At 32.7% G+C, this 144,179-nt stretch overlaps 1 protein-coding gene across 1 annotated transcript; it reads right to left on the bottom strand.

Annotated features, from left to right (window-relative positions):
- Window positions 1-2,191: 2,191 nt before the first annotated feature.
- On the bottom strand, window positions 2,192-113,397 carry ey (eyeless). The gene is made up of 8 exons (XM_075306680.1): window positions 113,204-113,397; window positions 74,660-74,840; window positions 62,689-63,163; window positions 54,201-54,263; window positions 47,955-48,116; window positions 31,354-31,593; window positions 30,871-31,291; window positions 2,192-2,784 (listed from the first exon to the last, which is right to left on the bottom strand). Exons 1-8 carry the CDS (start codon window positions 113,395-113,397, stop codon window positions 2,283-2,285), a joined length of 2,238 nt encoding a protein of 745 aa, XP_075162795.1. The 3' UTR covers window positions 2,192-2,282.
- Window positions 113,398-144,179: the final 30,782 nt, after the last annotated feature.

A 144,179-nucleotide genomic window follows, 5' to 3' on the forward strand; every position in this document is an offset into this window, starting at 1 on the left:
GTGTCTGAAAGCATGAGCATTATTAAAACCGAGAGTGTTATTAAACTCTTAACATCCCAGGTGTCACTAAAATTGTAATTGAATTTAACTCTTAAGCGTTTTATGTTGGTGAGCAGGAATATTTTCGTGAGTGCAATTCGTTACTCACGCACACTCACGAAGATATTATTTTCGTGACTCACGCTCACGCACGACATTTTGGTTTGTTAATCACGCTCACGCACACTCACGCTGTTGTCATGAGCGTGACTCACGACTCACGCACGAATCACGAAAATTTTCGTGAGTCACGACAATTTCGTGTCACGTGCACACCTCTACATGGGACATGATAGGGAGATGCCTCCATGTGCCGTTAACACGTTAGTTGAGGAGTCATTGAAAACAGAGACAAAACTCATAATGGGAAGCGACGCAAATGCACATCATAGTATTTGGGGAAGTGGACATTAATACAAGAGGAGAGTCACTCCTAGAGTTTATCTTGCGTACCAATTTGGTAGTTTGCAATAAGGGAAATGCCCCAATATTCGTCACTAAAAACAGGCAAGAGGTTTTGGACGTCACCTCGCAAGAACTGAATGATATGATATCTGAGTGACAGGTTTTATATGAACATGGCTTCTCAGATCATCGCTACATCAGTTTCAAAGTTGATCTTCATACCATCAAGGCCATATTTCCGCCAAATGTTATGAAAGCTTATTGGAATAGCTATAGGCAATCGTTCAATATGATGAGACCGGAAAATCCAGAAACAAATATGCAAGATAGCGAACACGTAGTGTAGCAGATTACTAAGGCCTTCAACATCTCACTGAAAACGGCATGCCCTAGAGGTAAGCCAAAGGGGAAACATCGACCGCCATGGTGGTCTACGGAGTTAAGTAATATGAGGAAATCCTGCAGGAGGCTCTTTAACAAATCAAAGTCCACTAGAGCTCCGGAGGATTGGAACGCTTACAAGAAGAATCTGAGAGGATACAGGCGAGAACTGAGAAAGGCTCAGCATAACTCTTGGAATGATTACTGCAGCAGTATTGAGAATACAACCGAGGCTTCCAGACTACGGAAGGTACTACCATCCACTAACTCCGCTCCAGGTTTCATTAAAACATCGGAGGGCAATTGGACAACGTTCAGAGAGGAGACGCTGGAGGTAGTTATATTGGACACACATTTTCCTGGAAATCAGACGGTTGAGCCATGTTCTTGCGGTGCCACAGCGGCTCACCGGACATTTCCTATCGAGGAAATAGTATCGGAATCTAGAATAAAATGGGCGTGATTTAATTACTCCGGCTGAGTAACAAGCAGTGACTGACTTATCTCCTGGTTTTCGGCGATATATACAGGATGTATCAACTTTGCATAAATGTTAAAATATAGGAAATTTTCCTGTATTTTCATTATCTAAGTATGATCGATGTAATCGATCGTCTTTCGTCTTCATTTAGGAATCTTCAACTATCAGGTAACATTCAATGACGCTAACCTTTGTTGAAAAAAAATTGCACTAGAAAAATAGAAAATTTAGATTATTTTTGAAAATTCTAACTAAACAATATTACAAACAACGACATCACGCCGATATAACAAAAATAAGTAAATATTTTTTGACAAATTCAAGAAAATTTATTAGAAATAATTATTTTTTCAATTGTTAAAGAATATTTTGTAGTTTTAAGGAAAACATTGTAGTACAAAATTGCTAGAATGTCGTTAGTGCCATACGAAGTTCAAGATGGACGCATTTGGAGAAAAATTTACAAATTTAAAGAAATAATGAACAATTTTGTGAAAAGTACGAATTTAATAAATCTTTACCTTTACCATTTGTGTATAATTTTCCAGTTTTTAGTAACATTTAACAAAACAAGGCTTATTTCTCTTAAAAATCTTTGATATGTTATGTGACCTAATTTCAAACAATCAGAACCATATAGAGAACTAATAATAAAACCTAACAAATGTCAAAAAATACTTTAATTTGAATTCGCAGAGGCATGTCTCATAGATTTGAAATCGGAAATTTTTTGCGAACAGGCCTGAATATGTTTGGACAGCTTGGATGAAAGCTTTAATTCTATAATGTCGTTGTTCTATTTAATATTCCAATAAAAGTATACAAAATAGAGCCAATAGGTATGAAAATTGTAATTTAATTTAACTCCATTAAAATAAAACACAATTTAGGATTTTTACTTGGACATACATGTATTACCACACTACAAGTTAGAAGATTGTTAGTAATCTCGTTGAAAAATTGCATTAAATTGATCTCAGACCCACGGCGAGTAAAAGCAAGATGAAATAAAAGGCTGCTGTTGTTTATTCATTGCAGATGGACAGCTCGAAGATCGATTGTTGTTAATATTTACGTCGAAATTATGAGAACTCGCTGTAGAAACTGTACTGTACGCACTGCATGGTGCGTTAACAGATGAAGGTTCGGTTGTAACAGTATCAATCGAGGCAGTTAGCGATGTAGAAAACCCATCAGCTGAGAGAACTCCTGTACTATGTGATGCGCTACCTTCGGACACGCCACTGACATGGCTATATCCCCCATAGGTATTGCCGGCTGATGAACATTCCACATTGCTATTCTCAGAACCACAAATAGCCTTTTGCAGCTTTTCGGTTGGCGATATCGATAATTTTGGTGCAACAGTACAGTATATCGACGGTGAAACATATTCCTTTTGTTGAAACAATGGCGGTCCAATTGACGAAGTAATAACATGGCGTGAGAATGATACAGCTGTTGAAGTTGGAGAGCTGCTGGTATTATTGGAAATAAATAAAAAGAAAATACATGTTTTTTAGTTTAGTTTTTATTTAAAAGAACCTACACAGAGAGAAATATCACATAATTTTTTTTCAATTCAAATTATAATTACAGTTGGAAAATTATTGAATTCAATTAATAATCAACCAACCACAGGAACTAATTGGACACATCAAATATGGTATGATCAAATATGACGAGAACAGTAGTACTATAAGAAAAGGGATATTACTCCCATTAAAAATATCATATTACATTGAGTGTTAATGGGGTGTTTAAGTAGGTGGAATAAGTGTCCTAAAAAGGGTGTGGGGTTATATTTAATAGGGTGTTAAGTGATATGGGTCGGTAGGACTATGCGCCTGTGCACTTGAATCCCTATGGAGTGGTGTTAAAAAATATGTGCGCCTGTGCATAGAAATGTGTGGGTGTTAAGTGATATGGGTCTGTAGGACTATGCGCCTGCGGACTTGAATCCCTATTGGGTGGTGATGAGGGTATATAGGACTATGCGCATATACACTTGAATTATTTTTTGTGTTTATAAATGTATGTGTCTATGCTACCTTAGAAAATATGTGGGCATGTGTGGTCTATAGGGTAATATTGTATATTCTTTGGAAACGCTAGGTGTTAAGTGATGAGGCTATATAGGAGTATGCGCCTGTGCAATGGATTAATTTTATGTTCTTGGGAAATGTATGTGCCTATGCTGTCTTAAAAATATGTGCGCCTGTCTTTTAGTCAGAACTCTGCTATGAAGGTTAACGATTATGAGACAACATGCAGTTTAACATATGTGAATGCGTGAAATTTGGAAAATTGTATCCTATTACCTATAAGCGTATACACATACATATACTATAAATGAAAACGTCCAAGTGTTTTTTGTAAAACTAGAATTTATCGATTGAAACTCTTTTATCAAGGTCAACGAACAAGGGAAACAATATACATATTTTGATGCATGCTTGTGCAGGAAAATTTTTAAAGTGGTTTATTTTGTATCCATGTGTGTAAACCGAGATTGGAAAATCTTACACTTTCAAGTATTTGTTTATTTTTTTCTTGTGTGGAAATCAGCATTTTTCTAAAATCTTTTTTAGTCTTCTCTCGAGTCTCCCTAAAATTGTTCGGTTACAAAATCAATTGTATTCAAACTGTGTTTAAATATTAAATTAAAGTGAATTTATTCAAATTATTGATATTATATTAAAGTTTAATTGAGTGTTCGACGAACAAAAAACAATAATATTAAACTGTGTTTAAAATTATAAAAATACTTGTGATTTAAAAAAAAGATTGAAATTGTAGTAACGTTTCATTAAACAATAGAAAACACCAAGCAATAAAAAATAAATATATATACATATTAAACTATGTTTAAAATGATGAAAATACTTATGAAAATAGAAAACACCAAGCAATAAAGAATAAATATATATACATATTAAATTGTGTTTAAAATTATAAATATACTTATGATTTAAAAAAAAAGATTGAAATTGTAGTAACGTTTCATTAAACAATAGAAAACACCAAGCAATAAAAATAAATATATACATATTAAACTGTGTTTAAAATTATAAAAAAAAGAAATTAAAGTTATATTAAACTTTTAAAGTGTAAATTAGAACTTAACAAAATAATAAGAAAAACACCAAATAATTCAATAAAAGAAAAAAACAACGTTTTTAAAAATGGATCCTCGTCAATTAAATAATTTCATTGCTCAACAACTGTTAACAGATGTTGATATGTATAATTTCTATAAAAAGGGAATATGTGGTGGGATAGTACAATGCGTTACTAGATATTGTAAATCTAATAATAAATATTTAAGGGATTATAATGAGAGAAAACCTTCTTCTTATACAATGTATTTCGACTTTAAAAATTTGTATGGTTGTGCAATGTCACAATCCCTACCATGTGGCGGTTTCATTTGGGTTGAAGGTGAAGAATTCGAATTCTTATCTAATCCCGAAATAATAAAAAAACTTGATTCTGATGGTAAAGTTGGATATATATTTGAAGTAGGTCTCGTATGCCCATAGCATAAACATGACGAACATAATGACCTACCTTTTTGTGCTGAAAGCAAAAAGGTAGGTCAGTCTAAATGTAAAAAACTCATTACTGATTTTGCTGCAAAAGCTGAATATGTAATCGATTATAGAAATTTAATTCAATGTTTGGAAAATGGATTGATTTTAAAGAAGGTTCATCGTATTATAAAATACAACCAATCGGCATGGATGAAAAATATATTGATATTAATACCGACCCAAGAAAACTAGCTAATAATAGTTTCGAAAAAATTTCTTTAAATTAATGAATAATGCGGTATATGGAAAAACCATGGAAAATTTCGATAAAACGAAAGATCTCAGAACTGTAACCAATTGGCAACGAACGAATCGTAACCATTTGGGGGCAAGGGATTGGATATCTAAACCTAATTTTCATAGCATTTCGATATTTTCTGAAGATATGGTTGCGATACAACTGAAACGGGTAAGGGTAGTTTACAATAAACCTATATACACGGATGAAAAAGACTGTTTTCCATATGTTTGGCTATAAACATTATATGTTTGGAACACAAATTTTTAAACACAATATTTTTGAGTGCAAGCATATAATGTTCATAAACTAGCATAACATGTTTGGGACATATATGCTAATATGTTTGGCACATAAAATGTTTGTAAATATAATATGCTTGGATGCAAACATATATTAATTTAGAAATAGCTTATAATTATATATGTGTTTAGTAGCTTGGAGCGCTATTTAACAGGGAGCGATATTGAATTAAGTTGGTGGTTGTTGCTTGTTATTACAAAATTAACATTTTATTTTTCCTTGGGCAATTGATCAGCTACTTCTTTGATCCTTACAAACTGTGTGGTCCGCTGTTCGAATCCCCTTCCGGCAAAAGGTAAAATTAAAATAAAAAAATCAATAATTTCTTCTACAATGTTTCTTCTACAATGTTTGTATTACAGAAAAAGGTGCTAAGAACTAAAAAATCTCGTGGAAGTGAGAAAGATGTGAGGGAATATATAATTAGGCAGAAACAAAATTTTGAGCATTCAGGTCGAAAACCTATGTTGTTAGCACCTATATTACCTGTTTATTTTCATAATTCATTATGATTGTAAATATATAAATAAATAAATAAAATTTTGAGCACAATATTGTTTGGGAAATTTTTTTTAAGCATATAATATTTTTGGGTGCAAAATGCTTCCAAACATATTATATGTTCACATAATAACATATTGTTTTTTGGAAGACAACATTATTGAATTTGGATGCAAAAATACAAAATGTTTGGAACTTAGACTACCCAAACATATATTGTTTAGACCAATATGCTTTCAAACATATTATATATTGGAAGATATCAAACATATAAATGTATATGCTTGAAGCAAAAATGTATATGCTTTAAGCAAAATATGTTTGGGAGTATATGTTACAGAAGCGATTTTTTGTGAGGGTGTATTTAGGTTTTTGTATTTTAGAAATTTCTAAATGGAAAATGTATAATTTCCATCATCGCATAATGAAGGAAATTTTTGCAAATAATTTCAAACTAAATTATATGGATACACATTCCTTCATCTATTCTTTAGAAACGGAAGACGTATATGAAGATCTTAGGCCACATTTAGAAAAATATTTTGACATTTACGATTATCCTGCGGATAAATTTCCCTCATTAAATAAGAATGTTATGGAAATTATGAAAGATGAAAATTGTGGGGAAATAATGAAAGAATTTGTGGGTTTGCGGCCAAATATGTATTCCATACAAGATGGTAATCAAACCAAAAAAGCGAAAGGAGTGAAGTCGTGTATTATAAATAAATACAATATTAATGAATATAGAGATTGTTTATTTAATAAAATTAATTTTTATGATAATATGTATACATTTAAGTCAAAATTACATCAAATATATACTACAAAACTAAATAAAGTAATTTTAAGTAGTACTGATGATAAGAGATATATCCAAAATGATGGAATAAATACTCTTGCTTGGCATCATTATATTTTAGAAAAGGAAGATAATGAAATTACGTAGAATAAGACTAAATGTATATAGTGTAACAAACCTAGCAAAAATAGAAAAATAAATAAAAATAAACAAAAATTTTATTTTAAATTTGAAATATTTATGTTTTTTATTATGTTAAAAATTTAAAATGAATTGGTATGTATAATGCATTCTAATATATTTTATAACATTTTTCTAACAGTTCCACTTAGGGGTATATATTCTATTAAACGATCGTGTATAATAAGACAATATGCCACAGTATTTGCTGGGATGACAGGTTTCTAATTGTATTTTCAAATCAATAGGACCACTTTTGGTTGCTTCGTTTTGATGGCTTATATCATCAACAGCAATGGGATTCTCCTTAAATTCTCTGGATGATAACAGGGGTTGAGGTTCTTTCGTATAAAAACTTTGTTGGAACTTTGCATACATATCATATAGTATAGCATAGCGATTTTGATTGAATTTCAAATTTAAATCATCATAAGGATAAGTATCTGAATTTAAGTGTACTTTAATATTTGTAAGATTGCAGTGTCCAAACTTATTATCTTTCTCAAATGTAAATGCAATAAACCTGGGTCTTTCTCTATTTGTTGAAAGTTTTACATTCCAGCTGTTCCACCTGGAAATGTGGGGTTAAAATAACAATCCCAACTTCGGAATGCAATTGGTAGTGATTTCCCATCCTTAATTGTTTTCAAAAAGTTTTTTTATAATCAGATAATTGTATATGTTGAACTTTCCACACAATATTGGTTATCGTTAAGCGAAGATCTTCTTTATCATCTATTAAGTAACAGACGCCATTAACATTCGAACTACGCAATAGTATTAAATCATGTTTCGCATTACAAATTACTCTATTATAGTCCTCAGCAAACCTTAGTAATCGGTTAAGAGGAATACAAAAGTTAAAGGAATTTTGAGTAAAACCACCATCTATGTTTCATACAGCGTTAGTCATCATATTATTATCAAATGCATTTAGTGAAATAAATTTTTTTATTTTTGTTGAAGTTCCAAGATATCGGGTTTTTATTCAACCGTCGAACTGAACGGACGCGTTTTTTTAATAACGGATTATTTCATGGTAATGAGTACTTATTACGAATTTCACGGAAAATCAAACCACCATGCAGCAAAATTCAAAGTCATCCACTGGGTTGCTAACTTCAGGGCCCAGTGGACGGGTATCGACTGAAGTTATGAATTTGGGCAGTGACCAAGAGTCAGGCCCAATTAGTCGACCAGTAGACGGGTCGACAGGTGGCGACACTTTGGCAAGTCGAACCTTTTCTAAGGTAACGACATCAAAAGGAGGTAATCCCTCACGAAAGAGATTCAAAGAACGCAGAAATGCTTTGTTTATTCTAAAGAAATTAGGATCGACCACCATGGTGGTCTACGGAGTTAAGTAATATGAGGAAATCCTACAGGAAGCTCTTTAACAAAGCAAATACCACCAGAGCTCCTGAGGATTGGGGCGCTTACAAGATGAATCTGAAAGGATACAAGCGAGAACTGAGAAAGGCTCAGCATAACTCTTGGAATGTTTACTGCAGCAGTATTGAGAATACGTCAGAGGCTTCCAGACTACGGAATCCACTAACTCCGCTCCAGGTTTCATTAAAACATCGGAGGGCAATTGGAAAACGTCCAGTGTGGAGATGCTGGAGGTACTATTGAACACACATTTTCCTGTAAATCAGACGGATGTACCATGTTTTGGCGGTGCTACAGTGTCTCAGCGGTCATTTCCTATCGAGGAATTGTATCGGAATCTAGAATAAAATGGGCGTTAAATAGCTTTGGGTCATTCAAATCCCCCGGACCTGATGGAATTACTCCGGCGGAGTTACAAGTAGTGACTGACAGAATTATCCTTTGGTTGACGGTGATATATATAGGATGTATAAACTTAGCATATATTCCAGAAAAGTGGAGGGAAACAATAGTCGTTTTCATACCGAAAGCGGGAAAAGCCTCTCACTCGAGGGCGAAGGATTTCCGACCAATCAGCTTATCCTCACTCCTACTTAAAACTCTGGAGAGGATGATAGACATTTATCTTAGAACTAGCGCCGATTCAAGTTTGCTCTCGAAACGACAGCATGCATACTCAAAGGGCAGGTCTACTGAGGCCGCTTCGCATGAACTAGTCAGCTTTATCGAAAGCTCACTATCTGTCAATGAATACACAATCGTTGCGTTTCTAGGCATCGAAGGGACATTCAATAACGTCCGTCAGAGCTCGATATTAAATGGACTGGCAACTCTGAATGTTGATCCAGGTATACTTAGGCTGCTAGACGAACTGCTAATGAGGAGACGTATTTCAGCCACACTAGGACAAGCAAACATGCAAAGGTATGTGAATAGAGGCACTCAACAAGGAGGAGTTCGATCACCTCTTCTTTGGAATGTTGCTATAAACAACCTTCTGGTTTCCCTAGAAAAAGAAAGGATAAAAGTGGTGGCATACGTAGATGATGTGGCCCTAGCAGTCAGGGGAAAATTCCCATCCACAATCAGAGATGTTATACAAAGAGCCCTCCGGATGACTGAGAAATGGGCGAAAGAGAATGGTCTTGGAGTAAATCCTGCCAAGACAGAATTAGTCATGTACTGCAAAGATCGCAAAACTCCCACGGTTAAGCCCATATCCTTAGGGGGTATTGAAATTCCCTTTGGTGAGTGTGCAAAATACCTTGGCGTTATTCTGGACAAGAAGCTGAACTTTAGGCCTAATATTGAAGAAAGGGCGAGGAAAGCCAACGTAGTGGATTACACTCTGGCGAAACCACTTTTCGACAAAAAGTTTGAAACTCTAATTCCCAACAGTGAGGCGTGGTGTACACAGACCCCGGGGAATAAAAGATATATAGATTTTTACACTGATGACTCCAAATTCGATGGACAAGTGGGTTTCGCAGTATATTGTAAAGATCTGGAACTTCGAATAGCGAAAAGATTAACTAATCACTGTAGTGTTTTTCAGGCTGAAATATTAGCAATACAAGACGTGGCGAATTGGCTGAGAAGTAATGTTCCAAAAATTGTTGGCATTAATATATACTCAAACAGTCAACCGGAAATAAAATCCCTGGAAACGGCCATCGACTGCCGCAAATTTCTCAATGATATGGCTGAGCAGTACAATATTCACCTACTATGGGTGCCTGGCCATAGGAACATACCGGGGAACTGTCAAGCAGATGAGTTAGCAAGGCTAGGAACTACCTTACATATTCCAGGGGAACTAGAATCTGTTGGTATGTCTCTGGCAACCTGAAGGCTCTTACTGCGTGAGAAGGCCGTCATGACGGCAAATGTTCGATGGGAGAATTGCAAGGGTTGTAACGACACCAAGCAAATATGGCCCATTTAAACTTGATCCGCACACTAGATATGCTAGTGTTCTCAAGACGTCAGATATCACTTCTGATATCTGCTATAACGGATCGCTGCCTGATAGGTGAATTTGCAAAAACTATAATATAGGTGCGACGTACAATGACTATTGTATGAGCTGTCATGATGCGGAGGAAAAGGAATCAATGAAACACCTCTTGTGTGAGTGTCCTGCATTTTGTGTAAGGCGTAAGCAAATTTTAGGGGCATATAGCTTTAGATTACTGGCGGACCTGGAAAACGTTAACTTAAGCAATCTGTTAATGTTTTTGGAACAATCTGGTTGGTTCAACAAAAGAAAATAATAGAGAAGGCTCAGAGGTTAAAACTAGAAGTTCCCATATGTAATAGGTACTTTTAGTTAAATGTGGTATCACAATGGACTGAATAGTCTAAGTGAGCCTGAAACTAAATCGTACTGCCACTCTAACCTAACCTAACCTAAAATATCGAGTGCGATCAATTTCAATTCCATTAATTTCGTATCGAATTTCATCAAACATTCCATTAATTTCGTATCGAATTTCATCAAACATGTATGCCACTATTGTTTCTCAATCTTGCGCTAGCAACATCTATTCCACTTGAAATTTTTAAGCTTCCTTCAATCTAAATATAACTTCCGATGGTAAAATATATAAGTCTTGGTTTTGAATAGTACTTCGTATTTCATCATTGTTTTTAAAGGATTGTATTTAAGGTACATAGCTATGATAGTCTCCTTCTATAATATCTTAATCGGCAAATGGTTTTTCAGTTATATTTAAAATTTCAGACATGTTGATTCACTTATAGATTGATTTCTTTTAATAATGCTTTATTTTCCTTGGTTAAGCGTGGTCTTTCCCGCTTGACAGTTTGAATAATAGTGTGCGACATATTTCGTTTATTTTTGTATTTATTGTGTGGTTTGATTATGTTATTTAAATTATCGGGTTTATATTTATTATAAGTTATCATTTTCGTTTTGGACGCAAGTGAATTCGGAAATCAATTAGATAACATTCATACTCATTATTTGATAAGTCTATAGAAGGGGAATAAATTGAATTTAAAATTGAATTGAAATTTTTCTGCTCAAATTTAGTGTTCTTAACATAATGAAGTTTGGAATACGAATAAATAAAACACAAAAGATATTTCATTTTTTAATAAATTTTATTGGTCATATAGTAATTAGAGTACATTATTTTTATTTATCCATGAATTATGTTCTTTGGGAAAACCCAACCATTTTACAAAGACGTTATTATCCTTAATTTTTAATATTTTTTCTACAAGATATATATCAGGATACTTTGTTATCAAAAGTTCTTCTTTATAGAATCCACCTTTTATTGGATATCCCTTATAATCTTCCAAGAGATATGTAGTGAGATTTGTATTTCGAATAGAACATATTTTAAAAATCTCAGTGGTCCAGTTTGGGTATATCCTTTTTCAAATATATGCTTATACTTAATAATTTGAGGTATTTCATCCCGAAGTTTTTTTATGTCATTACTTAAATCTCTCTGGAAATCTTCTCGTATGTACTGCATTTGTGAATATAAATATGTTTGGTTGACTGCGTCTGTGGCTTGCGTTGGGGGAGCAAGGTTTTTATTTTTTTTTTATTTTGGACATTAAGGTTGTTATGTGAGTCCAGAGTGATCCCCAAAAATTGCGAAACATTTCGCCGTTATGTATCCGGGTAACGTTGCTGATAATGTCCAAATTTGTCAACGGTCATAGGTTTTATAAATTTATTAATATTTTTGTTTTCTTTTTTTACTTTATTATATTTGCTTCGCGCAATTCCTCAATAATTGATACGATTTCATTGGAATGATTATTATTACCAGCTTGTTGTGATGCTAACAAGAGAATCAAACGATCGACTAACTCGTTAGGATCATCCCAGTATATATAGAAGCGTTTTTGAAAATGTAATGTCATTAATCCTTTACCAATGTGGGTATCAGTTATCTTTTTTATAATATTTTTTTACTTGTACCCTTGGTTTGATTTTATCCTACCATTCTGCTTATTTGTGTTTTTTAATATAGTTTTATAAATATTCAATTCTGTAGAATCATAGTTTTTAGGACGTTTTGAGAAGAGCAAGTCAAACAATCCTGGTGTAAATTGCCAACGTTGAGTTCCAATAATAATTATTTCATTATTTACATGTATATCTTGGTTACCAAACTTCCATTCTCCATTTTTATTTATATTAGGTCCAAACACTGCATCCAACTTATTACTCTCATCCCGTGAATAAAATGTTTCATCATCTCCCTGTTCCGAAATTTCTTGTGAGTTCATTTCATCATTATTTGGGTAAATTGTACTATCCATATTAGATTTTTCGCTTTTAATAATATTTCTACCAACAATCTCTTGGTTTTTCGTTTTATGTGGTGTGCTAGTAATAAGGCGTTTTGCATATATGTTTTTTACCTCCGTATCTGGTTCAGGTTTTATTAAGGAATTATTGTGAACATTTTCGTTTGTTAATGTTACAAGTTTGTTAACCCTTTCGACCCTAAAGTTGCCTGTGGTCAACTTTTTGTGTTTTGAGACTCACTGTCAGCGTTGTTTTTGTTTTTGTTCATACAACTGTAACGGTATCGAAAGCTACAACCAGATGCCACCAACATATAGTTCTGAAATTAGCTTTTGGAAATGCCTTAGTGGAACTGGCTCTATTTTATATTTCAGGTAATGCATAAACCAAAAATATGTAACCAGTTAAAAAAAAAAAAAAATTTGTGGCGTTTATAAAATAAGTTTATGTCGCGTAGTACTCGCTACATAAATGGCTTCAAGTAATGCTATGGGGAATGCTGTGTTGACAAACCCAACAAGTCTACGTGCTAACTTCAAAATTTACTTCATTGATTTTTGCAAATAGAGAAACAAAAGAGAACAAAATAAAGTCCCGCTATTCGTAGACACTTCTTGCGTTGAAGAGATGATTGGTTTCAAAGTCATTCGAGTTGTACCGATCATTGCGTTCACAGCAAATAAGTGAATTAATCAATTAAAAGCGAAAAAATAAGGTAAGATGAGTAGCAAAAGAAATATTAAAAGACTAATTAAAAATATTATATTACATGTTAGCCTGATACCGAAACAGGCAATTGACGTCCAAATGCATTATATCTAATTATACAATTATTATTCGAGCTTTTATGGACAGATATAGATTAAGGAACATGGTTAATAGAGCCATTGAAAAGAAAACGCCAGATACAAATCTATACACGCCTGGACTGTACATGTTTCGGTTCGGGCGAATGAACCTTTCCACAGCCTTTAGTATAGATCTGGCTGGGAGAGATAACTCAATTTTGGGCCCTTTATGCTAACTCCTTATGGAGAAAACATTTGGGAAATTTCCTCTTACAAATTGAATCATCTTTTCTCCCACTGTACATCATCTTTTCATATAACTTACAAGTCCCTTAATCTTATTTTATTTCGTTTTGTTACATAGTAATGCAACAACACGAAATTTATTTTTAGAAAGCTAATTTGTTAGAAATTCACCTAAGTGGTGAACAGTCGAACAATGCTTATTGTTTCTACAGTCAACTACAACATATGACAATTAACAGAAACTGGTTTCCAGGATACAACAACAATTGTAACGCGTTTTCTTTTCAATGGCTCTATTAACCATGTTCCTTAATCTATATCTGTCCATAAAAGCTCGAATAATAATTGTATAATTAGATATAATGCATTTGGACGTCAATTGCCTGTTTCGGTATCAGGCTAACATGTAATATAATAAGCAACGATGAGCCCGTCGTAAAACTAGGAAAAACACGACTAATGTACGCGTTAGAATTGTTGTTGTATCCTGGAAACCAGTTTCTGTTAATTGTCATATGTTGTAGTTGACTGTAGAAACAATAAGCATTGTTCGACTGTTCACCACTTAGGTGAATTTCTAACAAATTAGCTTTCTAAAAATAAATTTCGTGTTGTTGCATTACTATGTAACAAAACGAAATAAAATAAGATTAAGGAACTTGTAAGTTATATGAAAAGATGATGTACAGTGGGAGAAAAGATGATTCAATTTGTAAGAGGAAATTTCCCAAATGTTTTCTCCATAAGGAGTTAGCATAAAGGGCCCAAAATTGAGTTATCTCTCCCAGCCAGATCTATACTAAAGGCTGTGGAAAGGTTCATTCGCCCGAACCGAAACATGTACAGTCCAGGCGTGTATAGATTTGTATCTGGCGTTTTCTTTTCAATGGCTCTATTAACCATGTTCCTTAATCTATATCTGTCCATAAAAGCTCGAATAATAATTGTATAATTAGATCTAATTAAAAATTATTATTATATAGGTTGAAGCCATGACTTCCATAATAAGTCCCTCTGGAATAAAGAAGAGTTTAAAAGGAATACTAAACGATGATGTGATTTTGAAGTACAACATTGGAGGCATCCATGGAAAAGAGTGCATTAAAAATTAAAAAAAAAAACTTTTACAACTCTTTATTAGGTACTTATATAAAGTTAATGTTCATATTTACTATTTTATCAATTTTTATATTTTTTCATTACAGAGTCAATTGCATCAGATCCAGTGGCGTCCCAATTAAGAAAGGCAATACGATTACAGAAAAAACGATATTTCAAAAATAAATGCGTGGCAAATTCAAAATCTAATAATTAGAATTTTTATTTTACTCTTTTTGTAAACATATTTTAGGAAATAATATTAAATTCCATAAATACAGAACTCCATTTATGTTTCCTCTTATTGTCTATATATTATTTTGTTCTATTTTATTATAGTAATATTTTAAGAAAAATAGTGTTATTTTATAACCATACTGAATTCCACTTATGTTTTCCTTTATTTATTGTATATTTTTATTTTTTACTTCTAAAGCCGTACAGAATTCCATTTATGTTATCTTTTATTTCTTATACATTTTTAAATAAAAAATAAAATTGAAAAATTAAATTAAATGGTTTTCCTATGAATAACAAACAATTTGTAAAAAAACTGGTGCTATTACTGGTTTCACCACTATACTTTAGTAGTTAGTGGCTACGAAGTTGCTCTGTATCTGATCGTGGATTACTTATCAGTAGGGGGTTCTTTAGAACTAGTTAGGGAGCTAGTTATACGTAATGCTAATTGAAGGTGACTGACTCCCTCCAATGACAAGCCCATGTTAAATTCACCAGTTTTTTAATGGAAAGAAGTCAAATGTGGAACCAGCCCTGCTTACATGAGATTTAGTTATTCTACAGGTTTGAAACTAACTCTCGTGTCTACAGGGGCTTCATACTTGCGAACACACATAAACCAAAACCAGTTTTTGGTGCTTAAACCCAAAGATTATAGAAGAGGAAGATGGGAGATTGGCTACTGAGCACATCAAACCATTTACCACATTAGTTTAATACTCGAACCAAACGCGTATACGACAAGTATTGACATAGCATTAAAATGCAAATAAAAAGAAATTAAGTGCACGAAATAAATTTCCATAAAGGGGAAAATGTAATTTATTTTGTTGTTGGCTAAAAATTAGCATTGTTTCATTAAGAAAATTAAATTTTTCATTTAAAAAATAAAAACGAAAAACAACTAAAATATTACAAACATGTATTGAACTAACATGGTAAATGCAACATTTGGTATGACGCATGCCAATTTCCTATCTTCCTCAAGTTTATTGTCTTTGCTAGAGGTCTGCACAATTCCATTTGTAAATGAAGAGTACACGTGTACTTGCTACATGAGTACATCTATTTGAGAGAGTCGCAAAACAATTGGTACACATTTTGATGAACACAAAAAGCCACGAGTAACTTCTTGTTGCTACTCTGATGTCTTCACTACCAACAAACACATATTCCTCTTTCTCTCTTATTGAAGTGTACTCACAGTGATCACGTCGAGTATGTTGCGAGAACAAAACTTCATAGAGTACTCCATGTACCACCTGCAGTTTCAGAAATACAAGAAAACATTTACTCTCCATAATATATGTTTTCGGATTGATATAAAGAACGGCAAACGTTAAGGTAAGTGTGTGATATACATAAATATATGAAATATGTGATATACATACATATCTATGATTAATAACAATGGAAACTCTTGCTGAGAAATACTTGTGGTACAACGTGAAGTGAAGAGAATCCATGTTGTACTTTTTCTCAAGTACTTGCATTTTTATTGTTCCTTTTTTTCGGAACACATATTGCTTCGGATAAGTACTTGGTGGTATTTGACAAGCAAGTGTTCTCTTCACTTCACTATTTGCGCTCTGAGAGAAAGGCAGTGTATGTACTATATTCGACAGCGAATTGCATACATGTAGTGAAAAGTTATTCGATGCAGACCTCTAGTCTTTGCTTAAACCAAAGCATATCACGATACTCTGTACATGTAACACACAAATACCAAATCTTTATGCCCTGTTCCTGTATATCGAACGAAAACCAGTTCGAAAGAAAGGCAGTCACTCGAATTCGAATGAATTTTTCTATTTTTGAAAGTTCGATTCGTTTGTATGAGAATACATTGATTATTAAAAATGAGTATTTTTAAATTTTTGGCCTGAGAATTCATTCAAATGTTAACAATGCTTTTACTTTTTTCTTGACACTTATAGTATATGTTTGTTTATTACTCGACAACAAAATATGAAGTGACTTGCCTTTCGAAATAAAAGAACAAAAATCAATTTTCTTTCGTTTGGAATACGAAAGAAAGCTTTCGTTCGGTATACAGGAACAGGCCATTAGTTTTCTGTGAGAGTATCAATGAGAACAAATGTTTGTTTTGCATTCTCATTAGGTATGTCTCATAAAGGAATATCAAGCTGAAATTTTCTTATTTTAAGCCATAGTAGGCTTGAAATAACAAACGAAATGCAAGCATTTCAACCAAAGATTATAGATTACAGAAGATCGGAGATTGGCTACTGAGCACATCAAACCATTTACCACATTAGTTTAATACTCGAACCAAACGCGTATACGACAAGTATTGACATAGCATTAAAATGCAAATAAAAAGAAATGAAGTGCACGAAATAAATTTCCATAAAGCGGAAAATGTAATTTTTTGTTGTTGCCTAAAATTGAACATTGTTTCATTAAGAAAATTAAATTTGTCATTTAAAAAATAAAAACGAAAAACAACTAAAAGATTACAAACATGTATTAAACTAATCTGGTAAATTCAACATTAGGTATGACGCAAGCCAATTTCCTATCTTCCTCAAATCTATAATCTTTGATTTCAACAACACTAACCTATGTTAGCATTGAACACAAACACGAAACTCTGTACATATAAATATACAATACCAAATCTTTTGTTTTTTGTTGTAGTATCAATGAAACCAAATCTTTATTTTATTATCTTTATTTATCAAGAAATAGTTTTCTTATTTTAAGCCATAGTCGGCTTAAGATAGCAAACAATATACAAGCCAATACTACACCCTCAAAAAAAATCGCTTCTTTAACATATGTTCCAAACATATTTTGCAGGAAGCACATATATTATTGTATACTGCCGAAACATTAATATGTTTGTTTTATGTGAACATATTATATGTTTGGAAGCATTTTGAGCCAAAAATATTATATGCTTGGAAGAATTTTTTCCAAACTCGATTGTGCTCATGCCATAACATACTCTTAATTTTCACTTCCACGAAATTGTTTAGTTCTTGGCACCTTTTTCTGTAATACAAATAATGTTGAAGAAATTATTCACTTTTATAAATTTTACCTTTCGCCTGCACGGAGAATCGAACCGAGGACCATACAGTTTGTAAGGCAACACACTATCCACTGGACTACGTAACTGTTATAGTCACCAGTAGATAATTATCGTTATAAGTTACATTTATATAGCATAGTTTGCAGCGCCCACGAGCCCATGCAAACATAACATTATTTAACAGAAACATACATTTGTTTGCCACGTGGAGCAGTGGTTAGGGTCGTGGGTTCAATCCCTACTCCTTTTTTTAATTTACACATTTGTATTTATACTTAAATTTTTATAATGAAACTTCGAAATGTGGGTTATTAAAGATTTATAGTCAGTAACAGTGCTTGATATAAACGAAATTGACTGATTTTTGGATAAAATATTATTTTTTTTTTTTGCAAAAATAACAATTTTGTAACAAAAAACTGGCGTGAACAGTTTTTTACTAGCATTTAACACCATCGCTCTAAAATGCCTTTTATTTTTCTTTAATAATTAATTTTAAAGAAAATAAACTTTTTAAATTGTTTTAGCTGCAAAACTCGAACTTATTGCCCGCTTTTATATTTGAAGGTGTCCGTCAACTCCTCGTGGACTACTTATTAATAAAGAGGAACTAAACTTTGTTTTTATACATTTTACTGTGTAATTTTTCACTATTTCCTCCTTATTTCATTTTACTGTCCCAAAAAAGTGTAAAAAGAGTATAGTGCCCTTTCGTTATTTTTATGAAGACCCCTGATTTCTTTTAACGAACCAACAAAAAATTGTACCCATAATGCCAAAATGATAAACAAAACACATGTCCACACATACATAAAATGCTGCTCTCAAGGCGAAAACATATGCTGTTTGGTTTTCAAATGTATATTCTCTTGGTTCCGAATGTCTATTCTCTTTATTCAAATTAAATAATATTTAGACTTAAGCATATCAAATTGTTGGCCTTATCATAAAACCGTTTTCCGAAACAACATACAAGCGGTTTCACAGAAATTGTTCTCTTTTGATTCTTTTGCTGTGTTATGTTGATATTTTTCGACAACTTTCCCGGTTTCCATCTCCATTTCTTTCTTTATACGCTCTCTGTCGCTTTGAATAAAATATCACAGCATTTGTATGTTTAGTCGAAATTTGTATATTTATATATGTTTGCATCCACACATATGATTTTTATGAAACATTTATGGCCCAAACATAATATATTCTAACATATTAACATAGATGTCCCAAACATTTAGTGTTAGTTTAGGAACATTACATGTTCGCACTTAAATATATTGTGTTTTAAAATTTTGCCCGAAACACATTGTGTTTATATCGGAACATATGAAAAACATATTTTTCTAACAGTGTACTACAAGCAAAAAAAAAAAAGGTTTCCGGGGGTTGAAAATCGATGAGATCATCGAGGAAAAAAACTCTATTTTGTGCTCTGTTTACCTAACTCTCATAGACAAATTAAGTAACAATTTTCTTGTTTTAACTCAAAACAAGCTTAAATCAAACTTTCAGTACTACTTCAGTACTTGGTCAAATAAGAACACTCTGTACTTAATATGAGTATAACTTAGTACTTGCATACTTAAAATTTTAAGTACGAATTCAGGCTAAAAATAAGAATTTGTAACTTGATTTTAGAAATCTACTGTTCTTTGGGTGTATATGAAGGAGTTACCGTTTATGTGTGGATCTTCTTCAACACCAAATAACTTTTTGTTTCAACCCCCTTTTGATAGTAGAGAGCTAAACAAAGATGGACATAAAAAGTATATTTATTGTAAAAAATGCATCAATGGATTGGATTGGCGAGATGGCTCTTGAGATTATTGCAGTGTTGGTGACGTTCTATCCCCTCTCAACAAATACAAATATATTTCTTGTGGGCCGTGCAAAGAAAGATTTTTTGGAACGTTATATCAACACAATAATCATAGATTTAGGAAATAAAAAAAATTAAAAATTATTTTACCACTTGCACTAATGTTGTGCACAGTGGTGCAAGATATAAATGTTTACTCATTAAGTTGTTTAAAATTGTTAACTTTATAGAACACAACTTTCCCTGTATCAAAGATTTAGTGGAAGAAAAATAAAGAATTTAATATTTCAGGATTTAAGGATATATTTGATGTTGGATATCGTCTTAACAATAAACAGCTTGGTGACCATCGCAAATGTTCCCTTAACGGACAGTCATCAGGCAACCACTCATAGATTTCAAAACAAAAATAGCATTTTGCTTTATCCAGATCTCCCATGGAAAACATGTCTAACATGACCAACTTTTTACAATCTATAAATTGTAATGGTCAATTTTGAAACGTTTTCAAACGTTCGTCTTCTCTTTCCAATTTTTTATATTCTGGTTGGACTGAATACATCTTTACAATTGAGCAATCTAAAAACGACTAACACCCCTTTTCCCATGCATTTCATAACACACCACATATTTTAATATTATAAAATAGAAGGGAAAAGTTGTGATTTTCATATTTTTTTTTTCAAATTGAAATAGCAAAGGATCCACCAGATATGCGATCAATCATTTCTTTAGACAGATAATTGTATCTTTTGGGCAAATATATGACGTGATTTTCAAGAATAAGTAGAATAGAGTCGCCATACTTTGTACAGGTTCTATAAGCCCCTTCAATATAATATATTTTATCCAACTCCATATCTCTGAGATGTAAAATTTTCTTATTACTCAGCGAGTTGAGAGTACAAATGAGTCCAGCTTTGTTGCTTGTAATCTGTTGGAATAGGGAATCAATGTTATGTACCGCCATTGTAAAATTTAGACGAACTTTTTTCTTTGTGGAGAATAAAATATATATTTATTTTTTGTCAATTTTAAAAACACGAATTAAGGAAAACACGAACAGTTTTAGGGAAAGTTGAAAGAAAACTAAAAATAGTGTCCAGACAACTGTTTAAAAACGTATTTGAAAAAATACGACTTTCAAATAATTTTAGAGAAGAGAAACTTTTGTATTTAGAGAGAAAAGAGAATTTTTCAGTATCAAATATCTGTTCTTCCACTTAAGATTAACTGCATACGGAATTCGTAGACATGCAGTGTCTTGCAGTTTAGACCACACAAGTTGATTTCCACTATATGGCATAACAAAGCAAAAAATGACAAATACTTGATAGTGTAAGATTTTCCTATCTCTTTATACACATAAGGATACGAAATAAACCACTTCAAAAATTGTCCTGCACAAGCATGCATCAAAATATTTATATTGTTTCCCTTGTTCGCTGACCTTGATAAAAGAGTTTCAATCGATAAATACTAGTTTTACAAAAAAAAAAAAAAAAAACACTTGAACGTTTTCATTTAAAGTATATGTATGTGTATACGCTTATCGGCAATAGGATACAATTTTCCAAATTTCACGCATCCACATATGTTAAAATGCTTATTTTCCCAATCGTTAATCGTTAACTGACTAAAATACAGGCGCACATATTTTTAAGGCAGCATACACGCACAGAAAAACCATGTTTGGACATGGTTGCCGCATCCATTTAATGCTTATCTAGAGCATGTAATTGCCGGAAAACCATGTATTTTGTCTTTGTAAAAATAGTTTTCGAGCGGAGAAAAATATATGGTGGCAATAAGCATTTGAATGGTTCTCAAATACCGCAAACATGTTCTATCATTTAAATGAGAATTTGAGACCATTAAATGGTCGGGAAAATCATGTACCTGACCATTCAATTTTTTTTTACTTTTTTACAGGGAAAAAAGTATTTTGATAGGTTAAGTATAGACATGTCTAGAACCAATACATGGCCATAAAGACTATTTACATTTTTTTCGTGACGATTTAATTTTTTAACTTTTTTGCAGCGAAAAGAATTTTATAAAAACATTGAGCAGGTACACACGATTTTGCGCGTCAGTCGTGTGTTGATTGTTTCTAGGAATGGACGGAGAATACGGATTTACTGTGTTTTGAGTGTGTGTGAGTAACGAATTAAACTCACGAAAATATTCCTGCTCAATATTCCGGTTAAGAGTTAAATTCAATTACAATTTTTGTGACACCTGGGATGTTAAGAGTTTAATAACACTCCCGATTTTAATAATGCTCATGTTTCAGACACTTCGGTAAGGTAAATTAATCGTAAAATTATTCGTGAGTCACGATATTTTTCGTGAGTCACGGTATTTTTCGTGAGTCACGACGTTTTCGTGCGTGAGTGTGCCTGAGTACAAATTTTCTTTTCGTGAGTGTGCGTGAGTCCTACCAAAAAATATCGTGCGTGAGTATGATTTTTCAGTCGTGAGCCTGCGTGAGCGTGAGTAAACTATTACTCACGTGCACACCTCTACTTCAGACCCATATCACTTAATGCGCTTTGCAGACTATCAGTTATTCCGGACGACAGTGCTCGTTTCGAACATATCCCATATATTGTGCACATTATGAACACAAACGTTATATTAATGAAACCCAACCAATTATTGCATTTGAATGTAGTCCTTGGTAGTGTATTATTTTTTGTTAAGATCTTTGAAATAGGATTTATATACTCGTACAGTAGGAAATAATATTTATTGATAAATTAAGTAATTATACCCTTCACCACTACTGTGGTACAGGCTATAATAAGTTTGTGCATTTGTATGTAACGCCAAGAAGGAGTAATCATAGACCAACCTTTTATTATACGGATCGGCTTAGAATTAAATTCTGAGTCGATTTAGCGATGTCCGTCTGTCTGTCTGTCTGTCTGTTGATGTATTTTTGTGTGCAAAGTACAGCTCGCAGTTTTAGTCCGATTGTCCTAAAATTTGGTATAGGGTCCTGTTTCGGCTCAAAGACGATCCCTATTGATTTTGGAAAAAATCGGTTCAGATTTAGATATAGCTGCCATATATATTTTTCACCGATCTGGTCATAATTGGCGTGTATATCAACCGATCGTCCTCAAATTCCGTATATCCGAATATTTTATTGGTCTCCAAAAAATTGCAAAATATCAGCCAAATCGGTTCAGATTTAGATATAGCTCCCATATATAGCTTTCGCCCGATTTACACTCATTTGCCCACAGAGGCCAATTTTTATCTCCGATTTAGTTGAAATTTTGCACAGGGAGTAGAATTAGCATTGTAACTATGCGTCCTAAATTTGGTTGAAATCAGTTCAGATTTGGATATATCTCCCATATATAGCATTCGCCCGATTTACACTCATATGACCACAGAGGCCAATTTTTAACTCCGATTTAGTTGAAATTCTGCACAGAGAGTAGAATTAGCATTGTTGCTATGCGTGCCAAATTTGGTTGAAATCGGTTCAGATTTAGATATAGCTCCCATATATATGTTTTTCTGAATTCGACAAAAATGGTCAAAATACCAACAATTTCCTTGTAAAATTGCCACTGCTTAGTCGAAAAGTTGTAAAAATGACTCTAATTTTCCTAAACTTCTAATACATATATATCGAGCGATTAATCATAAATAAACTTTTGCAAAGTTTCCTTAAAATTGCTTCAGATTTAAATGTTTCCCATATTTATACCCTTCACCACTACTGTGGTACAGGGTATAATAAGTTTGTGCATTTGTATGTAACGCCAAGAAGGAGTAATCATAGACCAACCTTTTAGTATACGGATCGGCTTAGAATTAAATTCTGAGTCGATTTAAATGTTTCCCATATTTTTTTTACTAACATTGTGTTCCACCCTAGTGCATTAGCCGACTTAAATTTTGAGTCTATGGATTTTGTAGAAGTCTATCAAATTCTGTCCAGATCGAGTGATATTTAAATGTATGTATTTGGGACAAACCTTTATATATAGCCCCAACACATTTGACGGATGTGATATGGTATCGAAAATTTAGATCTACAAAGTGGTGCAGGGTATTATATAGTCGGCCCCGCCCGACTTTAGACTTTCCTTACTTGTTTAATAATCATATAGTGTGACTTTCACTTAAGAAAAAGCCTCTAATTTCTAAGACCAAAAATGATAATCGTATCGACGTGTCCATTTATCCAATTTTTTTTTTGCAACCAAGGTTCATTACGGTAATTGTTCCGGCTTCTTCATCTGAAAGATCACTTCCCCGTGGCATTTTCATTAAAGATTAAAAATTTACACTAAATTTCTTGCGATTATACAAAAAACACCAATTTAACACACACACCATCTATGTTTATTATTCACAACGAAACTGTAATGAGCATGTGCACTCTTCAGCGAAAAGAACGAAAATGTTGTTAAGGTTTGCCCAGACAAGTTTTCTGTTGAACTTTTTACCGTTTGTTTTTCAAGACGCACACGCAAACATGTGCTTATTGCCATGCTTAGATGTGTATGTACAAATTACATAGACGCTACAGACGTATTAGAGAGAGTATGGATAGACGTTTTAGAGAGAGAGAGTACGGAGAGGCAGAAATACTCAAACTCGATCCATATCATTATATTAACGATCGCTTTCGTTTTATAAATGAAATTTTCAATTCCAGTTTCGAAGTATATAAAACGACTGTTTTAAAGGCTAAAAGTTTCCAAAAGTTACTCTCTATGTGCAAATGATTGTAATAACTTCATTTTGGAAAATTTTTTTATTCTAATTCTTGAAAAAAGTCAATATTCGTAATATTAACGAAACGTGTTTCATTAATATAACGAAAACCCAAAACACAAAATTGTCTTTTAACGATTGATTTCGTTGTATTAACGATCACTTTCGTTCTTATAACGAAAAATTTCGTAATATTAACGAAAAATAATCAACGAAGCCCGTTCGTTAATAGTACGAACCATTTTTCTACCAGTGTGTAAAGCGCATAACACCCATACATTTCTATGCACAGGCGCACACATTTTTTAACACCATCCCATAGCGATTCAAGTGCACAGGTGCATAGTCCTACCGACCCATATCACTTAACACCCACACATTTCTATGCACAGGGGCACATATTTTTTAACAGCACCCCATAGGGACTCAAGCGCACAGGCGCATAGTCCTACCGACCCATATCACTTAACACCCTATTAAATGTAACCCCACACCCCATTAACACATTAACACTCAATGTAATATGATATTTTTAATGGGAGTGATATCCCTTTTCTTATACTACTAACAATTGTGAAATCCACGACCAAATATAGAAATATGCCTCTGACGAACCTATCACAGGAGTTTTAAATTTTCGAATAATTTTGTAATTTCTATAATCTCTTAATATTAAAATCTTATTGGATCTACACATTTATTAAAATAAAGCTATTAGAATAATTTACTGTTCAACATATACCAAAAGTTTTCCTTTTCTGGAGCGATTGGAATGCTCAAAATGAAACAGGTTCCTAAAAGGTAGTCCAAGACTAGTTCATGGGTACATATGGCGTGGTCATACCAAACTGTCAAAGGACGTGTACTTTGGAATGAGTCCAAGTCGTAGTTAAATGACCTTCCACACATTTTGACGAAAATTGGAACTGGTCCATCCAGAGACTTGTCTTGTACCGGTCCTGGGGATGATCCATTTCCCGTGGTGTAATTATGGCTCTACCTAGCGATATCAGTTCGTTTAACCTTCTGTTAAAATCCCGCGTGTTATTGATGTAGGTCGGATGCTGCTAAAAATCGGTCATAGCGGGAAAAAGGACAGCCCTCGTGTGAACCAATTCCCATGTACGACTTCTGGAGTACCATGAAGTTTAAGACACAATTCTCTTTTAAATTTGAGTTTGGCGAACTTCTAGCAAAAATTATGCTATGTTTTAAGGAAAAATCGTCTGTGATCAATGTCAGTACCCATTGTTCAAATTATAGCAGGGGTTTTTATACTAGCAGAAAAATGCACCCTATAACTCTTTTGGACATTACACTGAAAGAAGAGTTTTCTTTTCTGAGGGACGAAGTTTTAAAAATTTCGAATTTCTAAAATTCCGTTCCGAAGGAAAGTATTTTATATTTGTGTGTTGGGTTAGAGGAAGTGGGAATGTAGAAAACATCTCAAAAAATTAAGTACTGATTATCGCTTCGGGAACAAAGTAGGAATAAAAAAGTCGAAAATTGGCATTTAGGAAAACCAAATTTTGTTACAAATAAATTTAAGTAATCGACTTTTAATACTTTTGATAATCAACTTTGTTGAATAAATACAATATAAAGCATTTTTGCATACCTTTTGTTGGGGAGCCTAGATTAAATTAAACAAGTATATACGGCCGTAAGTTCGGCCAGGCCGAATCTTATGTACCCTCCACCATGGATTGCGTAGAAACTTCTACGAAAGACTGCCATCCACAATCTAATTAATTGGGTTGTTGTATCTTAACATCGTTTTCTAAATTGTGAGTTAGTCCATACGTGGTATATATTAGACAAAAAAGATATGTACAGGTAAGTCTACAAATAATTACGAATCGATATGGACTTTTGCACGGTACGTAGAGAGCCAGAATTGAAATATGGGGTCGCTTATATGTGGGTTATATACAATTATGAACTTGATATAGACCAATTTTTGTGTGATTGGGAATCTATTTATCTGAGGGCTATATATAACTATAGACCGATATGGACCTAGTTAGGCATGGTTGTTAACGGCCATATACTAGCACAATGTTCCAAATTTCAACTGACTCTGATGAAATTTACTCCTCCAAGTGGCACCAAAACCAAATCTCGGGATCGATTTATATGGGGGCTATATATAATTATGGGCTGATATGGACCATTTTTGGCATGGTTGTTAAATATCATATACTAACATCACGTACCAAATTTCAACCGAATCGGATGAATTTTGCTCTTGCAAGGGGCTCCGGAGGTCAAATCTATGGATCGGTTTATATAGGGGCTATATATAATTATGGCCCGATTTCGACCAATTTTTGCATGGGTGTTTGAGGCCATACATTAACACCACATACCGAATTTCAACCGAATCGGTTGAATTTTGCTCTTCCACGAGGCTCCGGAGGTCAAATCTGGGGATCGGTTTATATGGGGGCTATATATAATTATGGACCGATGTGGACCAATTTTTGCATGGTTGTTAGAGACCATGTACCAAATTTCAGCCGGATGGGATGAAATTTGCTTCTCTTAGAGGGTCTGAAAGCCAAATTTGGGGGTCCGTTTATATGGGGGCTATACGTAAAAGTGGACCGATATGGCCCATTTGCAATACCATCCGACCTACATCAATAACAACTACTTGTGCCAAGTTTCAAGTCGATAGCTTGTTTCGTTGGGAAGTTAGCGTGATTTCAACAGACGGTCGGACGGACATGCTCAGATCGACTCCGAATTTCACCACGACCCAGAGTATATATACTTTATGGGGTCTTAGAGCAATATTTCGATGTGTTACAAATGGAATGACAAAGTTAATATACCCCCATCCTATGGTGGAGGGTATAAAAATATTGACAATTTCTTTAATTCAAAATTAGTGTTCAAAGATTTTGACCTTCCTTTAAGGATTTTGGTATTGATTCCGAGCCAAAGAATTCTGTAAATTAAGGAATTTTTTTTGCGACCTATACGGCTTTAAATCTATGATCTATAAAATTAAAATTAGGATACAGATCTCATTTATCGAATTTTCGTTCTATTTTTCCAGTATATTAATAAAGCTATTCACGTCCAAACAATCGCCGGTTTACACTAAAAGAAGTTTACTTGGATCCCAAGATTTTGACCTTCCCTTAAGGATTTTGGTATTGATTCCGAGCCAAAGTTGCGGCTTTTTTAAAATAAAGAATTTTTTTACGACCTATCTGGCCTTAAATCCAGGTCTGATAAAATTAGGATACAGATATCATTTATGAAATTGTCATTCTCCTTTCGCGGTTTATTAATAAAGGTACTCACGTACAAACAAATGCCAGTTTGAAAATCAAAATTATAACTGGTACTTCAAAGTAAAAAAATGTCTTCTTAGTTCCAAAAAAACGTTAAACCAAAGACGCTAAATCCTCAAAATAAGTTTTAGCCTATATTTGAAGCGTTTTTATCTTAAATCTAAAGTTTAAATTTTTCAGTTAATTTAAGGACAATTTCTTTAAATCAAAAATAAACACATTTTTTTACTTTAAGAAAAATTAGCCTTGGTTCACAGACATGCGACTTTAACGGAGGGACGCAAATTTACAAAATTTGTGTCCTAAATTTAATGAAAAAAAATTGAAGCAAAGAATATAAACTTTATTTTAATTAAAATTTCATTATTTTAAAGAAATTTGTCCTTAATATTTTGTAAATATCGCATCTTAAAATTTAGGTTGCGTGCTCTTTACCATCACGTAAATGTTTTTTTTAGTGTAAAAATCCAAATTATAACGGATATTTCGAAGTAAAAATATTTTGTTAATTCCAAAAAAACTTTAAACCAAAGATGCTAAATCCTCGAATTAAGTCTTAGCCTATATTTGAAGCGTTTTTATCTTAAATCTAAAGATTCAATATTTAAGTTAATTAAGGACGATTTCTTTCAATCAAAAATGTGTTTCTTAACTTTAAGGAAATATAGCCTTAGTTTAAAGACATGCAACTTTAACGAAGGGATGTAAATTTTCAAAATGTGTGTCCTAAATTTAATGAAAAAAATTTTGAAGCAAAGATTATAAACTCTCTTTTAATTAAAATGTCATTATTTTAAAGAAATTTGTCCTTAATAGTGTATAAATTGCGCATCCTAAAATTGAGGTTACGTAATCTTTAATATCACGTAAATATTTTTCAGTGTAGGGTTACGACTTTTCCGACATACATACGTATTATACCGTCGTAATAGTCAACAAATTTAAAGAAGATTTGAAGAAATTTTCAGAATTATTAAAGCCAAGCTGACCTTTGTCAAACAAAATTTGCTTTCATGTTAGGATACCCAATTTTAAGTCAAATCAGTTAACTATAAGGACAAAACAACTTCATTGAAAAGTTTATCGACTTTTAAATAAGGAAAAAAAAACTTTATAGCAGAGAAATGCGTCTTATATACTAAGCAAAATTCACATTCATATTTGAAGGACTGAAAATCTTTGGCCACACGACAATACCAGTTTCGAACGAACCCCAAAAAGGTTTTCAGCAGTTTCCCCTTTCAGTAAAGCTGCACTAATAGAAAAAATTACGCCCCATGGTCGTGAACGGACGGTGACAAAATGAAACGGAAACGTTCACAAAAAATCAAAACGAAATGTTCACAATTTCGTCCACGGGCGTTCACGATTTCATGAACGGCATTCGCTTTTATTTGGCCATGAAAAGTTTTAAAATAATCGTTAGACATTATTATGGCAACTCCCTCGGTGGTGCAATGTGCTAAGGCGACTATTAACGCGTATGGTGCAGAAAACACAGGTTCGAGTCACGGTAGCGGAAATCTTTTTTTAATTTTTTTTGTTTATAAATTCGTAACTATAACGTTTTCAGATCGTGAACGCTGGTTGTTATTTCGACAACGCATGGTGTAATTTTATCGTTGTCAGATTGACACCGCCTGTTTTCCGTTTGACACCACATGTGTTTTGATTCACTTTCATGAACGAATCGTTTTGAAATGAGCACGCCGTGCATTATTTTTACTATGAGTGTTATGACATTTCTAAGTGGATCAAAGTTTCACCGTAATATCAAAAGCCGTTCGGACTTGGTTATCAAGAGGTCACTTTTCATTGGACTAAACCTGTTCACCACGTGTATTATCACAATGGAGTGAATAGTCTAAGTGAGTCTGAAATAACGGGATGCGACTAACCTAGCCTAACAATTTCCAAAGATTACACCGAAAAACAAATTCGTAAAAGGAAAGAAAAATTTCGTCAAAAGTACGAAATTTGTCAATTTTAATTAGTATAAAACAAAAATTCATAAAATGGTTGTATTAGTATAACTCGACTAAAATGCATTGGAGATCAAAACTGAAATTACGCGTTGTCATTTTGACAAAGCAGGTCTGTTAAGTTTTCGAATAATTTTAAGTTTAATTGCTTCACTTTTATTCTCCTATTCTATCACCCAAATGAGAAGTAACATAGACATACAATAAAATATTGAATAAAGAAATACACTCAAGCACATTATAAGAGATAATTTTGTGTCGCGAACGGAAGTTTTTTAACTTCAATGAAACTTCTTCGTTTTTTCTACGAAAATGTTTCGTGAAAAAATTTTAACGCAATATGTTTATAAAATATTCATAAATTCGTTAAAACATCTTCACAAAAATCATGAAATGTGAAGAAAGTTTCGTTAAAACTACGAAACTTTTTACGAAAAAACTTAATGTAGAATACTTCGTAGACGTTTCGTATATTTGTAAGATGTTCTTAGTAAAGTTTCCGAAAATAAAAACAAATTATGTTGTTTTAATGAAGAATTCACGAAGAATAGTTTCGTAAAAGTAACGAAGAGAATTCTTTCTAATTTTATAACCTCCCTCATGTTCCCCGTAAATTTCAAGTAAATTGGAGAGGTTTCGATTTTTTCACTATTCGTTAAAAACTTCAGACAAAGAGGACGAACCCCTTTTCCGCCCACATTACGAAACATCAAGTACCCTGTATTAATTTCATAAATTTTCTCAGATTCCTCGTGAATTTCAAAAAATCGGAGAATTTTAGGCTTTACAACAGTTATTAAAAAATGGTGCTAAAGGGAGGTCTCATCTTCCGATCAAATTTGGAAAAAAATAAAGTAGTTTTTTTTTTGTCTACGGACCACCCTCAACTTTCAAATAACTCAAAGAATCAGAGTACTTTAGTACAATTTTCAAAAAGTCAGTCGAAGGCTGATTCGGATTTTATATTTAGATTTGTACATACCTGTAAATATCGCCTAAAGGCATATGGTGCATCGATGCATATCTGGTTACCATCGGTGACCCAAATGAATTGTTCAAATTGATGCGGGCGGGAGAGGCATATTCTAAATTATCGTGGGAATGCTGCGCGCCTGCAGCAGGTATCTGACCAATTGCATTTAATGAATCTGGTGTTCGCAAAAAGCAATGATTGGTATTAACTCCTTGGCTCATATTTCCAGCGGATGTGTTTTCATTGCCAGCAGAAAGATTCTCTAGTTGTATATTTGAAATATTTTTATATTTGAGAACATTTGAAGAACTATCATCTTCCACTGAATCTATACAATCGGAAGCCTTTGAATCAGAATAAGACTTCTTCAAATCAATTTCTGATGACCGTAAAGCCATCAGCGATGATTTTTCCGCATTTGACATCGAACCTAGATTTTAGGTATAGTAGAATATTAATATTTGAAGACTTGAAAATGAATTGCATTCTTACTGGTAGATAAATCCGGTGTATGTTTTTTGATATTGTTGTCAACCATTGCCACATCTGAAACAACCATCGAATCACCTCCACCAGAGTCAATCATGCGTGGCTGATTTCGTAGTTTTTCCTCCCTTCTCCATTTTGCTCTGCGATTTGAAAACCATACCTGTATGCGGGCTTCTGGCAAGCCTATTTTTACAGCTAAACGCTCGCGTGCAAATACATCCGGATAGTGAGTGCATTCAAATTCTACATATATATACATTGAATAATAAATGAAACAATTTGCAGCATCATTATGAAAAAATGCTTAAATTTGCATTTACTTGATTTTTTGTTTTGTTTTTATTTTACGACTATAATATCATTCACCCTTATTCCTGAAGACGCCCTCGCCGTCGCTTTTCATCTGTCGTCACTAATTGGTATTCCGTTCATCGATATATTCTGCTATCGACGAAAATCGGTATACCTGGTGTCGCTTTTTGTCGCCAATATCTCGCTTTTTGTCGCCGTCGCCAGCGACGAGTGTAGTGATTAATTTTTGAAGAAGTTTTTTAGACTTTATTAATCGAATAATTGAAAAATAAATTTAATAAATGGAAATTGATAAGACTGACTCACACTCCAACGATTTAAAACCGATTGGAACAAATGGTTTGTAGTTTAATGCCTTTGAACTTTAGAGAAAAATTGTAACAAATGATAGAAAAGCTGTAACTATTATTAAAAAAAATCTATACTGTTCAAGTATTTATTCCAGATTCCACTCTTTGAGGAACTCATGTTCTGAGCTGACCACGATCACAAATCTATTGATATAAAAATGCGCTATTTATACCAAATTGATCTGTATATATAGTAATTATGGTCATCACATTCACATCATAGAAAAGAAAACTGCACAATTAAAGTAAACCCTTCAAGGCCAATGTATTTTATTTAGCACCAAACTTAGATAATGTAAATCATTTCCCGAGTCAAATTTATCATTTATTATTTTTAAAAGCAAGTAATTAAAATTCAGTTTTGCACATCAGCTGATTGTTTTCTTTCACGATGATCCTTGTGCCATTGATCTCAGCGTCGTCGCCATTTTTATAGTTTTGGAAGCTTTTACTGTCCTTGAATATATATCCACATTTTATCCCGCGTCAAATTAAATATTTTTTCTTGATTTGCCGACACAGAATTGCGTCAGAAATAAAAATATTTTAAACCGAAAAAATTAAAATTCATTTTTGCACATCAGCTGATTGTTTTCTAGTGATATCGGCCTTTTATTACCGAGTATTGTAATTGGTACAAAATGTAATCGTCGTCTCGCCGTCGCCACTTCACAGGAATACCAAATTAATGACGAGACGACTTAAAAGCGACAGACGACAAAAAGCGACGGCGAGAGCGACTTCAGGAATAAGGGTGATTAGTTTATGCTTGTGAGAGGGATCAAGTTCGTAAGGGAAGGACTCTATTACTGAATTAACTTGCGACCCAATAAACGGGTTTCTATTCAAGTTACCAAATTGGGCAAAGATTAAGAGTTGTTCTGTAAGCGCCGACTGTGATATCTATTGTATGCATCCTTTCGAAATCAGTGTTCCAATACATAGTGCTAGTTATTGTAAATAAGGTAGCTGGATGGTATGGTGGTGCGGTTTATGGTGTCTAATGGAGGTCTGCAGCGAATATCTTTTCAGTGCATGTATGAAATTTACTTTCGAAAACATTACATGTACTGTCCTTCTCTTAGAGCGGAAACAAATAACAACCCAGCAAAAAATTCGGAAGTTGTTCTAAAGACACAACTTTAAAAGGACATCCAAAAATGTCCTCCCAAAGATGTTCTTTAATTTAACTACACAGGAAGTTCTTTTAATTCATTTATTTATAACTCGCATTTTTAATTTTAATAAGTAGTTTTAGCTTTTTTATTTCAAGTAGGTTAAAAACAGAGTAATAATTAATAAAATGGTAATGATTGTACCTTAAATATTCAATTATTATTTTTGTCAGTAAAACAACAATTTTGTAAATTTAAGTGCATCCCCGATTTTTTAATCTAATAAATAAATTAGAAAACAAAATTTATTACTATATATGTTTTTATTTATTTAAAGTAATATAAGATTATACAATAACTTTATTGTTAAATTCATAAATAACAGTTGCAACCTTTAGATTCTTTTTGGAGTAAATTGAGTTTTGCTTTCACTTCAAATTGGGGTTTTCCATATAATGCAAACGAATCCTGAGAGTCAACGATGGAGTACTTTTTGCGTTGTTTGAAACTTGAGATTGAATAAAAGCTGCTAATAGAGGAGGGAGTGTATAATGAAAACTCCAAATGATCCCGAAAACCACAGATTCTGTAAATAAATTTGATTTCATGCGGTTTTAAAACTTCATGTTTTTATAAACTTTAATATACTTACCTTCATCGTTAAAAACACCTTTGCCACGGAATTTTTTGTAACATCCTCGAAATCTGCATGTATATGTATATCTCATGTTTTTGAACTGGACGGCATTCTTCTAATTGATAAAGTATTTATTTGGGCAAATAAAACGTTTTTCACATAAAACTTATTTAAATACATTTTCCATTATTACAAAACACGGCCGATGTCACAACATATACTTATTTTTATACCCTGCGCCACACTGTGGAACAGGGTATTATAAGTTAGTGCATATGTTTGTAACACCCAGAAGGAGACGAGATAGACACGTGGTGTCTTTGGCAATAATGCTCAGGGTGGGTCCCTGAGTCGACATAACCATGTCCGTCTGTCCGTCCGTCTTCTGTGAACACATTTTTGTGATCAAAGTCTAGGTCGCAATTTAAGTCCAATCGCCTTCAAATTTGGCACATGTTCCTGATTTGGGTCAGAATAGAACCCTATTGATTTTGGAAGAAATCGGTTCAGATCTAGATATAGCTCCCATATATATCTTTCGCCCGATATGCACTAATATGGACCCAGCAGCCAGAGTTTTATACCGATTTGCTTGAAATTTTGTACAAACATAACACCTAGTCGTATAGTAAAGTGTGCAAAATTTGATTGAAATCGGTTCAGATTTAGATATAGCTCCCATATAAATCTTTCGCCCGATATGGACTAATATGGTCCTAAAAGCCAGAGTTTTGGCCCAATTTGGTTGAAATTTTGCACAGGGAGTAGATTTAGCATTAAAGCTATGCGTGCCAAATTTGGTTGAAATCGATTCAGATTTAGATATAGCTTTCGCCCGATTTACACTCATATGACCACAGAGGCCAATTTTTAACTCCGATTTAGTTGAAATTTTGCACAGGGAGTAGAATTAGCATTGTAGCTATGCGTACCCAATTTGGTTGAAATCGGTTCAGATTTAGATATAGCTCCCATATATATGTTTTTCTGATTTCGACAAAAATGGTCAAAATACCAACATTTTCCTTGTAAAATCGCCACTGCTTAGTCGAAAAGTTGTAAAAATGTCTCTAATTTTCCTCAAATTCTAATACATATATATCGAGCGATAAATAATAAATAAACTTTTGCAAAGTTTCCTTAAAATTGCTTCAGATTTAAATGTTTCCCATATTTTTTTACTAACATTGTGTTCCACCCTAGTGCATTAGCCGACTTAAATTTTGAGTCTATATGTTAGATTTTGTAGAAGTCTATCAAATTCTGTCCAGATCGAGTGAGATTTAAATGTATGTATTTGGGACAAACCTTTATATATAGCCCCGCAGCACATTTGACGGATGTGATATGGTATCGAAAATTTAGATCTACAAAGTGGTGCAGGGTATAATATAGTCGGCCCCGCACGACTTTAGACCTTCCCTACTTGTTTTTTTTTTATTTTTAACGAGCACTTCGAATAACACACCACACAAAACGAAATGCAATGATGAGAAAATTTATTTCATAGGCTTGACATGAAAATAGAACTATTTTTCAAAGCCTTCTTTGGTTTAAAATTATTTGTGAAATCCAAGCAAAAACATTTTTCAAATTTTTGTTTGCTGTCACTAGCAATCTTAAAGACATAAGAACAAAAAAACTAAAATTTGTTTCCAAGAATCAGTACCAAAATTATTTGTGCAAAGATGAAATCTTTAAAACCGAGCATGATTTTTAGTCGGTATAAATATTTGTGGGGTACTTTCGTATTTTCTTATTTAAGAAAATTAAAGGGTACATGTGGGTGCTTTATTTAAAACTGAACTTAAAAGGGGTGATGGAAATTATCATTCTGTGCCAAATTTAAATGAGGTCGGTTTACTACATGAGGGTATTGCAAAAAGTTTCTTGATAATTTGGTGACACACTTTCACCGTTCTCCTTTGTGCGGGAAAAATTCTATACTCAAAATTTCATCAAAACCAGTTAATATACGCGGCCGCAATCTTGCGAACAACAAATACATGGACTGGCTAGATCGACTCATGTGGTGGTCCTGTGTCGATCGGTATATATTTTATGGGGACTAAGGTCAATATTTCTGGTAGTCACATTTTTTGCAAACAAATGTTATTATACCCTAACAATACACACAAAAAATAACCGCAAATTATTTATTTGCGGTTATAATTTTTAACAACTTTTGTATGTAAAAACTGCTGATTCTCAACAAATTTGTCTGTTGAATATGGGGAATTTGTTGTTGAAATGTGTTTGTAGATGCTTGACAGAGAAAACATTGGTTTGTTGAGAATATAATTGATAGCTATAAATATGAGTAAAAAAACAAATATAACAAGACTGGTGACTCACATATCGCTGAGAATGGATACGAAAGCTAAAAAAAGAATACCGTTAGAACAAAATGAGTATGAACACTTGTATTATAGCAAGCAAAGAGCTCACTCATGAGAGAATACAGGAACATATTTATTTGTTGGTTTCTTAAATGTTTTTGTTGTACACTGAAAAAACAGTGAACCCCAGTGCTGCCGCTAGTGAAAAATTGAGTGAAGTAGATTTTGGAAAAAAGTGGAGTAGATTGAATAAAATTGAAGTAGCATACATTTTTGAAAACAAAACAATAGAATTCATTTTATTATACCCTCCACCATAGGATGGTGGTATATTAACTTTGTCATTCCGTTTGTAACACATCGAAATATTGCTCTAAGACCCCATAAAGTATATATATTCTGGGTCGTGGTGAAATTCTGAGTCGATCTGAGCATTTCCGTCCGTCCGTCTGTTGAAATCACGCTAACTTCCGAACGAAAGAAGCTATCGACTTGAAACTTGGCACAAGTAGTTGTTATTGATGTATGTCGGATGGTATTGCAAATGGGCCATATCGGTCCACTTTTACGTATAGCCCCCATATAAACGGACCCCCAAATTTGGCTTGGCGGGGACTCGAAGAGAAGCAATTTTCAGCATATGATCTCTAACAACCATGCAAAAATTGGTTCACATCGGTCCATAATTATATATAGCCCCCTTATAAACTGATCCCCCGATTTGGCTTGCGGAGCCTCTAAGAGAACCAAATTTCAATTTTGGTACATGGCGTAAGTATATGGTCTCTAAAAACTATGCAAAAATTGGTCCACATCGGTTAATAATTCAATGATTAAAACCGCTATGTTCATCGTAATTAAAGGAATAGGAAAAACATATAGGTAATATAGGGAAACATTTAAATATTTGAAGCAGAACAAAAAGTGAAGCAGATTTTTGGAAGAAGGAGTGACGAAGTAAATTTTGTGAAAATGAAGCAAAATACTTCGATTGAAGTAGTAGCGGCAGCACTGGTGAACCCACCAGGAAGACATCTTTTGGTTAAGTTTAGAAAATTTTGAATGTTTTTAGAAAATTTTAAATAAATAGTATTACAAACGCTGGCATCACGCCGATATCAAAAAAATAAGTAAATATTTTTCGACAAATTCTAGAAAATTTATTATACATAAATAATTTTTTTCACTTGTTAAAGAAAATTTTGTGGATTGAAGGAAAAATTGGAGTTCAAAATTACAAGAATGTCTTTAGTGACATTTGAAATTTACAAATTTAAAGAAATAATGAACTATTTTGTGACAAATACGAATTTAGTAAATCGTTGTACTTAATTTGTGTATATTTTTTCCCTGTTTGTTATTTAACTACCGTACGCAAAAAAATATTAAAGTAAAGGATACCTTCTCCAAACATAATAATTCCATGAACTAACAAGTATATACGGCCGTAAGTTCGGCCAGGCCGAATCTTATGTACCCTCCACCATGGATTGCGTAGAAACTTCTACGAAAGACTGCCATCCACAATCGAATTAATTGGGTTGTTGTATCTTAAAATTTCTTAACATCGTTTTCTAAATTGTGAGTTAGTCCATACGGGGTATATATTAGACAAAAAAGATATGTACAGGTAAGTCTACAAATAATTACGAATCGATATGGACTTTTGCACGGTACGTAGAGAGCCAGAATTGAAATATGGGGTCGCTTATATGTGGGCTATATACAATTATGAACTTGATATAGACCAATTTTTGTGTGATTGGGAATCTATTTATCTGAGGGCTATATATAACTATAGACCGATATGGACCTAGTTAGGCATGGTTTTAACGGCCATATACTAGCACAATGTTCCAAAATTCAACTGACTCTGATGAAATTTACTCCTCCAAGTGGCTCCAAAACCAAATCTCGGGATCGATTTATATGGGGGCTATATATAATTATGGGCTGATATGGACCATTTTTGGCATGGTTGTTAAATATCATATACTAACATCACGTACCAAATTTCAACCGAATCGGATGAATTTTGCTCTTGCCAGGGGCTCCGGAGGTCAAATCTGTGGATCGGTTTATAAGAGGGCTATATATAATTATGGACCGATTTCGACCAATTTTTGTATGGGTGTTTGAGGCCATACATTAACACCACATACCAAATTTCAACCGAATCTGTTGAATTTTGCTCTTCCACGAGGCCCCGGAGGTCAAATCTGGGGATCGGTTTATATGGGGGCTATATATAATTATTGGCCGATGTGGACCAATTTTTGCATGGTTGTTAGAGACCACATACTAACACCATGTACCAAATTTCAGGCGGATCGGATGAAATGTGCTTCTCTTAGAGGCTCCGCAAGCCAAATCTGGGGATCGGTTTATATGGGGGCTATATATAATTATGGACCGATGTAGACCAATTTTTGCATGGTTGTTAGAGACCATATACGAACATCATGTACCAAATTTCAGCCGCATCGGATGAAATTTGTTTCTCTTAGAGGCTCCGAAAGCCAAATCGGGGGATCGGTTTATATGGGGGCTATATATAATTATGGACCGATGTGGACCAATTTTTGCATGGTTGTTAGAGACCATATACTCACACCATGTACCAAATTTCAGCCGGATCGGATGAAATTTGCTTCTCTTAGAGGGCCTGAAAGCCAAATTTGGGGGTCCGTTTATATGGGGGCTATACGTAAAAGTGGACCGATATGGCCCATTTGCAATACCATCCGACCTACATCAATAACAACTAATTGTGCCAAGTTTCAAGTCGATAGCTTGTTTCGTTCGGAAGTTAGCGTGATTCCAACAGACGGATAGCGTGATTTCGACTCCGAATTTCACCACGACCCAGAGTATATATACTTTATGGGGTTTTAGAGCAATATTTCGATGTGTTACAAACGGAATGACAAACTTAATATACCCCCATCCGATGGTGGAGGGTATAAAAAAAGTTAAATTGGCTTTAGTGAAATAGAGAGTTCACTTTTTTTGAATGTAGGAGATTTTTTATAAATTCTTTGTTTATTTGTATATTCCGGGTAAGATCGGAAACGGCTGACTTCCAAAAATGTCCTCCCAAAGATGTTCTTTATTTTAACTAAAAAAGAAGTTCTTTTAATTAAATTTTCTATAATTCTTTTTTTTCATATTTTTAATGGGTAATTTTAACTTTTTTGGTTTCAAATAGGTTAAGAATAGAGTAAAAACTAATGATAGGGTGCAAGTTATTTAAGTTTTGTGAAAAAAAATGATGAATCCATTCTAGAAAAATTGAATTTTTTGAAAATGTTTGAGAGCAAACATTTCAAACAAACGTTAGAAACCATAAAAGAAAGAATTCATAAAAAATATAAAAATTATTAATTTGGCAAAATATCACCAATTTTTGTAATTCACATCCAACACACTGAATTCGCATCGCACCTTAAAAAGTGATGCAAATTGAGTGCAACGGTTTTTGAAATGGTGGACATCCGTCCTATAACAAGCCCATGTTAAATTAATTTTCACTCTTTTTTGCCGTTTATGAAATCGTGAACCGTGGACGAAATTTTCGGTAGCAAAAATTTATTTAAGTCTACAACAAAACACGAGTTGTGTATAGAGTGTTGAGAAGCATAATGTACACAAACTTTAAACCAGTTAATCGCTTTTAAAAATTGTTAATAATTGTTCCAAATGATCCTCAAATAAATTGTTGATTATTTAGAGAAACTTTTACACACACAATGAATGTAATAAATAAATTTGACAACCCTGTTATGAACAAAAATTTTCATTAGAGGTGCGCACCTGATTATGAAATTGAACGCCACCAAAAATTTCGTTAGCATAATAGCAATGCATTTCTTATAGGAACGAAATTTTTCACTAGAGGTGCATACCGGTCTTTAACCCTAGCCGTTCTGTATAACAAACCGAAAACATATTAAATGCAGAACAAATCTTCTTTGTATTTCTTAGACTGCACTTTGTACATGTAGTACTCCATTCAGTTTCGTTTTCGCAACATACTCCACGTGATCGGCCTGAGAACACGAATAAGAGCGTAGAAGGAATATGTATGTATTCGTTGGTAGTAAGGGCATCAGAGTAACAACAAATTATTCGCAGGTTTTGTTGTTCCTACAAATATGTACCAATCGTTTTGCGATACTTCGAAGAGGTGTACTCATAATTGTGTGCAATTGTACAGACCTCTAGTACGTTTTAGAGTTAGGCGATCCCGGCTCACTAAAGTGATCGGTCTTTTCAGATCCGCTCCTAAAAAGGAACTAGTTCCATCATTTAGTTCCACAGTTCCTTTTGGATCCGGATAAGGAAAGTGCTTAAAGAATCCCATATATTGACATTTTCTTTTAGCTCCGCAAGAAAATAAAACGCATGAACACTAAATTTAAGTAAAACATAAAAGTTCACAAGAATTTAATCAAATTTCTTGAACATTAATTTGTATAATAAAGATTTTGGGACTAAAATTAGATAATGGTATAATTCTGTAGAAAAATTTTCAGAGATCAATACTAATACAAAGATCTACATTTATTTTAGAAATATTGTGTTTAAATTTTTTCATAGAGAAAATCAAAAGTTACTATGTAAAAAATTATTTTGCCGACTTTAGACCAAAAGAGTTCGCCTTTCGTTTATGATTTGTTTCTATCGCGTAAAATATTCGTCCGCATTGTACAGGTTTTGCCGATTTACATAATTTTTGCTGATTTACAATGGAATGAGTACACAACGAAATGAATATAAGGAACTGAGGAGCTGAAAGAGTAAAGGTTTCGGATCCAGTTCATTTAGTTCCAGCCACGTAAGGAACTGAGAAGCTGAAAGAGTAAAGGTATCGGATCCAGTTCATTTAGTTCCAGCCACGGAATAGTTCCAAGAGCTAGCTCGCTCCGGAACTACCCAACTCTAGTACGTTTGAAGATTATTTTATGCAAATGTTGACCGCGACTGCGCCTCAAATGGTCCATCCGCTTAGTCCAAATTTCGTATTCTCTTTCCAACATTTCGTCCGGTATCTGGCGAATAAATGCTTCAAAATTGTCTTCCAATGGGTCAATTGGAGCGGGCTTGTCTGTATAGACATGAGCTTTAACATAGCACCACAAAGAATAGTCTAAAACCGTTAAATTGCACGATCTTGGCTGCCTATTGACCGGTCCCGTTACGTTATGATTCGCATCATCTTTGAAGAATTAGAATGATGCCACTCGTCGCTGAACACAGAAACGCTATAATAAAATGTAATAAGTTGTTGGCGATTTTCGTTTGTAAGACGATTAATGGTTAAATTATAGACCAAACTGAAGACATTTCACCGCGAAACGAAACTCGAAACATGCGTCATCTGTTTAAACCAGTCCTGCCAAATAGGTAGTAGCTAAAAATCATCCTTTATATGACACACGCAGAGAAGAGCAAAATATCGAATTCAGATATATTATCCGAGAAAATAACATAGTTGCTACACACATATTACATGTCCACCGTTATATAAGAAAAACATTTTTATTACAACATGTTTTTATTTGTGCAGCAAATAGAAAACTGTATTCAGTCCATTTCATTTATAGCAAGCTTTTTTCTTTTCTGGAGAACGAATGGCCGCAAACATGAAATATTTTGATGTTTCGTGGTAGAAATGCAAAGCCACTCAAGCCGAATATATTGAAAAATTACGTTTCTTCTGTTCTTATTACGAAGTTTCTTTAAATGCGCTTTGTGTGTGCATTACACACTGGTCTATAATAGATCTGCTTGGCTGTATGCGTTATTTGTGTGCTAGCATTGTCCGAGATGCTCTGCTAAAATGTCCGAGAATTGTCCGAGATGCTCTGCTAAATGTCGGGAAAAATGTCCGAGAACTGTCCGAGATGCTCTGCTAAATGTCGGGAAAAATGTCCGCGATGCTCTGCTAAATGTCGGGAAAAATGTCCGAGAATTGTCCGAGATGCTCTGCTAAATGTCGGTCAAACTGTCAGATTTCCCTCAGAATTGCCCATCCGAATTCGGACAGAATTCTGTCGGAATGTCGGGACAATCTTCCGATTTCCCTCAGACATTTCGGTCCGAATTCTTGTCAACCGCTCATTACACTTTCCGAACGATTTCGGACCGACTTCGGAATCAGAATCGGATGATTTAGCAGACGTTCTGTCAGAATTCGGACCGAATTCGGAAGTAATTGTTCGCTGGGCTGTTGAATATAGCGATATTTGTGTGTTGATGACAACACGAGCTACAGGCAGAGAACTGCAACCGGTGGCTTTTTACGTATTGCTATCTTAAGGTGGGTATTAAGTTCGAGTTCAGGCGCTAAAATCTCCATTTTTCAAGATTACTTTTCTTTAATAATCTATTGTAAAGAATATAAACTTTATAAAAAATAGCTTTGGGCTATTCCCCATCAAGTTATACTCGTATTAAAATTTGCATCAAATAGGTATAATTTTATACTTTTACTGATTTATTTTTTATTTTAGCGGCTGAACTCGAACTTAGTACTCACCTTTACCCACAAAATATCGATGGCAGTGACTAGGTTAGGTTAAAGTGGCAGCCCGATTAAATTTCAGGCTCACTTAGACTATTCAGTCCATTGTGATACCACATTTAAATAAAAGTACCTATTACATATGGGCACTTCTACTCTTAACCACTGAACCTTCTCTATTATTTACTTTGTGGAACCAACCAGATTGCTCCAAAAACATTAACAAACTGCTTAAGTTAACGTTTTCCAGGTCAGCCAGTAATCTAAAGCTATATGCTCCTAAAATTCGCTTACGCCTTACACAAAAAGCAGGACACTCACACAAGAGGTGTTTAATTGATTCCTTTTCCTCCACGTCATGACAGCTTATACAATAGTCATTATACTTCGCACCTATAGTTTTTGCAAATTCAGGCAGCGACCCCTTATAGCAGATATCAGGAGTGCTATCTGACGCCTTGAGAACACTAGCATATCTAGTGTGCGGTTTAAGTTTAAATGGGGCCATATTTGCTTGGTGTCGTTACAACCCTTGCAATTTTCCCATCGAATATTGGCCATCATAACAGCCTTCTCACGCAGTAAGAGCTTGCAGGTGGCCAGAGGCATACCAACAGATTCTAGTTCCCCTAGAATATGTAAGGTAGGTCCTAGCCTTGCTAACACATCTGCTTCACAGTTCCCCGGTATGTTCCTATGACCAGGCACCCATATTAGGTGAATATTGTACTGCTCAGCCATCTCGTTGAGATTTGCGGCAGTCTATGGCCGTTTTTGAGTTAAGGAACACAGAGTCCAAGGATTTTATTGCAGGTTGACTGTCTGAGTATATATTAATGCCAATATTTGTTGGAACATTACTTCTCAGCCAATTCACCACCTCTCTTATTGCCAATATTTCAGCCTGAAAAACACTACAGTGATTAGGTAATCTTTTCGCTATTCGAATTTCCAGATCTTTAGAATATACTCCGAACCCCACTTGTCCATTCAATTTGGAGCCATCAGTATAGAAATCTATATATCTTTTATTCCCCGGGGTCTGTGTACACCACGCCTCACTGTTGGGAATTAGAGTTTCAAACTTTTTGTCGAAAAGTGGTTTTGCCAGGGTGTAATCCACTACGTTAGGCACATCTGGCATTACTTTGAGGACCGAACTATGACCGTACATTTTTTCCGACCACAGCGATAGCTCGCGCAACCGCACAGCCGTTGTTGCAGCTGACTGTTTGGCCAAAATGTCTAAAGGCAATAGATGTAGCATGACATTAAGGGAGTCTGTTCCTGTCTTACTAAATGCGCCTGAGATACATAAGCTCGCCATACGCTGAACTTTATCTAAACAAGTCGGTTTCTGAAGTGCCGGTCACCAGACTACAACACCATATAGCATTATAGGTCTAACCACTGCCGTGTATAGCCAATGCACAATTTTTGGTCTTAGTCCCCACTTTTTCCCTATTGCCTTTTTGCACGAGTACAAAGCTACCGTGGCTTTTCTCGCCCTCTCTTCAATATTAAGCCTAAAATTCAGCTTCCTGCCCAAATACGTCTCTTTATTAGAAGTTCGTCTAACAGCCTAAGTATACCTGGATCAACATTCAGAGTTGTCAGTCCATTTAATATCGAGCTCGGATGGACATTATTGAACGCCCCTTCGATGTCTAGAAACGCCACGATTGTGTATTCTTTGACAGATAGTGAGCTTTCAATAAAGCTGACCAGTTCATGCAATGCGGTCTCAGTAGACCTGCCCTTCGAGTATACATGCTGTCGTTTCGAGAGCAAACTTGAATTCACGCTAGTTCTAAGATACATGTCTATCATCCTCTCCAGGGTCTTAAGTAGGAATGAGGATAAGCTTATTGGTCGGAAATCCTTCGCACTCGAGTGAGAGGCTTTTCCTGCTTTAGGTATGAAGACGACTTTTGTTTTTCTCCACTTTTCTGGAATATATACTAAGTTTACACATTGTTTATATATCACCGTCAACCAGGGGATAATTCTTTCAGCCACTGCCTGTAACTCCGCCGGAGTAATTCCATCAGGTCCGGGGGATTTGAATGGTCCAAAGCTATTTAAAGCCCATTTTATTCTAGATTCCGACACAATTTCCTCGATAGGAAATGAACATGGTTCAACCGTCTGATTTCCAGGGAAGTGTGTGTCCAAAAGTACCTCCAACGTCTCCTCACTGGACGTTGTCCAATTTCCCTCCGATGTTTTAATGAAACCTGGAGCGGTGTTAGTGGATGCTAGTACCTTCCGTAGTCTGGAAGCCTCTGACGTATTTTCAATACTGCTACAGTAATCATCCCAAGAGTTTTGTTGAGACCTTCTCAGTTCTCGTTTATATTCTCTCAGATTCATCTTGTAAGTGTCCCAATCCTCCGGAGCTCTTGTGGACTTTGCTTTGTTAAAGAGCTTCCTGCAGGATTTCCTCATATTACTTAATTCCGTAGTCCACCATGGCGGCCGAGTTTTTCCCCTTGGCTTTCCTTTAGGGCATGCAGCTTTCAGTGAAATGTTGAAGGCCTTAGTAATCCGCTCCACTGCTTGTTCGATATCTTGCACAGTGCTCATATTTGTCTCCGGCACTTCCGGTATCATCAAACTGAACGATTCCCTATACCTATTCCAATCAGCTTTCCTAACATTTGGCGGAAATATGGTCTTTGAAGTACGAACAGCCAATCTGAAACTGATGTAGCGATGATCTGAGAAGCTATGTTCCCTCAAAACTTGCCACTCAGATATCTTATCATTCAGTTCCGGAGAGGTCAACGTTACGTCCAAAACCTCTTGTCTGTTCCTGGTGACGAAGGTTGGTGCATCTCCCTTATTGCAAACTACCAGGTTAGTACGCAAAATAAACTCTATTAGCGACTCTCCCCTTGCATTAGTATCACTACTTCCCCAAATACTATGATGTGCATTTGCATCGCATCCCATAATGAGTTTTGTCTTTGTGTTTAGTGACTCCTCAACTAAGGTCTTAACGGCACAGGGTGGCATCTCCCTATCATATCCCATGTAGACCGAAGATACCCAATATTTGCATGTGGATATCTCTAGACTGGCTACGACAGTGTCTGCATTGCTCAATGAAGGAAGCAGAAACAAGTTTAGTTCGTTTTTAGCAATTATACATGCTCGATTTATATCGTTAGTGGTATTATGCAAAAGTTTGAAACCCGGAGTGCTTAATTCACAGATCTTGTTCTTATATATGTATGGTTCTTGAATAAGAACTATATCTATGTCTCCTTTCATCAGGAGAACTTTTAAGGCAGACACCAATTACCAAGCGATCTTAGCATTAATACACACTCAAAAATAAAAACATCACTAGTATTTACCAATATTCGTTTGCAGTGTTAACAAAAAGCGAATTTGGGCGTATACACACACTGAATGTGATTGCACTCAACAACAACAACTAGCAGCAGTTGGAATCAGCGTTGCCGTTTTGTTTCGATCGGACCAAAATTGGTCCAAAAGATTTAAAATTTTTAAATTTGTTCCGATGGTCGGACCAAACGGAATTTAGTCCATTTTGGTTAATTTTCATAAATTTGGTAAAATTTATAAATTTTTTGGAGTATTTAAAATTTTTATCACATATTCAATAGTATCTATGCACTGAAAAAAATATTGGCGTGAGGCCGAAGATTTCATGTCCTAAAAATACGAATGCGAATTTTGCTTAGCATAGAAGACTCATTTCTCTGATATAAAGTTTGTGTCCTTTTCTAAAAGTCGGAGATATTTTTAACACTTTATTTTAAAGTCGTTTTTTACTTGAAATATAAAATAATTTTCACTTGTAGCCGAGTCTGAATATGGAAATTTAAATAGTCGTTCAGACGTTTTTAATGGACTTTTATAGCACATGAAGAAAACAGCTGGAAAACGTAATAAAATTTGTTTCCTAGAATCAAGTACGCAAAACAAATTTACAAGTGAATTGTAACGTAAATGTGCCTTACTTCAATTCTCCGCTTCTTTGGCTCAGAATCAATACCAAAATCATTAGTGTAAAGACAAAATCTTTGGAACCAACCGTCAATGCATTTTTTTAGTGTGGGATTAGATACCATTCCAATCACAGAAAATCGAATGAAAATTTCGCGTTATAGGTCTTGGGCCAGGTCTTATATCTTTTTGGACAATTTTAACCCCTATACTCGAATGTGTACAAGAAGTAGAATAGTAGGATTGACCTATATAAGAATATGGACCGATATAAACCACATTTTTCGCATAAAATTATAAGTGCTTCATGATTTTTCTTCATGGGGCAACGACAATATAAATCAAATGAGTGACTATTGTGGCCTTTAACTACCTATAGCCACCGCGGTGCAATGGTTAGCATGCCCGCCTTGCATACACAAGGTCGTGGGTTCGATTCCTGCTTCCACCGAACACCAAAAAGTTTTTCAGCGGTGGATTTTTCCACCTCAGTAATGCTGGTGACATTTCTGAGGGTTTCAAAGCTTCTCTAAGTGGTTCCACTGCAATGTGGAACGCCGTTCGGACTCGGCTATAAAAAGGAGGTCCCTTGTCATTGAGCTTAACATGGAATCGGGCAGCACTCAATGATAAGAGAGAAGTTCACCAATGTGGTATCACAATGGACTGAATAGTCTAAGTGAGCCTGATACATCGGGCTGCCACCTAACCTAACCTAACTACCTCTAAGTCGAAATTTTAAATCAATTTTTTGTAATATTGAATTTCGACTTTGGATGTCAACTAAAATTGTCTTTAAAATTCAACCTTTTCAAAAAGTCTATTTTTTTCAAAGTCAACGTTTTAATTCCCATGACAACCGCTAATTCATATCATTCCTTTCTGGTTTACTTAACTTTTTTAATAAAAGCACTATGTACAATAATATAATACTTTTTAAGGAGTTTTTTTTCGAAATTTGGTCCGCTGAAGGAAATTTTGGTCCGATTGTGGAAAAAATTTGATCCAAAATAAAACTTCGTTGCGGCAATGCTGTTTGGCATCACCATAAGAGAGTTGAGAGAGTACCAAATAAGAGAATACCAAACTGCTGCAATATGAGGTAACCAATTTGAGTGCTTGTTTTCGATAGACCAGCACTCATACTAACAACCACCGACACTCGTCGGTGGCAATTTAATTCAAGTTTGGCACGAGGTCATTAGTTTTTCCAAGAGCGATTTAATTTTTTTCAATGCACATGTAAAAACACAAAAACTTTAATAAGTTAATTCTATATATTCCACTGTGTTCTAACAGTGGAGTACACATAGAATAATAGAATATATGTATGTGTAGCAACTTTACCTTTTTCCAAACTTTCGATCTGTTCGGTTGTAAAAGAAGTCCGATTCCTCTGTAGCTTTTGCTTCAACTTCAGCCGAACTTCATCTTCTATAACAGCGCTTTCATTGGAGTAGGATATATTTAAATTTTTAGGCTCTCCATCGCTAGTTTTGGTCGTATAATCTGAAATATTTGAATATATTTTTATAAACATTTTATGAAATAAGTGTATTTCCTTAAATATGAATTCTGATTATAATCATTATAGAAAAATTATGTCAAAAACTAGCACGTCCAAAGAAAAGTAATTTCCCTTCAAGCGGAAAATCTTTCGTTATATGTATTCTTACCTTAAACGTTTAAGTTAAATAGTTTTATAGTATGAATATTACATAATTTGTACAAGTATACTATACAGAAAAAAATGAGGCAATAAAAAATCAATTATTGGCATAATTGAATAAAAAATTAAAATTAAATATGATTTTTATTAAGTCAATTGCGAAAATAATTGATTGAATGGAAAACTGTCTAAAATATTCAAAGTTTCTGATAATTGAATTCACAATCCATCAATTACTTTATTCAATTGGACCAAGTGTAGGAGTTATTGATTTTAGTACACTAAGTAATTGCTCAAACAACATATATTGTTGACGTTACTAGGCAACGAAAAAAAAAAAAAAATTAAATAAGCACACTTACATCAACAGAATCTGAAGTTATTGTCACACGGGTCTTTAAATAACACGGATCTCTAAATCGCAAGTACGCCCGAAAATATTAAAAGCCACTTGTAGTGTTGGCATTAATATATACTCAGACAGTCAATTTGCAATAAAATCCTTTGACCCTGTGTTCCTTAACTCGACTGCCGCAAATCTCTCAATGAGATGGCTGAGCAGCACAATATTCACCTAATATGGCTCCGTGGCCATAGGAACATACCGGAGAACTGCGAAGCGGGTGAGTTGGCAAGGCTAAAGACTACCTTACATATTCCAGGGGAACTAGAATCTGTTGGTATGCCCCTGGCTACCTGCAAGCTCATACTGCACACAAAAATTTTTTTTCTGATTCAATCACCAAATTAATTGATCCAATTAATTTTTTAATTGAAATGTCTTCAATCACGAAAATGATAGTATCAATCACAGTTTTAATTGGGCATAGAAAAAATTCTTGATTAAAAAATTAATTGATTTTTTCAGCAAATTTCAATTCATTTTTTAATTGATTCAATTAAAAATTTAATTGATGTTGATTGCAAAACTCAATTAATTTATTAATTAAAAAAGGTAACCTTTTGTAATTACTTTCTGAATTGGCTAAGAGTTTTTTTTTCGATTAACAAATGATTGTTTGAAATACATTTTTAATTAAAAATTTAAAAAATAAGCTCTTTTTTAACTGAATTAGTCTTCCGAATTTGATTAAAAAGTTAATTGTATCAATTAATTTTTTAATTAAAATTTTTAAAATTTTCAATCATTGACTTAATTAACTTAATGTTTCTATCATGATTAAAAAGTTAATTGTGTCAATTAATTTATTAATTGAAAAAATTTTCAATTTTTTTCTGTGTGCGTGAGAAGGCTGTTATGATGGCAAATGTTCAATGGGAGAATTGCAAGGGTTGTAACGACACCAAGCAAATATGGCCCCATTTAAACTTAAACCGCACACTAGATATGCTAGTGTTCTCGAGACGTCAGATTTCACTCCTTTTATCTGCTACAACGGGTCGCTGCCTGATAGGCGATTTCGCAAAAACTATTGGCGCGAAGTATAATGACTATTGTATGAGCTGTCATGATGCGGAGGAAAAGGAATCAATTAAACACCTCTTGTGTGAGCGTCCTGCCTTTTGTGTAAGGTGTAAGCAAATTTTAGGGACATATAGCTTTAGATTACTGGCGGACCTGCAAAACGTTAACTTAAGCAGTCTGCTAATGTTTTTGGAACAATCTGGTTGGTTGGAAGAAAACAATCGAAAAGGTTCAGCGGTTAAAACTAGAAGTGCCCATTGTGGTATCACAATGGACTGAATAGTCTAAGTGAGCCTGAATCTTAATCGGGCTGCCATTTTAACCTAACCTAACCTAGTGTTGCTGCAGATAAGTATCTTTATTCAAAAATCACGTTTACGTCAATTAGAGATATGTACGTGAGAAAATTTCCGTGACGCAATTTCACGAGAAATATTACACTTTTGCCCACGAAAGTGTGAATTCTATCCTAAGGGTGAATTTTAGCGTGAAGGTTAATTTTATCATATTTTTTCGTAATCGTGATTTTGAAGACATTTTACTCATGCGAATTCACAAACAAATTTTGTTTTTTCGCTCACGCAACGCACCACATTTTTTTTTCATTTCCGTGCAAATGAAGGAACAATTTACATTAACCAAAAAAATATTTGATGACTATTAGAATTACATGGCTGAATGTATGGTTCGCGGTCGTCCGAACAAAAGGTAAAAATCTTATAAATATATAAATTCGAGTATTTATTTCTATATCTAATGCATTATAGAAAATAAAGTGGAGGCGATTAAACAAATCATGCCAAATGAGTATTTTTCGAGTCTCCATTAAATCAGATAGGTGTGGCTGGGATAGGGATGCCAGACGTACTCTTTTAAAGAGCACATGTGCTCTTTTCTACAAAATGTGCTCTTAAAACAAGATAGGCCAAAAGAGCACGCAAAAGTGCTCTATTTTTAGTTAAGTACCCTTTTTGTGCACTGAAAACAAGCATGCCCGGTTCCAAAGATTTTGTCATTACATTAAAAATGTTGGTATTGATTCCGAGCCAAAGAAGCGGAGAATACAAGTTAGGATTCTTTTAAGACACAATTCTCTTTTAAATTTGGGTTTTGTGTACTTGCTTCTAGGAAGCAAATTTTAATTTTTCGCTGTTTCAGATTTTTTTCTTCATATGCTATCAAAGTCCTTTAAAAACGATTTAACGACAAGTTTATTTTCCAAATTCGGACAGACTTCCGGTAGAAATTACGCTATGTTTCAAGTAAAAACATCTTTAAAATAAAGTGTTGAAAATCATGTCCTATTTTTGAACGATTTTTTGCTTTGTAGTCAAGATGCAAAAAGACAACAAACTTAAAGACAATTTCATTAAATTTAAAGAGTTTTTCTGAAAGGCAAGTTGACCTTAGCTCAAGCATTTTTTCTTTCATGTTATGATACCCATTTTTAAGTGAAATCACTTAATTATAAGGACAATACGACTTCATTGAAAAGTTTATCGACTTTTGGACAAGGAAAAAAACTTTATATTAAGGAAATGCGTCTTCTATGCTAAGCAAAATTTGCATTCGTATTTTAAAGATATGAAATATATGACCTCACGACAACATTTTTTTCAGTGTTCTCTTTGTATGCATCACACGATTCACGATTCAATAAATGGTAAAAGTAAACTGAACATACGTAAATGTCACACTACGAGATTTTCCTACGCCGTTATTTTCTAATTAAATAGTGTTTTACTATATATATCAGAGTCGAAGAAGAAGACGCCGATGTTGCTTCTTCACTTTGAAATGGATTTTTTTGCGTGCGGGTGTTTTATTAGTTGCACATAATGTCGAAATATTGCTTAATTAGAAAAAGCTAAAGCTTCCGCACCCTCAAAAAACAATCACTTCTCTAACATGTTCCAAACATATTTTGCAGGAAACACATATACTATTGGATACTGCCGAAACAATAATATGTTTGTTTTATGTGAACATATTATATGTTTTGAATTATATTGAGCCCAAAAATATTATATGCTTGGATGAGTTTTCCCCAAAGAAGATTGTGCTCATTCCCTCACATAATTTTCACTTCCACGAAATTTTTTAGTTCTTGGCACCTTTTTCTGTAATACAAATAATGTTGAAGAAATTATTCAATTTTATACGTTTTTTAAATTTTACGTTTCGCCTGGACGGAGAATCGAACCGAGGAGCATACAGTTTGTAAGCCAACACACTATCCACTGGGCTACGTAGCTGTTATAGTCACCAGTAGATAATTATCGTTTTAAGTTACATTTATATAGCATAGTTTGCAGCGCCCACGAGCCCATGCAAACATAACATTATTTAACAGAAACATACATTTGTTTGCCACGTGGAGCAGTGGTTAGCATGTCCGCCTTTCATGCAAAGGGTCGTGGGTTCAATCCCTGCTTCGACCGAACACCCAATTTATTTATTATTATTATTTTTTTTTTTTTTAATTTACACATTTATATTTATACTATATTAATTTTTTATAATGAAACTTCGAAATGTGGGTTATTAAAGATTTACAGTCAGAAACAGTGCGTGATATAACAGAAATGGACTGAGCTTTTGGATAAGTCGAGTACAAACATACATAAATAATTTTATATACACATACATTTATTATGCGTGAACAGTTTTTTACTACCATTTAACACAATTTTAAATGCATTTAAAACTTATCGTGTTTTGTACTTAATGTTATTTCTACCTTTAAGGCCGGTATTAAGTTGGCATTATCGCTCTAAAATGAGCGATAATGCCTCTTACTTTTCTTTAATAATTAATTTTAAAGAAAATAAACTTTTTCAATTGTTTTAGCTGCAAAACTTAATGCCCGCTTTTATATTGGAAGGTGTGCGTCAAGTCCTCTTGGACTACTTATAAATAAAGAGGAACTAAACTTTGTTTTTATACATTGTACACCCTCAAAAAAATCGCTTCTGTAACATATACTCCCTAACATATTTTGCTTAAAGCATATAAAAATTTGTCTTCCAAAAAACTATATGTTCTTATGTGAACATATAATATGTTTGGAAACATTTTGAACCCAAAAATATTATATGCTTAGAAGAATTTTCTCCCAAAGAAGATTGTGCTCAAATTTTTTTTCTGCCTAATTGTATATTCCCTCACATTTTTCACACTTTTCTGTAATACAAACATTTTAGAAGAAATTATTATATTTTATAATTTTTTTTAATTTTACCTTTTGCCGGACTGGGATTCGAACAGCGGACCACACAGTTTGTAAGCCAGCATACTAACCACTGGTTCAGATTTAGATATGGCTCCCATATATATCTTCCGTCCGATTGGCACTCATATGACCAGGGGGGCCAAAGTTATACTCCCATTTACGTGAAATTTCGCATAGATAGCAGAATTATTATTCTAACTATACATGTCAAATTTAGTCAAAATCGGTTCAGATTATATATAGCTCCCATTTATACGTACACCAGAGTTGGGGAAATATGGTAGACTGTTACACATTTTAGACCCATTTTCAATGGAAGTTTCCTACAATTAACTGGATAGCGTTAGCCGATTTAAATTTTAATTCTAGAGATTTTGTAGAAGTAAAAAAATTGTCTCCTTTATATAGCTTCCAGCAAATGTGAAGTAGTTGAGATGGTAACACAAATTTTGGCCTACATACGGGTTAAAGGGTATAATATAGTCGGCCCCGTCCGACTTTAGACTTTACTTACTTGTTAATTTTTAAACTTGGTTTTCCACTCATTTATACTTTTTGTATCTTTTCCCATACACATAAAGAAAATTTCATTAAAACTCAGCCAACGAAAAATTTTCATTAATATAACGAAACATTTTCATTAATACAATGAAAATATTCCTTAATAGTACGAAACGTTACGTTGATTGACAGAAAATTCGTTATAATAACGAAAAATTTCGTTGTATTAACGAATTTGTTTCATTGGCTGACTTTTAACGACACATTTCGTTAATATAACGAATTTTTTTCTACTAGTGTAGTGAGCAAAAAATAAAACAACCATTAAATTCAGGTATATAATTTAAAATAAAGAATAAGTTAGTCTATAACAAGAACTCCGATCATCAAGTGTTTCAATTTCTGTTCGGGACAATGAAATTACTCCTTTTTTAAATCGCCTGTCTTACACTTATATTTTGTATTTTCAACCACGCTATTATATAGGCCGAAGAATAAAAGCTTTGATCTATTTAAAGTGTAACCATCTGCTAAACTAAACTTTCGGTCTTGTGATCTAAACTTTCGGTCTTGTGATCAATTGAACGTGCGTACTTTGGGTAGGCTGCAGTAGATTTTCTAATCGAACAAAAATTTTAAATTTATGGGGGAAATGTGTAGAATATACAACAAATTTTTTTCAATAGAAATCACTTCATAGTGAGAGTATAACTAAAATAGTTCAAACAAATTTATTTTATATTCACAAACGGATTAGGTTCTTACCACTTTCATCTTTTACATTCTCGTCTTCTTGTTCTTCGCTTTGCATGGAAGTTGATATGCCACCTGAAAAGAAACTTGAGAAAATTAATTGCTAATCAGATGTGTGCGAACATACAGTAGGAATAAAAATTATAATAGAAAAAATATTAGGTAATATATATTGGCAGCCCATTATTTCAGGCTTAATTATTTAGTCTATACAGTCCATTGTAATACTGCATTGGTGAACTTCTCTCTTATCACTGAGTGCTGGTTGATTCCATATTTAGCACAATGACAAGAGACCTCCTTAGAGAATTCTTGAAATACCCGGAAATGCCACCAGCATTACTGAGAATGTATAATCCATCGCTGAAAAATATTTTGCTGTTTGGTCGAAATTGAGATTGAACCCATGACCCTATGTATGCAAGGCATGCATGCGTACTATTACCACGGTGGCGAGTGCCACACCAACCATGCCATACCGTATGGTGTTGGAAAGGTGAAATTTTGAAATTCATTTAACCGAAAATATGAAATTCGGAGAAATTGAGCAGTATATATTTCTATATGAATCGAAAAACACGGCCGGAACTCACCAACCAAAAGTAATTCATCTTCCATCGGGACATCGCTAGGCCATGCACATTGTTTATGACTACGCAAAAACTGGGAGAGCTTAGCTGGCCTTGCGACATCGGGCTACCCTTTGTTTCGGCCCATTCGGAATATTGTTAGTGGAGTAAAGTTGGCTTCAAGAGTAGCAGAAGGCAGGGTTTCAACCTGATTTGTTTAACATATTGCACAATGAGTGCAATTGATAGTATTTTCAAATGCGCATTTAAATGAAGAATAATTGTATGCTTTATACATTCTCTGCACTCAAAAAAATCAATAAGGCGATAAAAATTTTTAAAATCAAGATAAAGGCGTCGGAGAGATTCATTACACTAGTTAAAAAAATAATTTTTTTGTATGTGAAGATGAGAAGTGACTTTTCTTATGTGCTTTAATCTGCTGAATTCGAAAATGAAAGTTATTTTTTGTTTATGGAACAGTTTTTGAGATATCCCGTTATTTTTACTTTTTCGGCCTTTTTTCATTAAATAAATCATATCTCGAGCTAGAAATGTCCGATTATGTCGCTGTTGGTACTTGAATGCATGGTATTGGGACGACGACGAACTTGTATAATTATATCTGTGATAAGTTAAGTGGTTCAAAATATATCGATGAGAATAGGGCAAATTTAAAAAAAACAAGTATATACGGCCGTAAGTTCGGCCAGGCCGAAGCTTATGTACCCTCCATCATGGATTGCGTAGAAACTTCTTCTAAACACTGCCATCCACAATCGAATTACTTAAGTTGCGGTAACGCTTGCCGATGGCAAGGTATCTTAAAACCTCCTAACACCATCTTCTAAATTGTATGTAAGTCCAAACGTGGTATATATGAAATCGATCCAATACGTATATAATTCAGTTTGACAAAGTAGACATAAAATTTTGACAAAATTTTCTACAGAAATAAAATTTTCTATAGAAATAAAATTTTCACAAAATTTTCTATAGAAATAAAATTTTTCACAAAATTTTCTATAGAAAGAAAATTTTGACAAAAATTTCTACAGCAATAAAATTGTAACAAAATTTTCTATAGAAATAAACTTTTGACAAAATTTTCTATAGAAATAAAATCTTGGTAGATTATTTTTGGCTCGAGCGGCAACCATGATTATGAACCGAATAAAATTTGAACAAAATTTTCTATAGAAATAAAATTTTGAGAAAATTTTCTATAGAAATAAAATTTTGACGATGATGAACATTTCATTATGAAACGAATAAAATTTTGACAAAATTTTCTATAGAAATAAAATTTTGACAAAATTTTCTATAGAAATAAAATTTTGGTAGATTATTTTTGGCTCTAGTGGCAACCATGATTATGAACCGATATGGACCAATTTTTGTGTGATTGGACCAATTGTTGTATGGTTGTTAGCGACCATATACTAACACCACGTTCCTAATTTGAACCGGATCGGATGAATTTTGCTCCTCCAAGAGGCTCCGGAGGTCAAATCTGGAGAACGTTTTATATGGGGGCTATATATAATTATGGACCGATATGGACCAATTCTGGCACGGTTGTTAAAGATCATATACTAACACCATGTTCAAAATTACAACCGGATTAGATGAAATTTGCTTCTCTTGGAGACTTCGCAAGCCAAATCTGGGGATCGGCTTATATCGGGGCTATATATAATTATGAACCGATGTGGACCAATTTTTGCATGGTTATTAGAGACCATATAACAATATCATGTACCAAATTTCAGGCGGATCGGATGAAATTTGCTTCTCTTTGAGGCTCCGCAACCCAAATCTGGGGATCGGTTTATATGGGCGCTATATATATTTATGGACCGATGTGGAACAATTTTTGCACAGTTGTTAGAGACCATATACCAATACCATGTACCAAATTTCAGCCGGATCGGATGCAATTTGCTTCTCTTTGAGGCTTCGCAAGCCAAATTTGGAGATCGGTTTATATGGGGTCTATATATAATTATGGACCGATGTGGACCAATTTTTGCATGGTTGTTAAAGACCATATACCAACATCATGTACCAAATTTCAGCCGGATCGGATGAAATTTGCTTCTCTTTGAGGCTCCGCAAGCCAAATCTGGGGATCGGTTTATATGGGGGCTATATATAATTATGGACCGATGTGGACCAATTTTTGCACGATTGTTAAATACCATCTAGCAACACCATGTACCAAATTTCAGCTGGATCGGATGAAATATGCTTCTCTTAGAGGCTCCACAGGCCAAATCTGGGGATCGGTTTATATGGGGGCTATATATAATTATGGACCGATGTGGACAAATTTTTGCATGATTGTTAGAGACCATATGCCAACACCATATACCAAATTTCAGCCCGATCGGATGAAATATGCTATTTAAAAATTTTATTCTATTTAAAAATTTTTCAAGAAAAAAGCAAATTTTGAACAAAAATTTAATTAATTAAATTTAATACGAATAAAAAAAAATAAATTTAAAAATAGAGTCTCAGCAGGATTCGAACCCAGAACTCAGATGTGATTTTAATTACTGGTATTAATAAAAGGAATCACTTTTGGTATACACATGTAAGTTCTTATTTTTAAATCGCAGGTAATATTACAAGTAGTAAGTTTTTGATTGCCGGTATTACTGGAAGAATCACTAGTGCTTACCCAGTTTTTGCTGGGAGGTAGAATCTTTAAATTTATCTTTGGAAAGCGTTCTGGTTGAACTGATTTCCTTGGGAGAATATTTGTCATCATACCCCCTGAAATTCTATATATTATCATATGTAGAAGTTTTCAAAGTACGAGGGCAGTTTGGAAACTTCTTAGCCTAGCACAAAAAGCGCGGTATAAACAGAAAAAGTTAAACGTTTTGGAAACTTCCATCTCTGTTATGAACACATGTTAAATTTTGTTTCGATCTGGCAACTCCTTCATATAGAAACAGGTGTTCAAAAAAGACGCATCCGCAATTTTTTTACAATGGAAAAATTAGAAATGCGTGCTGTCATTAAATATTTACATAAAAAAGGTTTATCGGGACAAGAAATTCATAATATGGTGAATGTGTTAGGTGAAGGTGCTCCTTCATATGCAACAGTAAAAAATTGCTGAATTTAAACGTGGTCGTACAAGCATTGAAGATCAACCACGTAGTGAACGTTCGAAAACAGCAACAACAACAGAAATTGTAGCCAAAGTGCATGATATGGTATTAAATGATCGACGAATAAAAGTGCGTGAAATTGCTAATATCATGGGTATCTCAAATGATCGAGTCCATTTAATTTTGCATGAAGAACTACAGATGAAAAAGCTTTCTGCAAGATGGGTGCCGCATTTGTTAACAGTCGATCAAAAAAGCATAAGAATGAACATTTCTCAAGCTTGTTTGGATCGTTTTAAGCGAAATAAAATGGATTTTAAGCGTCGTTTTAAAACTGTTGATGAGACATGGATCCACCACTATACTCCAGAGACAAACAAAAAAACAATCCAAACAATGGACTGAAGCTGGAGGAAGTGCCCCAAAGAAGGCAAAAACAATTCAATCGGCTGGTAAGGTTATGGCAACGGTTTTTTGGGACTTCAAAGCTATTTTATTGATTGACTATCTGCAAAAGGGTAAAACAATAAATTCAGAGTACTATTGCAACCTTTTGGATCAATTAAATATACAAATTCGAGAAAAACGTCCTGGATTACAACACCAATAAATAATTTTCCATCAAGACAACGCACCAGCGCACAAGAGTGTTTTAACAATATTGATTCATGGCGGTGGGTATTTAAGAACTTACTGCTGTATATACTTGTTAAAATCTAAATTTCTCCATTTTTTTTTAATTTATAGGAGACATGAGAGAAAGTGAATAAATTAAAATATGTACATGATTTTTCATGGAACGTGGGGAAAGTTACGAAATTAAGGCTATATGATTTTTCGATATCTGATCGGGAGCACCTCCTTCTTCTCCGATTTTCTTAAAATTTGCAGGGAAGGTGGTCCCTAAATGGCAACTAGGTTCTTTGATATTTGCACGTGAGGGGATGCACCTATAATAAAAATCTTACAGCTTATTTCTGATATCCGCACGAAAGCAAGTGCGAACGAACGGTAGTCACTCACTTTCGTCTAGATTTGGGTTTCTCTAACTTCCTTTCGTTCGTTCGCATGCCTTACGTTACAAATGCTAACATTACCAGTTCTCAATTATTTCAATTACTTGAAAAAGGTCCATACATTTCAAAAATTATTTTCCATAAAATTCAATCTGGCATCGCCGTTCATTTGGCAAACTTTTTTCAGTATTTTTTTTCTAACAAATTAGCCCGCGTAGAGAGACCTGTATTTGTATTTCAACATTTCTATAATAATTACAGTTCAGTTCTCCTTTTAATGAGTGTTTCATTCGAAATGTATGTGTTTGTTCGTGTTAGACTTTCTCTTAAACGGTCTATATGGCGCTTATAAAAAATAGATCGATATAAACCACTTTTATCACATATTTACACTAAAAGCTTTAATCAATTTATCAATTATTTATGAATGCCTTTTTCCACAAAACGAAAGGTCTTTACCAAGTGAGTGCGAACGAATCAAGTTAGAAAACCCCAATTGTGGAGATTACGTTACGTCTTCGTTCGCATTGACTTTCGTTTCGATTTTCGTTTAGATACCCCTTAGAGAAACCAAAATCAGCTGTTTTTCGTTTTGTATGCGAACGAAGACTAGAATTCGGAAAGGAGAAATAGGCTGAAAAATTTAAAAAGTGTTTTATACATTTCAAATAGATAGATGAAGAACTTGAATGCAGTACATAATTTAAAAAAAATGTGGTGTTCTGCTGAATGTAAAATGTTGTGTTTGCCCGGAACAACGCTTATTCTGCTTCCTTAACGTCAAACAAAAATCAACGTGATCAATCCCACCAATAAATTGAAGTCCTTAGTCCTTCGAAATATTCCTTGATGGATATGGGTGACCTAATTAATGCAAAATGTTCGTTACTCACGCACATTCACGAAGACATTAATTTCGTGACTCATGCTTACGCACGACATTTGGTTAGTTAATCACGTGGATAACTATGCTTGTATTTACAGTGAAACCTCCCAAACTTGGTTACTCTGAAAACCGGACACCTCCCAAAAGTGGACAGTTGTCTGGGGACGTTTCCTGTATTAATACATTAAAATTAACCTCTCATAACTGCTTGCTTGAGCATAAATATTATTGAATTTACTCATTAAATTGTGTACTCGGAGAAAAGAAATCGGAAAAAATACAAATCGTTATGACCACACCCTCAAAAAAAATCGCTTCTCTAACATATGTTCCAAACATATTTTGCAGGAAGCACATATATTATTGGATACCGCCGAAACATTAATATGTTGGTTTTATGTGAGCATATTATATGTTTGGAAGCATTTTGAGTCCAAAAATAGTATATGCTTGGAATAATTCCCCAAAGAAGATTGTGTTCATTCCCTCACATATTTTTAACTTCCACGAAATTTTTGAGTTCTTCGCATCTTTTTCTGTAATACAAATATGCTGTTTTTTTCAAATGTCTATTTTCTTGGTTCCGAATGTCTATTCTCTTTATTCCGAATACTCAATCTACTATTCAAATTAAATAATATTTAGACTTAAGCATACCAAATTTTTGGCCATATTATAAAACAGTTTTCCGAAACAACATACAAGCGGTTTCACAGAAATTGCTCTCATTTCATTCTCTCGCTGTGTTATGTTGATATCTTTTTATTAAACCCTCCCGGTTTCCATCTCTATTTCTTTCTCTATACTAACTCTCTCTCTCTCTCTCTCTCTCTCTGTCGCTCTCTGAATAAAGTATCACAACATATATATGTTTACTCGAAATTTGTAAATTTATATATGTTTACATTCACGCATATTATTTTTATGAAACATTCATGCCCCAAACATAATATATTCTAACATATTAACATATGTGTCCCAAACATTTTGTGTTAGTTTAGGAACATTACATGTTTGCACTTAAATATATTGTGTTTAAAAATTGTGCCCGAAACACATTTTGTTTATATCGGAACATATGAAAAACATATTTTTCTAACAGTGCATGTATAAATCAACATTTTCAAACAAAGAACAAAATAAATATCGGAGAAGATTGTCAATTTTAAACAACTGCATTTGTTGAAAGTAGGCTTGCCCGATTGCGGGGATTCGCCTGGATTGTCCCGGAATTTTGTATTCTGGAAGTGTCCCGAATCTTTCGCAAACTTTGCAAAAATTCCGGAATTGCAATTACTCAACTCATATACACATTTAAAATTTTCCGATTTTCATGGTGATACAAACTTCACTATATCGAAAAGCACTACTAAAGAAGAAGTGATTGCCACGGCCAATGTTTATTTGCCACACTATTAGAAAAATATTTTTTTCCGATATAAACAAAATGTGTTTCGAGCACAATTTTTAAACACAATATATTTAAGTGCAAACATGTAATGTTCCTAAACTAACACAAAATGTTTGGGACACATATGTTAATATGTTAGAATATATTATGTTTGGGGCATGAATGTTTCATAAAAATAATATGTGTGAATGTAAACATATATAAATTTACAAATTTCGAGTAAACATATATATGTTGTAATACCTTATTCAGAGAGCTACAGAGAGAGAGAGTTAGTATAGAGAAAGAAATAGAGATGGAAACCGGGAGGGTCGAATAAAAAGATATCAACATAACACAGCGAGAGAATGAAATGAGAGCAATTTCTCTGAAACCGCTTGTATGTTGTTTCGGAAAACTGTTTCATGATAAGTCCAAACATTTAATATGCTTAAGTCTAAATATTATTTAATTTGAATATTAAAATGAGTATTCGGAATAAAGAGAATAGACATTCGGAAACAAAAGAATAGACATTTGGAAAAAACAGTATATTTGTATTACAGAAAAAGATGCGAAGAACTCAAAAAATTCGTGGAAGTGAAAATTATGTGAGGGAATGAACACAATCTTCTTTGGGGAATTCTTCCAAGCATATACTATTTTTGGACTCAAAATGCTTCCAAACATATAATATGCTCACATAGAACAAACATATTAATGTTTCGGCGGTATCCAATAATATATGTGCTTCCTGCAAAATATGTTTGGAACATATGTTAGAGAAGCGATTTTTTTTTGAGGGTGCATAACGTTAACCACCGCTTAAACTACATCGGCATGGATTGGCAAGTGAAATGGATCTAAAAATATATCCCGATAGTAATATGCCAGTTAATATGAGCTTATGAATTTGACTTCCAAGAAACAACAATACTTGCAAAAGTATATCCGTTTGATATAACATCTTCGCTACCATCTTGGGAGAATGTTTCAGAGGCTCGAATATATTTAGCAATTTCCCAATCTGTAGATAATGATGGACTTTATCATGATAAAATAAATTAAAATTGTATATGAAATTGAAATTAATGTGTCTGTTTTGATTGTCCCGACAAATCCCGGATTTCAGCAACCATCATCTGATAACCTTAGTTGGAAGGTATAAACTTCCATATTAAGGGGCTGCAGAAACAGGGAATATCAAATCAGATTAAACACCTACATAAGTCACTTTAATTATTGGTCGGTTTATATATAAGAGTCCACACCCAGAGAAGAAATAGAATTACATCAAACTTATTTCAAGACAATAATGGTGCTTTAGAGGGGAACATGGAATATGTTGTTGCCAACAATATTGTTTTCCCGACAACCATAAACATGCTGGACGAAATCAAATATATAATTTCCGAGAAAATAACATAATTGCGACAAACATATGAAGTGGACCGTATGAAATTGACAATGGTTTTAGCAAATTCACGAGTGATCAAATCTTGTGATTAACTTACCTTTCTTCAAAGCGGCTTCATTTGGAATAACTGAAATGGGAGGTGAGGCATTTGGAATGCTTGGTGTCGAATATTTGATCAAATTGTATTTATTATTTATTTGATTGGAATACCAGGAAGACGTATAATGTTTTGGAGGCCATGCTTGATGTTGGTTGATTTTTGGTTGGTTATGGTGATGCATTCCATGGCCGCTTAGTAATCTAAGTTTGCTGTATACTGTGGCGTTTGTATTGGAGACCACGACTGAATCAAAATGCGATGTGGTGGATGCACTTATCACAGCGCTAAGTGGATTTTCAGGCTTATGGTCGGTGGCCGATTTTATGTGCGTTTCGGACTGGACACTAGAGGGCGGTATTGCCGAACCAAGACTAAGTACACATTGATCTTCGGGTACAGAAACAGTTTGTCCATGTTGTTGCTGTTCCTTTTGGGCTGCTATGTTACGCAAAACTCGATTGATTGAAGACACCTGTTAGAGTAAAGATTGAATATATTAATCTAGTGTAACTGACTTCACGGCGACCGGACATATCCCCCAACGGACATATCGCCCAAAATGATTTTTGGGCGTTATGACCTTCCTTGGGACGGCCACATCACCCAATTTTTGTTTGGGCTTTATGTCCTCCCTCATCGCGGTCATAAGCCCTATAAAAACATGTGAGTGTTATGACCGTTTGAATATAATTGAATATAAAGAATATTTGAAAATAACAAAATATATTTTTTTTAAATATTTCAATATATGATTACTTCATCTTTTTATAAATGTTTTTAAATATTTAATAGATAGGTATGCATCTTATTGACAAATATCGAATCCTGCTTTTATTTCATATGCTGGAAGAAGAGGTAAAACTAGCATATCTTGGTTTCATCGTTTGTTTTAATTGTTGTTTTATGCTGGATCAGAATTTTTGACCATTTTTCTTCTCAGTGTACGACAGAAATGGAAAAGCGGCTAAAGTTCCACTACCAAGACCTATTTCGCTCGTGAAATAGGTCGGTTTAAACTCAAAGACATTTGAATTTTTATATTGAAACATGAAAATTCGAAAAATTTAATCTTTTTTGAACAAACTTTTTTTTACTTTCTAACAACTATGCCTAAATTAACCGATACAACCCCAATTTAAACCGGCCCTAACGATTTTTATCTGAAATACACGCATGAAAAAGACTGACTTCCATATATTTGGGTGTATAATTTTTTGGAATGTTTGGAACTAATTTTTAGAACATTAGTTGTAAGTTAAAACATTTAATGTTCATAAACTAGCATAACATGTTTGCGACATATATGTTAATATGTTTGAAATTATAATGTTTTGGACATAACACTTTTTTATTAATAATATTAGAAATTGTCTATAAGCATAACTGCGTGTAGAAAGATAGCCCGAGAGTATGCTGCAAGTAAAAAACTGGATGTAAGCCCGAACTACATTCAAAGAAAATGTCATTAAAAGTTTTTTTTACTAGTGTATGTCTAAGTTGAAACATAACATGTTTGAACAACACAAACAATATTTTGGGTGGACCAATCCAAAATATACATGCTTGAAGTAGAATGTGTTTTGTATATGTTACAGAAGCGATTTTTTTAGGGTGTAGACCAGGGCTGTGGAATTGGAGTCGGAGTCTTGGAGTCGGTGTCTGAAGATTTTGCTGGAGTCGGAGCCGAAGTCGTAGAAATTTTGCTTGACTCCGACTCCGGCGAAACAAAATTTGAAAAGCACTTCCTATCTTTGTAACTAAAGAAATGTTTCGACAAATTAGATTCCATTAGGGGTTTTAATCGAACAACGAAAAACGAAGTACTGGATTTCAGGTCATTCAAAGTGTATTTATATGGTGAAATTTCACGGTGATATAAAAAGTAGGTTTTACTAGAATATGGGATGAATTAATCAATTGTATTGTCCATTTTTAACATATTAAAATATCCATTTTGACCCTATATGTACTCTTGATAAAGGTAAAATTTTAAGGCAATATAGCAGTAGAACCTAACATTCTGAATTTTTGGCAGGCATGTCGACTTCGATAATGGGTCATACCGGACAATTTTGTAATATAGCAGCTGCATTTGGGAGCCACCGTAGTGCAATGCCCGCCTTGCATACACACCGAAAAAAAAGTAAACTGTTTCATAGGAAGAATAAACTAACTCGTACGAAAATTGAACTAGATTTTACTTCATATTTTGAGATTTTCCCAAAGTGTTGTTAAAACCAGGGCTGTGGAGTCGAGCTAATTTTGCTCGACTCCGACTCCGACTCCGACTCCAGCATTTTTCATCAGCTCGACTCCGACTCCGACTCCGGAGTCGACTCCGGGTAATATAACTAAATCTCATTTTAATACCACTAATTTGTAGTTCTATTGTGGGGGTACCGTAAGTGGACGATATAAAGTATCGTGTTTATTTATGTGTGCCAAAAAAGATCTTAATTTCACATTAGATGCCAATTGAATTCTATATTTCAAATTTATGGCAATGTTTAAAAAATAAAATAATGATATAAATACCCATCATAATATGAGAATATACCAACAGTATATGTATTTGTGGACCAAAATTATTGATACTATTTCAAATCCTTTAAATTTGTTGCGATCTATATAAAGGTTTATATTTCCATATGCATGAATTTGAATCTGAAGACAAAATTGTATATACTTCTACAAAATCTATGTACTTAAAATTTAAATCTAACGTTATGGGACGTAACACAATTTTAACGAAAAATAAAAATGCAAGGAAAGTCTAAAGTCGGGCGGGCCGATTATAATATACTCTGCACAACTTTGTATTTAGATCTACATTTTGATAAAATCTCAAATCAGACTTCTACAAAACTCGGGCAATATTTGGGAAATATTTATAATTGTTTAGACAATTTCGCAAAAATGCATTTATGATTCATTCATTGAAAAATTTGAAAATTTGAGTCATTTCTACAAGCTTTCGACTTAGCAGCAATTTTTCCAAAATTGTATGCTCACTGAATACAATTTTGGAAAAATTTTTGTCTAGTAAATAAAATTTTGCAAAATTTTATATAGAAATAAAATTTTGGAAAATTTTCTACAGTAACAAAATTTTGACTAAATTTTCTATAGAAATCAAATTTTGACCAAATATATAGAAATACAATTTTGAATAAAATTTTTGTAGAAATAGAATTTGACAAAATTTTTTATAGAAAAAAAGTTTGAAAAAATTATCAATAGAAATACAATTTAAAAAAAATTGTGTAGCAAACAAAATTTTGCAAAATTTTCTATAGAAATAAAATTTTGCAAAATATTCTATATAAACAACATTTTGACTAAATTTTCTATAGAAGTAAAATTTTGACTAAATTTTATATAGAAAAAAATATTTCTATATTAATAAAATTTTGAATACATTTTTATAGCAGTGAGTATAAGTGAGCATCAGTAAGAAAAAAATTGAGAAAATTTGCTATAGAAATAAAATTTGACAAGTTTTTCTTATAGAAATAAAATTTTGAAAAAATTATCAATAAAAATACAATTTTAGAAAAAATTTTGTGTAGTAAATAAAATTCTGCAAAATATTCTACAGAAACAAAATTTTGACTAAATTTTCTATAGAAATAAAATTTTTACAAAATTTCCTATAGAAATAAAATGTTGACCAAATTTTCTGTAGAAATAAAATTTTGACCAAATTTTCTAATAAAAAAATCTATTACTATAAAATTTTGGCAAAATTTTCTATAGAAATACAATTTTGACTTAAATTTTTATAGAAATAAAATTATCAATAGAAATAAAATTTAAAAAAAAAAATTGTGTAACAAACAAAATTTTGCAAAATTTTCTATAGAAATAAAATTTTGCAAAATATTCTATAGAAACTAAATTTTGACTCAATTTTCTATAGAAATAAAATTTTGACTAAATTTTCTATAGAAATAAAATTTTGACTAAATTTTCTATAGAAAACAAGTAAGGAAAGTCTAAAGTCGGGCGGGGCCGACTATATTATACCCTGCACCACTTTGTAGATCTAAATTTTCGATACCATATCCGTCAAATGTGTTGGGGGCTATATATAAAGGTTTGTCCCAAATACATACATTTAACAAGTAAGGAAAGTCTAAAATTATAAGGAAACTTCGCAATAGTTTATTTATGATTTATCGCTCGATATATATGTATTGGAAGTTTAGGAAAATTAGAGTCATTTTTACAACTTTTCGACTAAGCAGTGGCGATTTAACAAGGAAAATGTTGGTATTTTGACCATTTTTGTCGAAATCAGAAAAACATATATATGTAAGCTATATCTAAATCTGAACCGATGTCAACCAATTTTGGCACGCATAGCTACAATGCTAATTCTACTCCCTGTGCAAAATTTCAACTAAATCGGAGTGAAAAATTGGCCTCTGTGGTCGCCCGAAAGCTATATATTGGAGCTATATCTAAATCTGAACCGATTTCAACCAAATTTGGCACGCATATCTACAATGCTAATTCTACTCCCTGTGCAAAATTTCAACTAAATCGGAGCAAAAAATTGGCCTCTGTGGTCATATGAGTGTAAATCGGGCGAAAGCTATATATGGAAGCTATATCTAAATCTGAACCGATTTCAACCAAATTTGGCACGCATAGCTATAATGCTAATTCTACTCCCTGTGCAAAATTTCAACCAAAGTGGGGTAAAACTCTGGCTTCTGGGACCGTATTAGTCCATATCGGGCGAAAGATATATATGGGAGCTATATCTAAATCTGAACCGATTTCAATAAAATTTGGCACACTTGACTATAGACTAATTGTTATTCTTGTGCAAAATTTTAAGCAAATAAGGGTAAAACTCTGGCTTCTGGGGCCATATAAGTCCATATCGGTCGAAATATATATATATGGGAGCTATATCTAAATCTGAACCGATTTCTTCCAAAATCAATAGAGATCTATTCTGAGCCAAAACACATACTTGTACCAAATTTGAAGTCGATTGGACTAAAACTGCGACTTAGACTTTGATTACAAAAATGTGTTCACGGACAGACGGACAGACGGACATCGCTATATCGACTCAAGAGCCCACCCTGAGCATTTTTGCCAAAGCCACCATGTATCTATCTCGTCTCCTTCGGGGTGTTGCAAACATATGCACTAACTTATAATACCCTGTTCCACAGTGTGGAGCAGGGTATAAAAATATTTCTATAGTAATAAAATTTTGAATAAAATTTTTATAGAATTAAAATTTTGACAAAATTTGCTATAGAAATAAAATTTTGACAAAACTTTTTATAGAAATAACATTTTGACAAAATTTTCTATAAAAACATTTTTGAAAAAATTTTCTGCCAATATTCCACATATGTATATTGCCTTAAAATAAAATAAAAATAATATCGATTGTTCGAAACATTTCAAATAAATTGATATGGGCATTAAAATGGATCGATCCAGCCCATCTGCCAGTCAAACATTCTAGGAAACATAAAAAGATAGCCGTAATTGGAAGTTGATTTTCATTTACAATCATGCTGTACATTGATCGAATGAATAACGCAATGGAAACTTATTTGCGTAAGAACTTGCTTAGTTACAAATATGTGAAGTGTTTTAAAAAATTTGGTTTAGCCGGAGTCGGAGTCGAGCAAAATTTTTACGACTCCGACTCCGACTCCGACTCCAGCAAAATCTTCAGACTCCGACTCCAAGACTCCGACTCCGACTCCGACTCCACAGCCCTGGTTAAAACCAGGAAAATTTAATGCCCTATTGTACTTTTTAACTGCAGTTCACGAAATTATACCCTCTTATAGAAGAAGAAATGAACTAAAATTTAAGAAGAAAATCATTGGCGCCAAATCATGACCATTTTAACCATACAGTTGTTCATTCTTACTATTTTGGGGAATCGTACGATTTGCTTTAGATCATATTGAACTTATGTGTACGGTCATCGAACTTTATACTCACGTTTAGTTCATAAAATATTTGAGACATACTTAAAAAAACGAACATTTCATTGATCTGTGGAAAATTTCGCAAAAAATAATAGAATTTAACTACTAACAAATATTTTTTTACAATAAAAATAAGTTAAATTTAGCGTTAGTTTAACTACGGAAATTTTTTTCTGTGCACAGGGCCGTATCCAGTTTCGACCAAACACCAAAAAGTTTCCCACCTCAGTAATGCTGGTGATATTTCTGAATGTTTCAAAGCTTCTGTAAGTGCTTTCACTTCAATGTGGAACGCCGGTCGGACTCGGCTATAAAAAGGAAGTTCCATGTCATTGAGCTTAACGTGGAATCGGGCAGCACTCAGTGATAAGAGAGAAGTTCACCACTGTGGTATCACAATGGACTGAATAGCCTAAGTGAGTCTGAAATATCGGGCTGCCACCATACCTAACCTAACCTACACGCTCACAAAAAATCGCTTCTGTAACATATACTCCCAAACATATTTTGCTTCAAGCATATATATTTTTGGGTATTGCCCAAACATTTATATGTTTGATCTCTTCCAATATATAATATGTTTGAAAGCATATTGGTCTAAACAATATATGTTTGGGTAGTCTAAGTTCCAAACATTTTGTATTTTTGCATCCAAATTCAATAATGTTGTCTTCCAAAAAACAATATGTTATTATGTGAACATCTAATATGTTTGGAAGCATTTTGCACCCAAAAATATTATATGCTTAAAAAAAATTCTCCCAAACAATATTGTGCTCAAAATTTTATTTATATATTTATATATTTACAATCATAATGAATTATGACAATAAACAGGTAATATAGGTGCTAACAACATAGGTTTTCGACTTGAATGCTCAAAATTTTGTTTCTGCCCAATTGTATATTCCCCGACATCTTTCTCACTTCCACGAGATTTTTTAGTTCTTAGCACCTTTTTCTGTAATACAAACATTGTAGAAGAAATTACTCAATTGTATGATTTTTTTTTATTTTAATTTTACCTTTTGCCGGACGGGGATTCGAACAGCGGACCACACAGTTTGTAAGGATCAAGCTACTAAACACATATATGTTTATAGGCTATTTCTAAATTAATATATGTTTGCATCCAAGCATATTATATTTACAAACATTTTATGTCCCAAACATAATATGTTCTAACATATTAACATATATGTCCCAAACATGTTATGCTAGTTTATGAACATTATATGCTTGCACTCAAAAATATTGTGTTTAAAAATTTGTGTTCCAAACATATAATGTTTATAGCCAAACATATGAAAAACAGTCTTTTTCATCCGTGGACATATAAACCCATCTTCCGATTTGTTTTAAGAAATTTTTCCCAGTCTAAAATTTTCATAAGATTTTTCAGAAATTTTGAATTTAGAGTTATTTGAGATCCATAAATAAATGCGGAAATTTCCCGTCAGTCCAGATTTTGTATATGGAGATAATTAGAGAAATCTCCATATAAACCCCATGTCCTTGGAAGCTGTAATTTTAAATTAAATCTCTGCCAAATGCCATCTGAGCCGGTCTTTTGGGAGAAAGTTTGTTTCATCAAAGCCACTCGAAACAATATTCGTAACTGTTCAGCTATTCCTGTCATCCGTTGTGGTTATTTAAAATTCCGCCCGTCCTTATTTTTGGCAGTTTATGTTTGTTTTATATATCCGACACCGACATTTTGATTTTTGTGGATTTTTATTTTTTATATAGATTTATTTTTTATAAAATGCTTATATAGTTTAATACCAGGATTTTTCTTCTTAAACTTCTGGAAGCCTAATTGTTTTTTTGAAATTTTTATTTTTATAAATACATATTCTGGAGATTGTTTTGATGTGGTCTCTATATACCCTTGTGTCGTATTTTAATTTATTAGCCTGGAATTAAAATGTGGAGTTCTACATTCCTAAAATGCTGAGATTTGTCGTCGAGTCGTATCAAAAATTAAAATTAGAGTTCTTTTGGACATATAAACACATATGGCAAAATAGAATAATTATGTCGGTCTATTTTTGGAACACTACACTTTAAAATTACAATTGGAATATTGTTAAAATGAGATTTAGGTACAACACCGGGGTCGGAGTCGACGCTAATAAGAAATGCTGGAGTCGCAGTCTAGCAAAATTGACTCGACTCCACATCGCTGTTGTAGACTCTATATGGACTAACTTACAGTTTAGAAGACAATTTTAAGTAGTTCCAAGATATATTGCCATCGGCAGTTATTACTACAACCCAAGTAGTTGTGCGATTGTGAATGAAAGTTTTTAAAAAATATTTGTTTTGTTCGTAGTCATTTGTATGCAGAATTAAAACAAAATTTGGGAACCACCGATATTACAGGTAACCCGGGGTACGTAATAAACGTTTTCGACTTTATACAAAATTCAACCATTTTGTTGTTCCTATGAAATACACCTTAAAAAATCCCTTCTGTTACATATACTCCCAAACACATTCTGGTTATATTTTCAGGATTGGTCCAAGCAAAATACTGTTTGTATTGTTAAAATATATTATGTTTCACCTTAGGCATACACTGGTAAAAAACACTTTTAATGAAAGTTTCTTTGTACACTGAGAAAAAGCATGCCCGGTTTCAAAGATTTTGTCTTTACTTTAAAAAATTTGGTATTGATTCCGAGCCAAAGAAGCGGAGAATACAAGTAAGGATACTTTTAAGACAAAATTCTATTTTAAATTAGGGTTTTGTGTACTTGTTTCTAGGAAGCAAATTTTAATTTTTCGCTTTTTCAGCTTTTTTTCTTCATAGACTATCAAAGTTCTTTAAAAATGAGTTTACGACAACCTTATTTTCCAAATTAAGACTCGACTTCCAGTAGAAAGTATGCTCTGTTTCAAGTAAAAAACGTCTTTAAAATAAAGTGTTGAAAAACATGTCCTATATTTGAACGATTTTTTGCTTTGTAGTCAAGATGCAAAAAGACAACAAATTTAAAGACAATTTCATTAAATTTAAAGAATTTTTCTGAATTATTAAAGTCAAGTTGACCTTAGCCCAAACATTTTTTTTCATGTTATGATACGCATTTTAAAGTCAAACCACTTAATTATAAGGACAATACGACTTCATTGAAAAGTTTATCGACTTTTGGACAAGGAAAAAAACTTTATATTAGAGAAATGCGTCTTCTATGCACGCAAAGAAAAAAAAACGTTTGGAAAACGTGTACCGAAAACTTTTTTCTTTTGTTAGAGTTTTTTGAATTGCTTCGAAAATTTTAAACTTTTATCACCAAAAAAATTCGTTTGTTACAAAATTTTTATTTTTTCAATAAAAAAAGTTATTTTTGAAACAACAACACAGTCCATTTCGTTTATATCAAACACTGTTCTTTTCTGACACATTTTACAGTTCAAAATTTAATATACTACAATGTAATGTTGAACATTTTTTCGGAATCTTCCGAACATATCTGGAATATATGTAAAAAAAAAAACAAAAACAAACTTTGGTCGAAGCAGGGATTGAACCCACGACCCTTGGCATGCAAGTCGGACGTAGCAACCACTGCTCCACGGTGCCAAAATAAATGTTTGTTTCTGTTAAATAAACTTTGTTTATTCGGTTCGTGAGCGCCGCAAGCTATGCTATATAAATATAACTTATATGAATATTTATCTATTGATGACCATAACAGGTACATAGTTCAGTGGTTAGTGTGTTGGCTTACAAAGTGCATGGTCCGCGGTTCGATTCTCCGTCCAGGCGAAAGGAAAAAAATTTATAAAATCGTATAATTTCTTCTACATTGTTGGTATTACAGGAAAAGGTGTTAAAAACTAAAAAACCTCGTGGATGTGAGAAAGATGTGAGGGAAAATGCAATTAGCAAGAAAACAATGTTTTTTTTTTTTTTTTTTTTTTTTTTTTTTTTTTTGAGTTTGTCTTTATGAAATTGTTTTTACATCCTGGAAAAGAATAAACGTTTATCACAATAAGTATATACTTTTCTTCCAAATACACTTCCTTACAGCGAAAAGCAAATGAGAAACGAACTTTGTTTGTCTAAAATTTCGTTTGGGAGGAAAGAAATATTTTTTTGCGTGTGCTATTTGTGCAAAATTTGCATTCGTATTTTAAAGACATGAAATCTTTGACCTCACGCCAATATTTTTTTCAGTGTATGTATATATTTTTAAGGCGAACCTTAGCTACTTCCGTTTTTACTTGCAGCATAATCTCACGGTCTCTCTCCGACTCACATATATTAATTTCTAAATTAACATATTTTTGCATCTACACGCTCACAAAAAATCGCTTCTGTAACATATATTCCCAAACATATTTTGCTTCAAGCATATACATTTTTGGGTATTTATATATTTGACAACATTTATATATTTGATCTCTTCCAATATATAATATGTTTGAAAGCATATTGGTCTAAACAATATATGTTTGGGTAGTCTAAGTTCCAAACATTTTGTATTTTTGCATCCAAATTCAATAATGTTGTCTTCCAAAAAACAATATGTTATTATGTGACCATATAATATGTTTGGAAGCATTTTGCACCCAAAAATATTATATGCTTAAAAAAAATTCTCCCAAACAATATTGTGCTCAAAATTTTATTTATTTATTTATATATTTACAATCATAATGAATTATGAAAATAAACAGGTAATATAGGTGCTAACAACATAGGTTTTCGACCTGAATGCTCAAAATTTTGTTTCTGCCCAATTGTATATTCCCCCACATCTTTCTCACTTCCACGAGATTTTTTAGTTCTTAGCACCTTTTTCTGTAATACAAACATTGTAGAAGAAATTATTCAATTTTATGATTTTTTTTATTTTAATTTTACCTTTTGTCGGACGGGGATTCGAACAGCGGACCACACAGTTTGTAAGGATCAAAGAAGTAGCTGATCAATTGCCCAAGGAAAAATAAAATGTTAATTTTGTAATAACAAGCAACAACCACCAACTTAATTCAATATCGCTCCCTGTTAAATAACGCTATATATGTTTATAGGCTATTTCTAAATTAATATATGTTTGCATCCAAGCATATTATATTTACAAACATTTTATGTCCCAAACATAATATGTTCTAACATATTAACATATATGTCCCAAACATGTTATGCTAGTTTATGAACATTATATGCTTGCACTCAAAAATATTGTGTTTAAAAATTTGTGTTCCAAACATATAATGTTTATAGCCAAACATATGAAAAACAGTCTTTTTCATCCGTGTACACATATTATATTAAAAAAATGTTATGTCCCAAACATAATATGTTCTAACATAATTACATATTCGTCGCAAACATGTTATGCTAGTTTATATGCTTGCTGTTAAAAATAAGGTGGTAAAAATTTGAGTTCCAAACATACAATTTTTACACCCAAACTTATGAAAAATAGTCTTTCTCGTTCGTAAACGAACATAGTACACTGAAAAAAAGCATGCCCGGTTCCCAAGATTTTGTCTTTACTCTAAAAATTTTGGTATTGATTCCGAGCCAAAGAAGCGGAGAATACAAGTAAGGACATTTTTAAGACACAATTCTCTTTTAAATTTGGGTTTTGTGTACTTGCTTCTAGGAAGCAAATTTTAATTTTTCGTTTTTCAGCTTTTTTTCTTCATACGCTATCAAAGTCCTTTAAAAGCAAGTTAACAACAACTTTATTTTCCAAATTCAGACTCGACTTCCAGTAGTAATTATGCTATGTTTCGAGTAAAAAGCGTCTTAAAAATGAAGTGTTAAAAAACATGTCCTATATTTGAACGATTTTTTGCTTTGTAGTCAAGATGCAAAAAGACAACAAATTTAAATTTAAAGAATTTTCTGAATTATTAAAGTTATTATTAAATACGTTTAAGATACATAAATCCGATATATTTATGTGCAAATAAATACGAATACTATAACAAGAACAAATAAATAAAATTGTAGAAAATTAAATTGTACATACACTTGGAATATTGTCGTTTGTGCAAACGCCATCTTGTAGCAATTTATCACGAATTTCCCAGGCAAATATACTTGGACAGTCACTTTTATATTGCGCAATTTTCGCCACTACTTCTGTTGTTGCAACTCTGGGTTTGGAGCCGCCAATGGCCCTTGGGCGAATGCTACCGGTTTCGTAATACCTAATCACGTTAACAAAAGAAAATGGATAAATAACATAGATAAATTAAAGTAATCAAAAATAAATATGAAGAAGCTTGAAGAATTTGAATATGTGACATGTGTGGTATATAAACAATAAAGTTATCTTAAATTGTATATTTAAATGTTAAGGTAGCTCGGAACAATATTTCATAATTTAAAGATTTTGGTATTGGTACTCAGCCACATTAACACATATAACCACTTAATTTTCGAATACAATAATTGGATTCATTTTTTATTTGGTTTCTATTGAAATCGCCAACATTACACACAAAAAATATTTTTTGTCTTCAATCACGGAATTAAATTGATCTAATTAATTTTTAATTGAAATGTCTTCAATCACAGAAATGATAGTATCAATTAAAAAACTAATTGAAGGTCAATTAAAAACTTAATTGATCCAATTAAAAAATTAATTCATTCTATTAATTTTTGTCTCAATTAAAAAATTTGTTGAATCAATTAAATTTTTAAGTAAATATTTTTTAAAACTAATTATACAATTATTTTTCGAGCTTTATGGAAAGATATAGATTAGATCCATAAAGCTCGAAAAATAATTGTATAATTAGATATAATGCATTTGGACGTCAATTGCCTGTTTCGGTATCAGGCTAACATGTAATATAATATTTTTTAAAACTCAATTAAGATTTTAATTTTATTTTCGTGACATTTTTTCTGTGTAGTAATATTAGTATAAATATAAAATTACGTTTTTAAATAAACAAATTTCTTAAGCATTTTTATATTTTATTTATTATTTCAAATTTTCTTTGGAAATATTTTAAATAAATTTTTGATCCATGTACCATTCTCAATACATTCACAAAACAAACTTAGTTAAACTGTAGAAATAAGCAACATTGCTTAGCATCTAAGAATATTTGTTCTTGTAGTTTTGAGGATTTTCTTAAGAGAGAGCGACATTACAAATTTATACATTAATCTACTTTTTAATGTATTTAAAGTAGATATTATGGTGTTAAGGTATAGCAAACTTCTTCTTCGAAATTATGAAAACAATCGAATATTAAAAGCGTTCTAATTGCGATGCCCATTGTGTGTAAGGCTGAAGCGATTGGTGACAAAGGAAAACGATCATAGCCAAAAGGAGATCAGTAAAACAAAGAAAATTAACAGCCTATTTCTGCTATCCGAATTCTAGTCTTCGTTCGCGTACAAAACGAAAAACAGCTGGTTTTGGTTTCTCTAAGGGGTGTCTAAACAAAAATCGAAACGAAAGTCAATGCGAACGAAGACGTAACGTAAGCTCGAAAATTGGGTTTCTCTAACTCGATTCGTTCACATTTTACGAACTGAAATGTCAAAACCACTCACTTGGTAAAGACCTTTCGTTTTGTGGAAAAAGGCATTTATAAATACGAAAAACTTAATAATTGATAAATTGATTAAAGCTTTTATTGTAAATGTGTGATAAAAGTTAATTATATCGATCTATTTTTTCTTTATAACGGCCATAGAGACCGTTTAAGGGAAAGTCTAATAGGAACAAACACATACATTTCGAATGAAACACTCATTAAATGGAGAACTGAACTGTAATTATTGTAGAAATATTGAAATATAAATCCTTATCTCTCTACGCGGGCTAATTTGTTAAAAAATTATTGAGCTAAACCAAATATCAGAAGCTGGAAAACTTTGCTAAAAGAACGGCGATGCCAGATTGAATTTTATGGAAAATAATTTTTAAAATGTATGGATATTTTTCAGGAAATTTAAATAATTGAGATCTGGTAATGCTAGCATTTGACAGTAACGTAAGCCATGCGAACGAACAAAAGGAAATTAGAGAAACCCAAATCTAGACGAAAGTGAGTGACTACCGTTCGTTCGCAATTGATTTCGTTCGGATATCAGAAATTGGCTGTAAAACATTCCCTCTATTTGTTCTCTTTGTTAGTGTTTTTATTTGAATTTCATCATAACGCCATTTTCGCAATGTAGACTTTTACAACGCAAAGCACAGGTAAATACATCGATTGAAAATAGAATGGTTTTCTTTTTACTAACCTAATATATAAACAGAAATATTTTGCATTAGCGCAAATAGTTTTTTTAAGTGCAAAAATGATGTTTCGGACACATATGGTAATATGATAGAATATACAGTGAAACCTCTCAAACTTGGACACTCTGCAAACCGGATACCTCTTAAAAGTGGACAATAGTCGTGAGACGTTTGATATAATACAACGTTAAAATTAATTAATTAATTACCTTCAATAATAAACAAGTGTACACTGTTAGCAAAATATGTTTTTCATATGTTGCGATATAAACAAAATGTGTTTCGGGCACAATTTTTAAACACAATATATTTAAGTGCAAACATGTAATGTTCCTAAACTAACTCTAAATGTTTGGGACACATATGTTAGTATGATAGAATATATTATGTTTGGGGCATGAATGTTTCATAAAAATTATATGTGTGAATGTAAACATATATACATTTACAAATTTCGAGTAAACATATGTATAAAGAAATAGAGATGGAAACCGGGAGGGTTGACAAAAGATATCAACATAACATAGCGAGAGAATAAAAAGAGAGCAACTTGTGCGAAACCGCTTGTATGTTGTTTCGGAAAACTGTTTTATGACAAGGCCAAAAATTTGATATGCTTAAGTCTAAATATTATTTAATTTGAATATTAGAATGAATATTCGGAGTAAAGAAATTAGACATTTGCAAAAAAACAGCATGTAAAAAACTGTACACCCCTAAATAAATTTATGTGTATATTATAAAATTATTTAAGTATGTTTATACTCGACTCTACGTTCTTCTTTTGTTAGAGTTTTTGGATTACTTCCAAAATTTCAAACTTTTATACCAAAAACAGTTTTTTATTACAAATTTGTTATTTTTCCAATAAAAAAAATATTATTCTATCCAAAAGCTCAGTCCATTTCGTTTATATCAAGCACTGTTTCTGACTGTAAATCTTTAATAACCCACATTTCGAAGTTTCATTATAAAAATTTAATATAGTATAAATATAAATGTGTAAATTAAAAAAATGTTGTACGGTCGGAGCAGGGATTGAACCCACGACCCTTTGCATGAAAGGCGGACATGCTAACCATTGCTCCACGTGGCAAACAAATGTATGTTTCTGTTAAATAATGGTTTGTTTGCATCGGCTCGTGGGCGCTGCAGACTATGCTACATAAATATAACTTATAACGATAATTGTCTATTGATGGCCATAACAGCTACGTAGCCCAGTGGATAGTGTGATGGCTTACAAACTGTATGGTCCTCGGTTCGAGGATCATACAGGCGAAAGGTAAAATTTATAAAATTGAATAATTTCTTCAACATTATTTGTATTACAGAAAAAGGTGCCAAGAACTAAAAAATTTCGTGGAAATGAAAATTATGTGAGGGAATGAGCACAATCTTCTTTGGGGAGAATTCTTCCAAGCATATAATATTTTTGGGCTCAAAATGCTTCCAAACATACAATATGTTCACATAAGACAAACATATTAATGTTTCGGCAGTATCCAATAATATATATGCTTCCTGCAAAATATGTTTGGAACATATGTTAGAGAAGCGATTTTTTTTGAGGATGTACATAATGAGTTATTATGTTATCTCCTATCTCTTATTAAAAAACAAAAAGTTTTTCAAAAATTTTTGATATCAGCTTAAAGTAAAGAGATACATTTTATTACGAATATGTATCGTTAAACCAATAATTAAGTAACATTTTGGAAAGTTTGCAACTTTTTCAACTTAAAATCTTCAAGCTATTTTCATTGGTTACATCAAATAATACTTGGCAATTACAGTTAACCCATATTGGAGTTTATTATAGTTACCACATTTGTTGAAATTATTACGAATACACCACAAAAATTTGCATGTAACAAATGTATCTGCAAATATTATTTATTTATTACACACTGAAAAAAAATATTGCCGTGAGGTCAAAGATTTCATGTCTTTAAAATGCAAATTTTGCATAACAAAAAAGACGCATTTCTCTAATATAAAGTTTTTTTCCTTGTCCAAAAGTCGATAAACTTTTCAATAAAGTCGTATTGTCCTTATAATTAAGGGATTTGACTTAAAAATGTGTATCATAACATGAAAGTAAAACTGTTTGGGCTAAGGTCAACTTGACTTTAATAATTCAGAAAAATTCTTTAAATTTAATGAAATTGTCTTTAAATTTGTTGTCTTTTTGCATCTTGACTACAAAGCAAAAAATCGTTCAAATATGGGACATGTTTTTCAACACTTTATTTTAAAGACGTTTTTTACTTGAAACATAGGATAATTTCTACTGGAAGTCGAGCCTTAATTTGGAAAATAAAGTTGTCGTTAACTCGTTTTTAAAGGACTTTGATAGCATATGAAGAAAAAAAGCTGAAAAAGCGAAAAATTAAAATTTGCTTCCTAGAAGCAAGTACACAAAACCCAAATTTAAAAGAGAATTGTGTCTTAAAAGTATCCTAAATTGTATTCTCCGCTTCTTTGGCTCGGAATCAATACCAAAACTTTTAATGTAAAGAGAAAATCTCTGGAACCGGACATTCTTTTTTTTTCAGTGTACGAAGAAAGATGAAAGGACTTTTCATATTGTGTATCTTTTATGGAGTTAAACGAGATAGGTAATTGGAAAAAGTGAATTAATTGTGTATTTTTGTATTAAAAATATGATAAAACAAGTCAGAAAATTGTTTAATCGTAGAGGCAATTAACCGTGGTATACGGTTTTCGACATTGTCAATATGAATCAAAGGCCTGCACAAGCCCATTCGATGTACTTGATGTTCTAGTGAATGCAATTCACTTCACAAATATTTCGAATAGTTCGAGTAATAAATGAAACTGAAACACTGAAAAGCGATTACAATTAGTGTTTTCTTTTTCCCGGACTTTTTGCATTTCCGGGAAAGCGGGATTTTTTTTTTAATTTCCCGGGATCCCGGTCAAAGGGAAACCTGCTTTGATGTGGAGTACATTTAGACATGTGAATAAATTAGAAATCGCCTAAAGAGACGGTTATAAGGCGCTCTCTGGACAACTAACAATATATATTAATGTTGTTCTCTTATATCAGCCATCATAAATCATACTAAAATACGAAATATTTTGTAATACAAAACATTTTGACAATGGTTAAAGCGGTCTATTTTGGTATAGTTTTCGGAAGAACGCTATTAATATAGTGGAATTTTTTGTAACACTAAACAAGTCGGGCGGTGCCGGTACCCTGCACCAATTTGTAGATCTAAATTTTCGATACCATATCACATCCGTCAAATGTATTGGGGGCTATATATATAAAGGTTTGTCCCAAATACATACATTTAAATATCACTCGATCTGGACAGAATTTGATAGACTTCTACCAAATCTGTAGACTCAAAATTTAAATCGCCAAATGCACTAGGGTGGAACACAATGTTAGTACAAAAATATGGGAAACATTTAAATCTGAAGCAATTTTAAGGAAACTTCGCAAAAGTCTATTTATGATTTATCGCTCGATATATATGTATTAGAAGTTTAGGAAAATTGGAGTCATTTTTACAACTTTTCGACTAAGCAGTGGCGATTTTACAAGGAAAATGTTGGTATTTTGACAATTTTTGTCGAAATCAGAAAAAACATATATAGAAGCTATATCTACATCTGAACCGATTTCAAGCAAATTTGACACGCATAGCTACTCCCTGTGCAAAATTTCAACCAAATTGGGGTAAAATTCTGGCTTCTGGGACCGTATTACTCCATATCGGGCGAAAGATATATATGGGAGCTATATCTAAATCTGAACCGATTTCAATAAAATTTGGCACACTTGACTATAGTACTAATTGTTCTTCTTGTGCAACATTTTAAGTAAGTTAGGGTAAAACTCTGGCTTCTGGGGCCATATAAGTCCATATCGGGCGAAATATATATGGGAGCTATATCTAAATCTGAACCGATTTCTTCCAATAGGGATCTATTCTGAGCCAAAACACATACTTGTGCCAAATTTGAAGTCGATTGGACTAAAACTGCGACCTAGACTTTGATTACAAAAATGTGTTCACGGACAGACGGACAAACGGACATGGCTATATCGACTCAGGAGCCCACCCTGACCATTTTTGCCAAAGACACCATGTGTCTATCTCGTCTCCTTCTGGGTGTTGCAAACATATGCACTTATAATACCCTGTCCACAGTGTGGAGCAGAGTATAAAAACTGTTTGGAAATGAAAGAAACTTATTTCGATTTCACCATCGTTAAACGGGGTCAATAAATGCACATGTTCAGTCAATATTCTCAAAAGGGAAACACTACCATGTAATACGACATTCACATTACACTTCCAAAACCCACTTTAACTAGATTTCAGTTGCCGTCTGCCCTATAAATAAGAGCTTTAAACCCCAATTTTAATAGATTTCAAGCCTAATGTGTATAAGGTATAAATTTGAAATTAAAGTAACTATCTTAAAAAGGTTGGAATTGTCTTATTTCATAAAAAAACATCCTTGCAATAATTATGAAATTTTGAAATAATGCATTTGCCAACGTGGGCTACATAATGTAAAATGTCCCGTTGTTTTTAAAGGGTTACTGTCTTCCAGTCCGTCGGAATGTCGGTTTACAGAAATATGACAATCATAAATTAGGAAGTGCAAACTTCTTTTAACAATTGGGAGTCCGTTTGATTCTGGATTAGAACCTTGGTGCCATAGTTATTCACATTACTCTTCCGAAAGCCTCATTAACTAGATTTCAACTGTCATTTGCCATATAAAACCCTCTATTATCCATAAAATATAGTAAAAAAAATTTCTCGGGAATTCCCGCACTTCATTCCCGGGAACGAAAAAATAGCAATTTCCCGGGAATTCCCGGGAAAAACCCCTTCTACAAAATCTATAGACTCAAAATTTAAGTCGACTAATGCATTAGGGTAGAACACAATGTTAGTAAAAAATATGGGAAACATTTAAATCTGAAACAATTTTAAGGAAACTTCGCAAAAGTTTATTTATGATTTATCGCTCGATATATATGTATTAGAAGTTTGGGAAAATTAGAGTCATTTTTACAACTTTTCGAGTAAGCCGTGGCGATTTTACTAGGAAAATGTTGGTATTTTGACCATTTTTGTCGAAATCAGAAAAACATATATATGGGAGCTATATCTAAATCTGAACCGATTTCAACCAAATTTGGCAGGCATAGCTACAATGCTAATTCTACTCCCTGTGCAAAATTTCAACTAAATCGGAGTTAAAAATTGGCATCTGTGGTCATATGAGTGTAAATCGGCCGAAAGCTATATGTTGGAGCTATATCTAAATTTGAACCGATTTCAACCAAATTTGGCACGCATACCTATAATGTTAATTCTACTCCTTGTGCAAAATTTCAACTAAATCGGAGCAAAAAATTGGCCTCTGTGGTCATATGAGTGTAAATCGGCCGAAAGCTATATATGGGAGCTATATCTAAATTTGAACCGATTTCAACCAAATTTGGCACGCATAGCTACAATGCTAATTCTACCCCCTGTGCAAAATTTCAACCAAATTGGGGTAAAACTCTGGCTTCTGGGACCGTATTGGTCCATGTCGGGCAAAAGATATATATGGGAGCTATATCTAAATCTGAACCGATTTCAATAAAATTTGGCGCACTTGACTATAGTACTAATTGTTCTTCTTGTGCAAAATTGTAAGCAAATCAAGGTAAAACTCTGGCTTCTGGGGCCATATACGTCCATAACGGGCGAAATATATATATGGGAGCTATATCTAAATCTGAACCGATTTCTTCCAAAATCAATAGGGATCTATTCTGAGCCAAAACACATACTTGTGCCAAATTTGAAGTCGATTGGGCTAAAACTGCGACCTAGACTTTGATTACAAAAATGTGTTCACGGACAGACGGACATCGCTATATCGACTCAGGAGCCCACCCTGAGCATTTTTGACGAAGACACCATGTGTCCATCTCGTCTCCTTCTGGGTGTTGCAAACATATGCACTAACTTATAATACCCTGTTCCACAGTGTGGAGCAGGGAATAATGAAATTGAAATTTTCACCTCTGCTGGGATTTAAGACCGTTCTTTTACGAGAATTATCTTAAATCTTAAGAAACTGGAGAGGCTAATATATATTGTTCTTATAACCCAGTAAAAAAAATTGGAAGTTCTTCTAAAGGTACTACTTTAAAAGCACTTCCAAATATGTCCACCCAAAAGCTCTTCATTTTAACTTCACAGAAAGTTATTTTAATTCAATTTTTTATAATTCGTTTTTTTTTTGTTTTTAATGAGTAATTTTATTTTTTTTTTTGTTTCAAAAAGGTTAAAAACTGAGTAAGGATTTATAAAATGGTACAAATAGTTGGAATTTTGTCGAAAAATATTCTAAATTCATTCTAGAAAAATTGCGAAGTTTTGAAAAAATTTGATATCAAACGTTTAAGACAATAGTTGGGATGCATTAAAAATCACAAGAAATTAAAAAAATTATTTATTTGCCAAAATATCACAATATTTTTTAATTCACATATAAAACACTGAAAACGCATCACACCTTAAGAAATGATGCAAATTCAGTGCAGCGGCTGTTGAAATTGTGGACATCCTTCCTATGACAAGCCCATGTTAAAATCATCGCTTGTGTGCTAATTTTGCACCACTTCCGGATCCATTTTCATTACTTTTTTGGTGACGCTTTTTTTGCTGGGAACCAACATCGATTCAAGGTTGTTCTCCAAGCGACAACATGCTTACTCGAAGGGCAGGCTTACTGAAACCGCATTGCATTAACTAGTAAGCTTTTTTGAAAGTTCACTAGCTGTCAATGAATACACAATTGGGGCATTTCTAGATATCGTACACTAATAGAAAAAACTTCGTTATATTAACGAAATGTGTCATTGAAATTGAGCCAATCAAACAAATTCGTTGATATAACGACATTTTTTGTTATTATAATGAATTTTCTGTTAATCAATGAAACGTTTCGTACTATTAACAAATATTGTCATTGTCATTGTCGCAATGAAAATGTTTCATTATATCAATGAAATAGTTTCGTTAGCTCAATTTCAATGAAATTTTCTTTGTGTGTAGGTGCATCCAATAACGTCCATCCGTGTTCGATATTAAATGGATTGACAACTCTGAATGTTGATCAAGGGATACTGAGGCTGTTAGATGATCTTTTAACTAGAGCAAGCACAGGCACTCACCAAGGAGGAGTTTTATCACCACTTCTTTGGTTTCCTTAAAACAAGAAGGGATACAAGTGGTGGCATACGCAGATAAAAATTCTCACTCACAATAGATATATTATAAAAAGTGCACTGCTGATGACTGAGAAATGGTCAGGGTTAAATCCTGCAAAGGCACACCCTCAAAAAAAATCGTCTCTCTAACATATGTTCCAAACATATTTTGCAGGAAGCACATATATTATTGGATACTGCCGAAACATTAATATGTTTGTTTTATGTGAACATATTCTATTTTTGGAAGCATTTTGAGCCAAAAATATTATATGCTTGGAAGAATTTTTCCCAAAGAAGATTGTGCTCATTCCCTAACATAATTTTCACTTCCACGAAATTTTTTAGTTCTTGGCACCTTTTTCTGTAATACAAATAATGTTGAAGAAATTATTCAATTTTATAATTTTTTTAAATTTTACCTTTCGCCTGGACGGAGAATCGAACCGAGGACCATACAGTTTGTAAGCCAACACACTACCACTGAGCTACGTAGCTGTTATAGTCACCAGAAGACAATTATCGTTATAAGTTACATTTATATAGCATAGTTTGCAGCGCCCACGAGCCCATGCAAACATAACATTATTTAACAGAAACATACATGTGTTGGCAACGTGGAGCAGTGGTTAGCATGTCTGCCGTACATGCAAAGGGTCGTGGGTTCAGTCCCTGCTCCGACCGAACACCAATTTTTTTTTAATTTACACATTTATATTCAAATTTTATAATGAAACTTCGAAATGTGGCTTAGTAAAGATTTACAGTCAGAAACAGTGCTTGATATAAACGAAATGGACTGAGCTTTTGGATAAAATATTATTTTTTTATTGCAAAAATAACAATTTTGTAATAAAAAACTGGTTTTGGTATAAAAGTTTGATATTTTGGAAGGAATTCAAAAACTCTAACAAAGGAAGAACGTGGGGTCGAGTATAAACATACATAAATAATTTTATAATAAACATAAATTAAATAATATTTAGACTTAAATTAAATAATATTTAGACTTAAGCGTATAAAATTTTTGGCCTTATCATAAAGCAGTTTCCGAAACAACATATAGACGGTTTCCCAGAAATTGCTCTCTTTCGATTCTCTCGCTGTGTTAATTTGATATCTTTCGTCAACCCTCCCGGTTTTTATCTCTATTTCTTTCTCTATACTCTCTCTCTCTCTCTCTCTCTGTCGCTCTCTGAATAAAATATCACAACATATATATGTTTACTCGAAATTTGTAAATTTATATATGTTTACATTCACACATATAATTTTTATGAACCATGCATGCCCCAAACATAATATATTCTAACATATTAACATATGTGTTCCAAACATTTAGTGTTAGTTTGAGAACATTACATGTTTGCACTTAAATATATTGTGTTTAAAAATTGTGCCGAAACACATTTTGTTTATATCGAAACATATGAAAAACATATTTTTCTAACAGTGCAGAACTAGTCATGTACTGCAAGGTTGCCACGGTTAAGCCCATCTCTTAGGTGGTATTGAGTGGGCAAACATCTTTGGGTTCTATAGGACAGGAGGCTGAATTTTATGCTTAATATTGAACACTGGAAGAAAAAGTTTCGTGTATGAATGAAACTTATTCTTTGTATGAGCCTAATTTTTTCATTGTCTGAATGAAAGACGTACGTTGTATCAACGAAAACAAGCGTTATATTAATGAAGCCTAACGAATTATTCGAGTTTATTCATTTGTAGTGTATTATTTTTTTTAAGATCTTCGAAAAATGGTTTAAATACAGTAGGAACTAATATCTATTGATAAATTAAGCAATTTCATATTATTTCAGTCAGAATTGGTAAATTTTTTTATTTAAATTTGACAAATTTTAATCCTGTAGTTAGATGATTTATCGTATATTGTGATTTTCAATTAAGAAGAAACGACTCTTATTTAAAGTCCAAAGCACGTTTTAATTCTTTGCGCAGCCGCATGCTTACTTAAAAGCTTACTTTTTCTAAAAAAGTAAGCTTTTTTTGCCACCAAGGTTCATTCGATAGTGTTCCGCGTTCTTTATTTAAAATATCATTTCCCCGAAGTCATTTTCACTAAAGGTGGGTATTAAGTTCGAGTCTAGCCGCTAAAATAGTAACTTTTCATGATTACTTTTGTTTAATAATCCATTTTAAGAAATACAAACTTTGTGAAAATTTGCTTTTCCCCATGAAGTTATAAAAAATTTGCAACAAATATGTATAATTGTATGTCTTTTTTGGTGATTTAGTTTTCCCTTTAGCGGCTAAACTCGAACTTAGTACTCACCTTAAGGATTAAAAATGTAGAGCAAATTTATTGTGAATTTATAAAATAGAAACACCAATTTAAGTCACCCACGTTCTATGTTTATTATTCACTACACACAAAGAAAATTTCATTAAATTTGAGCCAACGAAAATTTTTCATTGATATAACGAAACAATTTCATTAAGACAATGAAAATGTTCGTTAATAGTACGAAACGTTTCGTTGACTAACAGAAAATTCGTTATAATAACGAAAAATTTAGTTATATCGTTTCATTGGCTCAATTTTAATGACACATTTCATTAATATAACGAAACTTTTTCTACCAGTGTACGAAACTGTAATGAGCCTGTGCACTTTTCAGCGAAAAGAATGTAGGTGTTGCATAAATTCATATAACTATTCGTTTTTCACATATATTTACTTTATAGAGGTATATCTTGCCCATTTCTGCAGACTTCAAATTACCAAATGAAGGTTTGTCCACCATATAATTTTTTAATTGAACTTTTTTCCGTATGTTTTCCAAGATGGACATGGTAACATATGTTTATTGTTATATACACTGAAAAAAAAATATTTACATAATATTAAAGATTACGCAACCTAAGTTTTAGGATGTGAAATTTACAAAATATTAAGGACAAATATCTTCAAAATAATGAGATTTTAATTAAAATAAAGTTTATAATCTTTGATTCAATTTTTTTTTCATTCAATTTAGGACACAAATTTTGTAAATTTGCGTCCCTCCGTTAGATTCGTGTGTCTTTGAACTAAGGCTAATTTTCCTTAAAGTAAAGAAACACATTTTTGATTTAAAGAAATTGTCATTAAATTAAATTAGAATTAAGAAAACATTTTTTACTTTAAAGTATCCGTTATAATTTGGATTTTTATACTGGAATTTGTATGTACGTGAATAGCTTTATTAATAAACCGCGAAAAGGGAATGCAAATTTGATAAATGAGATCTTATTCTAGTTTTAATTTTAATGGTCCTAGATTTATAGCCAGATGGGTCGCTAAAAAATTTCTTTATTTTAAAGAAGACGCATCTTTGGCTCGGAATCAATACCAAAATCCTTAAGGGAAGGTCAAAATCTTTGAATCCAAGTAAACTTTTTTTGAGTGAGTACATACATGTACACCCTCAAAAAAATCGCTTCTGCAACATATACTTCCAAACACATTTTGCTCCAAGCATGAAGATTTTTGGGAATTGCCCAAACATTTATATATTTGATTTCTTCCAATATATAATATGTTTGAAAGCATATTGGTCTAAACAATATAATATGTTTGGGTAGTCTAAGTTCCAAACATTTTGTATTTTTCCATCCAAATTCAATAATGTTGTCTTCCAAAAACTATATGTTATTATGTGAACATATAATATGTTTGGAAGCATTTTGAGCCCAAAAATATTATATGCTTAGAAGAATTTGTTCGCAAAGAAGATTGTGCTCAAATTTTTTTTTGCCTAATTGTATATTTCCTCACATCTTTCTCACTTCCACTAGTTTTTTTATTTCTTAGCACCTTTTTCTGTAATACAAACATTGTAGAAGAAATTATTCAATTTTATTTATTTTTTTGTTTTTAAATTTTACCTTTTGCCGGACCGGGATTCGAACAGCGGACCACACAGTTTGTAAGCCAGCACACTATCCACTGGACTACGTAGCTGTTATGGTCATCAATAGATAATTTTTTTTTCATCTAAACTGAAAAAAATATTGTCGTGAGGTCAAAGATTTCATGTCTTTAAAATACGAATGCAATTTTGCTTAGCATAGAAGACACATTTCTCTAACATAAAGTTTTTTTCCTTGTCCAAAAGTCGACAAACTTTTCAATGAAGTCGTATTGTCCTTATAATTAAGGGATTTGACTTAAAAATGTGTATCATAACATGAAAGAAAAAATATTTGGGCTTAGGTCAACTTGACTTTAAAAATTCAGAAAAATTCTTTAAACTTAATGAAATTGTCATTAAATTTGTTGCCTTTTTGCATCTTGACTACAAAGCAAAAAATCGTTCAAATATAGAACATGTTTTTCAACACTTTATTTTAAAGACGTTTTTTACTTGAAACAGAGCATAATTTCTACTGGAAGTCGAGTCTTAATTTGGAAAATAAAGTTGTCGTAAACTCATTTTTAAAGGACTTTGATAGCATATGAAGAAAAAAAGCTGAAGAAGCGAACAATTAAAATTTTCTTCCTAGAAGCAAGTACGCAAAACCCAAATTTAAAAGAGAATTGTGTCTTAAAAGTATCCTTATTTGAATTCTCCGCTTCTTTGGCTCTGAATCAATACCAAAATTTTTAAAGTAAAGACAAAATCTTTGGAACCGAGCACGCTTTTTTTCAGTGTATGGATTAAACCTTACAGACTAACACTGATATATTACAATATATACATATGGTTTGTTAATATATCAAGTATTTAATAATAATCTTATCTTTTTCTTTATATTGTATTTCTCTTCTGAAAAATCGAGATAATGATAGAATTTATTGAATTCATTACAAAGTCGGCGAAGCGGATCGTTGTTTTCAAATTTCGTTCGGAAGTATTCAATGTGAAGCAGTTCAAAGTTGCGGGTAGGTCTAAACGGTACATTGAACGATATACTGTTAATAAGGAAGTCAGATTTACATTTTCCGTTAATTACATAACAGTAAAACAGATATTCAGCATGGTACGTCTACTTTTCCGTGTAGGTAATTTGATAAGTGATAATCTTTCTTTCTAAGACGGCAAGGTTTGAGGTGTCTAGTTATTCCGACGTAAACAAATCTGTAAAAATTGCTTCTGTACAGATTCAATACGATTGCAATGAATTTGGTACTGTGGGTCCCAAATTACAGATCCATATTCTAGGATAGGACGCACAGGTGAAGTATATAAGTTCTTTGTAACAAATGGGCCAGAAAATTCCTTACTCCAAGTTGCATTTGTATAGCATAGCTTGCAACACCCACGAGCCGATGCAAACACAACATTGTTTAACAGAAACATACATTTGTTGGCGGCGTGCATCAGTGGTTGGTACGTCCGCCTTGCGTGCCAAGGGTCCTGGGTTCGATCCCTGCTTCGACCGAACACCAAAATTTTATTTTTGTTTTTACATATATTCCACATACGTTCGGAAGATCCCGAAAAGGTGGTTAGGTTCAACATTACATACTATGTTACTATATTAAATTGTTACTACGAAACTGTAAAGTGTGTCTTATAAAAGACTTAAAGTCAGAAAAGAACAGTGCTCGATATAGAAGCGAAATGGACTGAGCTCACATCAAATATTATTTTTTTATTGCAAAAATAAAATTTTTGTAACAAAAAAGGTTTTTGTATCAAGTTTGAAATTTACCAACAAATTCAAAAACTCTTACAAAAGAAGAACGCGAAGTCGATTATATACATATATAAATATTTTTCAATCGAATCCTAAAGTTAACGATAACCATTCAAAAGCACATTATATTTAAATTCTAAACAATAATTTTACAACCAACACACCAGAAGGTTGTTTATAGCAACATTCCAAAGAAGAGGTGATAGAACTCCTCCTTGAGGAGTGCCTCTGTTCATATACATTTGTATGGTTGCTTGTCCTAGTGTGGCTGAAATGCGTCTCTTCCTTAGAAGTTCGTCTAACAGCCTAAGAAGGGTTTTAGACGATGCAATAATTGCATGCAATAATTGCACGCAATTCTTGTTTGTAGGCAAACGGGGTAGAGAAGCAAAGGGGGTAGAAAAAATTTCATGTTTTCCGTTCTTCTTGCAATTTTTTGACATTTCTGAAACTTGAAATTTCAAGCGATTGCATGAAAAATTTCAACGTATAAATGCTGAAGTTTTTAAGAAGCAACTTTAAAAGAGAATACAAAAAATTGCACGCAACCAATTGCATCGTCTAAAACCCCTCTAAGTATACCTGGATCAACATTCAGAGCTGTCATTCCATTTAATATCGAGCTTCGATGTCTAGAAACGCCACGATTGTGTATTCTTTGACAGACCTGCCCTTCGAGTATGCATTCCGTCGTTTCGAGAGCAAACTTGAATCGACGCTAGTTCTAAGATAAATGTCCATCATCCTCTCCAGAGTCTTAAGTAGGATTGAGGATAAGTTGATTGGTCAGAAATTCTTCGCACTCGAGTAAGAGGCTTTCGGTATGAAAACGACTTTTGTTTCCCTCCACTTCTCTGGAATATATACTAAGTTTATACATCGTTTATATATCACCGTCAACGAGGGGATAATTCTTTCAGTCACTGCTTGTAACTCCGCCGGAGTTATTCCATCAGGTCCGGGGGATTTGAATGGTCCAAAGCTATTTAACGCCCATTTTATTCTAGATTCCGATACAATTTCCTCGATAGGAAATGACCGCTGAGCCACTGTTGCACCGCCAGAACATGGTTCAGCCGTCTGATTTCCAGGAAAATGTGTGTCCAATAGTACCTCCAGTGTCTCCCCACTGGACGTTGTCCAATTGCCCTCCGATGTTTTAATGAAACCTGGAGCGGTGTAGTGGATGCTAGTACCTTCCGTAGTCTGGAAGCCTCGGACGTATTCTCAATACTGCTGCAGTAAGCATTCCAAGAGTTATGCTGAGCCTTTCTCAGTTCTCGCTTGTATCCTCTCAGATTCTTCTTGTAAGCGTCCCAATCCTCAGGAGCTCTGGTGGACTTTGCTTTGTTAAAGAGCTGTCTGCATAATTTCCTCAGTTACTTAACTCCGTAAGACCACCATGGTGGTCGATTTTTCCCCTTGCACACAGAGAAGAGATTGGTTGGAAATCGGTTGAAGTAATGAAAATTCTACATTTATAATTAAATATCAATTGCCACAATCTATGTACTATATTTGCAATCATACGTGGGTCTCTACTACAATGTTTCGATTATTTCAATGGATTTACGTTTGTGATAGAAGACAGACAGTTGTAGGAGCTAAATGTCTCTACTTTAAAAATTTTTGCCCGTATACGGATGACACAACCTGCCGTAATTAATTGTCGTAACTGTCACTTTGTTATCACAACTTACGGATGGCTTTCACAACCGAATGCCATTTGAATTATTGTACAAAAGTCATTTCTATTAAAATATTAATTTCATGTCTAAGGAAGACGTATTTTTTTAAATTTTTAATCTTCAAAAAATAATTTGTTACCTGGAGAACTCGGAATGTAATAGATAGGATGAGAAATGCACTTCCACAAATGTCAAGGAGTTCTCCGAGACACCACTTTAATTTACCAATCTTCACAGTTCCAACAGGTATTTAAACCTAGCATCCAGTCTGTGATTTGATCAATTAATCAAAACTTTTGTCTTTTAGTTTAGTAAAATACTGGCCAGAGAGGTTGACAACTTAATTCCGTGCTAAAGCAAATATAAACTCTCTCGATAGCTGGCGACGTCGGCAAAAAGTAAATATTTGTAATCTGCTATAATCTCAATAGTAACGATTTTCACCATTTTACGTACATATCAGCTAAACAGGTGCAGATGTTCATGCAATATGTTACGAGATGAGTCTTCAAGTAAATTTCTTATGTGTTGGGTATTATACCCTCCACCATATGATGGGGTGGAGGGTATCGAGACCCCATAAAGTATATATTCTTAGTCGTGCTGAAATTCTGAGTCGATCTAGCCATGTCCGTCCGTCTATTGAAATCACGTTAACTTCCGAACGAAACAAGCTATCGACTTCAAACTTGACACAAGTAGTTGTTATTGGTGTAGGTCGGATGGTATTGCAAATGCATATTACCCCCATATAAACCGACCCCCAGATTTGGCTTGCGGATCCTCTTAGAGAAGCAACATTCATCCGATTCGGTTGAAATATGGTACACGCAAAGAAAAAAAACGTGTGGAAAACGTGTACCGAAAACGTTTTTCTTTTGTTAGAGTTTTTTGAATTGCTTCGAAAATTTTAAACTTTTATCACCAAAAAATTCGTTTATTACAAAATTTTTATTTTTTCAATAAAAAAAGTTATTTTTGAAACAACAGTACAGTCCATTTCGTTTATATCAAACACTGTTCTTTTCTGACTTTAGGTTTTTAACAAGACACATTTTACAGTTCAAAATTTAATATACTACAATGTAATGTGGAACATTTTTTCGGAATCTTCCGAACATATCAGGAATATATGTAAAAAAAAAGCAAAAAAAAAACTTTGGTCGAAGCAGGGATCGAAACCACGACCCTTGGCATGCAAAATTTTAAAAATTTATAAAATCGTATAATTTCTTCTACATTGTTGGTATTACAGGAAAAGGTGTTAAGAACTAAAAAACCTCGTGGATGTGAGAAAGATGTGAGGGAAAATGCAATTAGCAAGAAAACAATGTTTTTTTTTTGAGTTTGGCTTTATGAAATTGCTTTTACATCCTGGAAAAGAATAAACGTTTATCACAAAAAGTATATACTTTTCTTCCAAATACACTTCCTTACAGCGAAAAGCAAATGAGAAGCGAACTTTGTTTGTGTAAAATTTCGTTTGGGAGGAAAGAATTATTTTTTTGCGTGTACGTGGTGTTAGGTCGATATCGGTCCGTAATTATATTTAGTCACCATATAAACCGATCCCCAGATTTGACCTCGGGAGTCTCTTGGAGGAGCAAAATTCATCCGATCCTATTGAACTTTGGTACGTGGTGTTAGTATATGGTCTTTAACAACCATGAAAAATTGGTCCATATCGGTCTATAATTATATATAGCCTCCATAGAAACCGATCCACAGATTTGACCTCCGGAGCCCCATAATTCATTCGACTCGGTTGAAATTTGGTACATTGTGCCAGTATATAGCCGCTATCAACCATACAAAGCCTGGTCCATATCGGTCTATAGTTATATAGCCCCCATATAAAACAAACCCCATATTTCAATTCTAGCTCTCTAATTACCGCGCAAAAGTTCATATCGGTTCTATATTTCTGCGTGTTTAGTTGTTTTCGATACGAACATATATTAATTAATTTATTAATCAATTTCTATTTTGTTTGTAGTAAAAGTTTTTTGCCACATAGGATGATGCGCAAATTCATGGCGAAGGATATACGAGCTGATTTACAACCATCTTAATCGCTAAAAATTATAAATTGTAATTTTCATAATTTGATATGAAATACAATGAAACAAGATTTATTTCCATTTCATATTTTTAAATAAAATAAAATATAATATTTAATTGGGAAGGAATTGGTTTTTAATTTGGCCATGAGTATTATTAAGGTTGGCCAACGCAAACCGAATGATGAAGGTAGCTACAACCAATGTCGTCGGCAGACCCAACCAATACCACATTAGGCATTGGTTGTATCGACCGAATCAGTCTTGTGACACAACTGCCAACTGATAGTTGCTACAACTGCCAAAAGGAGGTTTGCAATAAATTCGGTTGTCACAACCAATCTGTATTGTCTGTGTGGCTTGCCTCTAGGGCATGCAGCTTTCAGTGAGATGTTGAAGGCCTTAGTAATCCTCTCCACTGCGTGTTCGATATCTTGCAAAGTGCTCATATTTGTCTCTTGTATTTCCGGTATCATCATATTGAACGATTCCCTATACCTATTCCAATCAGCTTTCCTAACATTTGGCGGAAATATGGTCTTTGAAGCACGAACAGCCAATCTGAAACTGATGTAGCGATGATCTGAGAAGCTATGTTCCCTCAAAACTTTCCACTCAGATACCTTATCATTCAGTTCCGGAGAAGCCAATGTGACGCCCAACACCTCTTGTCTGTTTTTGGTGACGACGGTTGGTGCATCTCCCTTATTGCAAACTACCAGGCTAGTATGCAAAATAAACACTATTAGCGACTTTCCCTTGCATTAGTATCACTACTTCCCAAAATACTCGTCCTACGTTCCGATTTGTTGTGACGAAAAGAAAAAAATATATAATGCGAAAATAATAAACAAAACTAATGCTCTTGTTTTAAATGTATTTTCTCTTGGTTCCAAATGAGTATTGTTACATTTTTATATTTAATTACCCGATAATTAAAACACAGTTCTTTTCAAATAACGACAATCTACAATTTATTTGTTTAACTGATTGGTTTCATTTATTTGCTCTACGATGTGTTCTGTATAAACTTTAGCTTACGACTGACTTGACAGCTCTCTCCGCGAGGGGTTTATATACCGAGATATGACGATTTCGAATGTTCTCGCTAATTGGCCTACAACCTTTTAGATTAATCTACTACTATCTGGAACGCACATATTTATCGGCTTATATTCATTGTCTTGGCTATCTAGAACATTCTATCGGGCGATATTGTACAGGTGATACGGCACACATACTTTTAGGCTTATGCTCATTGTCTTGGCTAATAATATAATGCATTCTACTATCTGGTAGATGTCGTGCAGGCATAAAAGATTATGGTCATATTACTATTACACATACTTTTAGGCTTATTATTACACATACTTTTAGGCTTATGCTCATTGTCTTGGCTAATAATCTAGTGCATTCTACTATCTGGGAGATGTCGTGCAGGCATAAAAGATTATAGTCATATTACTACAACTATAACAATAAGTAAAACAAAAGGCGTTACTTTTACAATGAACGAATGGATAACTAAGAACACAAAAGGTGCTTAGGAAAGTACTAGAAAATAAAGAAATGACTCTAACAAGTTATGAAGTAATTTTATCGTTACAATTTGAAATTTAAATTAACGGAAACTAATTTAAATAAACTTAAATCTAGAAATATCACATTCGTAACAGTATTCTCTCCGAATACTCATTTTAATATTCAAATTAAATAATACTTTAATTTAAGCATATTAAATTTTTGGTGAAGTCTTATATCACAACATATATATGCTTACTCCAAATTTGTAAATTTATATTTGTTTATATTCACACATATTATTTTTCCCATCACTTCTAAATGCTGTACGTAATTTCCAGGTTAGATGCAAAGACGATGTTAATAAAGGGTGATACGGTCAAAATTTGGTCAAGGGAAAACGCGTGTAAATCGGTGAAATCGTTTATTTAAAAAATCAAGTTAAATTTCTTTTTCAAGTTCAATTAGTATAAAATTCAGGAAAAAAATATTCAGTTAGGCTTTCGCTTTTCCAAATCCGAATTGCTGGGCCTCACGCTTGACAACTGCCATCAGATTTTGTACAGCCACCTTGTCCACCTTCTTCGCCGCAGAAAGCCAGTTTGCCTTGAACTGCTGCTCGTCCTTAGCAATTTTTTGGTCTTCTTTAGGTTCCGCTTGACAATAGCCCAGTATTTCTCAATTGGGAGGAGCTCTGGCGTGTTGGGAGGGTTCTTGTCCTTGGGAACCACCTGCACGTTGTTGGCGGCGTACCACTCCATGGCCTTTTTACCGTAATGGCAAGATGCCAAATCCGGCCAAAACAGTCCGGAACAACCGTGTTTCTTCAGGAAAGGCAGCAGACGTTTATTCAAACACTCTTTCACGTAAATTTCTTGGTTGACAGTCTCGGAAGCTATGAAAATGCTGCTTTTCAAGCCACAGGTACAGATGGCTTGCCAAACCAGATATTTCTTTGCGAACTTTGACAATTTTATGTGCTTGAAAATATCTGCTACCTTTCCCCTTCCCAGACTAGTCAAATATTTGACAGGAATGTGTTTGATCGAATTTGTTCCAAACAGAACCAGTTTGACATAAAGTTTTATTTGCGGTCACACTGCGTTCAAATATTTGACAGTTTTTATTTGATCAAACACGTTCAAATAAAAGTTAGGGAAAACATGTTTGACCTGTGTTCATATTATGGCAAATATTTTCTTGCAACAAAAGTTTGATCCAACCATCGACATGGATAATTTTGTTTGACCAAATGTTTTTGAGCACTGATGTGACATAAATAAAGCTAGTTAATGGGGAATAAGGCGGAACTAATTAAAATATCGATATCCAAGTGTATATTAAGAAAAATTACAATGAAATTAAATAAATATAGGAAATTAAATATAGGAAATAACTATTAAATAAATATAGGAAATTTTGAGTCATTCTTGTGGTGATTTTACAAGGAAAATCGTAGTATTTTGGTCTTATTTGAAGAACATATATATTGGGGCTTTATCTAAATCTGAACCGATGTCGAGACACTTAAATATAATATTAAATATTCTCTCCACGTAAAATATCTCTAAAAAAAGCACTCAATCTCGTTGAATCTCGGAGGTAAGATGTGGGTATGGCTAATATTTCCCCCAATGCAAAATCATATATATGGGAGCAATATTTCAATCTGAACCGATTTTGACCAAATTTGGCATGCATACCTTGAATGCTAATTCCACTATCTGATCAAAATGACACTTGGAGTGAAATTTTGACCTCCAGTGGTCATATGAATCTAAATCGGGCGAAAGATATGAGTGCTATATATAAATCTGAATCGATTTCAGTCAAATTTATCACACTTCTATTAATTGTATTCCTTCCCCAAAATTTGAAGCATATAAGAATAAGAATATCGGGCGAAATATATATGTGGGAGATATATCTAAATCTGAACTGATTTCTTCCAAAACACACTTGTGCAAAATTTCAAATAGATTGGATTTAGCCTGTGACCTAGACTTTAATTACAAAAATGTGTTCACAGACAATCGAACATGGTTAGATCGGCTCAGATTCCGACACTGAGCAATATTGTAAAAGACTCTATGTGTCTACCTCTTCTCCTTCTATATGAACTAATTTATAATACCCTGCTTGGCGCAGGGTGTAAAAAAATAAAAATATTTTTTTACAACACAGTGGTAAATATTAAACTGCACAAATTGTAGAGGTGTGCAATATTTTACTCATGGTCACGAACATCTAGGACGAAAGATTTTTACTCACGCACGATATTTTTGGTACGAGTCACTTTCACGAACCCTCACTCAGGCAAATCTTTTAAAGGCTCACGTCCGCACACCCACAAGTGTAAAAATTTTATTCACGCATACTTACGATCAGAAATGTCGTTATTCACGAAATCTCTGTAAAGTCTCATACATACTCGTGGCTCAAGAAAATTGTCTCGACTTAAAATTATCGCCTCACTAAAGAAAATAATAGACGTTAATAGTTTTACGGTCAATCCTATTCTTGTCAGAATAATTTAGCTGGTGAATCTGGCTGACAACGTAAGCATTGAAATCGAGATTGTTATTAAGCTTTTAATATCATATGTGTGGCTAAAATTGTAAGCGAATTCAATTGGTAAGCGTGAGTGCATTTTTTTATTACTCACGCACACTCACAAATAGATTATTTGCGTGACTCACGCTCACACATGACCTTTAATCACACACACTCAAGCTGTTGCCATAAGCACAATTTACGTAGGTAACAAAAATTTTGTGTCACGTACACACCTTAAATAAAATCTGCTCCTGGACGTACAAAATTTCAATCATATCTCTCATATCAATGAACCGTCAAATATTCACATAAATACTCCTATCACCCACATTTTACCCATATGGGATTGAATCCACAAATCGCTGCCTTCCACATATAGGGAACCATTAATCTTTTATCAAAAACATGCACCTTTTCCATTAAAATAAAACAACTTATATTTTTGTTTGACCGTGTTTGCTCTTGCAAAATTTTTGTAAGATCAAATAAATATTTGACGGAATGTGGCGCAAATATTTGCCATATGGTGGTCATACTATGATCAAACATGGTAAATATTTATTTGATGTCAAACATCTTTCTTTGCCGAAAATCAGCTGTTTTGCTGTTTGCTTCAAACAAAAGTTTGTTGGTCAGACTAGGGCAAAGAAATATTTGACAGTTTTGAACAAATATTTGACTAGTCTGACCGTAGCTTCAGAGTACTATTGCAACCTTTTGAATCAATTTAATGTACAAACTCGAGAAAAATGACCTGGCTTACAACACAAAAAAATAATTTTTCATCAAGACAACGCACCAGCGCACAAGAGTGTTTTAACAATGGCTAAAATCAACGATTTAAAGTACGAGTTGCTTGACCACCCACATTATTCTCCTCATTTAGCTCCCAATGACTTTTACTTGTTCTCAAATCTAATTTGAAGACCTTGAGGAAAACTATTTCAATCAAGGGATGGAATTGCTAGAAAAGCGTTGGGCGCAGTGTATTGAAGTTTCAGGAGATTATATTGAAAAATGAAAATATTTTTGAAAAACTAACTATTCTCTTTCATTGATAGGCTAAGAAGTTTCCGAACCGCCCTCGTATTACAGAAAAAGGTGCTAAGAATTCAAAGAAACATGGTGGAAGTGACAGCCCTATTAAGATGCAGGCTCACTTAGACTGTTCAGTCCATTGTGATACCACATTAACTAAAAGTACTTATTACATATGGGCAATTCTAGTTTTAACCGCTGAACCTTCTCGATTATTTTCTTCTGTTGAACCTACCAGATTGTTCCAAAAACATTACCAGACTGCTTAAGTTAATTTGCTTACGCCTTAAGGCCTGTACTCTGTTCGGTTTTCGCGTTGAAACTCAAAAAATGCGAAAAGCTAGCGAAATTTTTTCCATTTGTGGTACTTAGTTTTTTTCGAGTTGAACAACTGACGTTTATAGCATGGCGCCATTTGCAATGTGAATTAAGAAATAATTTATTTATTAAAACTGTTTGTGTGGGTTTAAAACGCAAACACGGACCATATTATTGTTCCGAAAATATACAAAGGATCAAAGGAGTAGCAGATTAATTGCCCAAGGAAAAATAAAATGTTAATTTTGTAATAGCATGCACCAACTTAGTTCAATATCGCTCCCTGTTACCTAAATAAACACCGCTTTCTATGTGCGAAATAATGGTTTCTATAAAATTTCTTCGCAAGAATGAACATAGTACCTGCATTTACACAAAATGCAGGACACTCACACAAAAGGTGTTTAATTGATTCCATTTCCTCCGCATCATGACAGCTCATACAATAGTCATTATACTTCGCGCCAATAGTTTTTGCAAAATCCCCTATCAGGCAGCGACCCGTTATAGCAGATATCAGGAGTGATATCTGACGTCTCGAGAACACTAGCTATCTAGTGTGCGGTTTAAGTTTAAATGGGGCCATATTTGCTTGCACTCAGAGAAGAGTGAATCCATTAGCGAGTTATTTTTATCTAACCAGTGTTAATATTGAACTTCGTATGTCGCTAAAGAAGCATGCACCCATAGTAAGTTCGCCATTTTCCTATAGTTTAGTAATTTGTTTTAACTTACTCTTCTGTAGTACAAATCCTTTGGAATCATTTATTAGATTTTATTTTTATCATGTTATAAAAATTTTACCTTTTGTCCGCACGGAGGATCGAACCGCGTACCATCAGTTTTCTCCCTAAACTCACTATCCACTGGGCCACTGAGCTCTTACACGCATCAACAACCAAATATAACTTTGTTTATTCTTTTCTTGCTTGGCTGCATGTATTCATTAACACATACAGTCAAGGGGGTCTATTTTTAGAAACACCACACGAACACATGTTTCGGAGACGAACTATTGTCTAGAAGTAGATTCACTCAACGGTAGATAGAATTGACATTCATCGTTAGTTTATTTATATTAAAAATGGAAATTTCATGTCCAACTAGACTTCGTAGTATTGCACAGTAAAAGTTCAGTAACGCTAAGAAACTTCTTCGTACGTTCGAGAAAATACGTATTCCCTATTATTATATTTGCTTCAGTGCTGGTAATGGCCGTAAGTTCAATTTACTTCCACTGAGTTAATTTTATTCATCAATAGTTAAATTTAACTAATTGTGACTAAAATTTTTAACTACTCTATATTATGGAATTTACTTGTAGTTACGACGTTAAATTTTCTGAGTGGTTTCGTTACAACCCTTGCAATTCTCCCATCGAACATTTGCCATCATAACAGCCTTCTCATGAATCTTAAATACCCACCACCATGAATCAAATATAATAGTTTCCTTTCAAAATTTCAGTGAGGTTTGATGACAGATATTTTCCTAAATCAGTTCAACCAGTACGCTTCCCACAGATAAATGTAAAGATTTTACCTATGAAGACTAGATCAAATTCTGAATTTATAAGAACCATTTTTTGTTTGAGTTTTAGAGGAATCATAAACATCTCTTGTAAGTATGCAAGAAAATGATAAAATAACGCCTTGATTTGAAATCTAAAATCTATAGATTTTCATCCCAATTATTTAAACGATTACGAGAAGTAAAATCTGGAAATTTTGCATTCAGTTTCAAGCAATTTTCATGATCAGTGTGCCTTCTATACCCTCAATAAGTGAAATCAGTCTATATGGATGCCTTACCAAATGGACCGTTAAAACTAAATCATATACACTTTGTTATGGGTCTAAAATACCAGTGTATTTTCAATTTGTGGCAAATCGAATAAAAACTACAATTTCTAGAAACCCTAGGAGTTAAATCGGAAGTTCGGTGTAATGTGGGCTATACCAAAACATGGAAGGATACACACAGTATTCAGCACATTTAATTGTAGTTCTAGAATCTAGACCCTAAATCGGAGGGCCGGTTTATAAGGGGGCTATATCAAAAACTGTACCGATAATCCCCATTTTCGGCACATCTCTTTATTTTCCTACAATAACTCTAGATTTCCAATTTCAGGCAAATTTGGTAAAAACTACGGATTCTAGAAGCCCAAGAAGTAAAATCGGGAGATCGCTCTATATGGGGGCTATATCAAAACATGGACCGATAATCACCATTTTCGGCACATCTCTTTATTTTCCTAGAATGCCTCTAGATTTTCAATTTAAGAAAAATTGGGTAAAAACTACGGATTCTAGAAGCCCAAGAAGTAAAATCGGGAGATCGCTCTATATGGGGGCTATATCAAAACATGGACCGGTACACTCCATTTTCGGAACACCTCTTTATGGTCCTAGAATACCTCTAGATTTCCAATTTCAGGCAAATCGGATAGAAAATACACTTTCTAGACGCCCAAGAAGCAAAATCGGGAAATCGGTCCATATGGGGGCTATACCAAAACATGGACCGATAGGCACCATTTTCGGTACACTTTTTGATGGTCCTAAAATACCTCTAGATTTCCCATTTCAGGCAAATTGGATAAAAATTACAATTTTTATAAGCCCAAGACCCCAAATCGGGAGGTCGGTTTATATGGGGACTATATCAAAACTTGGACCGGTATTACCCATCTTCGAACTTGACCTGCCTGCAAACAAAAGACGAATCTGTGCCAAATTTCAGGACGATAGCGCCATTATTGAAGGCTGTAGCGTGATTACAACAGACAGACAGACGGACATGCTTATATCGTCTTAGAATTTCTCCCTGATCAAGAATATATACTTTATATAAACCGAAATCGATATTTCGATGTGTTACAAATGGAATGACAAACTGATTATACCGCCGTCACCATTCTATGGTGGTGGGTATAAAATGTTATATCGAAACATCGATCAATATACATTGCAGCAGACATTGCCTCTACACCCAAGAAGTCAAATACAGGTCGGCGTATATTGGGGCTATTCCAAAACTATTCCATTTTCGGCACACCTATTTCAGGCAATTAGAACAAAAATAGGGGCGTCTATATACATGGATCGATACACACTTTATTTGACACACATAATTGTGAACATAAAGTACCTCTTTATTTGCAATTTCAGATATATCAAGACCCCAATGGACCGGTATAGACCATCTTCGATCTGGACCTGCCCGCAGACAACAGTTCAGGGCGCTGTAGCGTGATTACCACAAGTAAGAGAGGCGGACATAGTTGGCAAACTTATAATACCAATATCAAACAGAAAAAAAATATTTCCAATTAAATAGTTGATTGAAGTTGTAAAATTTTTCAATTAATAAATTAAATTGAGTTTTGCAATCAACATCAATAAAATATGTGCTTGAATCAATTAAAAGAATAATTGAAATTTTCTGATGAAATCAATAATTTTTTTAACCAAGTATTTTTTATGCCCAATGAAAACTGTGATTGATACTATAATTTTCGTGATTGAAGACTTTTCAATTAAATTAATTGGATCAATTAATTTCGTGATTGAATCAGAACAATTTTTTATGAGCACCATTCCATGGTGGTGGCTATAAAAACTAGATTCGCTTGGTTATATTAATTTTCTTTTAACGAATAGTTTCAAGTGTGTCGTAATTATGTGTACAACTTATAGGTTAAGGTATGTACTATGTTCAGTTGTCATCTACTTCATATTATTTTGGAACCACAAATAGCTGACCCAAATGTGGTAAGTATACACCGAAAGAAAAAGCGTTCGTCACATTGACGAGTCAGTTTCATCAACGTGTTTTCGTCTATACGATGAAAAGGTTCGTTCTTGTGAGTATTTCGACGAAATCAATCATTAATGTCTATATTTCTTCTTTTTATGGTTCGTCACATTGACGATCTATTTGCTCCTTTATTCAGGGAAAGTTTCCCAAAACTAACGTTTGAATTAAATTAATTTTTTCGATATGAAGTCCCATTATAAGAATTCCACATTTTAATATAAGGTGGACAAAAGTGTTTTATTTCTTGATGTATCACTGATGATGGTTTTCGTAAATGCGATGAAAACATCTTCAATTCGCTGTCGAATATAGTACATACACTGTCTTTCTCTCAGAGCGCAAGTAGTGAAGTGAAGAGAACACTTGCTTGTCAAATACCACCAAGTACTTATCCGAAACAATACCTGTTCCGGAAAAAAGGAACAATAAAAATGTAAGTACTTGAGAAAAAGTACAACATGGAGTCTCTTCACTTCTCGTGGTACCACAAGTATTTCTCAGTTATGTGCGAAGCAAAACTTTCCATTATTATTAATCATAGATATGTACGTATGTCACATATTTCATATATTTATGTATGTCACACACTTACCTTAACGTTTGTCGTTCTTTATAACAAACCGAAAACATACATTATGGAGAGAGTAATTGTTTTTTTTTTTTTTGTATTTCTGAAACTGCACGTGGTACATGGAGTACTCTATGAAGTTTTGTTCTCGCAACATACTCGACGTGATCACTCTGAGTACACTTCAATAAGAGAGAAAGAGGAATATGTGTTTGTTGGTAGTGAAGACATCAGAGTAACAACAAGAAATTACTCGTGGCTTTTGGTGTTCATCAAAATGTGCACCAATTGTTTTGCGACTCTTTCAAATAGATGTACTTGTAGCAAGTACACGTGTACTCCGCATTTACAAATGGAATTGTGGAGACCTCTAGTATATAAACAATATATATGATTGTAATTTGTTCATTAGTAATAAAGTCGAATCAATCGTCAATGTGACGAAACAGTGTTCAATTCGATGATATAATTCATTCGCTCAGTAGATATGTATTCTCTACCTACCTAAAACAAAAACACACATACAAATGCGCTTGCTACGTTTTTTTTTCAAATAAAGGTACACTCCCTGCAAACATTTTCTATCGAAAGTGTATCGAAGTAGTTTCGCCGCGGAAGATAAAACTTTCGCAGGCGAAATCATCTTCTTATCGAATTAGGGTCCCCGTTCGGGAACAAATGTCCCACTACGCGATAGTGTTCTCGGGGAATCGAACCAGTGACTAAAAGTAGTTAGAAAAGCGATAGTTATTTTTATAAAAAAATGAAAATGATGATCGGATGCACCGAGCATTGAACTCGGAACCTTTCGTTTTCAAGTCAGAGACTCTCCCTCTGTGCCACCCACGCTCGTTGGTTGATTGTGGCTTTTTGCACACATGTACTCTCAGAGAGGTGCTATTGAAAAATTAGCTATGTCGATGTGTGGAGTCTATATTTAGATTTTTGATCGCTGTTAGAGTCGAATTTGTTTCGAAACGGAAACACCCCACGCGATAGTTGTTTTTATTGTTGCTGTGCTTGAGATTTTACCACCAGAAAACTTCCTGGCGATCCGAAATAGTGACATCTTAGCGAAAGACGATAAAACTATCACCCAAATGTTGGCAGGGCTAATGAGAGCAAAGTTATTTTGTGTTGGGTATTTCATGATCTCTCCACTTTAAACGAGAATTTGAGCAAACATTTGTTCACGTGGTTGTTATACCCACCACCATAGGATGGGGGGGGGGGGGGGGGGGGGTATATTAACTTTGTCATTCCGTTTGTAACACATCGAAATATTGCTCTAAGACCCCATAAAGTATATATATATCTGGGTCGTGGTGAAATTCTGAGTCGATCTAAGCATATCCGTCCGTCCGTCTGTTGAAATCACGCTAACTTCCGAACGAAACAAGCTATCGACTTGAAACTTGGCACAATTAGTTGTTATTGATGTAGGTCGGATGGTATTGCAAATGGGCCATATCGGTCCACTTTTACGTATAGCCCCCATATAAACGGACCCCCAAATTTGGCTAGGAGACCCTCTAAGAGAAGCAAATTTCATCCGATCCGGCTGAAATTTGGTACATGGTGTTAGCATATGGTCTCTAACAACCACGCAAAAATTGGTCCACAACGGTCTATAATAATATATAGCCCCCATATAAACCGATCCCCCGATTTGGCTTTCGGAGCCTCTAAGAAAAGCAAATTTCATCCGATCCAGCTGAAATTTGGTACATTGTGTTAGTATATGGTCTTTAACAACCATGCAAACATTGGTCCATATCGGTCCATAATTATTATAGCCCCCATATAAACCGATCCCCAGATTTGGCTTGCGAAGCCTCTAAGAGAAGCAAATTTCATCCTATCCGGCTGAAATTTGGTACATGGTGTTAGTATATGGTCTCTAATGACCATGCAAAAATTGGTTCACCAGATTTGACCTTCGGAGCCCCTTGGAAGACCAAAATTCATCGGATTCGGTTGAAATTTGGTACGTGATGTTAGTATATGGTATCCAACAACCACGCATGAATTGGTTCATATCAGTCCATAATTATATACAGCCCCATATAAACCGATCCCCAGATTTGACCTCCGGTGTCTTGTGGAGAAGCAAAATTCATCCGATCTGGTTGAAATTTGGTACGTGGTGGTAGTATATGATATTTAACAACCATGCCAAAAGTGGTCCACATCAGTCCATAATCATATATAGCCCCCATATAAACCGATACCGAAATTTGGTTTTGGAGCCTCTTGGAGGAGCAAATTTCATCCGAGTCAGTTGAAATTTGATACATTGTGCTAGTATATGGCCGTTAACAACCCTGCCTATAGCCCTCAGATAAATCGATCCCCAATCACACAAAAATTGGTCCATATCAAGTTCATAATTGTATATAGCCCCCATAAAAGCGACCCCCACATTTCAATTCTGGCTCCCTACGTACCGTGCAAAAGTCCATATCGATTCGTAATTATTTGTAGACTTACATACCTTTTTGTCTAATATATACCACGTGTGGACTAACTCACAATTTAGAAAACGATTTAAGATACCACAACCCAAGTAATTCGATTGTGTATAACAGTCTTTCGTAGAAGTTTCTACGCAATCCATGGTGGAGGGTACATAAGATTCGGCCTGGCCGAACTTACGGCCGTTTATACTTGTTTTTAAATTGGCACAATTAAATTGACGAAAAAAGTAATCAAGTAGATGAAAAATGTCCTCTACTCCGTTGATGTGTATTCAAATGTTGTGTGTTGTTGTTTTTTTCTGCGCTGTAAGAATATCTCAAATGGTTCTTCTCATTTGATGATTTTAGTTCAAAGTGTAAAGTTGGTCGCGCATGCCGAAAATAAAGAGATAATTTATTAAAGTTGTGAAAGTGAAAAGAAAAACAAAAAAGTAAGTAAAAACTAAAAGATATGAAGTGTTACATATGCAATAAACTTTTTAACCAAAATGAAGAATATTTTAAACATTTAAAATGTTATCGTGTGCTTAAACACACATACAGTCGACGATGTTGTGGGACATTATACAAGGATGCTTCTTCTTTTGACAGACATGTTCGAACAAAACATTCATCTAATAAAGAAAAAGCGCCTGTGCTTGAGGAAAAAATAGAAAATGAATTCGTTACTATTTTGAAGAACACAATGGAGTGTTCTAGCGAATATAACAAGCGTAATTTTAAATTTATTTCGGACAATTTATTGTTTTACAAAACATTTATATATGTCATACATTTATGGAAGTATTTCTAAATTTACAGATAATTGCCGCAACATTTTTCGTTCTGTGAAAACCGAATATCATCTTAAACTGAAATTAAAGGAGGAAGACGTATTGAATGAACAAAAAATTAAAAAGGAACTTTTGGGCACACAAATGGTGAGTTGATTTTGTTCAAAATTCTACTAGGATCGAATATATTTTGTAACAATTCAAAATAACAATTTTTAAATTCTTCTTTATAAGTTTTTTTACTCCACAGGCTGAACCAGTAAAACCTTTCATCCTTACTATTGGTTATCTAAACACAACTAAGGAAACGGAATGTTTTGTGTATCTATACACCGAAAGAAAAAGCTTTCGTCACATTGACGATTCAGTTTCATCAATGCGTTTTCGTCTATGCGATGAAAAGTTTCGTCCATGGGAATATTTCGGTAGTCCACGTGACGAAATCAATCAATAAAGTCAATTTTTGTTCTTTTCATAGTTCGTCACATTGACGATCTAGTGTCGTCTACGGGACGAAATTATTTTCTTCCCGATTCAGGGAAAGTTAACCAAAATAAACATTTGATCTAAATTTATTTCATGTATATGAAGTCCCATTATATGAATTCCACATTTTAATATAAGTTGGACAAAAGTTTTAAGTATTTTATTTCCATGATGTATCAATGATGCTGGTATTCGTCAATGCGATGAAAGAATCTTCAAATTCATGAAACACACTTTTCTTTGACATATGTGTCGAAAAAATCTCAATACTAAATAAAACGATATACGGTATATGGATGATTGTAACTTACATTTTCTATTAGTACTAAAGTGAAGCACCTAAAAGTCAAATTAATCGATAATTTGACGAAACTGAGAATCGAATGCGATGATAAAATTCGTACGTTCTGTAGATGTGTTTTTATATCGCTACCTAAAAAACACACACAGTCAAATGCGCTTGCTACGTTTCTTTTTTTTTTTCAAATAACTGTACACAGCTTTTTTTAATGAGAGCAAAGTTATTTGTTGGGTATTTCATGCTCTCTCCATATATAACTTAGCTCAAGCGAGAATATGGGCAAGCACTTGTTCAAATGGTTGTTTTTAAATTGGCTTCCAAGATGTATGAGAACAATTAAAGTTGTCAAATTGACGAAAAAAGTAATCAAGTAGATGAAAAATTTAATCTACTCCGTTGATATGTATTTAAATACTAATGCAATAACACATCCATAACATACGTAGTTGTGTGGTAGATATATAGTTTTTTATGTGTGCTAAGAATATCTCAAATGGTTCTTCTCGGTTGATGAGTTTAGTTCAAAGTTTTAAGGTGGTCGCGCATGACTAAAATAAAGAGCTTATTGATTAAAGTTGTGAAAGTGAAAAGAAAAACAAAAAAGTGAGTGAAAACATAAAGAAATGAAGAGTTATATATGTGCAATAAATTGTTTAACCAAAATGAGGAATATTTTAAGCATTTAAAATGTTATAATTTGTTTCAACACATAGACAGTCGACGATGTTGTGGGACATTATAAAGGATGCTTCTCCTTTTGAGAGGCATGCTCGACCAAACCATTCATCTAATAAAGAAAAAAGCGCTTGCTCAAAATTCTAATAGGATCGAATATATTTTACAATAATTCAAAATATAAATTTTATAATTCTTCTTTATACATTTTTTACTCCACAGGCTGAACCTATAAAACTTTTCATCCTTGCTATTGGTGATCTAAACACTTTTGAGGTAACATAATGTTTGTGTATATATGATCAATTTATCAAAATCAACAGCTTTCGAAGACAAGTAAATATTTGTATGTGTATGAGAAATTTTATATACGTATTTATTTCGATAGTTGTACTTTGTTTCAAATAAGTAAAATTAAAATTTAATTAAAACAAAAAACACTATGGTTGTTTATTAAAAGTGTCGTAGAAAATATTTCTGATCATTCATTTATCAAATTGATGTAATCTATTCAACAATACAAGTCAAATTTGTGATAAGGACTGGAATGTTCGAAATGTAAACGAATTGATACTATCGAGTGGACGAATATAATAATATCCGTCCATTCATTAATATAAATTTGTCTCGTTACGAACATCCGCCCTTACCACAAAACCTTGATGAATATATTACATAAAATTTATGAACGGTTTACATCACATTGATGAATCGATTACATCAAATTGATGGATCGATTACATCATATTGATGGATGGATTATGTCAAATTTAGGAAAAACATTCATCGCTGTGACGATCGCGTTTGTAGCGACGACGAAAGAGAATCGTCCTTTTGAAAAATTTCATCATCGCATGGATGAAAGAGAATAATCGCAGATACGAAAAGCATAATTGCATAGATGAAATACTTTCATCACCTGGACGTAATATAGTGATCTATGGGATGTCAATATGTTCATCACAACGATGAATTAAAATTCATCGCGATGACGAAAAATTCATCACCGGGATGAAATGTTACTTTAGCTCATTTTTGACGAAAAATTCGTCACCGGGACGTACGAATTCGCTCTCGTGACGTACATTTTCCTTTCAGTGTAAGGTAAATTTATTAAAATCAACAGCTTTCGAAGAAAAGTAGGTGTTTGCATGTGTATGATAGCTTTTATATACGTATTTATTTCGTTAATTGTACTTTATTTCAAATAAATAAAATTTAAATTTAATTAAAACAAAAACCAATATGGTTATTTATTAACAGTAAAATATTTCTGATCATTCATTTATCAAATTGATGTAATCTATTCACCAATGTAAGTAAAATTTTTGATAAGGACGGAAATGTTCGCAATGTAAACGAATATAATAATATCCATCCATTCAGTAGTAAAAATTTGTCTATGTAGCAAACATATCCGCCATGACCACAAATTTGACTTATATTGATGAATATATTACATAAACCTTATGAACGTTTTACATCATATTGATGAATCGATTACATGAAATTGATGAATGGATTACGTCAAATTAAGGAACAGCATTCATCGTTGTGACGATCGCGTTTGTAGCATCGACGAAAGATAATCGTAATTTTGAAGAATTGCATCAGCGATGATATGTTCATCACAGTAATGAATTACAGTTCATCGCCATGATGAAAAATTCATAACCGGGATGAAATGTTAGGTTGGCTAATTTTTGACGAAAAATTCGTCACCGGGACGTAAGAATTCGTTCTCGTGACGTAAATTTTCCTTTCATTGTAGGACTATGTTTTGTTATATGTCCCATACTCCCGCGTACACGAACTGTTTAAGATTCCTCTAAAATTCAAACAAAAATTATATATTATAAATCAAAAATCTGATGTAGTCTCCATATGTAGAAACTTTACATATAACTTAGGGAAGCGTATCCTTTGAACTGATACTGTTGATGTAATACATGTCTTAAAATCCACCTCAATTATACACACAAAAAAATTTTTTTCTGATTCAATCACGAAATTAATTGATCCAATTAATTTTTTAATTGAAATGTCTTCAATCACGAAAATGATAGTATCAATCACAGTTTTAATTGGGCATAGAAAAAATTCTTGATTAAAAAATTAATTGATTTCATTGCCAAATTTCAATTAATTTTTTAATTGATTCAATTAAAAATTTAATTGATGTTGATTGCAAAACTCAATTAATTTATTAATTAAAAAAGGTAACTATTTTCAATTACATTCTGAATTGGCTTAGAATTTTTATTTGGATTAACAATTGATTATTTGAAAAAAAAATTTTAACTACAAATTTAAAAAAAAATGTTCATCATCATCATAAACTGACTTAGTCTTCCGAATTTGATTAAAAGTTAATTGTATCAATTAACTTTTTAATTAAAAATTTTAAAATGTTCAATCATTGACTTAATTAACTTAATGTTTCTATCTTGATTAAAAAGTTAATTGTACCAATTAATTTATTAATTGAAAAAAATTTCAACTTCAATTAACTTTTTAATTGGAAATATTTTGGTGATATTTTTTTCTGTGTATATATTTTCAAGTAAACCTCGGAGAACTTCCAGAGGAAACTATTATATTCGATTCATGGTGGTGGGTATTGAAGACTCGGCCCGGCTGAACTTATGGCTGTATCTATGTACTTGTTTTTATACCCTAAACCACATAGTGGTCAGGGTATAATAAGTGTGATCGGCCAAAAAATGTGCCTACCAGAAATATTGATTTTACACCCCATAAAATATATACCGATCGACTCAGAATCACCTCCTATTTGTTGTTCACAGGATTCCGGTCGCAATTATTAACCGATTTTGATGAAATTTGGTACAGGGAGTTTTTTGGACGAACGCTATTGAATTTGGAAGAAATCGGATCAAATTTAGATATAGCTCCCATATATGTATCGCCCGATTTCGACAAATGGGGTCACGTTGCGCGTTTTTTCAAACGGATCGTCACCAAATTTGGCAAAAGGTAATCTTTTCCATCGCCCTTCAAGTCTGCAAAATTTCATCCAAATCGGTTCAGATTTAGAAATAGCTCTCATATATATGTATCGCCCGATTTTCCAAAATTTGGCCACAAAACCTTTATTTATCAACCGATCTTACTCAAAGTTGGCTAAATATAATCTTCTATAGCACTAACTATATGTGCAAAAAATCATCGAAATCGGTTCAGATTTAGCTATAGCTCCCATATATATGTACCGCCCGATTTTTCTAAATTTGGCCAGAAAACCCTTATTTATCAACCGATCTTACCCAAATTTGGCTAAATGTAGTCTTCTGTAGCACTAACTATATGTGCAAAAATCATCGAAATCGGTTCAGATTTAGATATAGCTCCCATATATGTATAGCCCGATTTTTCTAAATTTGGCCATAAAACCCTTATTTATTAACCGATCTTACTAAAAGTTGGCTAGATCCAGTCCTCTGTAGTACTAACTATATGTGCAAAATTTCATAGAAATCGGTTAAAATTTAGATATAGCTATGTATCGCCCGATTTTGAAAAATTCGCCCTTATAACCTTATGTTTGACCATACAGGCCTCATTTCGTAACTGATCTTACTCAAATCTTGCACAAGGTAACCTTTTGTGGTATTAATCAAACCCGCAAAATATTATGCAAATTGGTTCAGATTTAGATATCGCTTCCATATATATGCATCGCTCGATTTTCCCAAATTTGGCCATAGTACTCTTATTTATTAACCAATGTTACTCAAATTTCAAATTTTGATGTACTAGCCGATTGTACTTATACGCACTTGTAGCTCTTACATAAGAATATTGCTCGATTTTTACAAATTTGTATTTATTACCCACACTAATTTAACGATTTTCTCTTTTTTAATAATGGGCTCAATATTAGAGGCATACTAACTCCGTAGGCGCAATATCAACACAGCCAGCGTTGCTAGAAGTAGTGGAAATTCCCTATATGTAGGGTTTTTCTAATATTTAGCGTCCTGTAGGGACGTAGGGCCACAATGTAGGACATTTTCACTCAACACAATTTGTAATAATTTTTACATTTTGGTAGCTCTAGAGGAGGAAATTAGAAGCCGGCAAGGCTTGATCTTTAACAATGTGTGGTAAACTTTATTCCTGTAGAAAATTTTGTCAACATTTTATTTCTATAAAACATTTTGTCAAAATTGTATTTCTATAGAAATTTTTTTCAAAATATTATTTCTATAAAAAATTTTCTCAAAATTTTATTTCTGTGGAATCTTTTCTCAAAATTTTATTTCTATAGAATTTATTGTCAAAATTTTATTTCTATAGAAAAATTTCTCACAAAAATTTGTTTATAGAAACTTTTTCCAAAATTTTATTTTTATAGAGATTTAAAAAAAAAAGTTACTAATTTGGGTAGAATTCTACCAACTGTGGCAACCGTGGTGGTAATACAAATTTATATTCTAAGTTATATACGTTGAATATTCATGTTTTAAGATAATAAAGTACTTAGAACCATTTTTGTTTTGTAAAATTTTTTAAATTTAACGAAAAATATAGTAGGGAAAATTGTTTGGGAATGTATGGGAAAGTAGGGAACTTTGTTTGTCCTTGTAGGGTAAACCGAACATTTTCCCTGGCAACATTGACTATGAGCTATAGTCAGATTGACACAAAGGACCCATAGATATGTACCCCTTAATTTTCTTAAATATGCAACTGTGGTTTATCTCCCAGACCTATATGTTACCCCACAAATGCTTATGATTACTAATTCTGTAATGGTGGTTTAGGGTATGATATAGTCGGCCCCGCCCGACTTTCTACTATACTTACTTGTTTTTTTTGCGATCTGATTATATCACTTCATATTCTCGTGCATCTACAATGTGCCAAAAAATCGTTGTACATAATTGAGAAACGAAGTTTTTTTCTTACATTTTATGAATAGGCGTTTTTTTATCAACCTAACAATACTCGTTTATGAAAAAACTAATTGCCTTTTGGATTCAAAATGTTAAAAAAAAACTTTTCGAGCAACAACACAATCCATTTTTCATGGGTGATTTGTCTGACTTCCTAATTTTTTAGAATGTTAAATTTCATGCAAACTTACCTTCCAAGAATTTTACTAACACAACCATTAGACACTTGCAATATACGTGATATATCGCAAGGGCGGGCACCAGAGTGGGCCAATTCCACAATCTTTTGCCTGGTAGAATCGGGTAAAGGGCGGCCACCTACAAAAACACCTCCCAATTGATTGACACCACTGTGGCCTTCAAATGTGGAGAAATAATTTATCATTAATAGCATAAAAAATTCTTAACTAGTTTGACTGAGATTTGGTAGCATTGCTATAGGGTACTCATCATCTTAATAACTTATACAATATCAAATTGCCGACACGCAACTAATTAGTATTATTTTGCAATCATTTGACAATGAGCAACAAATTTTTATTTACCACACATGGAATGTTTGATTACTAAATTATCCAATTTTTCACATTTTCAGTTGCTAAAACAACATATTGTTTATGGCGTTTTGTGTTTAATTTACTGGTGTTGAAAATGGCAAAAACAAATAAAAAGACATGTTTGTAGTTTATGCGAAAATTTCAACCAAATATTTATTTATCTAAAAAATATATAAATATTCCTTTATTAAAAAGCAAACCTATTATTTCCAAATTCACGGAATGCATCGAAAAGGGGTTCAATAATTAATCACACTTCCGTGAATAATTGGCGCATCTTTTCGGCACAAATACTCCATTCCGTATAATCCTGCAACAAATTCTAGAACTTTTAACGTACTTTAATTTCGCGGCTGCCTCCACTTTTAGGGGCTCACATGTTTTTGAAAACAATTTGACTGTCCAAAATAAAAAAAAGTTTTCGAGTTTCTTTAACTTTTACCTACTGAAGTGACACCTTAAAAGTTAATAGTGAGATTTTTTCAAGCTCCTTTTGAAAATTTCAAGTACAGCAATCCCTCGATTTACGTCGCCTCGGTTTACGTTGTCTCGATTTACGTTGTCAAATTTTTCGTTCCATCCAACTTCGATTTACGTCGTCGATATTTTTGCCAACTTTATCAGAATCGCCTTCCATAAGTGAAATAAGTACCAACGATGATAACATCGAAACATTTATTTCTGAAATTCTTACTGAAAATTCCTCAAATTCTGATTGATATTGCATATATAACGCAATTGTCGAAGTGGCGATGTTTTTTTATATGCATACAACGTAACGGTTTTTCATTTGTTTATGAATTTAATTTTTAATCCCTGATATTTTTCAATAATTTATTGTTATTTTTTTGTGTATATGTTTGTTTTATATGTGTTTGCTTTATATTTTTATGAATAAAAAACTGAATTACCTTTATTGTTGAAGTTTTTTATTATGTAGACGCACATACATACATAATTAAATGAAATTAGAAGTAATTCGGATTACGTCGTTTCGATTAACGTCGTCAAATTCCGGAACCAATCACGACGTTAATCGAGGGATTACTTCACCGTTTCACTTTTTTAATTTCTCGGTTGCTTTTGATGCCACAAGAAGAAAAACATGATATCGATGTAGGTATACAAGACACAAACAACCGAATTTATTGCCAACCTCATTTCGGAGGTTGTAGCAACTATCTGTTTGCAGTTGTGTCACCTGACTAATTCGGTCGACTCAATCGAATTATGGGAAATGCAACTAATACTCAATATGGTATTGATTGTGTTAACATATGGAATTGGTCGTTACTACCTTCTTCATTCGGTTGCATTACCCAACATAAATAGCACCCACAACCGAATTGCAAATTAATGTTTTTCCGAAAAATATTCTATTTTATATAGATATATTTATTTGAGATTGATAGAGTATAAATGAAAATATTATATATCTATATATTAATATAAATGAAACAACGATTCCTTTAAACAGTTAAGTATGCGCGACGGTTTCAGATGAAGCTCATGTAGCCTACTGCAGGCTTGTCGAATGAACGGGCAACGCAGATAACTGGTAACTTGGAATCCATCAGTATTTTTTACGTGACTCGCGGAATTGGGTATCCAAAAACCATTGTAGGTTTAATACATTACTGTATTACAGTCGTTAACGCACAGAAATAAATGTTACTCACGACCAAGAACCTACATACATTAATTAAATTATCGCTTTAAAACATTTTTTGATATCTATAAAAAGAGAACCCATACTGACCATGTTCAGCGCATCAGATTTCAAACTGCAACTTTCATGGTAAAGGCTTTTGTGCAATTAAATGTACAGTCTGGAGAGTAAATTAATATTATCAGTGAAAATTACAACAATTTAATCATAAAAATGTACCTTTAAGATGTTACCAAAATTATGCCCCTTTTATAGCCAAATCTTGATCATTGCCTCGTTTTAATAAAAAATCTCTTCTAGTAATTCCACTAAAATATTTAAATAATGTAGTAAACAAAAAATTTTGGTTTGACTTATATATATATATATATATATATATATATATATATATATATATATATATATATATATATATATATATATATATATATATATATATATATATATATATATATATATATATATATATATATATATATATATATATATATATATATATATATATATATATATATATATATATATATATATATATATATATATATATATATATATATATATATATATATATATATATATATATATATATATATATATATAATGAAATTGTTTATCACTTATATGAACATTTTCGTAAACTGCATGAAATTTCCATACATTAAAAAAATATTTAATTACAATTTCATTGCTTCACGAAAACATTTCATTCAATGATCTGAAGAATTGAGAACAATTTATGAAAGTTTTTATAAATTAGATGAAATTTTTTAGATTTAAAGGGAATTCTTAAACTTTTACAAATATTACATTACTTCTTCATCACTTTATCATGAAAATTTTAAAATTTGAATAAAAATGTTGAACAAAAATTTTAAAAATGTTGCATAACCATTCTATTACTTCAACTAACCATTTTATCACTTCATGAGTTTTGATAAAAACATGTCGAAATTGTTTCATAAACTTTTTCTTCATCCAAATGAATGAAAATAAAACGAATGAATCATTTTACATCAAAAATCATTTTACATCAAAATAATATGAAAATATTTCATAAACATCTGATCGCATCATAAAACCATGTCATAGCCCAATTTATTCCAATGTGATGGAACTGTTCATCACATGAATGAACGTTTTCATCAACGCATGAAACTGTCATACATTTGAAAAAATATTTGATGAACAGTGATGAAAATATTTCATAAACATTTCATCGCTTCATAAAAATATTTCATAACTTCTGCATCAGTCCATGGGAACATGAGAACGTCAAACCAATTTGATGAAAATGTTCATCACATATATGTAATTTTTTAGATTAGAAGAGTTTTAAGAAAACATTGACTGAATTATTTCATAAACATTTTATTATTTTTCGTCATTTTCAAATATTTTCGTTGTTAAATTTGATGAAAATATATATATATATATATATATATATATATATATATATATATATATATATATATATATATATATATATATATATATATATATATATATATATATATATATATATATATATATATATATATATATATATATATATATATATATATATATATATATATATATATATATTTTCATCAAATTTAACAACGAAAATATTTGAAAATGACGAAAAATAATAAAATGTTTATGAAATAATTCAGTCAATGTTTTCTTAAAACTCTTCTAATCTAAAAAATTACATATATGTGATGAACATTTTCATCAAATTGGTTTGACGTTCTCATGTTCCCATGGACTGATGCAGAAGTTATGAAATATTTTTATGAAGCGATGAAATGTTTATGAAATATTTTCATCACTGTTCATCAAATATTTTTTCAAATGTATGACAGTTTCATGCGTTGATGAAAACGTTCATTCATGTGATGAACAGTTCCATCACATTGGAATAAATTGGGCTATGACATGGTTTTATGATGCGATCAGATGTTTATGAAATATTTTCATATTATTTTGATGTAAAATGATTTTTGATGTAAAATGATTCATTCGTTTTATTTTCATTCATTTGGATGAAGAAAAAGTTTATGAAACAATTTCGACATGTTTTTATCAAAACTCATGAAGTGATAAAATGGTTAGTTGAAGTAATAGAATGATTATGCAACATTTTTAAAATTTTTGTTCAACATTTTTATTCAAATTTTAAAATTTTCATGATAAAGTGATGAAGAAGTAATGTAATATTTGTAAAAGTTTAAGAATTTCCTTTAAATCTAAAAAATTTCATCTAATTTATAAAAACTTTCATAAATTGTTCTCAATTCTTCAGATCATTGAATGAAATGTTTTCGTGAAGCAATGAAATTGTAATTAAATATTTTTTTAATGTATGGAAATTTCATGCAGTTTACGAAAATGTTCATATAAGTGATAAACAATTTCATTATATATATATATATATATATATATATATATATATATATATATATATATATATATATATATATATATATATATATATATATATATATATATATATATATATATATATATATAAGTCAAACCAAAATTTTTTGTTTACTACATTATTTAAATATTTTATCGAAGAAAACTTGAGGAGAAAGGACGTGTTTTTTTGTTGCTCTGCGGTTTTTGTTAATTATTTGTTAACACTCGTGTAATCTATCTTGTGTTTGTTGGCGTAGCGTGACAGTGACTTTTGTGGTATTCGTTATTTCCCTGTGAAGATTTCTGTCGTTGTTTTTTCATATCAGCTTATAAATTTGACAATATCGTTGGATTTAATTTCACACAACGAAGTCAATAGCTCCCTTCGAGAACCCGATAATTTTTGATAATTATTACAAATTTTTACTGGAAGTCGTTCGTTTACACCAAAACGCCAGCAAAAGAGAGCCAGAGAGAGACTACATTTTACAGTTATGAGATAGAGAAATTGCAAGATTTTGCTAGAGATTTTTCTCCCAGTAAAATCTTGCCAGCTGGTTCTTGATAACAAACAAAGTACCAATACAATGTACATGTTCGGCAACTACGATTGGAACTTAAATATACAGGATTTGTTTTTTGTTTTCAATGTTTTAGCAGCTGAAATTTTCAATGTGCAAATAGTTACTGGATACCGTTCGTGTACTTTTCAGCAATTTTAAGCAAAGAGTGTAAAATACACTCTTACTCTCTTGCTAGTTTTTACTGGATATTTTTTACTGGAAAAGTACGCGAACAGACCTAATACCAGCATACACTTCACATACCCAATGGAGAATTATAGAGAGAGTGACAACCAACACCAAATTCTCTCAGAAATAAATCATAACAACAACAAGTTACACGAAGAACTCATGGAGAAATTAACGGCATCGTCTAAAAGGGAGAGAGAAGAACAAAATCTATTGCAGAAAACCTCTAAGACACCACGATTAACAATGCCCACATCTCAGGAGAGTTTGTTACAACAAATAAAACTGATGATACAAGAAAGCGATGAGAGGCTCATCTCATACTTTAACAGCAGATTGGATGAAGTGGAATCAAAGCTGTTAAATAAACTTAACAGCCAAATTCAACAATTAGATGAAAACATTCGCTCTTTGCAAGAGCGAATCTCTGTTGTGGAAGAAGAACATAAACAAATAATATGCATGCGAGATGAAATCTGTGTAATACAGTCACATATACAAAGACAGGAAAATCTATCTGTTGCCTGTGATCTACGAATTAATGGGATTCCTTATTCTAAATCTGAGAACCTAAATAAAATCTTCGATAGTATCTGCACTGCTTTAGGTATACCAACACCACTATGCAAAGGAATGTATCGCATGAAAAGCAAAGATAATAGATATATGGACACTACAATATTAATTCAAACATTCACTCCCTCTGATAGAAACAATATATTGCGAATGCTTGCCCACTTCAGAAAAACAAACAGATCTCAGCTATGTTTGAAGCACATTGGCTTTGACTCCAACCAAGCCATATATATAAAAGAGAATCTTACACACTCAAACTTTAAAATACTACAGGCTGCCATTAAGTTAAAGAAACAAAATTATATTGCATCTACATTTTCATACCGGGGGCAAATATATGTTAAGGCAATAACTGGTACTGAACCAATACAAATACAAAATCTTAAAAACTTGGAACAATTTTTTCGTCCAAATTGCGATTGATTATTACAATCTTCGAATCTTCATAAAACGTCTCAACCCATGTATTTATTATTTTTTCGACTTATGTGTTAACAACTTTTTCACTTCTTTTATACTTATATTGTGCCCTAAATGCATACTATTAGCGTTGCCAAACTCATCATCCTCTGTTCATGATAAATAACACATTGAGTTCTAATGACGGGGTTAAATGCATGCTGCGAGTTCTGACTAAACAGAAATTGGGATTGAATGTCTGTCATATTAATGCTCAAAGCCTAACGAGGAAAATAGACGAATTCAGATTTATATTCGAGCAATCTGGAATTGATATTATTTGTATCTCGGAGACATGGTTTAACGACTCCACGCCGGACGCACTGGTTGAAATGATTGGGTACAATATTATTAGAAATGACAGAGTATCTCTTGGGGGAGGTGTTGCCATTTATATTAAAAACTATTTAAAATACAAGATTGTAAGGAAGTCGGAAGCTAATGATAGACTGGAATATATCTTTATCGAATTAAATATGAACATGCACAAACTTCTCATTAGCTGCATATACCGCCCTAATAAGCTTATTCCCTATTTTGATCTCTTGAATGTATTGGAACATATGGTTGTGGACTACAGTGATGTAATAATTGCTGGCGATCTAAACTCTAATATCCTGAAAGAGTCAACTTTGATCGATTCGTTTAGTGCTATTGGATTACATAACCTTAACATGTCTACCCCGACGCACTTCACCTCTAATAGTAGTAGTCTGCTCGACATTTTCATAGTTGATGACGTCAATAAAGCTCTATTGTACGATCAGATTTCGGTACCTTGCTTCTCAAAGCACGACTTGATATTTCTGACTTACGATGTTAAACCATCACCCGAATATCAGTCTGTTGAATTTTACAACTTCGCCAAAACAAACTAGAATATCTTCAACGAGAGTTCTTCAAAATAAACTGGAATCAACTTTACTCTATGCAAAGCCCTGATGATAAACTCTTGTTCTTAAACAATAATCTGGAGTCAGTGTTGAAACGTTCAGTGCCACTTAAAAATTCTCGCTCTTGTGAATCTCGTAAATGTTGGTTCAATTCCACTATCAAAGCATTAATTAACCAAACGGATATGACTTACAAACGCTGGAAAAGATTTAAAACGACACAACTTCATGAGGAATTCCGTTCACTCAGAACGGAAGTAAACAAATCTATTCAGAGAGCCAAAAATAATTACTTTAAAAAACGTTTTGAGTCGGCGATAGATTCTCGCAAAAAGTGGAAAACTATTCGCGAAATTGGGATTGGATCTGTAAGACAGCAACAAATAAATGCAGATCCCAACGAACTCAATGAAAAATTCTTAAGCTTACCAATTCGTACTGCACCTACAATTACCTGTCGAACAATCAATACACATATATTTCCTTCCTACTCCGACTTCGAATTTGCGTGCATTAGACAAGTTGATGTTTTTAACAGCTGTTCATCTGTAAAATCTAATGCTGTGGGTATGAATTGCATTCCACCAAAATTTATAAAAATGTGTTTGCCACTGCTACTTCCATTTATTACTGATATTTTCAATCAAATCATAACAACAAGCATTTTTCCAAATTGTTGGAAGCATGCGAAAATCGTGCCTATACCGAAGAATAAAGACGGAACTGAATATCGCCCAATCTCTATTTTGCCCTACCTTTCTAAGGCATTTGAAAAACTAATACACTCGCAAATGTCAGATTATATCTCAAGACATAATTTGTTGTACTCTAAGCAATCTGGATTCAGAGCAAAATATAGCTGTATTACTGCGCTTGTTGATGTGGCTGATGATGTACGAGCGGCGATGGATGATGGCCTATTTACATGTCTTACACTATTGGATCACTCTAAAGCCTTTGACTGCGTAAACCATGATATACTGTGTTCAAAACTAAAACACCAATTCAATTTTTCTCCTACTGCTCTATCTTTAATTCGGTCGTATTTATGGAAACGTACTCATCAGTTAATATAAATAATTTAACTTCTAGACCATTGCTAGTTAGCTCGGGGGTGCCTCAAGGATCCATTTTGGGGCCGCTTCTCTTCTGCCTGTACATAAACGATCTACCACTCTGCTTGAAATATTCTAAGCTTCACATTTATGCTGATGACGTGCAGGTCTATCTAAGTTGTAAAAGAGACGAGCTTACCTCTGGAATTGACAAACTCAATCTGGATCTTTATAATATTAGTGTATGGGCGAACGAAAACAATCTCCATATTAATCCGAAGAAATCTAAAATGATGATTGTGTGTAACCGCAACCAAGTTGTATCTGACGGTGTGCGAGTAAAAATTGACGGTGAATATATTGAACGCGTTAAGAACTCCAAAATCTGGGCGTCATCTTCAACGAGTCACTAACGTGGAAGGACAATATTTGTGCTATTGCTGGAAAAGTATTTGGTATGCTACGCACTCTTCGTCAAACTCAGTTTTATACACCTCAATATATACGTATGCTTCTAGCAAAGTCTTACTTGATGCCAATTCTTCTCTACGGCTGTGAATTATTTTGCAACACTGATACTGTTAGTAAACGTCGCCTTGAAAATGCATTTAGTGCCATAATAAGATATGTCTATGGAATCAAACGTTTTGAGAGCTGTTCTAATTTCAAAAGTAACTTATATGGCGTTGACTTCTCCCAACTCTTGAAAATAAGAACTTTAATCCTCCTGCACAAAATTGTTTATACAAAAGAGCCTATATATCTGTACAGCAAATTACGATTCGGAAGAACAAACAGAAGAATGTTGATTATACCACAACAGTACCAACTCTTAGTGTCTGAATGGCATTTCTTTAATACTGCTACCCGTCTTTGGAACTCATTACCTCCATCAATCCAATTCATTGGCGACGCTAAGACCTTTAAAAAATCAATTTTTAACTATTTTTCAAACTTATCGTAGCTTTTTATTGTCTTTTTTGAGTTTTTAAATTTAACTTTGTTTTTCTTTAAATTTATTCTTATTTAATTTTTATTTTTAATTTTAAATTCTTGTTTTTATTATTATAAATATTATTATTATTATTATTATTTTTTTTTTTTTTTGTTTTTACTTTCATTTATTTACTTTTTCGGTTTTTGCCCATAAATTTTTGTATCAATTGTTTTATTTTAATTAAATATTTATTTTGTCTGTTATTATTATTTTTATAATTATTTTTTATTCCTTGTTTATTATCACCTTGTTAACTAGCATTCAACTTGACTCACATACTGTAATTATAAGATTATTAATATCTTGTTGTATGTGAAACTTGAAAATTCAATAAATTCAAATTCAAAATGAAAAAAAAATAGTGGAATTACTAGAAGAGATTTTTTATTAAAACGAGGCAATGATCAAGATTTGGCTATAAAAGGGGCATAATTTTGGTAACATCTTAAAGGTACATTTTTATGATTAAATTGTTGTAATTTTCACTGATAATATTAATTTACTCTCCAGACTGTACATTTAATTGCACAAAAGCCTTTACCATGAAAGTTGCAGTTTGAAATCTGATGCGCTGAACATGGTCAGTATGGGTTCTCTTTTTATAGATATCAAAAAATGTTTTAAAGCGATAATTTAATTAATGTATGTAGGTTCTTGGTCGTGAGTAACATTTATTTCTGTGCGTTAACGACTGTAATACAGTAATGTATTAAACCCTACAATGGTTTTTGGATACCCAATTCCGCGAGTCACGTAAAAAATACTGATGGATTCCAAGTTACCAGTTATCTGCGTTGCCCGTTCATTCGACAAGCCTGCAGTAGGCTACATGAGCTTCATCTGAAACCGTCGCGCATACTTAACTGTTTAAAGGAATCGTTGTTTCATTTATATTAATATATAGATATATAATATTTTCATTTATACTCTATCAATCTCAAATAAATATATCTATATAAAATAGAATATTTTTCGGAAAAACATTAATTTGCAATTCGGTTGTGGGTGCTATTTATGTTGGGTAATGCAACCGAATGAAGAAGGTAGTAACGACCAATTCCATATGTTAACACAATCAATACCATATTGAGTATTAGTTGCATTTCCCATAATTCGATTGAGTCGACCGAATTAGTCAGGTGACACAACTGCAAACAGATAGTTGCTACAACCTCCGAAATGAGGTTGGCAATAAATTCGGTTGTTTGTGTCTTGTATACCTACATCGATATCATGTTTTTCTTCTTGTGGCATCAAAAGCAACCGAGAAAATTAAAAAAAGTGAAACGGTGAAGTAATCCCTCGATTAACGTCGTGATTGGTTCCGGAATTTGACGACGTTAATCGAAACGACGTAATCCGAATTACTTCTAATTTCATTTAATTATGTATGTATGTGCGTCTACATAATAAAAAACTTCAACAATAAAGGTAATTCAGTTTTTTATTCATAAAAATATAAAGCAAACACATATAAAACAAACATATACACAAAAAAATAACAATAAATTATTGAAAAATATCAGGGATTAAAAATTAAATTCATAAACAAATGAAAAACCGTTACGTTGTATGCATATAAAAAAACATCGCCACTTCGACAATTGCGTTATATATGCAATATCAATCAGAATTTGAGGAATTTTCAGTAAGAATTTCAGAAATAAATGTTTCGATGTTATCATCGTTGGTACTTATTTTCACTTATGGAAGGCGATTCCTGATAAAGTTGGCAAAAATATCGACGACGTAAATCGAAGTTGGATGGAACGAAAAATTTGAAAATATTTCATAAACATCTGATCGCATCATAAAACCATGTCATAGCCCAATTTATTCCAATGTGATGGAACTGTTCATCACATGAATGAACGTTTTCATCAACGCATGAAACTGTCATACATTTGAAAAAATATTTGATGAACAGTGATGAAAATATTTCATAAACATTTCATCGCTTCATAAAAATATTTCATAACTTCTGCATCAGTCCATGGGAACATGAGAACGTCAAACCAATTTGATGAAAATGTTCATCACATATATGTAATTTTTTAGATTAGAAGATTTTAAGAAAACATTGACTGAATTATTTCATAACATTTTATTATTTTTCGTCATTTTCAAATATTTTCGTTGTTAAATTTGATGAAAATATATATATATATATATATATATATATATATATATATATATATATATATATATATATATATATATATATATATATATATATATATATATATATATATATATATATATATATATATATATATATATATATATATATATATATATATATATATATATATATATATATATATATATATATATATATATATATATATATATAATGAAAATGTTTATCACTTATATGAACATTTTCGTCAACTGCATGAAATTTCCATACATTAAAAAAATATTTAATTACAGTGTTGAAAATATTTCATTTGCATTTCATTGCTTCACGAAAACATTTCATTCAATGATCTGAAGAATTGAGAACAATTTATGAAAGTTTTTATAAATTTGATGAAATTTTTTAGATTTAAAGGAAATTCTTAAACTTTTACAAATATTACATTACTTCTTCATCACTTTATCATGAAAATTTTAAAATTTGAATAAAAATGTTGAACAAAAATTTTAAAAATGTTGCATAACCATTCTATTACTTCAACTAACCATTTTATCACTTCATGAGTTTTGATAAAAACATGTCGAAATTGTTTCATAAACTTTTTCTTCATCCAAATGAATGAAAATAAAACGAATGAATCATTTTACATCAAAAATCATTTTACATCAAAATAATATGAAAATATTTCATAAACATCTGATCGCATCATAAAACCATGTCATAGCCCAATTTATTCCAATGTGATGGAACTGTTCATCACATGAATGAACGTTTTCATCAACGCATGAAACTGTCATACATTTGAAAAAATATTTGATGAACAGTGATGAAAATATTTCATAAACATTTCATCGCTTCATAAAAATATTTCATAAATTCTGCATCAGTCCATGGGAACATGAGAACGTCAAACCAATTTGATGAAAATGTTCATCACATATATGTAATTTTTTAGATTAGAAGAGTTTTAAGAAAACATTGACTGAATTATTTCATAAACATTTAATTATTTTTCGTCATTTTCAAATATTTTCGTTGTTAAATTTGATGAAAATTTTCGTCAAACGCATGAAATGTTCATACAACTAAACATGTTTCATCACTTCTACATCATTCCATAGATATATTTCGTCAAACCACATTGATGAAAATTTTCATCACACATATGATGAAAATGTTGAATAAACATTTAATCACTTCATAAAAACATGCTACTGTTTCCTCAAACCAATTTCATCAAATTTGATGCAAATATTCATCACATATATAGAGTTGAAGAGTTTTGAGAAAAAGATGACGAAATTGTTTCATAAATTTCATAAATAAAATTCATAAATTTAATTTTTCGCCACTTCAAAACATATGACCAAACTATTATATAAATTATATAAATTTGGAAAACAAATCGTCAAACGCATGAAATGTTCATACATTTGAAAAAATATTTGAAGAAAAATGATGAACATATTTCATAAACATGTGATCGCATCATAAAAACATTTCATCATATGAAAATGTTTCGCTAAACTAATTTCATGAATCTGTTCATCCTACGAATGAAAGTTTTCATCAAACGCATGAAATTGTCACACATTTGACAAAATATTTCATGAGCAGTGATGAAAATGTTTCATAAACATTTTTAGTTGTATGAACATTTCATGCGTTTGACGAAAATTTTCATCAAATTCGCTTTTTAACAATATTTCAAAACTTCTGCATGACTACATGGCTACATGACTCACAATTTTCAGGATAATGGAAAATATTTACTTTTCTTGAACAATTTTGGGATAAAAATAAAAAGATGTGTCGTAAGTAGTTCATTATGTTCATTATGAAAATGTTCTTCAAATGTAATCACGATTTCGTCTTTTCAAACTCTTCAAATGTAAGAAAATTTTATAAATGTGGTGAATATTTTCATCCAATTGGTTTGAAGAGAAGGGATGAAATGTTTATGAAACATTTTCAACATATATATTTTTCGAATGTATAAAAATTTCATACATTTGACGAACATTTTCATCAAATTTAATGAGAAAAATATTTTTAAGTGATGAAAAGGTAATGAACTACTTACGACACAATTTTTTATTGATTTTCAAATTGGTTTGATGAACTATTCCCATGTAGTCAAGCAGAAGTAAATATTGTTAAAAAGCGATGAAATGATTATGAAACATTTTCATCACTGCTCATGAAATATTTTGTCAAATGTGTGACAATTTCATGCGTTTGATGAAAACTTTCATTCGTATGATGAATACTTTCATTACATTTAGTGAAATTAGGTTAGCGAAACATTTTCATGTGGTGAAAGGTTTTAAGGATGCGCAAAAATGTTTATGAAACATGATCATCATTTTTCATCAAATATTTTGTCAGTTGTTTGAACATTTCATCCGTTTGACGAAATTTTTCATCAAAATTAATGACGAAAATATGTTAAAAAATAATGACATTTTTATGAAGTAATTTAGTCATTTTTTCCTCAAAACTCTTCAAATGTAAGAAAATTTGATATATGTGATGAACATTTTAATCAAAGTGGTTTGACGAAACATTTCCATGAAGTGATGAAATGTTTATGAAACATTTTCATAATTTTTCGTCATATATTTTTTTTGAATATATAATCATTTGACGATAATTTTCATCAGATTTAATGAGGATAATATTTTGAAGTGGCGAAGAAGGAATTTAATATTTATGACACCATTTCGTAAGTTTCATCCCAAAAATTTTCAAGAAAATTAAACATTGTCCTTTATCCTGAAAATTGTCATACGAATGTATAAAAATTTTATGGCGAATTTTTTTGAAGCTTTAAACAAGCATTCTCAGAATTGTTTTCTCGAAACGCACTTCAAATCTAGGAAAATTGCATATATACGATGGACATTTTCATCAAATTGGTTTATGTGTATGAACATTTCAAATTGGTTTGATGAAATATTCCCATGGAGTGATGAAGAAGTTTTGAAAGATTTTTATGAAGCGATGATATGTTTATGAAATATTTTCATCACTGTTCATCAAATATTTTTTTCAAATTTATGAAAGTTTCATGCGTTTGATGAAAACTTTCATTCGTAGGATGAACAGATTCATGAATTTAGGTTAGCGAACCATTTTCATATGTTGAAATGGGTTTATGATGCGATTACATGTTTATGAAATATGTTCATCATTTTTCTTCAAATATTTTTTCAAACATATATTTCATGAGTTTGAGGATTTGTTTTCCAAATTTATATAATTTATATAATATTTTGGTCATATATTGAAGTGGCGAAAAATTAAATTTATGAATTTTGTTTATGAAGTTTATGAAACAATTTCGTCATCTTTTTCTCAAAACTCTTCAACTCTAAGAAAAATTTATATATGTGATGAATATTAGCATCAAATTTGATGAAATTGGTTTGAGGAAACAGTCGCATGTTTTTATAAAGTGATTAAATCTTTATTCAACATTTTCATCATATGCACGCAGAGAAGAAACATGATTGTCACAATCATATTCGAAGAGCAAAATAATATGATAGGAGCTATTTTCGGAGACCATGTAACATTTTAAACTACAACCATGTTGGCTCAGTGAACATGGTTCTAAGAAAAATATAATTGTCCTCATCTAAAATGTTATTATATGAAATGTTATTATATTGAGAAAAGAAAACACAAAATTAACTTTATTTGTTTGTTTTTATTTATTTATAAACTAATTCATTGTTTATTTGTATTTATAATGCCGTTCAAGCAAACATCATATATTTTTACACCCTCTATTTTATTTCAATTTCAACAATAAGTAATTATTTCATATTTACATCGTGCCCATCAAATGTACAAACGCAGACATCATGTAACTGCAAATAAAAATAAATGATCCATATAGCAAAATGCAGAACAAAAAACAGGTACATTTACATTTCAATTACACTTTCCTTTTTTGTGTTCACATAAAACCACGTGCCACTTCTGAATAAATAAATTAACACAGTAAATCCGTATTCTCCATCCATTCCAAGAAACAATCAACACACGAAATCGTGTGTACCTGCTCAATGTTTTTATAAAATTCTTTTCGCTGCAAAAAAAGTTAAAAAATTAAATGGTCACGAAAAAAATCTAAGTGGTCTTTATGGCCATGTAATGGTTCTAGACATGTCTATACTTAACCTATAAAAATACTTTTTTCCCTGTAAAAAAGTAAAAAATGAATGGTCAGGTACATGATTTTCCCGACCATGTAATGGTCTCAAATTCAATCATTTAAATGATAGAATATGTTTGTGGTATTTGAGAACCATTCAAATGCTTATTGCCACCATACATTTTTCTCCGTTCGAAAACTATTTTTACAAAGACAAAATACATGGTTTTCGCGGCAATTACATGCTCTAGATAAACATTAAATGGATGCGGCAACCATGTCCACACATGGTTTTCTGTGCGTGTGTATGATGAACATTTTCATCAATGTGGTTTGACGAAATATATCTATGGAATGATGTAGAAGTGATGAAACTTTTTTAGTTGTATGGACATTTCATGCGTTTGACGAAATTTTCATCAAATTTAATAACGAAAATATTTTAAAATGACGAAAAAATAATTAAATGTTTATGAGATAATTCAGTCATTGTTCTCTCAAAACTCTTCTTCTAAAAAAATTACATATACGTGATGAAAATTGTCATCAAATTGGTTTGACGATGATCAGTTCCTATGGACTGATGCAGAAGTTATGAAATATTATTATGAAGCGATGAAATGTTTATGAAATATTTTCATCAAATATGTTATTTGGAAATATTTGATGGACAAACACGGGAAACATGTAATTAAAACTTTATGTAAACAAGTTTATGTAAACAAGTTTTAATTACATGTTTCCCGTGTTTGTCCATCAAATATTTCCAAATAACATATTTGATGAAAATATTTAATAAACATTTCATCGCTTCATAATAATATTTCATAACTTCTGCATCAGTCCATAGGAACTGATCATCGTCAAAACAATGACAATTTTCATCACGTATATGTAATTTTTTAGAAGAAGAGTTTTGAGAGAACAATGACCGAATTATCTCATAAACATTTAATTATTTTTTCGTCATTTTAAAATATTTTCGTTATTAAATTTGATGAAAATTTTCGTCAAACGCATGAAATGTCCATACAACTAAAAAAGTTTCATCACTTCTATATCATTCCATAGATATATTTCGTCAAACCACATTGCTGAAAATGTTCATCATACACACGCACAGAAAACCATGTTTGGACATGGTTGCCGCATCCATTTAATGTTTATCTAGAGCATGTAATTGCCGCGAAAACCATGTATTTTGTAATTGCCGCGAAAACCATGTATTTAGTTTTCGAACGGAGAAAAATGTATGGTGGCAATAAGCATTTGAATGGTTCTCAAATACCACAAACATATTCTATCATTTAAATGATAGAATTTGAAACCATTACATGGTCGGGAAAATCATGTACCTGACCATTCAATTTTTTTTACTTTTTTACAGGGAAAAAAGTATTTTTATAGGTTAAGTATAGACATGTCTAGAACCATTACATGGCCATAAAGACCACTTAGATTTTTTTCGTGACCATTTAATTTTTTAACTTTTTTTGCAGCGAAAAGAATTTTATAAAAACATTGAGCAGGTACACACGATTTCGTGTGTTGATTGTTTCTTGGAATGGATGGAGAATACGGATTTACTGTGTTAATTTATTTATTCAGAAGTGGCACGTGGTTTTATGTGAACACAAAAAAGGAAAGTGTAATTGAAATGTAAATGTACCTGTTTTTTGTTCTGCATTTTGCTATATGGATCATTTATTTTTATTTGCAGTTACATGATGTCTGCGTTTGTACATTTGATGGGCACGATGTAAATATGAAATAATTACTTATTGTTGAAATTGAAATAAAATAGAGGGTATAAAAATATATGATGTTTGCTTGAACGGCATTATAAATACAAATAAACAATGAATTAGTTTATAAATAAATAAAAACAAACAAATAAAGTTAATTTTGTGTTTTCTTTTCTCAATATAATAACATTTCATATAATAACATTTTAGATGAGGACAATTATATTTTTCTTAGAACCATGTTCACTGAGCCAACATGGTTGTAGTTTAAAATGTTACATGGTCTCCGAAAATAGCTCCTATCATATTATTTTGCTCTTCGAATATGATTGTGACAATCATGTTTCTTCTCTGCGTGCATATGATGAAAATGTTGAATAAAGATTTAATCACTTTATAAAAACATGCGACTGTTTCCTCAAACCAATTTCATCAAATTTGATGCTAATATTCATCACATATATAAATTTTTCTTAGAGTTGAAGAGTTTTGAGAAAAAGATGACGAAATTGTTTCATAAACTTCATAAACAAAATTCATAAATTTAATTTTTCGCCACTTCAATATATGACCAAAATATTATATAAATTATATAAATTTGGAAAACAAATCCTCAAACTCATGAAATATATGTTTGAAAAAATATTTGAAGAAAAATGATGAACATATTTCATAAACATGTAATCGCATCATAAACCCATTTCAACATATGAAAATGGTTCGCTAACCTAAATTCATGAATCTGTTCATCCTACGAATGAAAGTTTTCATCAAACGCATGAAACTTTCATAAATTTGAAAAAAATATTTGATGAACAGTGATGAAAATATTTCATAAACATATCATCGCTTCATAAAAATCTTTCAAAAGTTCTTCATCACTCCATGGGAATATTTCATCAAACCAATTTGAAATGTTCATACACATAAACCAATTTGATGAAAATGTCCATCGTATATATGCAATTTTCCTAGATTTGAAGTGCGTTTCGAGAAAACAATTCTGAGAATGCTTGTTTAAAGCTTCAAAAAAATTCGCCATAAAATTTTTATACATTCGTATGACAATTTTCAGGATAAAGGACAATGTTTAATTTTCTTGAAAATTTTTGGGATGAAACTTACGAAATGGTGTCATAAATATTAAATTCCTTCTTCGCCACTTCAAAATATTATCCTCATTAAATCTGATGAAAATTATCGTCAAATGATTATATATACGAAAAAAATATATGACGAAAAATTATGAAAATGTTTCATAAACATTTCATCACTTCATGGAAATGTTTCGTCAAACCACTTTGATTAAAATGTTCATCACATATATCAAATTTTCTTACATTTGAAGAGTTTTGAGGAAAAAATGACTAAATTACTTCATAAAAATGTCATTATTTTTTAACATATTTTCGTCATTAATTTTGATGAAAAATTTCGTCAAACGGATGAAATGTTCAAACAACTGACAAAATATTTGATGAAAAATGATGATCATGTTTCATAAACATTTTTGCGCATCCTTAAAACCTTTCACCACATGAAAATGTTTCGCTAACCTAATTTCACTAAATGTAATGAAAGTATTCATCATACGAATGAAAGTTTTCATCAAACGCATGAAATTGTCACACATTTGACAAAATATTTCATGAGCAGTGATGAAAATGTTTCATAATCATTTCATCGCTTTTTAACAATATTTACTTCTGCTTGACTACATGGGAATAGTTCATCAAACCAATTTGAAATGTTCACCACATATATGTAATTTTCTTAGAGTTGAAGTACGTTTTGAGAAAACAATTGTGAAAATGCTTCTAAATATTCCACTAAATATTTATAACTTTAAAAAACAAAACAAAAAATTCGTCATAAAATGTTTATAGATTCGTCTCACAATTTCCAGGATAAAGGAAAATATTTACTTTTCTTGAACAATTTTGGGATAAAAATAAAAAATTGTGTCGTAAGTAGTTCATTACCTTTTCATCACTTCAAAATATTTTTCTCATTAAATTTGATGAAAATGTTCGTCAAATGTATGAAATTTTTATACATTCGAAAAATATATATGTTGAAAATGTTTCATAAACATTTCATCCCTTCTCTTCAAACCAATTGGATGAAAATATTCACCACATTTATAAAATTTTCTTACATTTGGAGAGTTTGAAAAGACGAAATCGTGATTACATTTGAAGAACATTTTCATAATGAACATAATGAACTACTTACGACACACCTTTTTATTTTTATCCCAAAATTGTTCAAGAAAAGTAAATATTTTCCATTATCCTGAAAATTGTGAGACGAATCTATAAACGTTTTACGACGAATTTTTTGTTTTGTTTTTTGAAGTTATAAATATTTAGTGAAATATTTAGAAGCATTTTCACAATTATTTTCTCAAAACGTATTTCAAATCTAAGAAAATTACATATATGTGGTGAACATTTCAAATTGGTTTGATGAACTATTCCCATGTAGTCATGCAGAAGTTTTGAAATATTGTTAAAAAGCGAATTTGATGAAAATTTTCGTCAGACGCATGAAATGTTCATGCAACTAAAAATGTTTATGAACCATTTTCATCACTGCTCATGAAATATTTTGTCAAATGTGTGACAATTTCATGCGTTTGATGAAAACTTTCATTCGTAGGATGAACAGATTCATGAAATTAGTTTAGCGAAACATTTTCATATGATGAAATGTTTTTATGATGCGATCACATGTTTATGAAATATGTTCATCATTTTTCTTCAAATATTTTTTCAAATGTATGAACATTTCATGCGTTTGACGATTTGTTTTCCAAATTTATATAATTTATATAATATTTTGGTCATATGTTTTGAAGTGGCGAAAAATTAAATTTATGAATTTTATTTATGAAATTTATGAAACAATTTCGTCATCTTTTTCTCAAAACTCTTCAACTCTATATATGTGATGAATATTTGCATCAAATTTGATGAAATTGGTTTGAGGAAACAGTAGCATGTTTTTATGAAGTGATTAAATGTTTATTCAACATTTTCATCATATGTGTGATGAACATTTTCATCAATGTGGTTTGACGAAATATATCTATGGAATGATGTAGAAGTGATGAAACATGTTTAGTTGTATGAACATTTCATGCGTTTGACGAAAATTTTCATCAAATTTAATATCGAAAATATTTGAAAATGACGAAAAATAATTAAATGTTTATGAAATAATTCAGTCATTGTTTTCTTAAAACTCTTCAAATCTAAAAAATTACATATATGTGATGAACATTTTCATCAAATTGGTTTGACGTTCCCATGTTCCCATGGACTGATGCAGAAGTTATGAAATATTTTTATGAAGCGATGAAATGTTTATGAAATATTTTCATCACTGTTCATCAAATATTTTTTCAAATGTATGACAGTGTCATGCGTTGATGAAAACGTTCATTCATGTGATGAACAGTTCCATCACATTGGAATAAATTGGGCTATGACATGGTTTTATGATGCGATCAGATGTTTATGAAATATTTTCATCATTTTACATCAAAAATTATTTGGATGTAAAATGATTTTTGATGTAAAATGATTCATTCGTTTTATTTTCATTCATTTGGATGAAGAAAAAGTTTATGAAACAATTTCGACATGTTTTTATCAAAACTCATGAAGTGATAAAATGGTTAGTTGAAGTAATAGAATGGTTATGCAACATTTTTAAAATTTTTGTTCAACAGTTTTATTCAAATTTTAAAATTTTCATGATAAAGTGATGAAGAAGTAATGTAATATTTGTAAAAGTTTAATTTTTTCCAGAATTTCCTTTAAATCTAAAAAATTTCATATAATTTATAAAAACTTTCATAAATTTTTCTCAATTCTTCAAATCATTTAATGAAATTTTTTCATGAAGCAATGAAATGCTAATGAAACATTTTCAACACTGTAATTAATTTTTTTTTAATGTATGGAAATTGCATGCAGTTGACGAAAATGTTCATATATGTGATAAACATTTTCATGACATTTGATGTAACATTTCCATGAAATGATTTGTTTAGGATGCGATGATATGTTTATGAAACTTTTCAGACTGATTCAGTTCTTTCTGTTATTTTCTGTTCGTTTACGATAAGGTTTAACTTGCGATTTTATGACCAACCGTGCCTTTGATATCAAGAGAAATATCTTCCAAATCGTTTGCGTCATCCTTTTCTTTCTGCATATATCTAAATATCCACTCACGGAATATATCGGCACACATTTTCCTTTCCATGTATACACCCAGAGAAGAACATGTTTCAAGAGCAAAATATTATTTTTGGTAACGGGTTGTATCTACCATGTTATGGTCTCGAAAATTATGTATCCGATTTCGGCAACCATATATGTGTTTGCCGAGAAAACAACATTTTTCAACAAAAATGTTCCACGTTCAAAATTCAAAAATAACACTCTGCTCTTGAAACATGTTTGGGGTGATCATATTCCTTCCCTGCATGATAATTGTAACATATTCTAAAACATTTGCGTTTGGTACTTAAAATTTTTTGTTCACGTTCAAATTTTTATTTGTTTTGTCACTTTTTGCACTGTTGTGGTTGTTTTTTTTTCTCTGCTTGTTTTTGGAAACGATTTGACTGTCCATTAGATTGTCCACATATATTTCCACTATAATGTCCACAATAATTTTATATGTTCTTTAAAATCTTTTTTTTTACCAACCACTTTAACTCGGCAATTAAACATTTACCAATCTACGCAAATTCCACTAACTTACCAGAACACGATCGAAAACAAACTGATTAGTTTCAGGCAATAGCCAAATGAAATTATTTTGTTGTTGTTGTTGGTGAAAGGCATAAAGAAAGGAATGATTGGATTTCATAATTGTTAAATCATATTGTTAGTTTATATATTTTTTATTGTTTTTTTTTTTTATGTATATATAATTTAACATTATTTATTATATTTTTATTTATTAATTTATATTTCATGTACTTCTTCAAAATGTTTAGAGTATTGGAAATTAAAAAAGGCAACAAAACGTTCACATAAGTGATGGAATTGTTTACAATTCGATGAAATCTTAGGAAATCTCACCAAAATCGATGACGACTTCATATATATTGATGAAAATTTCATCAAAACGAAGTGCATTTATAAAATTTTTATCTAATTTCATAAAATTGTTTTCAATCGACTTTTTCGTATATGTGATGAAACTAGGTTGATGAAATATTTTCATGAAGCGATGAAATGTTTTTATGAAGCAATAAAAAGTCCATGAAACATTTTCATTTCTTTTCATCATGTGCATGAAAATTTCATACATATGATGTAATTTGTTCATCAAATCTGATTAAATTGGGTTGATGGAAACGCTTAATCACATTTAGCGAAGTTTAATTTTTTTGAGCGTATACATATATTTATACATATACATATAAATATACATATACGTATCCAAACAAAAAATGCTATATTCTCACGGATACCTCGGAAATTCCGTCCGCCTTTTTCGATGTTATGTTTGCTTCTAATAGTTGTCCCGAATCAAGTTTTTGCCGATTGTTAAAACTTTGTTGAATTTTGCAGCCGAGCCACGTGATTGGCTATTTCTATTTCATGTGTGAAACAGGGAAACGACAGAGACGTCAATTGTTATTGCATGAAATGCTATTGATTTCATTTCATGTACAATATTTGTTTCTTTAACACCTTTTTTTAAAACGTTGTATTAATTTTAGGGTGTTCTTAAAATGACTCAACAATTGAATGGCAAAAATCATATTTTTGAAGTTCGTAGTCAAACCAATCTTGTTGGGGTACGTTTATATATATGAAACAATATTGTGTCAGTTTATTAATACCATCTAAATTATGGTTATAAACGATAAACTTGTTTAGATATTTGCAACGCTAAGTGTGTAAATATAGCCAAAGCGATAGGCGGTAGGCGAAACATTTTTGCCGCGACGACACATACACGCAAAAAAAATAATTCTTTCCTCCCAAACGAAATTTTAGACAAACAAAGTTCGTTTCTCATTTGCTTTTCGCTGCAAGGAAGTTTATTTGGAAGAAAAGTATATACTTTTTGTGGTAAACGTTTATTCTTTTCCAGGATGTAAAAACAATTTCATAAAGACTAACTCAAAAAACAATCTTTTCTGGCTAATTGCATTTTCCCTCACATCTTTCTCACTTCCACGAGGTTTCTAGTTCTTAGCAACTTTTTCTGTAATACAAACAATGTAGAAGAAACTATTCGATTTTATATTTTTTTTTTAATTTTACCTTTCGCCTGGATGGAGAATCGAACCGCGGACCAGGGCTGTGGAGTCGGAGTCTTGGAGTCGAAGTCTGAAGATTTTGCTGGAGTCGGAGCCGGAGTCGTAGAAATTTTGCTCGACTCCGACTCCGGCGAAACAAAATTTGAAAAGCACTTCCTATCTTTGTAACTAAAGAAATGTTTCGACAAATTAGATTCCATTAGGGGTTTTAATCGAACAACGAAAAACGAAGTACTGGATTTCAGGTCATTCAAAGTGTATTTATATGGGTGACATTTCACGGCGATATAAAAATTAGGTTTTACTAGAATATGGGCAGAATTGATCAATTGTATTGTCCATTTTTAACATATTAAAATATCGATTTTTGACCCTATATGTACTCTTGATAAAGGTACAATTTTAAGGCAATATAGCAGTATAACCTAACGTTCTGAATTTTTGGCAGGCATGTCGACTTCGATAATGGGTCATACCGGACAATTTTGTGATATAGCTGCATTTGGGAGCCACCGTGGTGCAATGCCCGCCTTGCATACACACCGAAAAAAAGTAAACTGTTTCATACTGTTTCCCCAAATTGTTGTTAAAACCAGGAAAATTTAATGCCCTGTTGTACTTTTTAACTGCAATTCACGAAATTATACCCTCTTATAGAAGAAGAAATGAACTAAAATTTAAGAAGAAAATCATTGGCGTCAAATCATGACCATTTTAACCATACAGTAGTTCATTCTTACTATTTTTGGGAATAGTACGAAAATTTTCATTTGCTTTAGTTCATATTGAACTTATGTGTACGGTTATCGAACTTTATACTCATATTTAAAAAACGAAAATTTCATTGATCTGTGGAAAATTTCGCAAAAAATAATAAAATTTAACTACTAACAAATATTTTTTTTACAATAAAAACAAGTTAAATTTAGCGTTAGTTTAACTACGGAAATTTTTTTATGTGCACAGGGCCGTGGGTTCATATCCAGTTTCGACCAAACACCAAAAAGTTTCCCACCTCAGCAAGGCTGGTGATATTTCTGAATGTTTCAAAGCTTCTGTAAGTGGTTTCACTTCAATGTGGAACGCCGGTCGGACTCGGCTATAAAAAGGAGGTCCCATGTCATTGAGCTTAACGTAGAATCGTGCAGCACTCAGTGATAAGAGAGAAGTTAACCACTGTGGTATCACAATGGACTGAATAGCCTAAGTGAGTCTGAAATATCGGGCTGCCACCATACCTAACCTAACCTATAATATCCATAATATCCAACCTATAAACCCATCTTCCGATTTGTTTTAAGAAATTTTTCCCAGTCTAAAATTTTCATAAGATTTCTCAGAAATTTTGAATTTAGAGTCATTTGAGATCCATAAATAAATGCGGAAATTTCCCGTCGGTCCAGATTTTGTAAATGGAGATAATTAGAGAAATCTCCATATACACCCGATGTCCTTGGAAGCTGTAATTGTAAATTAAATCTCTGCCAAATGCCATCTGAGCCGGTCTTTTGGGAGAAAGTTTGTTTCATCAAAGCCACTCGAAACAATATTCGTAACTGTCAAGCTATTCCTGTCATCTGTTGTGGTTATTTAAAATTCCGCCCGTCCTTATTTTTGGCAGTTTATGTTTATCCTACAAATTACATTTTTTAACATCTAAACTTTCTATCTGATTAGCCCGACATTTTGATTTTTGTGGATTTTTATTTTTTATATAGATTTATATTTTATAAAATGCTTATATAGTTTAATACCAGGATTTTTATACCCTCCACCATAGGATGGGGGTATATTAACTTTGTCATTCCGTTTGTAACACATCGAAATATTGCTCTAAGACCCCATAAAGTATATATATTCTGGGTCGTGGTGAAATTCTGAGTCGATCTGAGCATGTCCGTCCGTCTGTTGAAATCACGCTAACATCCGAACGAAAAAAGCTATCGACTTGAAACTTGACACAAGTAGTTGTTATTGATGTAGGTCGGATGGTATAGCAAATGGGCCATATCGCTCCACTTTTACGTATAGCTTCCATATAAACGGACCCCCAAATTTGGCTTGCGATTGCTCTAAGAGAAGCAAATTTCATCCGATCCGGCTGAAATTTGGTACATGGTGTTAGTATATGGTCTCTAATAACCATGCAGAAATTGGTCCATATCGGTCCATAATTACATATAGCCTCCATATAAACCGATCCCCCGATTTGGCTTGCGGAGCCTCTAAGAGAAACAAATTTCATCCGATCCGGCTGTAATTTGGTACGTAGTGTTGTATATGGTATCTAACAACCATGCAAAAATTGGTCCACATAGGCCCAATTTCATCAGATCGGGCTGAAATTTGGTACATGGTGTTGGTATATGTTCTCTAATGACCATGCAAAAATTGGTTCACATAGGCCCATAATTATATATAGCCCCCATATAAACCGATCCCCAGATTTGACCTCCGGAGCCTCTTAGAGGAGCAAAAGTCATCCGATCCGATTGAAATTTGGTACGTAGTGTTAGTATATGGTCTCTAACAACCATGCAAGAATTGGTCCATAATTATATATAGCTCCCATATAAATCGATCCCCAGATTTGTCCTCCGGAGCCTCTTGGAGGAGCAAAATTCATCCGATCCGGTTGAAATTTGGAACATGGTGTTAGAATGTGGGCTCTAAGAAACACGCAATAATTGGTCCATATCGCTCCATAATTATATATAGCCCCCATATAAACCGTTCCCCAGATTTGATCTCCGGAGCCTCTTGGAGGAGCAAAATTCATCCGACCCGGTTGAAATTTTCAACGAGGTGTTAGTATAAGGCCGCTAATAACCATGCCAAAATTGGTCCGCATCGGTCTATAGTTATATATAGCCGATCCCCAATCACACAAAAATTGGTCCATATCGGTTCATAATCATGGTTGTCACTCGAGCCAAAAATAATCTACCAAAATTTTATTTTTATAGAAAACATTGTCAAAATTTTATTTCTACAGAAATTTTTTCCAAATTTTATTTCTATAGAAAATTTTTTCCAAATTTTACTTCTATAGAAAATGTTGTCAAAATTTTATTTCTATAGAAACTTTAAACTTAATAATAATAGTATTTAATCGGCCTTTTTAGTTTAATTATACCACGTATGGACTATGTGGTATATATTACGGTGTTAGGAAGTTTTAAGATACTTTGCCATCGGCAAGTGTTACAGCAACCCAAGTAATTTGGATTGTGAATGACAATCTTCAGTAGAAGTTTCTACGCAATCCATGGTGGAGGGTACATAAGCTTCGGCCTGGCCGAACTTACGGCCGTATAAACTTGTTCTTCTTAAACTTCTGGAAGCCTAATTGTTTTTTGAAATTTTTATTTTTATAAATACATATTCTGGAGATTGTTTTGATGTGGTCTCTATATAGCCTTGTGTCGTATTTTAACTTATTGGCCTGACATTCAAATGTAGAGTTCTTTACATCCCTAAAATGCTCAGATTTGTCGTCAAGTCATATCAAAAATTAAAATTAGAGTTCTTTTGGACATATAAACACACCGTCGTCACCGCCGTCTGCAACATCAGCATCGGCGTGGCTCTTCAACAAGGGAGCATAGCCACAAAAACCAATACTCACAGTTCTAACATGTTGGCTGATAAATCCCTGTCTAACAAAGAAAAACACATTTTTTTGTCAAAATTCGTTTTTATACCCTCCATCATAGGATGGGGGTATATTAACTTTGTCATTCCGTTTGTAACACATCGAAATATTGCCCTAAACCCCATAAAGTATATATATTCTGGGTCGTGGTGAAATTCTGAGTAGATCTAAGCATGTCCGTCCGTCCGTCTGTTGAAATCACGCTAACTTCCGAACGAAACAAGCTATCGACTTAAAACTTGGCACAAATAGTTGTTATCGATGTAGGGCGGATGGTATTGAAAATGGGCCATATCGGTCCACTTTTACGTATAGCCCCCATATAAAGGGACCCTCAGATTTGGCTTGTGGAGCCTCTAACAGAAGCATATTTCATCCGATCCGGCTGAAATTTGGTACATGCTGTTGGTATATGGTCTCTAACAACCATGCAAAAATTGGTCCACATCGGTCCATAATTATATATAGCCCCCATATAAACCGATCTCCAGATTTGGCTTGCGGAGCCTAAAAGAGAAGCAAATTTCATCCGATCGGGCTGAAATTTGGTTTGTGGTGTTGGTATATGGTCTCTAACAACCATGCAAAAATTGGTTCACATCGGTCCATAATTATATATAGCCCCCATATAAACCGATCCCCAGATTTGGCTTGCGGAGCCTCAAAGAGAAGAAAATTTCATCCGATCCAGCTGAAATTTGGTACATGATGTTGGTATATGGTCTCTAACAACCATGCAAAAATTGGTCCACATCGGTCCATAATTATATATAGCCCCCATATAAACCGATCCCCAGATTTGGCTTGCGGAGCCTAAAAGAGAAGCAAATTTCATCCGATCGGGCTGAAATTTGGTACGTGGTATTGGTATATGGTCTCTAACAACCGTGCAAAAATTAGTCCATATCGGTCCTTAATTATATATAGCCCCCATATAAACCGATCCCCAGATTTGGCTTGTGGAGCCTCAAAGAGAAGCAAATTTCATCCGATCCGGCTGAAATTTGGTACATGATGTTGGTATATGGTCTCTAACAACCATGCAAAAATTGGTCCACATCGGTCCATAATTATATATAGCCCCCATATAAACCGATCCCCCGATTTGGCTTGCGGAGCCTCAAAGAGGAGCAAATTGCATCCGATCCGCCTGAAATTTGGTACATGGTATTGGTATATGGTCTCTAACAACCGTGCAAAAATTGATCCACATCGGCCCATAATTATATATAGCGCCCATATAAACCGATCCCCAGATTTGGGTTGCGGAGCCTCAAATAGAAGCAAATTTCATCCGATCCGCCTGAAATTTGATACATGTTATTGGTATATGGTCTCTAACAACCATGCAAAAATTGGTCCACATCGGTTCATAATTATATATAGCCCCATATAAACCGATCCCCAGATTTGGCTTGCGAAGTCTCCAAGAGATGCAAATTTCATCCAATCCGGTTGTAATTTGGAACATGGTGTTAGTATATGATCTTTAACAACCGTGCCAGAATTAGTCCATATCGGTCCATAATTATATATAGCCCCCATATAAAACATTCTCCAGATTTGACCTCCGGAGCCTCTTGGAGAAGCAAAATTCATCCGATCCGGTTCAAATTAGGAACGTGGTGTTAGTATATGGTCGCTAACAACCATACCAAAATTGGTCCAATCACACAAAAATTGGTCCATATCGGTTTATAATCATGGTTGCCACTAGAGCCAAAAATAATCTACCAACATTTTATTTCTATAGAAAATTTTGTCAAAATTTTAGTTCTAGAGAAAATTTTGTTAAAATTTTATTCGGTTCATAATAAAATTTTCATCATTGTCAGAATTTTATTTCTATAGAAAATTTTGTTCAAATTTTTTTCGGTTCATAATCATGGTTGCCACTCGAGCCAAAAATAATCTACCAAGATTTTATTTCTATAGAAAATTTTGTCAAAAGTTTATTTCTATAGACAATTTTGTTAAATTTTATTTCTGTAGAAATTTTTGTAAAAATGTTCTTTCCATAGAAAATTTTGTCAAAATTTTTATTTCTATAGAAAATTTTGTGAAAATTTTATTTCTATAGAAAATTTTGTTAAAATTTTATTTCTGTAGAAAATTTTGTCAAAATTTTATGTCTACTTTGTCAAACTGAATTATATACGTATTGGATCGATCTTTTTTGATTTAATATATACCACGTATGGACTTACATACAATTTAGAAGATGGTGTTAGGAGGTTTTAAGATACCTTGCCATCGGCAAGCGTTACCGCAACTTAAGTAATTCGATTGTGGATGGCAGTGTTTAGATGAAGTTTCTACGCAATCCATGATGGAGGATACATAAGCTTCGGCCTGGCCGAACTTACGGCCGTATATACTTGTTATTATTCAACATAGTTCCCTTCGAGAGCGATACAACGATTATAACGACCTTCCAATTTTTATACACGCAAAAAAATAATTCTTTCCTCCCAAACGAAATTTTAGACAAACAAAGTTCGTTTCTCATTCGCTTTTCGCTGTAAGGAAGTGTATTTGGAAGAAAAGTATATACTTTTTGTGATAAACGTTTATTCTTTTCCAGGATGTAAAAACAATTTCATAAAGTCAAACTCAAAAAAAAGAAAAACATTGTTTTCTTGCTAATTGCATTTTCCCTCACATCTTTCTCACATCCACGAGGTTTTTTAGTTCTTAACACCTTTTCCTGTAATACCAACAATGTAGAAGAAATTATACGATTTTATAAATTTTTTTTTACCTTTCGCCTGGACGGTGAATCGAACCACGGACCATGCACTTTGTAAGCCAACACACTAACCACTGAGCTATGTACCTGTTATGGTCATCAATAGATAAATATCCATATAAGTTATATTTATATAGCATAGCTTGCGGCGCCCACGAACCTAATAAACAAAGTTTATTTAACAGAAATAAACATTTAGTTTGGCACCGTGGAGCAGTGGTTGCTACGTCCGATTTGCATGCCAAGGGTCGTGGGTTCGATCCCTGCTTCGACCAAAGTTTTTTTTTGTTTTTTTTTTTTTTTAATATGTTCCAGATATGTTCGGAAGATTCCGAAAAAATGATCAACATTACATTGTAGTATATTAAATATTGAATTGTAAAATGTGTCTTATTAAAGACCTAAAGTCAGAAAAGAACAGTGTTTGATATAAACGAAATGGACTGTTTGTTGTTTCAAAAATAACTTTTTTTATTGAAAAAATAAAATTGTTGTAACAAACGAATTTTTTACAATTTTCGAAGCAATTCAATAAACTCTAACAAAAGAAAAACGTTTTCGGTACACGTTTTCCAAACATTTTTTTTCTTTGCGTGTACCCTTCACCACTACTGTGGTACAGGGTATAATAAGTTTGTGCATTTGTATGCAACGCCAAGAAGACCCATCGTTTAGTATACCGATCGTCTTAGAATTAAATTCTGAGTCGATTTAGCGATGTCCGTCTGTCTGTCTGTCCGTCCGTCTGTCTGTCTGTCTGTCTGTTCATGTAATTTTGTGCGCAAAGTACAGGTCGCAGTTTAAGTCCGATCGTCCTCAAATTTGGCATAGGGTCGTTTTTTGGAACAAAGACAATCGCTATTATCCCCGATCTGGTCATAATTGGCATGTTTATTAACCGATGTTCTTCAAATTCCATACATCCTAATATTTTATGAGTCACGAAAAACTTGCAAAATATCAGCCAAATCGGTTCAGATTTAGATATAGCTCCCATATATATCTTTCGTCCGATTTAGACTCATATGACCACAGAGGCCAAAGTTTACTATCGATT

This window comes from Haematobia irritans, chromosome 4 (genome assembly GCF_050003625.1).
Source record: "Haematobia irritans isolate KBUSLIRL chromosome 4, ASM5000362v1, whole genome shotgun sequence".
In the NCBI taxonomy this organism is placed as follows: Eukaryota; Metazoa; Arthropoda; class Insecta; order Diptera; family Muscidae; genus Haematobia; species Haematobia irritans.

Bases quoted from the DNA above. Each gene is read 5' to 3' on its own strand.
- ey (XM_075306680.1), bottom strand. From the start codon at position 113,397: ATGATAAATTATTTCTCCACATTTGAAGGCCACAGTGGTGTCAATCAA. The intron at 74,841-113,203 runs GTAAGTTTGCAT...TAACGTGATTAG, and splicing joins GTTAGTAAAATTCTTGGAAG to GTATTACGAAACCGGTAGCA. The intron at 48,117-54,200 runs GTAAGAACCTAA...CAAATATTTCAG, and splicing joins GAATGTAAAAGATGAAAGTG to ATTATACGACCAAAACTAGC.